The following is a 144,179-nucleotide window of genomic DNA, read 5'->3' on the forward strand; positions in this document are numbered from 1 at the left end:
ACCCCATAATGATACATCCACTGAGTAGGCTTTTTATCCGATACTCTTTTCAAACTTAGGTAAAAGGAAATCTTTAATTGCGAGTTCCATCACTGGAACTGCGAATTATCCATATCCCAGAGACTGTATAAAATAATTCATTCCTATTATATACTAGTAGACGTCCCCTTCATACGATTCAAAGACCAAATCCTGAGGCCCCCGGGTTCATTTTTTTCTTCGGATATTGCCTAGTTCACGCTCATTCATAGTAGTCAGTGACTATGCATTGAACAAATTTGCCCTGTTAGTTTCTCATATTCGAAGTATTTCCTTTTTAGGCCTAACGGAAATGTATGCATTCTGTTTAGAAACATATACTCACGAGACCGGCTTTAGTAATTAAAATAATTAAATATCAAAGCGAAGAATAGCGATAATGAATAGTGTAAACTTGGTTAGGATCATTTAAATGCTTTGTACATTAGTTTAAATTTAATTAGAAAATGCCTTTTTATGAGGCAATGCGATGCAAAACTAATGAAAATCCAATAACTACCTAAAAGAAACCCTAATTATGCATGCAAGTAGAAATTAAAGATACAGTTTCATTATCCTGGAAGTTTGTGGAAGATGTTACGGTATACATAATGACTGCACATTTACCAAAGGGTTTCAAATCTTGACAAATTCTATAAATATACACGCATAAACATGATATTTGAAATATATATACTTCTCAATACGGGAAATGCAATAATGACAATCGCAGGTCCGTAACTATGCTATGTTATAATTGAACAGTGCAACGGAGTATATAAATGTTTTATCATTCATTCTTAATATGAAATGTATATTCATCATAGAAATAATTGCCATTATTTATTACAGTCCTATCCGTTATTATGACAACACAATTCAGATACTACTAGTATAGTAAATGATAAATGCTTTCATTAGAGGTAAATTATCGCCTGAACTGGGAAGCGGATTTGTTTTATGTTTTCCGCAATCATACTTAAGTAGCCACTTTTCATCAATACACGAGTATTTTGTAAACTATAAACATATTTTATTTAACATAATAATTCACGAGTATGCAAACTTTGTTTTGAACGTATAGGGTCGTAATAAATTCGCTTACTCAATGGTTGTGAGGTTAAGGGCTTTCCACAGTGCAAAAGTCAGTTAAAGACAAAAAATAACGTTTAAAAAGTTCATTTTTTATTTAATTTTGGGTTCAATATTTAGCATGTCTAATAGATATATTCGTTGTGCCATGTTTAGATGTAATTAGAAATTGACCAAAGAAGATTGTATCAGATTTGCATTTTTCTGGAAATGCCTTTATACAAAATGAATATGTTTTGTGTTAAAACACTACTTTCCTATCAACAATGTCTTTAGGCCTTTAACAAATCGTCGGAAAAGAAAGATATATACAATTCAAGGTATTGACATGCATGCCTTCTCGGAATTCTTCCTAATCAGTAAATGAAAGTCCAGTGTATACACCTTGGAAGACAGTGTTTCCGGCAGTCTCCGGTTTAATTAAGACTGCTGATGGCCTTGATGGTTGCGCTCCTTTACAAGATCAACTTTATATTTATCGATGCTAAACTTGTCCCTGTTGTATTTATGGTAGTAATCATAAACAGTACAAATGCCTCGCATTTTTTATAACTAATAACAATATTTAGATGATCATTATAGCAACCCCTGAACAACAAGTTTTACATGTTTTTTTGTGTGCCTCGGATAGTTATTGATTTAAAAATAGAATAACAAATCTGTTGTATCCGGTAGAGATGCTGGAGACTTGTTTGAGGAGATTAAATCCCTGATTAGAGTTTGGTTTTCAATGCTCTGATTGTTTTGTCCACACAGCCTTTAAGGATATTTTAGTAATGGATACCACTGTATAGAACGAGATCTGTTCACCATTCAAATCTCATCACTATACATTTCCTAATAAAATATATTGGAAAAATTCCTGAAAGATACTATGCACTGCTTTTCTTTCACTGAGATTTTTCATTTATATATCATTGTATTGGGTTATTTTTGGAGTTGTTTTACAGTCCCTGACTCTTCAAATATGTTATTACGAATATGCGATTAATTTGTGCTTTTTTACTAATGTATATTTTAAGACGTGGTTCAAACATTTAAAGGCAATAAAAAGATTATCATGTACATTTATCAATAGCACCACTTCACTACATCTCTCTGTTCATATCAGTAATTTCTGGTATTGAAAACAATATTATAATAATAATAATGAAATATAAATATTATATAGCGTTGTGTGTTTCGTTGAAAATTTGTCTAGTGCCTTGGCAAACAACTTTGACTGCTGGGTATGAGTCTGCAGTTGCCATTGTTGAAAGGTTTTGAATAAGATGTGTATGATTAAGCAACATTCATCGTTTTTGAATGCTTATGCACACCGTTTTCAAAATTAACATTTATTTTACCCTTTTTTTTGCTGTATTCATATATTGTGCTACCATCATGTGCCATTGATGTCAAAAATAAACAGTTTACATTATATTATTAAGCTCCTTGAATATTGCATTTTAAGCAGTGGTCCTAAATATTTGCCTCCTGCAGTTTATATTTACACTTAATACCATTATCATTTTTAAAACTTCGAATAAGTATTAATTTCATACAAAATAAAGAAACTTAGTTACTCACAATAGGGTTGTGTTGTAATAGTATGTTTGTATCTTCAAACGATTAAAAATATGATTTTTCTGCAGACACCAAATAATGAGAAGAATTCCTATGCAGTGGATCCGCGAATATTTTAAGCTGGTGATAATTGTCTTTTCTTGTGTTCAAGTTTAGTTTCATTCGTAACCTTACAATCAAACATTTGGTCAAGTCGACATTTATTGTATCGGGCATAGGTGTAGGTATTTAATTTAAATATCTTAAACGAAATTATGATTCAGGATGATAGTTTTGCACGGCAACACCGCCGTCGATGACAGTGACACTATGGTTATAACCTAAGTACCTTGACATTTTGTTTTTAAAACAAAAAAGCTTAACATCAAAGTAGTTCTACGCTATCTATCAATCAATCTACCTCATAATAAAACTGGTTTAAGGGTTGTTTAAATACCAACTACCGATAGATATCCGAACCAACTCTGTACCATTAATGACAGAAAGTACAAAGTTTCCCAGGGTTACAAATGTTAGTGATAGGTACAATTTATTACGATTAATTATTAAAGTGGAGTGACCCAGGGTACATATATTGTCCGTTGCTATTTAGTGTGTGTGTAAATGATATAAGCCTATATTTTCTTCAGTAGATTTGTATGCAGATGGATCAAGTTTTTATTGTGACACTAAGAAGGAAAATAAAGATAAAATCCAGACTTATATTTCAAACAACATGAAATTATGTTCTACAAATAAATAATAAAGACTATTAATGTATGTAACTAGGCACGTACAGAACATAACCATATATGAATAAGCTAAATATACACATAAAAAATCAAAATGTGGTACAGAAACTTCTTGAGGTATATGTGACATTAGTGACTAAGCAAGGTTTGTAATATGGTATATTCCAAGCACCCTCTTCTAAAGTGCTGCTATAGAACGACCCGACCGGTTTACACATTTTATTGCTACGGACATAAAATAATCACAAACGAAAATTAATTTTGAACGAAAAATTCGAACGCTAATGACAACATTACATTTAACAAATTGTATATTATCACTTTTCAACATGTTAATTAAACAAGCTCGTGGCCTGCTAAATAACAAAAACAAAACTCTCAATAGAACGCTATTAATATGCGATGATATGGAATGAAAAAGCAGAGACAAAACATATAAATAACGAGCTTGAATGCTGATCCACTATAACAGTTTACCGCATACAATCTTATGTTCGCGTCGTCAATGCACGTATCTTTGCTGCCAACAAAACGAACCATTTAAAGGAAGAAGGCAATACATTTAAGAAAGACTTGACAACAGGCCAGAATTATGTATCGGAACATTTTGTAAGACTTTAAAACTTACAAAGCTTTTTGTTATTATTGTAAATAGTTATTTAGGTAAAGCTTATAGAAGATTTGTGAATGATTTAAAGTATGATTCATTTGATCGTTAAATTGCAGATTCAATAGTTTTCAAGAGTGTGACCCCTGTGGTAATTTAAAAAATACGTAATGTATTAAGATATTCCTTTCTTTGTCTTGAAATTCCTTATTGTTATAGTATCATATCGTCATATATATTGTTTCGGAATGCACCACAACACACTCTACGTAGATTACATAAAATAGGAGACATATAACTTTCAATTCACCAAAAAAAAAACATCCTAAGAACATACCCCTTGACAACAAGTTCCACTAAATTGCTTTCTTGTGTGTCCGAGCATAACGCCCGAGTTTTGCAGCAACACTACCATATTCGGTGGCGTTGAAGACTTGTTGGGGAGTTAAATTACAGATAAGAATTTGTCATCTGACGGTCTGATACTATTGTCCATATGTCCTCAAGATACCGTTAAGTAATGGATTCCATCGAATAATCAGATTTTGTTACCATCCGAGGCCCATCACAATAGCCAGATTATATATCAAGACAGATAATTGCGAAAGTGCTAGCAAATGATTAAAGGGACATTTTTCGAAAGATATAAGTTTGCTGCCGGATCTATTAGACGATCCATTTTCATGACGGCTTGAATGTGTATAGTCGGAGGCAGACTTTACTCGGTTTACTAGGCAGAAAGGAATACAAGTATAGTGTATTCTTATCTCAAAGCTTCTATAAAACTTATATTTAACAATGGATGTTTAAACACTGATATATGAAAGTATATCACTACCTCTCCTTTTTTGTCTACGCTTTGGAGCTTTGGAGCTTATATAATGTATATTCACATATCAAACACATTACAACCGGACTTTGTGGGTAATACATTACACCTATTGCAATACAAACCTTCATCAATTCAAACTCAAGTAATGGCCGTAATTGAATACAAGTTGCAAGCTTATCTTATTGTTTTATCTCTTCGGAATTTTATGATTTTATAAACGGAGATCCTTCAAATTAATAAACATGTTTTAATATGTAACGCAGAATTTCGCAAATATTCCCATTAATGAAACAAACAATAAAATTATTTAAAGGTCCCAATAGCAAATTTTTGTTGAACTATGCAAAACAAACTGATATCATTAGTCACAATTATTTTCTCTCACAAAGCGACATTGTTATTTAGTATCATGACTTTATTACATTGTCCAATCCATATCTGTTCCCAACTGGCAACGGTTAATTTCCAAGCTCAGATCATACCAAAATTATTGTCCTTAGGGAATGCGAAGACTCTGCATTGCTTTATATGTGACGTTTCTACAAACACACCAGTACACAGACAAAATCAAATTCAAAGACCACGGTAATTTAATGAAGCCGCATAGTTTATTGATTTATTTACTGAAATTCATCACAATTGCCATAAATCAATTCAAATTCTTACAGATCGCTAGATGCCCTCCTGTGCAAATATTAGACAGCGGATGAGTTTTCCATTAAAAAATGACTTTTACACAAGAGAATTATTCCGGCACGATGGATTCATATAACCTGTCGATAGAAGGTTATGAATCTTGATTCCATTAAGGTCGGTAGTGTACGGATTTTGAACCAATACTATACTATGTTATGTCAAAGGAAAGGTTATAAGGATACCTCTTTAAAGAGGACCAACATGGTGCGTTAATTTGATTACTTTTACTACTTACAATAATATAGAAACAGGTATTTTGGTTTGTTTGTCTTGAAGTTTCAGCTCCGATTAAACGTTCTTGACTGTTAGTAAGATTCTACCAAATTTTTAATATAATTGTTTTTATAAGGATCGCTGGCTTCAATGTCTATATTTGAATACATCCGTTTCTTTGTTTGAAACAGCTGTACAAAACACGACTTTATAAGTTGTTTACCGTTTTATTTTTATTTTTTTAAAAATCGGACTTTTGTATTTATGTTTTGTTTGTATTTTAAAAACATCCAGGGTAAAAACTTTGCATAATGGCAACGAAATATAAAACACATAATAGAACAGAATAATGACAATTTTGAGTTTGAATGATGTGAGTACCAGTATCACGTAGACGCAATGCCACGACCTCGGTTACGATAGAATCTTAACGAAAGGGTATTTCCTGTGGTAGCATTCACTTTACTGCCTATCTCCACTTCCTTCCGAAAACAAATGTATGGGCACATGCCTGAAATAAACAATCAGCCTTTTTTCCAATTTGGCCTCAGTTATTTGACTTCCGTTTTTTTAGAGTGTAATTGCGTGCCTGGGAAATTGAGCGATTTGTCAATATTGAAAATGTCAGGCGTATAACCATTATCACTTAAATAAAAAAGCAAACTGTCGATAATGACATGAAACTATTTTCTGTATGGTTTGTCAGGAAAGTTGCTGTTTTCATTAAAAGTTAACGATTGTAACTAATATTCTACCAAAGTTTGAATATAAAAAATATTTAAAGCGATGTTGGTTATACAAAAGTTAAACAGCCAAGATGTATCTGTAATAAACTAATAATAACTCACTCTGTCTACTTCTGTTTTCATCCATGCTCTCTTTTTGTTGCCAAAATCATCATTTTTATACATAAATTCAAACATTCTTTCGTTCTCTTAAGATAATATTCTGCATGTTTTCATTAACAACATATATACATGTAATTGAAATCGTCTAACCTTCTCATTATTCTGCATAACGTGTAATTTAATTCTCACGGAGAGAAACTTTAAAAGCTATGCTTACGTTTCAATCCGATTCAATATATTAATGCAAATATCTAAATTGTATTTAATGTGTTATATATACTGATAGGGCACATCCTTGCAAATGCCATATTATAAACTGGGCTCTTTAAAATGTGAAAGGGTGAAAGTGGTCTAGAGGATAAGCCTCAAATCCAAGGTTGTGGGTTCAAGCCCCTCATGACCTCAGGAAATGGATGTCCGTACGTGTTTCTACTTAGGCAACAGACTTAAGAGTGATTCTGTAAGCTTCCAGCTTGCATAGCAATCTGATTAGGCATAAAATAAGATACTAGCTGACTTGCAAACAGTTTTTTTTCATTTGCGTTGATTTGTTTTTCAGTCTGTTGGAATGTTTATTAGAAGTGATGAGCATTGCTTAATACTGCAACCAATATTTATTTTCTTTATTAAGTTGAATTTAACGAACACATAACATGACTTGATTTTACAGATGCATGTTTATTTCATTGATTGTAAGGGTTTATTTTCTAAAATGATGTAATAAAAGTTATTCTGAATGTCCTTGTTTTTGTTCGAAGAAAATGTGTTGAGGTTTTGGCATGGCATAGTGTCATCATCATCATTGTTGTGTGCAAATTAAACATTCAAAACAATGTAATAAAAACCATACCGTCAAGCCAAGTACTCAAAGAGGCACAAGGATATTGCTTAAAGCCAGTAATTTATTTAGACAAATAAAATGCATAGAAAGATCTATACCTCTGACACATGGTAATGCTTTAGTCCTCTCATTGTGTGTTTATGGTTAAGACTGAGACTTACAGTATCTTTTATAATAATGACTTAAATTTGTATGGCAACTTAAAGCCATATATATATATGGGGATTAAATACCAGAAAGATTGTTAAGTCTCCCAAAATACTCAATGCACTTAAAAGGGCTTGGCACAGAAATGAAAGTAAAAATGGGAGCAAAACCTAAATTAGCATTAATTTTACATTGGATTGAATACAGATGGCTCGGTAATTGCTTGACTAATATTACAAATAAAATTAAGGGACATGTTGATAAAAAATGTAATTATTCTTGTTTGCATTTTATGGAGTTGGATATTAAAAAGAGTCATTGTGTGAAAAGTGATCTAAAGGCTAATTATTCAAAATAGATTAAGTATTATTGAACAAAGGCCTGGTAAACATCGCTGAAAAGCTTAGTAACCTGGCTAAATATTTTGTTTTAGGCTTTTATTTACAAAAAAAAAATCAATTGAGTATCTTATCAGTTACTGTTTTGGTGTTGTTGTTTTTAATAAAAAAATGACAATTTACTCAAAGATATTGAGACTAATAATTATTGATTAAGACAAATATAATGTGTAAGGAAAGGAGTCTGTTTATCCACAGCCTAGGAGGTAAAGTGAAGCATGATCTGCCATGAACAAATACTATTTGAAGACAAGTTCTGCCACATTAGCTAACTCAACTATTGGCCGCAATCCCATGAACGTTGTATGGTACCTATACGCTACCAATTGAGCTAACAGGGTGGCTAGTCACCGCCCCACCCCAACCCCACAGAAATGTTTACACAAAAAACATTCATTTTGCAGCCCAAACCCAATAAAGCTGAAGTAAAGGCATACATAGCTATCAGCTGATAAAGCTGAGTGGGTGCCAAGCTCAAACCCACCCTACCACAACCCACAAAACTCTGCACAATGCAATCAATGATTTTACAGAATAGTAATGTTGTTTTAATGGCAATGAAAGCTGAATTATGTGTGAATAGTAACACAAGCAAAATATGACTTAAAACTTACATTTCATAGGGTTATCGTAAGACTGTTGAGAAAATGCTGACATTTAGTCCATGCATGCATTTAATCCGATGTACATGTAATGATTCATGCATGCCATAAACCGTATGATCATTTCAATTACTGACAAGGACATTTTCTGTGTGCTCACGATTTTTCTAGAGGAAACAGAGTGCTTCAGGTATAAGGAAACATATAAATATTAAAAAAGCGAACATTCTTTGAGGTTACAATAAATATTTCCTTTCAAACAAGCACATTTAATTTAACACATTCCATTTCCTTGTTGTTAAAATGGGCCTTCTTTACGCGGATTGAAAACGGTGTTAATCGCCGGCAGCCGCATCGCACTTTCGTATATATTTTACTACCATTTACGAGGTTTATCTCGAAGCTTGCCGGATATGGCCGAGTTGTTACGATTGCAAATTCTAGTTTAATCGTATCGCGGTTTGAACTTAAGCAATAGACACATTCCGATTTGCAATATTTGAAGACAATTTTGAATCAAACGAAGTAACATTTCAGTGATAAGTTGACATTTACATGTTTCGTAATCGAAATCGAGTTAATTATAACTAAACCAAACCCTGTATTTTTTATGAAAAACACTTTCGATTAGTCCTTCGTACATAAATATACCCAAAACTAGCTCAATCTGATAGTCTGTGTCAGGTTTTCCAGTTTCACTGCCTGTCACCCAAGTCCTGTGCGTCTGTATTTTCTAAGGCGTTTTGACCCAAAATGCCATTCTTTTTTCAACTGAACCTGGACTCAAATGGCATTCTAAGCATCAAATGGGGGCAGTTCTACACATCTTTGCACACATATCAAGTTCTCGCAGTCAAATTTCACCAAATTTGGACATTTTCAGTGCTCGTAAGATTGCAGACGACTCAATTTTTAAAAAAAAATAGGCGAATGTGGTGAAAACCAGGAAATAGCATATTTTGATCAACAGGACAAGATAAATGCATTTAATTGTGAAAAATTGCCAGAAATAGTGAAATGCAATACATTTCTTGCCAAAAATGATACTTTTTAAACAAAGCAGTTTGGTCCCCTTTAGGTTACTCACCACCATTGTCATTTCCTCTATAATTCAATGTGAAATGATTATTTTTAGACAACATTTAAAGGCATTTCGAGCGAATGCAGACTAGGTAAACCATATACTTCTTAAAGTACAAGCATTGAATTACCTTTTAAGCCAGTAAAAAGAGGGGGGGGGGGGTCAAGTTATTCCTAAGAAAAATCACTCCACTTTAAAAACAAATTCTAAAAAATGCACAGTCTGCCATGACAGTTCTTCCAAAATGACCTTTCAACAATAGGGCAGCAGTTTATATGCTTTAATATCTACTCTAAATGAAAAATCAAGCAAGAATAGATACTTAAGGTATAAAAGTTGCAGGAATAATGATATTTTTATTTACAGTGTATTGAGCATGTGATAACATGTCTATCAATCATAAGAACAATTTTTTATTGAGAATTTTCCACAACGGAAGTACATATGATGCAATGGTGACGTCATACCTATAATTAAGCGTATTGCGGTTTGGCGTTTAGCGTTAGACACATAGCGGTTTGTAACATCATGAAATTTGCGAGCCAGATACAGACAATGCCTATTCAAGAAACATGGAAAACGAAATGGAAATTACGATTAAACATTTCATTACAACGAATTATAAACGATACATGAATGGAATGTATTGTAACAAATTATTAATAAAGCATATAAATGTTAACATTTTTTTTACCCAAATACCGCTATGGACATGCACATATTGTTAAACAACTTTAAAATTATAAAACATAAAGAAATATTATGCTAATAAATATATCTGGCCCAAATACAGACTATGGGGAGTTTTTTAATATTTTAGAACAATTTATCGCGGAAAATGACGAAAAGACAATGATTGTCGGTGGTGATTTTAATATAGTACTAAATGAAGTAGATGATAAGCAATTACACAATTACAATAGCAAGGAATAATAAATTTAATACCAAAAAAGATAAAGACTCCTCCTCATTAAATAATTGGCGTCCTATACCCTATTAACTATAGATTATAAAATTGCCACAAAATCTATTCCCAATAGAATTAAACTGGTTATTCATAGTGTGATTCATAAATCTCAAACAGGTTTCATGAAACGCAGATTTATTGGGGAAAATATCCGACTTATATATGATATTTTAGATCATTTAGATAATACTAATAACCCGGACCTTTTACTGTTTGCAGACTTTGAAAAAGCCTTCGATAGTATTGACCATGACTACATGTTTAAAACTCTAGAATATTTTAATTTTATTAACTCTTTCAATAAATGGATAAAATTATTTTATCATGATATGCAGGCTTGTATAACTAACAACGGTCATTTATTAGATTTCTTTACGATAGAAAGCGGTGTAAGGCAAGATTGTCCCCTATCCCCTTATATATTTATAATATGTACAGAAATGCTTTCCATAACAATAAGAAACAATTCATATATAAATGGAATAATCAAAGATAATGAAGAATTAAAAAAAAAAAACTTTATTCGCGGATGATGCAACCTTTTTTAATGGTACTGAAGCTTCTATTTACACCCTTCTTAACACAATTTTAGATTTAAGCAGTAACTCAGGTTTGAAATTGAATATAAATAAGTATTGAGGGCTGGTTCACTACGCAATACTGATATGATTTTTTGCAAAATGAGGCAATTGAAGTGGACATCGGATCAAGCGACAACGTTAGGCATTGTATTTACAAATGATAGAAACAAACGCATAGAATTTAACTACAAATGTATAATTAAAAATCATTATTCAGCATTGAATAGAGGGAAAAAACATGGTTTAACATTCATTGGTAAAATAACGGTTATTTAATCGTTTGCAGTTCCAAAAAATATATTTCCATTAACGGTTCTTGAAAACCCTGCAGAACAAAATATAAAAGACATTGTAAAACACCTTTACAACTTTTTATGGGATGGAATGCCAGAAAAGATAGCAAGAAACATAATAACACAGGATTATAAAATGGTGGATTAAAAATGATCGATTTTAATATGTTCATGTCAACAATAAAAACAAGCTGGGTTAAAAGAATACTTGACGATTTCAACAATGGTAGTTGGAAAGTACCGTATATAAAGGAAATAAATAAACTTGGTGGTAAAATTTTACTTGAGGGAAACTTTTCACCGAAATATATCCTACCTGATATACAGAATGAATTTCTAAAAGATATACTTACAAGTTGGACAAGATTAAATTTTACTGAGGAAATAGAACATATTCCAACGCAAATAATTTGGTATAATGAATATATCAACACATGTAAACACCTATTCTTTTACAAAGAATGGTATATACATGGCGCCATATACATCCACCATTTATTTAATAACACGACAAAACAATTTTACGCATTTGAAGAACAAATTAAGAATAAAGTATAATATACCAAACACAGATTTCTAAAATATCATTCACTTATTTCAAGCAAACCAGATAAATGGAAACGTATGATAAAAAGCAACTGTACAAAGTTTAACATGAGTCCAAAAGTCAAATTGATTGACAGTAATAGGAATAAAAAAAAACAAATATGTATATGAACATTATGTGGAACAAACCATTAAAGTAGTGATAAATAAACATCAAACTAAATTGAATAATATATTTAAAGACCTCGATTAGAAATCGATATATTTAAACCCCATTAAATGTACCATAGCCACAGAGCGTTTCAATATAAGTATATCAATAGATTGGTACCAACGAACACATATCTTTTCAATTGTAGGATAGTCCAATCTACCCTTTGTGATTTGTGTAACATGAATATCGAAACAATAAAACACTTGTTCTGGCCAAGTTATTTGGTCAAATATCAAAAAACTGATCAGTAAAAATAATATCCCAGAACTAATTATAAAACAATATCATATGGTGTACAGCCCAAAACAGATTATTCCATAATAACTAACTTCATTATATTAGCAGCAATTTACTATATCTACAAGTGAACCAATCTCAACTTAAATACGAATATTTTATTAAATTCGTTAAAGAAAGAAAAGAAATGGTGCGCATATAACCTTAACTAAAAACAAACTCAACATACATATTAATAGAAAATGGAATCGACTGATCTTGGAATAATCACATAACACTCAAGTTTTTCTTTGCAAAACATATCCTCTGCCTCTTACTATTATTAAAAAAGTATATACATGTATGTACATAGCAGTTCCACGTACAAAGCAGACTGCGATACTTTTGGTTCAGTTTTCACTCGGAACCAAACTATCTTTCTCTTTTTTCTCCCTACATTCTATAATTAACCTACCATTAATTTTCTCTAATACTTTCCTCAACAGCATTAAATAGTGTAACCATACCCTATATATTGTTTTTTGTAATATATATACATGGATATTAATAACATGTAACTTGTTCAACAAAATTATGTGTATGATATTAACTGATCTAATATATATATAAAATAATTAATAAAAAACAACAAAAAACCATAGATATATAAATATCAGATCCGAGAGGTTGGGTGTGCAAACGCTCTGCTCAGATGATGGAAGTACTTATACAAAGTCATTCCCCACAGCCAGTGCCTGTCGAGGTGTCATTCATCGTAGGGCCCGCGGCATTTGGGGTTCAAAATTACTCCTTTGGTGAATATCCCACAAAACGGTATGAACAAAACTCCCCATTTGGCCTAAAAAATATGTGTCAGTCACCATTGGGGATGCGACGGGGTCAAGTCATAATGCAGCAACTAAAGGGCGCAGACAGACCTTTATAAATAAACTCAACAACAACAACAACAACAACAACAACAACAACAACAGCCAGTGCCATTTGTTGTTGACTTCGTCAGAACAAGAGATGTATGTGAAACCTCCTTTCTCCAAACAAAATAAAAGAACCTTTATTTAACGTCGCTTCGGGTAAGTGTTAAGAAGAAACATTAGCTCAATGAGCTATTTTCCGACATGAATCACAAACAAACATATAAAAAATAACAATGAGTTTGTGACATGGAAATAAAAACATATATGTTTAAATGAACACATTGGAACAAGTATTTACAAAAGCCGTTCGTTATCATGAGATGTATGCATACAATTTCAAATAGTAAAATTGGATTAGAGCATCAAAAACAGTAATAAAATCAACAAGTTTTCCCGGCTGTACGGGCAATCCACACGCGCATGGTTCCACTAGTTGACATGGTTAGTTCTTTCAAGAGTATAAAAGTAATTCTATACATTGAACTAGCAAAGCTGACGTAGCAAAATATAGAAGGGAATAACAGCATTGTACAAAACTTATAATTAATCTAGCTTGATAGAAAAAATATTTGGAAGATTTGCTTAGAGGATGTATTATATTTATCATGTAATTTTGATATTACACCAACCACTGTAAAAGACTGTTAATTGAAAAAGTGAAAAAAACAACAACACACAAGTAGTTCAGTGTATGTGTTCGACAGATGTCATATAATTTGAAACAATCATTAATAGGTATTAGCCCATGTCATTTAATTTGATATTTTGTTATTTTATTAAAACTGTCCGCTGAAATCGTTTCTGGCGTTTGGTTGCCATATCTTGTCCAGTGGATGTAAGCCATCCCACAAAAAACAATACCTTTTACCGTTAAGACAAATGATAAAAGAATGTTCAGTGCAACATCTTATATATATATTTTTTAAGCAAAAGGTATTATTTCCACATTGAACATTTAAAAAAGGGACCTGTCCAGGTGCGGATCAGCCTTCTTAAGTCCAGGTAGTTTTGGGAGCACCTTAGTTTCTTTGGGAGGCTGTTTCAAGCCTGACTGGCCTCCAAGCGGAATAAGTTTTCCCCATATTTAGTTGTTCTTACTGATGGAATATCTACACAGTTTTCGTATCTCAGATTTAAAGTAAGTGTCTTAAAAACTACTAGGTTTTGAACATATAAAGGGTTTCGTAAGTTGAGGTGAAATCATTAAAAACATTTTTATAGATCTGTTTTAAATCTTTTCCAAATTTTCTGTGTTGGTGTTGCTACAAAAATGCCAAACGACAGGACAGTAGTTGAAACTGGATCTGATAAAAGATTTAAAGATAATAAGCTTAGTATTGGTTGTCAAAAAATCTGATTAGTTTTTAAAAAATATTCAATTTCATAGCTGCTTTTTTGTACAATTTAGCAATCTGGGCATCAAAATTTACTAAACTATTTACCTCAACACCAACAAGTTTCACTTGCCTTTCACAAAGAATGGGTCCCTGGGCGTCCAGCATTGGCGCTTCCCTTCTCCATCAATGCATGACCTTGCAGGATAAGCTTTCTTAGATAAAATCAATAATACAGTCAATTAAGACGACACAAGTGTTTCCCATGTTACTTAGGACTTCAACTCTCTGATGCATGTGCAGAGGTTTCCAACGAGGGGTGAGAACTTCAATGGTTGACACATTTAGGTCTCTGCGTCTCTGATAATTTCATAGAACTATGATATAAATGTTACTACTCTATTACGTAAAGGGTGCACAGCTTAGTTGGAAATGGAGGAAAAAACTCAGTTTTTTGGGCGCCATGGAAAAATCTCTGCACGTGACCAGAGTTCTCAAACTCGCAGCTTTTGTGTGCGGGTGCTTCCAGTTGACAGGGTGGCTGTTTATAAAGTTATCCATGCACATGATTTTATATATTTTTGAATAAAAAATTATACATTTTTAATGTGCATGTTTTGTCAAGGGTCTGTTTTGTTTGCATTAATTTAAATACCACATTACCAAACTATTATAAATTTCTGTTATCCGTACTATTTACCGAAACCTAGACACACCCCTGTTGTCCTGTGATATATTCAATCATTTTAATCTTACCTTTTAGGCCCAATTGTATTTCCTGATATTCTAGACACTTCGTGCAGTGTGATGACAAGTCACAAATGTTAATTATTATAAATATATCTGTATCTTTGTTTACACTAACAGCTCGAAATAAAAGGGACAGGTAGGTAGGAATAACCTTATTTCCCCATTTTAAGAACCTGAGGATTCTGGACCTTAAATTTATGTAAAAAATCCACCTGTATGAGGTATATCACTATAGTACAAAATTGTCAAAAAAAAAATGCTCAAATTTTAATATGTTCACTTAAAAAACGCATTTTGTTTAGGAAATTGCGAAATCCACATTACTGCAAAATATAGTGTTAGATAAGGAGAAAAAACTAAAGGTTGTCGAATACTACATGTCACTGTTCTTGCACCGTAATCTGGCATAATACCAGCTTACAAGTAGACATTATCAGACTGTCCGCTCATTGGTTTAACAATCAAAAGGGAAAAAAATGGAAGCAAGATATAACTAAGTATTGTAACCTAGTTGAGTTTGACCATTTCTGTCACGGACGTTTTGACTGTTCGATCACATGATGACATCCGGGAATCTTAAAAAAAAATGTGCGCCATTTCTATTGATCATTTTCTTTCAATTCACCTTTAAATAACTATTGAGAGTGCATGTATGTGGTAAGAATTTGTTTGTTTTCTTTCTTTGGCTATTTTCCCATATGATTCTATTGCGCCGAGGTGGACTTGCAGTAACCTGTTGTTGGTTGCAACACCCCAATTATCACGTGCTGGGCTCGGAACTTGCAAACTAGTTCAAATAATGCACCAGTAATTTGTAACAACGCCTCCCCCCCCCCCCCACAGGTCTGGGAATAGCTGTGGAAATGGGCTGTGTTTTTACCTTTTGCCGGCTGAAAGTGATGCTTTTGTCTCCGCTCAAAAATAGCATGGAATGGGCTTAGTCTAGCTACAATAATGAGCGATCAGGGATACTTGTTTATTATTTTGACATTTCATGTGTATCCCTGTAACGCTACAACTCTCTACCATTTAACACTGGACGAAAGAATATATAGTAATATTATGCATCGATGTTGATTAATAATGATATAATTGTTACAAATGTACCTAACAGTGATCTTAACTGGGTTGGATTTGTCGTTAGAGTCGTTATTTTCACATAAATATACTCTGGGTCACGAAATGAGCGTAGGAGTCCACCATTTTATATACATGTTGATTTTTATCGAATAAATTTGTACCCATCCGTCAATGATGGTTAACCCTGTGCGCAGTCACAGTTATCCTCCCTTTTCTATGTATTGTGCAGAGCAACGCAACAGTGTTCAAAAATGGTGATACCTAATCATCATCATCATCATCATCACGAACATCATCATCATCAACTTCTCCCAACTTGACCCATCAAACACGTTAGCGTTCAGCGCATTGAAATGGTTGCATTTTAATAGTGTTATTTAAACGAGCCTATTAACGACCAAAATATTCGAAATCCTCTACCCCGTTTCATACATGTACACAACCTGTCAGATTTGTCCTAGATTTACAGATTAATGGATACAATCGATGCATGTAAGTGCATTATGGTATCTGAACATGTTTTTTTGGCATAATGACATAAATAAATGTGTATTTGATAGTAGGCAATGATATTCTCGTAGAAATTTGAATTTATAACAAAGATAATTTAAAAATTGTGGCCGCGAGGATCCTCTGCGCAAGGCCCGTTTGCTACTTTTTGCTGGGATGGTGGACGTCACCAGTCTGCCATAGTCTAAAAATTGTCAAAAGACTGGTTGACGGCCATTTAGGTGGACTAGGGCTTAGTCCACCTAAATGGCCGTCAAAGAGTCTTTTGACGATTTTTTTTAATTTGGCAGACTCGTGACATCCACCATCCCAGCAAAAAGTAGCAAGGGGTCCTTGCGCAGAGAATCCTCGCGGCCACAATTTTGAAATTATCTCCGTTATAAATTCAAATTTCTACAAAAATATTATTGCCCACTATTAAACACATACTAAGTTATGTCAGTATGCCCAAAAAACATGTTAAGTTATCATAAAACACTTACAAGTGTCGATTGTTTATCAATTATCTCGATATCTGTAAATCTGGGACAAATCTGACTGGTTGTGTACATGTATAACAGTATTCGTGACCCATAATATAATAATGTGAAAATAACAACTCTAATGACAAATTAAATCCAGTTCAGATCACTGTCGGATAAAAATTGAACAACTTTGTCATTATTATTCAACATCAATGCATATTATAACAGTATATCATTTCGCCCGTTGTTAAATGGTAGAGAGTTGTAGCATTACAGGGATACATAAGAAATGTCAAAATAATAAAAAAAAGTATCCCTGATCGCTCATTATTGTAGCTAGGAATGGGCTTTACTTAGGCAGGGTTCCCGCTGGCAATCACCATTGTCGCAATTTGTTAAAAAATCGTTTAAGTTGCTACATCTTTTCAAATTTGGCGAATTTATGGCGACAACGTTCTTTTTCTAAAATACTTTCTTAAAATAACCTTAGTGGCGCCCATGATTGCATGATAATCAATTCTGTCACTGTCATAAATGAAGCGCATTCTGCTGGTGCAACAACAACAAATAATCCGGTAATTGAAGCAAGCAGTCTTGGCCCAGTCAACACCTCACTTATTATTGCAGAATTTCATTACTTTCAACGATAAACAATGACATCCTTAAACTGTTATGTCTTTTATTAGCAAACAAGTTTAACAGTCTGGTGAAACTTGCAAGATAAGCAATATTGCTTCATAGAGCAATTATTGTCCGATCAGGCAATATTTATAACAAAAGAAGTTCATTTGTTTGCTTTGTTCACCAGGAAGTACTGAACAGCGAACTATTGCGCACCCACTGGATAGATGCATTATGATCAATTATTACCATAGCAAAGTTATGCAGAATTCTATACCTTGCTCATAAATGCGCAGGCTTCTGAGAAAAAACATTTACTTACAGTTTTTCACGTTCAACCGACACAAAACATGAAAAAATTTGTGATATTTCAGTGAGTTTTTGTTTCAATCTAGACAATTGGCATAAATTGTTTGCGGTGATGTCGTTAAATGCAGCATCCGTGAAATGTGTACAGGCCTAGCCAAAAAATTGGACAATTTATCTCGGCAAATGATAAACTTAATTGAAATTTTAAAAACATTTTTAAATGCCCATTATATATGTGTATGCGTGTATAATTCAGTGGCTACAGTACATTTACACGTTACTCTGGAAAAATTGTATGAACAGAAATTGGCCACACGGGGTGTTTTTTATCGTCAACAAAGTCACCAACACTGTCAAGTTTTAGTTTTTTTGCCTGCATGTGGTTTAGACATCCTATTCTACATTTCGTATGCACAAATGTCATTTACATTTCTTGAGTGTCTTGTGATGTGTCCTTTTTCAATCATATACTGAATTATTAATTTCTTTACTTGCAATTCTCATAACTCTCCTTCACCCATTCATCGTGCTCCTTGCAGCCACAAGATGCCATCTAATTCTTAAACAGTTATAAGAACAATGAGAACAAATGTAACATTTCTACTCATGTATAGTAGATATGTTGGCAATTCTTAAAACATAGAATATGAAATATTAAATACAAAAATTATAACTTACAATTTCTGTGTCTAAGGCTGGTACATCAGAACTTGCTCACATAGGAATGCAAAAGTCCTCCAATTTATATCAAATTCTCTTTTGTATGTGCATTGTGTAAATCTTGTTTATACTTTACCATATTTTTAAACTATGCATGCAATACTTTTGGTAAGTCCTGTACAATATACATGCGTTTGGTACAGATGCTGATTGTCATACAATTACGGTGTTTTGACGGGCGTAGTTTCACACCAGAACGTTTTGCGGTATTTCCGTTCAACGTCCCATGAACAGAAACACGTTTATAAACAGGATTTTCCAGTTTATTTTGTTAACATAAAGGTACAACATGCTTTTTCCAAGACACCTGCGCATTTATAAGCAAGGTATAGAATTCTGCATAACTTTGCTATGGTAATAATTGATCATATTATGCATCTATCCTGGGTGCGCATTAGTTCGCCATACAGTACTTCCTGGTGAACAAAGCAAACAAATGAACTTCTTTTGTTATTTAAGCCAGTGCTCCAGCCAGGATTTGAAAAGGGCAGGGTGGAGATTTGAAAAGGGCAAGCTACATAAGTCGTGTAGGGGCGATTGTGGCCTGTTGTTGGAGGGGTCCACCCCTGTCACAAGGTTTTTTTTTGGGGGGGGGGGTGTCACCCTAGAATTTGTTTTGTTTTCATACTCAATTTAAATCATTTTCCATGATTTTCAGACTTGAACAAAATGGTGTTGTTTTTTTCAAAATTTAGAAGGGTTTGTTTTAATATCAAAATTAAAATTTGTCTTTTTGTCTGTGGTATAGTATGTACTGGTCTGCAGTCTTCTTTAGTGCAATGTCTCATATTTCTCCTTAACATCATTTAAAATGAAGAAAAAAACAAAGACAGTTATAACAATTGAAGCAATCAAATATATAATAAATACACAAAAAACAAATACGTATGTTCAGGATTGGGTACGAATATTACATTCAGCCTGGCTGTTATTTAATTGTCTTTGATAAAATAATGTTTAATATGCTGATGTTTAAGAATAAAATGACAATAAAAATCACTGCCCTTTCTTAAAAATTCACTTATAAAACATAGAACATTGATAAAATAACTCTGAAATTCACTCAGTGACAAAATGGCGGTTTCAGCGAATTTTGACAAGATCATGGACATGATAGGTAAACACTAGATAAAGCATCAACATATTTTTGTGGGTTACAAAGAAATTTTCATCATGAATATTTGACAAATAAACTTTCAAAACATTTACTGAAAAAGTGATGTATTTGATGGTGTTAGCGCCACTTTTCCTGTGTTTAAAAATCGGCAGTGACCGTCTGCTTCAAATCAACAATGTTTAAAATTGCGAGTCTCGTCTGTAAAATACAATTAACAATTAATTTCATATATTTAATTGTGCTTGACAACATTTTTCACCATCCCCTCACATTTTCTATCGCATTTTACGAACTTTCATCATTGAATGAACGAGTTCTCAATGTATTTTCTGATTGGCTGGCATTCAATAGCTCCGCCTCCTGCCGATTTTACCTATTTGACTCTTCCTAATTATCGGATTAAAAGAATGACCGGTTATGAATAAACAAGTCGTCTGCTCACTACACGAATACACAATTAGCTGTCGTATGACTTGGACAATGCAAATGGGAAGATGAAAGAGCAGTACAGCATTTTAAAAGCACAAGCATCTGAATCATTGTTTGTCACTAAAATGCTGATTAAAACCATTTTGGGTACATAAAATGAGATAAACAACACATCTGATGATATTTAGTGTCTTTGATATACAAAAAGGGAACAAGGTATGTAACTCAAACTTACCTGATTTCATGTTCAGTTTTATGCAAATTTCTCAACCAACATATAAACAATCCATTTTAAAATAAGTGACATGAAAAGAGGAGTCAATTACCTTTAAAATGGTGTGCGCTATGTTGGTATAACTATATTGTCTTTAGAAAACAAATAATTCAATGTCCAATTCTCGTGTGTTTCTTTAGTCGGAAACTGTACAGCAAATTCAAATCTTCAATATTTCCCGTGTAAACAGTACTAAACACAGACCTATTGAAGTGATTTTATGCTTACCATAAAAGCGATGCTATTCCCTGCACTACATGCATGCATTGCAAAAATGAACTGTATTAGGAATAATTTCAGACCAAAGAATCATGGATCATTCTCTTACTGTTTGTAAGAAGAATACATATAAAGGTGATATCAAGTACAGCAGAAGGAATAACAACAAAAATATAAACTGTTTCTCTTTAATTGTGACATCATAATGGTCTCCAGTAAGATGAAGTCATAGATTACTATGTGTTCATCAGACGTTATTTCCGTTTTAAACCAATATAGTACCCCATTTATTAACCCAACGTGATTGAACGTTTTTATCAGGAGATAAGATAAATATCACATTTTCCTCTTAAAGTTCAAAATTGTGAAAAATTAACAAAACATTAAAATCTTATTTCTGAAATACTGAAATACAATTGTGTTATACTCGTACATACAGCCTGATTTAGTTTAGACATTAAAATGAAAATAGACATCAATGAAACTTAGATAATTGCATATTTTTTAAATGCAAAGAGTTATGCACCAGTCAATTGTAACCACGCCCCCCCCCCCCCCCCCCAGGTCCGGGGGTATACTGGGGATAGCCGGATTACTTTCCAGGTTGCCCCACAGGGCCGGATGACAGCGGTGGTTTTGCCATAGCGCCAAATTTAGCGGAGATTTGGCCTTATATAGAGTCTCTGGGGTGGGGGGGGGGGGGGCATTTGGCCGGGGTTTAACCATCAGTTTGTTCTCGCAGGGCGGGGATTTTACCGGGGGTTGGCTGGACTGAAAGTCAAAGTCCCAGCTATGCCCCGGACCTGGGGGAGGGGGCCGTGTTTACAATAGACACAATAGTGCATTACAGATCAATGTCGTCTGTTAAAAGGCGGCAAATATTGTTGGTGTACCGGCAGGGTGGATCTTTTATTACTTTTTTCTGATACCGGTAATACTTGCCATTTCTAGACATTTTGCCGATAAATCTCAAATTTGTTTACAAATTTTGCTGTGTCATTTTGCTCTGCGTGACCGAGCACTTTACGGCCAGCGCTTTACTTAGGAGAGTGCGTCTACTTGATCGGGTATCGATAAAAGGTGTCATACGGTATTCTATATGAATGCGAATTCGCAGTCGCTGATCGGTAAATATTTCCACTTAAATCTTCAATGTTTTACACAACTTTTATCAGTTTTTACGCCGATTAATAGAAAAACACTTTGTTCACAAGTAGCTCTTGGGAATTGTGAATTTTTCTTCATATTTTTGTGAATTTAGCGGTTTTTGGCGATTGTGAAAAGGCTGATATTTGGCGTCAAATATTTAGTAAAAAAATCACTGACAACATACCGTATTCTTTTTCAATTTCGTGTGCTCTTAGAACTGCATTACTGGAAGTATTTCAAGAACAAAAATCACACAAAAAATATTCGGAAAACTGATTCTTTCTTCATTGACTGTAAGTCAGCAGGTACATCTTGTCAATCCATTAGCACACAAAATATTACCGAGTCTGAACTTTTTGAACCTCATCATTCTGTTTTGGATGATGTCAAACCCCAGTCCCGCAAGATCCTGAACATTCTGTTGAATCTAGTGGCCCTGAAATTTCGGAACCATGGAGCAAAAATGTCCAACTGTCTAGAAGTTTTGATTGTGAAAGATAGCCTGAGGTACATGTAATCTCCCCACCAAATAAAAAAAATAAAAGTAGTGCGGAGGGTAATTAAGTGGAGGAGTTTAAGAACAGGAAAAAAAGAAAAAGATAGACTTGAAATGTGGGGATCAAATATAATAAGATTTATGAAAGTAAAATAAAAAGTTAAACATTCCCATTTTCCCCTTTTTTTACTAAAACGTCGCAAAATGTTCCCGCTCCAGGCCCCGTCCCCTTTTTACAGAAAAAACCCTGGGGGTGTGGGGGGTATATTTACCTTCGCTATCGGGTAATACCCTTTCGGCAAGCATGCTACAGATTTCGTTATGTCTATAAGTATTTAAACAATAACAATATCAATTTAAAATAAATAAAAGCAACAGTAAATATAGTGTGGATGTTTTGGACTATAAATTATATCCAAGTCTATTCACTTTGAAAGTTGGGCGGATGTATTCAAAGGTTGATGGGGTTTACATATAGTGTTGGAAAGCGCTAAATTTATCACCGATGATTGATATTCTACTTTCCTTTTAAAATTTTGTGGTCTTGAAAAAGCCACTCGCAGAATTTTGCGAGCTTGAATAAAAGTCACTCGCAATTGGCAAATGTCACTCGCATTTGGCAAGTCTAAATTCCAACCCTGAATTATTATTGTCTTATTCAGGGATCGATTTGAACTTTAATTGATGCTGTCAAATTTTTATGAGTGCTTAAACTTTCAACTCGCAAAACCAGACACTCGCATTTTTTTAAGGCAAACCTTTGTGTTTCAAAGGTTTGCTAGGAAAAGGTATATATTGTATGGAAAACAATTGTTTACGGTATAGTGTAATTGTCTTATTGAATGATCATGTAATTCTACAATGAACGTTATCATCATATATGTAACACTCACGGTTAATCTCCGTAATAATTATACCCCCACAAACGAAGTTTGAGGGGGTATATAGGAGTGAGCTGGTCGGTCGGTCGGTCGGTCTGTCTGTCTGTCGGTCGGTCGTTCGGTCGGTCCGTCTGTCAGTTTTCATGGTTTCCGGACGATAACTCATGAAAGGCTTGACAGATTTGAAAATTTTTTGGTACACAGGTGTAACATCAGAAGATACAGGTCAAGTTCGATATTGGGGCTGGTGGGGCCAAGGTCAAGGTCACTGTTACTAAAAATAGAAAAACGGTTTCCGGACGATAACTCATGAAAGGCTTGACAGATTTGAACATTTTTTGGTACACAGGTGTAACATCAGAAGATACAGGTTAAGTTCGATATTGAGGCTGGTGGGGCCAAGGTCAAGGTCACTGTTACTAAAAATAGAAAAACGGTTTCCGGACGATAACTCATGAAAGGCTTGACAGATTTGAAAAAAAATTTGGTACACAGGTGTAACATCAGAAGATACAGGTCAAGTTCGATATTGGGGCTGGTGGGGCCAAGGTCAAGGTCACTGTTACTAAAAATAGAAAAATGGTTTCCGGACGATAACTCATGAAAGGCTTGACAGATTTGAAATTTTTTTGGTACACAGGTGTAAACATCAGAAGATACAGGTCAAGTTCGATATTGGGGCTGGTGGGGCCAAGGTCAAGGTCACTGTTACTAAAAATAGAAAAAACGGTTTCCGGATAATTAGTCATGAAAGGCTTGACAGATTTGAAAAAAATTTGGTACACAGGTGTAACATCAGAAGATACAGATCAAGTTCGATATTGGGGCCGGTGGGGCCAAGGTCAAGGTCACTGTTACTAAAAATAGAAAAACGGTTTCCGGACGATAACACATGAAAGGCTTGACAGATTTGAAAATTTTTTGGTACACAGGTGTAACATCAGAAGATACAGGTCAAGTTCGATATTGGGGCTGGTGGGGCCAAGGTCAAGGTCACTGTTACTAAAAAAAGAAAAACGGTTTCTGGACGATAACTCATGAAAGGCTAAACGGATTTGAACAATTTTTGGTACACAGGTGTAACATCAGAAGATACAGATCAAGTTCGATATTGGGGCTGGTGGGGTCAAGGTCACTGTTACTAAAAATAGAAAAATGGTTTCCGGACGATAACTCATGAAAGGCTTGACAGATTTGAACATTTTTTGGTACACAGGTGTAACATCAGAAGATACAGGTCAAGTTCGATATTGGGGCTGGTGGGGTCAAGGTCACTGTTACTAAAAAAAGAAAAACGGTTTCTGGACGATAAATCATGAAAGGCTAAACGGATTTGAACAATTTTTGGTACACAGGTTTAACATCAGAAGATACAGATCAAGTTCGATATTGGGGCTGGTGGGGTCAAGGTCACTGTTACTAAAAATAGAATAATGGTTTCCGGACGATAACTCATGAAAGGCTTGACAGATTTGAACATTTTTTGGTACACAGGTGTAACATCAGAAGATACAGGTGAGGTTCGATATTGGGGCTGGTGGGGCCAAGGTCAAGGTCACTGTTACTAAAAATAGAAAAATGGTTTCTGCTTCATAACTTTAATTGGGCATGAGATATTGTGATGAAACTTGCTGTATAGGCAGCCTCTGTGAAGACAATGCTTGTGATTGAAAATGGGGCCAGTGGAGTAAAGGTTTTTGTGCACTGTTACGAAAATAGACAAACGGTTTCCGGACAAACAATACATGCATGATAAAAGAAGATGCAATGTGCAGTAACCTTGGAGTTATGGCCTCTTTTCATTGGTTTGCCATTCCTGTGTCCAGGCGGCATTTGGGGGTATTCGTCACTCCTGTGACAGCTCTAGTTTTAGGGGCTGTCCTCTGGGGTAAAATACATGTTTATTCATAGGACCACTCCTGTGTAAAATGTGTATTTAGAGCTTCATACATATTTTTGGTACCACCGTAGAGGTGTCTCCCTGTATATTTATGGGGCTAGCCTTTTGGTGAATGTGAATTTTTATGCCCCCTTTTGAAAAAAGTGGGGTATATTGTTTTGCACATGTCGGTCGGTCTGTCTGTCTGTCGGTCGGTCGGAATACCAAATGGTTTCCGATCAATAACTTGAGAACGCTTTGACCGAGGGACCTCATACTTGGTATGTGTATTGGTCATCACCAGCAGATGAACCCTATTGATTTTGAGGTCAGTGGGTCAAAGGTCAAGGTCAGTGTGACCTTTACATGAAAAACGGTTTCCGATCAATAACTTGAGAACGCTTTGACCCAGGAACCTCATACTTGGTAGGTGTATTGGTCATGACCAGCAGATGAACCCTATTGATTTTGAGGTCAGTGGGTCAAAGGTCAAGGTCAGTGTGACCTTAACATGAAAAACGGTTTCCGATCAATAACTTGAGAACGCTTTGACCCAGGGACCTCATACTAGGTAGGCTTATTGGTCATGACCAGCAGATGAACCCTATTGATTTTGAGGTCAGTGGGTCAAAGGTCAAGGTCAGTGTGACTGTAAGCTGAAAAAAGGTTTTCTGATTGTCCATATTTTATTTAAGTGTCCAAATCCTACTAACAATTTGGCTCCCAAGGGGGCATAAATGTTTCACTAACATCTCTTGTTATTTATAGGACCACCGGTGGGAGGCGCTGTATTTAATTGTTGGAGTCAATGATCTCGAGGTCCAACCGTGACAACATCTAGATACCTGCAGCAGCCGTCCTACTGACTTAAACATTAATAGCCGGTAAGAACTGTACCCAAAGAATCTCAGAAACAACATTTCTGCAAAAAGAAGCATGACTTGTTTTGAAAATTTGTACTTCAAATTCAACCATACTGATTTTCACCTGTCTTGTTTTCAAAGATGTTTTCATTGTGAAAGCTTATCATTACAACCTGGTTTCGTCACATAGCGCATTTCTAGTTTATATATAAAATCCTACAATGTTTTTCATTTTTTAAGAATATTGCATATTGATCCAATATGATTGATATCTTTTCTTTACAGACAAATTGAACTGTGTCATCTTGGAAGCGTGTGTCAACAGAACTCTATCCAACCACCAGCCGGTGACATTGCCAGAATTAAAACTGCATTGGGCCATTCACAGGAACCTCTTTATTTATGGTACCTTATTTATTTATGGAGCCATCGCTTTTAGAGATATGTCTTATGGATTGAGCCGCGGAGTATTGCCCAGATTAATTTCTGGTGCCACTCACGGTAAATCTCCATAATAATTTTAGGGGTTGTCCTCGGGTGTAAAATACATATTTATTCATAGGTCCAGCTCATTTTTTACCTATGGGTGTACCCATGGGGTATGCCCATATATTAATTGATGGTGCCACCCATGGGTTTTACTCAAAGAAATCCTTTGACTATGGATTGAGCCGCGGAGTATTGCCCAGATTAATTTCTGGTGCCACTCACGGTAAATCTCCATAATAATTTTAGGGGTTGTCCTCGGGTGTAAAATACATATTTATTCATAGGTCCAGCTCATTTTTTACCTATGGGTGTACCCATGGGGTATGCCCATATATTAATTGATGGTGCCACACATGGGTTTTACTCTAAGAAATCCTTTGACTATGGATTGAGCCGCGGAGTATTGCCCAGATTAATTTCTGGTGCCACTCACGGTAAATCTCCATAATAATTTTAGGGGTTGTCCTCGGGTGTAAAATACATATTTATTCATAGGTCCAGCTCATTTTTTACCTATGGGTGTACCCATGGGGTATGCCCATATATTAATTGATGGTGCCACACATGGGTTTTACTCAAAGAAATCCTTTGACTATGGATTGAGCCGCGGAGTATTGCCCAGATTAATTTCTGGTGCCACTCACGGTAAATCTCCATAATAATTTAAGGGGCTGTCCTCGGGTGTAAAATACATATTTATTCATAGGTCCAGCTCATTTTTTACCTATGGGTGTACCCATGGGGTATGCCCATATATTAATTGATGTTGCCACACATGGGTTTTACTCAAAGAAGTCCCTTGACTATGGATTGAGCCGCGGAGTATTGCCCAGGTTAATTTCTGGTGCCACTCACGGTAAATCTCCATAATAATTTTTAAGGGCTGTCCTCGGGTGTAAAATACATATTTATTCATAGGACCACTCCTGTGTAAAATGTGTATTTAGAGCTTCATACATATTTTTGGTACCACCGTAGAGGTGTCTCCCTGTATATTTATGGGGCTAGCCTTTTGGTGAATGTGAATTTTTATGCCCCCTTTTGAAAAAAGTGGGGTATATTGTTTTGCACATGTCGGTCGGTCGGTCGGTCGGTCGGTCGGTCGGTCTGTCTGTCTGTCGGTCGGTCGGTCGGAATACCAAATGGTTTCCGATCAATAACTTGAGAACGCTTTGACCGAGGGACCTCATACTTGGTATGTGTATTGGTCATCACCAGCAGATGAACCCTATTGATTTTGAGGTCAGTGGGTCAAAGGTCAAGGTCAGTGTGACCTTTACATGAAAAACGGTTTCCGATCAATAACTTGAGAACGCTTTGACCCAGGAACCTCATACTTGGTAGGTGTATTGGTCATGACCAGCAGATGAACCCTATTGATTTTGAGGTCAGTGGGTCAAAGGTCAAGGTCAGTGTGACCTTAACATGAAAAACGGTTTCCGATCAATAACTTGAGAACGCTTTGACCCAGGAACCTCATACTTGGTAGGTGTATTGGTCATGACCAGCAGATGAACCCTATTGATTTTGAGGTCAAAGGTCAAGGTCAGTGTGACCTTAACATGAAAAACGGTTTCCGATCAATAACTTGAGAACGCTTTGACCCAGGGACCTCATACTAGGTAGGCTTATTGGTCATGACCAGCAGATGAACCCTATTGATTTTGAGGTCAGTGGGTCAAAGGTCAAGGTCAGTGTGACTGTAAGCTGAAAAAAGGTTTTCTGATTGTCCATATTTTATTTTCTTATATAGTAGACAGTAGAAATTTATATGTCACTAAATGCATGAGTTGAAGTATCAGTTTTCAGTGAACATCTAGTTTAATTATGCCCCCCTTCGAAGCAGAGGGGTTATATAATTGCTTTGCACATGTCGGTCGGTCTGTTGGAAGACCAAAGCTTGTCCGAGTGATAACTCAACAATTCCCGGACCTATGGTCATCAAACTTGACATGAAGATTAGGTATGACCAGTAGATGACCTGCCTCATATGCATCCAATGACAAATCAGCTGTCATTTCAGTCCATGCATATTTCATTCAATTGTCCAAATATTTCTGGCAACTTGGCGCTCAGGGGGCATAATGTTTGACAAACATCTCTTGTTATTTATAGGACCACCGGTGGGAGGCGCTGTATTTAATTGTTGGAGTCAATGATCTCGAGGTCCAACCGTGACAACATCTAGATACCTGCAGCAGCCGTCCTACTGACTTAAACATTAATAGCCGGTAAGAACTGTACCCAAAGAATCTCAGAAACAACATTTCTGCAAAAAGAAGCATGACTTGTTTTGAAAATTTGTACTTCAAATTCAACCATACTGATTTTCACCTGTCTTGTTTTCAAAGATGTTTTCATTGTGAAAGCTTATCATTACAACCTGGTTTCGTCACATAGCGCATTTCTAGTTTATATATAAAATCCTACAATGTTTTTCATTTTTTAAGAATATTGCATATTGATCCAATATGATTGATTTCTTTACAGACAAATTGAACTGTGTCATCTTGGAAGCGTGTGTCAACAGAACTCTATCCAACCACCAGCCGGTGACATTGCCAGAATTAAAACTGCATTGGGCCATTCACAGGAACCTCCTTATTTATGGTACCTTATTTATTTATGGAGCCATCGCTTTTAGAGATATGTCTTATGGATTGAGCCGCGGAGTATTGCCCAGATTAATTTCTGGTGCCACTCACGGTAAATCTCCATAATAATTTTAGGGGTTGTCCTCGGGTGTAAAATACATATTTATTCATAGGTCCAGCTCATTTTTTACCTATGGGTGTACCCATGGGGTATGCCCATATATTAATTGATGGTGCCACCCATGGGTTTTACTCAAAGAAATCCTTTGACTATGGATTGAGCCGCGGAGTATTGCCCAGATTAATTTCTGGTGCCACTCACGGTAAATCTCCATAATAATTTTAGGGGTTGTCCTCGGGTGTAAAATACATATTTATTCATAGGACCAGCTCATTTTTTACCTATGGGTGTACCCATGGGGTATGCCCATATATTAATTGATGGTGCCACCCATGGGTTTTACTCAAAGAAATCCTTTGACTATGGATTGAGCCGCGGAGTATTGCCAAGATTAATTTCTGGTGCCACTCACGGTAAATCTCCATAATAATTTTAGGGGTTGTCCTCGGGTGTAAAATACATATTTATTCATAGGTCCAGCTCATTTTTTACCTATGGGTGTACCCATGGGGTATGCCCATATATTAATTGATGGTGCCACACATGGGTTTTACTCTAAGAAATCCTTTGACTATGGATTGAGCCGCGGAGTATTGCCCAGATTAATTTCTGGTGCCACTCACGGTAAATCTCCATAATAATTTTAGGGGTTGTCCTCGGGTGTAAAATACATATTTATTCATAGGTCCAGCTCATTTTTTACCTATGGGTGTACCCATGGGGTATGCCCATATATTAATTGATGGTGCCACACATGGGTTTTACTCAAAGAAATCCTTTGACTATGGATTGAGCCGCGGAGTATTGCCCAGATTAATTTCTGGTGCCACTCACGGTAAATCTCCATAATAATTTTAGGGGTTGTCCTCGGGTGTAAAATACATATTTATTCATAGGTCCAGCTCATTTTTTACCTATGGGTGTACCCATGGGGTGCCCATATATTAATTGATGGTGCCACACATGGGTTTTACTCAAAGAAATCCTTTGACTATGGATTGAGCCGCGGAGTATTGCCAAGATTAATTTCTGGTGCCACTCACGGTAAATCTCCATAATAATTTTAGGGGTTGTCCTCGGGTGTAAAATACATATTTATTCATAGGACCAGCTCATTTTTTACCTATGGGTATACCCATGGGGTATGCCCATATATTAATTGATGGTGCCACCCATGGGTTTTACTCAAAGAAATCCTTTGACTATGGATTGAGCCGCGGAGTATTGCCCAGATTAATTTCTGGTGCCACTCACGGTAAATCTCCATAATAATTTTAGGGGCTGTCCTCGGGTGTAAAATACATATTTATTCATAGGACCAGCTCATTTTTTACCTATGGGTGTACCCATGGGGTATGCCCATATATTAATTGATGTTGCCAACCATGGGTTTTACTCAAAGAAGTCCCTTGACTATGGATTGAGCCGCGGAGTATTGCCCAGGTTAATTTCTGGTGCCACTCACGGTAAATCTCCATAATAATTTTTAAGGGCTGTCCTCGGGTGTAAAATACATATTTATTCATAGGACCACTCCTGTGTAAAATGTGTATTTAGAGCTTCATACATATTTTTGGTACCACCGTAGAGGTGTCTCCCTGTATATTTATGGGGCTGGCCTTTTGGTGAATGTGAATTTTTATTTATAGGACCACCGGTGGGAGGCGCTGTATTTAATTGTTGGAGTCAATGATCTCGAGGTCCAACCGTGACAACATCTAGATACCTGCAGCAGCCGTCCTACTGACTTAAACATTAATAGCCGGTAAGAACTGTACCCAAAGAATCTCAGAAACAACATTTCTGCAAAAAGAAGCATGACTTGTTTTGAAAATTTGTACTTCAAATTCAACCATACTGATTTTCACCTGTCTTGTTTTCAAAGATGTTTTCATTGTGAAAGCTTATCATTACAACCTGGTTTCGTCACATAGCGCATTTCTAGTTTATATATAAAATCCTACAATGTTTTTCATTTTTTAAGAATATTGCATATTGATCCAATATGATTGATATCTTTTCTTTACAGACAAATTGAACTGTGTCATCTTGGAAGCGTGTGTCAACAGAACTCTATCCAACCACCAGCCGGTGACATTGCCAGAATTAAAACTGCATTGGGCCATTCACAGGAACCTCCTTATTTATGGTACCTTATTTATTTATGGAGCCATCGCTTTTAGAGATATGTCTTATGGATTGAGCCGCGGAGTATTGCCCAGATTAATTTCTGGTGCCACTCACGGTAAATCTCCATAATAATTTTAGGGGTTGTCCTCGGGTGTAAAATACATATTTATTCATAGGTCCAGCTCATTTTTTACCTATGGGTGTACCCATGGGGTATGCCCATATATTAATTGATGGTGCCACCCATGGGTTTTACTCAAAGAAATCCTTTGACTATGGATTGAGCCGCGGAGTATTGCCCAGATTAATTTCTGGTGCCACTCACGGTAAATCTCCATAATAATTTTAGGGGTTGTCCTCGGGTGTAAAATACATATTTATTCATAGGACCAGCTCATTTTTTACCTATGGGTGTACCCATGGGGTATGCCCATATATTAATTGATGGTGCCACCCATGGGTTTTACTCAAAGAAATCCTTTGACTATGGATTGAGCCGCGGAGTATTGCCCAGATTAATTTCTGGTGCCACTCACGGTAAATCTCCATAATAATTTTAGGGGTTGTCCTCGGGTGTAAAATACATATTTATTCATAGGTCCAGCTCATTTTTTACCTATGGGTGTACCCATGGGGTATGCCCATATATTAATTGATAGTGCCACACATGGGTTTTACTCTAAGAAATCCTTTGACTATGGATTGAGCCGCGGAGTATTGCCCAGATTAATTTCTGGTGCCACTCACGGTAAATCTCCATAATAATTTTAGGGGTTGTCCTCGGGTGTAAAATACATATTTATTCTTAGGTCCAGCTCATTTTTTACCTATGGGTGTACCCATGGGGTATGCCCATATATTAATTGATGGTGCCACACATGGGTTTTACTCAAAGAAATCCTTTGACTATGGATTGAGCCGCGGAGTATTGCCCAGATTAATTTCTGGTGCCACTCACGGTAAATCTCCATAATAATTTTAGGGGCTGTCCTCGGGTGTAAAATACATATTTATTCATAGGTCCAGCTCATTTTTTACCTATGGGTGTACCCATGGGGTATGCCCATATATTAATTGATGGTGCCACACATGGGTTTTACTCAAAGAAATCCTTTGACTATGGATTGAGCCGCGGAGTATTGCCCAGATTAATTTATGGTGCCACTCACGGTAAATCTCCATAATAATTTTAGGGGTTGTCCTCGGGTGTAAAATACATATTTATTCATAGGTCCAGCTCATTTTTTACCTATGGGTGTACCCATGGGGTGCCCATATATTAATTGATGGTGCCACCCATGGGTTTTACTCAAAGAAATCCTTTGACTATGGATTGAGCCGTGGAGTATTGCCAAGATTAATTTCTGGTGCCACTCACGGTAAATCTCCATAATAATTTTAGGGGTTGTCCTCGGGTGTAAAATACATATTTATTCATAGGACCAGCTCATTTTTTACCTATGGGTATACCCATGGGGTATGCCCATATATTAATTGATGGTGCCACCCATGGGTTTTACTCAAAGAAATCCTTTGACTATGGATTGAGCCGCGGAGTATTGCCCAGATTAATTTCTGGTGCCACTCACGGTAAATCTCCATAATAATTTTAGGGGCTGTCCTCGGGTGTAAAATACATATTTATTCATAGGACCAGCTCATTTTTTACCTATGGGTGTACCCATGGGGTATGCCCATATATTAATTGATGTTGCCAACCATGGGTTTTACTCAAAGAAGTCCCTTGACTATGGATTGAGCCGCGGAGTATTGCCAAGGTTAATTTCTGGTGCCACTCACGGTAAATCTCCATAATAATTTTTAAGGGCTGTCCTCGGGTGTAAAATACATATTTATTCATAGGACCACTCCTGTGTAAAATGTGTATTTAGAGCTTCATACATATTTTTGGTACCACCGTAGAGGTGTCTCCCTGTATATTTATGGGATAGCCTTTTGGTGAATGTGAATTTTTATTTATAGGACCACCGGTGGGAGGCGCTGTATTTAATTGTTGGAGTCAATGATCTCGAGGTCCAACCGTGACAACATCTAGATACCTGCAGCAGCCGTCCTACTGACTTAAACATTAATAGCCGGTAAGAACTGTACCCAAAGAATCTCAGAAACAACATTTCTGCAAAAAGAAGCATGACTTGTTTTGAAAATTTGTACTTCAAATTCAACCATACTGATTTTCACCTGTCTTGTTTTCAAAGATGTTTTCATTGTGAAAGCTTATCATTACAACCTGGTTTCGTCACATAGCGCATTTCTAGTTTATATATAAAATCCTACAATGTTTTTCATTTTTTAAGAATATTGCATATTGATCCAATATGATTGATATCTTTTCTTTACAGACAAATTGAACTGTGTCATCTTGGAAGCGTGTGTCAACAGAACTCTATCCAACCACCAGCCGGTGACATTGCCAGAATTAAAACTGCATTGGGCCATTCACAGGAACCTCCTTATTTATGGTACCTTATTTATTTATGGAGCCATCGCTTTTAGAGATATGTCTTATGGATTGAGCCGCGGAGTATTGCCCAGATTAATTTCAGGTGCCACTCACGGTAAATCTCCATAATAATTTTAGGGGTTGTCCTCGGGTGTAAAATACATATTTATTCATAGGTCCAGCTCATTTTTTACCTATGGGTGTACCCATGGGGTATGCCCATATATTAATTGATGGTGCCACCCATGGGTTTTACTCAAAGAAATCCTTTGACTATGGATTGAGCCGCGGAGTATTGCCCAGATTAATTTCTGGTGCCACTCACGGTAAATCTCCATAATAATTTTAGGGGTTGTCCTCGGGTGTAAAATACATATTTATTCATAGGACCAGCTCATTTTTTACCTATGGGTGTACCCATGGGGTATGCCTATATATTAATTGATGGTGCCAACCATGGGTTTTACTCAAAGAAATCCTTTGACTATGGATTGAGCCGCGGAGTATTGCCCAGATTAATTTCTGGTGCCACTCACGGTAAATCTCCATAATAATTTTAGGGGTTGTCCTCGGGTGTAAAATACATATTTATTCATAGGACCAGCTCATTTTTTACCTATGGGTGTACCCTTTGGGTATGCCCATATATTAATTGATGGTGCCACCCATGGGTTTTACTCAAAGAAATCCTTTGACTATGGATTGAGCCGCGGAGTATTGCCCAGATTAATTTCTGGTGCCACTCACGGTAAATCTCCATAATGATTTTAGGGGTTGTCCTCGGGTGTAAAATACATATTTATTCATAGGTCCAGCTCATTTTTTACCTATGGGTGTACCCATGGGGTATGCCCATATATTAATTGATGGTGCCACACATGGGTTTTACTCTAAGAAATCCTTTGACTATGGATTGAGCCGCGGAGTATTGCCCAGATTAATTTCTGGTGCCACTCACGGTAAATCTCCATAATAATTTTAGGGGTTGTCCTCGGGTGTAAAATACATATTTATTCATAGGTCCAGCTCATTTTTTACCTATGGGTGTACCCATGGGGTATGCCCATATATTAATTGATGGTGCCACACATGGGTTTTACTCAAAGAAATCCTTTGACTATGGATTGAGCCGCGGAGTATTGCCCAGATTAATTTCTGGTGCCACTCACGGTAAATCTCCATAATAATTTTAGGGGTTGTCCTCGGGTGTAAAATACATATTTATTCATAGTTCCAGCTCATTTTTTACCTATGGGTGTACCCATGGGGTATGCCCATATATTAATTGATGGTGCCACACATGGGTTTTACTCAAAGAAATCCTTTGACTATGGATTGAGCCGCGGAGTATTGCCCAGATTAATTTCTGGTGCCACTCACGGTAAATCTCCATAATAATTTTAGGGGCTGTCCTCGGGTGTAAAATACATATTTATTCATAGGACCAGCTCATTTTTTACCTATGGGTGTACCCATGGGGTATGCCCATATATTAATTGATGGTGCCAACCATGGGTTTTACTCAAAGAAGTCCCTTGACTATGGATTGAGCCGCGGAGTATTGCCCAGAATAATTTCTGGTGCCTCTCACGGTAAATCTCCATAATAATTTTAGGGGTTGTCCTCGGGTGTAAAATACATATTTATTCAGAGGTCCAGCTCATATTTTACCTATGGGTGTACCCATGGGGTATGCCCATATATTAATTGATGGTGCCACTCATGGGTTTTACTCAAAGAAATCCTTTGACTATGGATTGAGCCGCGGAGTATTGCCCAGATTAATTTCTGGTGCCACTCACGGTAAATCTCCATAATAATTTTAGGGGCTGTCCTCGGGTGTAAAATACATATTTATTCATAGGACCAGCTCATTTTTTACCTATGGGTGTACCCATGGGGTATGCCCATATATTAATTGATGGTGCCAACCATGGGTTTTACTCAAAGAAGTCCCTTGTCTATGGATTGAGCCGCGGAGTATTGCCCAGGTTAATTTCTGGTGCCACTCACGGTAAATCTCCATAATAATTTTTAGGGGCTGTCCTCGGGTGTAAAATACATATTTATTCATAGGACCACTCCTGTGTAAAATGTGTATTTAGAGCTTCATACATATTTTTGGTACCACCGTAGAGGTGTCTCCCTGTATATTTATGGGGCTAGCCTTTTGGTGAATGTGAATTTTTATTTATAGGACCACCGGTGGGAGGCGCTGTATTTAATTGTTGGAGTCAATGATCTCGAGGTCCAACCGTGACAACATCTAGATACCTGCAGCAGCCGTCCTACTGACTTAAACATTAATAGCCGGTAAGAACTGTACCCAAAGAATCTCAGAAACAACATTTCTGCAAAAAGAAGCATGACTTGTTTTGAAAATTTGTACTTCAAATTCAACCATACTGATTTTCACCTGTCTTGTTTTCAAAGATGTTTTCATTGTGAAAGCTTATCATTACAACCTGGTTTCGTCACATAGCGCATTTCTAGTTTATATATAAAATCCTACAATGTTTTTCATTTTTTAAGAATATTGCATATTAATCCAATATCATTGATATCTTTTCTTTACAGAAAAATTGAACTGTGTCATCTTGGAAGCGTGTGTCAACAGAATTCTATCCAACCACCAGCCGGTGACATTGCCAGAATTAAAACTGCATTGGGCCATTCACAGGAACCTCCTTATTTATGGTACCTTATTTATTTATGGAGCCATCGCTTTTAGAGATATGTCTTATGGATTGAGCCGCGGAGTATTGCCCAGATTAATTTCTGGTGCCACTCACGGTAAATCTCCATAATAATTTTAGGGGTTGTCCTCGGGTGTAAAATACATATTTATTCATAGGTCCAGCTCATTTTTTACCTATGGGTGTACCCATGGGGTATGCCCATATATTAATTGATGGTGCCACACATGGGTTTTACTCTAAGAAATCCTTTGACTATGGATTGAGCCGCGGAGTATTGCCCAGATTAATTTCTGGTGCCACTCACGGTAAATCTCCATAATAATTTTAGGGGTTGTCCTCGGGTGTAAAATACATATTTATTCATAGGTCCAGCTCATTTTTTACCTATGGGTGTACCCATGGGGTATGCCCATATATTAATTGATGGTGCCACACATGGGTTTTACTCTAAGAAATCCTTTGACTATGGATTGAGCCGCGGAGTATTGCCCAGATTAATTTTTGGTGCCACTCACGGTAAATCTCCATAATAAATTTAGGGGTTGTCCTCGGGTGTAAAATACATATTTATTCATAGGTCCAGCTCATTTTTTACCTATGGGTGTACCCATGGGGTATGCCCATATATTAATTGATGGTGCCACACATGGGTTTTACTCAAAGAAATCCTTTGACTATGGATTGAGCCGCGGAGTATTGCCCAGATTAATTTCTGGTGCCACTCACGGTAAATCTCCATAATAATTTTAGGGGTTGTCCTCGGGTGTAAAATACATATTTATTCATAGGACCAGCTCATTTTTTACCTATGGGTGTACCCTTTGGGTATGCCCATATATTAATTGATGGTGCCACCCATGGCTTTTACTCAAAGAAATCCTTTGACTATGGATTGAGCCGCGGAGTATTGCCCAGATTAATTTCTGGTGCCACTCACGGTAAATCTCCATAATAATTTTAGGGGTTGTCCTCGGGTGTAAAATACATATTTATTCATAGGTCCAGCTCATTTTTTACCTATGGGTGTACCCATGGGGTATGCCCATATATTAATTGATGGTGCCACACATGGGTTTTACTCTAAGAAATCCTTTGACTATGGATTGAGCCGCGGAGTATTGCCCAGTTTAATTTCTGGTGCCACTCACGGTAAATCTCCATAATAATTTTAGGGGCTGTCCTCGGGTGTAAAATACATATTTATTCATAGGACCAGCTCATTTTTTACCTATGGGTGTACCCATGGGGTATGCCCATATATTAATTCAAAGAAATCCTTTGACTATGGATTGAGCCGCGGAGTATTGCCCAGATTAATTTCTGGTGCCACTCACGGTAAATCTCCATAATAATTTTAGGGGTTGTCCTCGGGTGTAAAATACATATTTATTCATAGGTCCAGCTCATTTTTTACCTATGGGTGTACCCATGGGGTATGCCCATATATTAATTGATAGTGCCACACATGGGTTTTACTCTAAGAAATCCTTTGACTATGGATTGAGCCGCGGAGTATTGCCCAGATTAATTTCTGGTGCCACTCACGGTAAATCTCCATAATAATTTTAGGGGTTGTCCTCGGGTGTAAAATACATATTTATTCTTAGGTCCAGCTCATTTTTTACCTATGGGTGTACCCATGGGGTATGCCCATATATTAATTGATGGTGCCACACATGGGTTTTACTCAAAGAAATCCTTTGACTATGGATTGAGCCGCGGAGTATTGCCCAGATTAATTTCTGGTGCCACTCACGGTAAATCTCCATAATAATTTTAGGGGCTGTCCTCGGGTGTAAAATACATATTTATTCATAGGTCCAGCTCATTTTTTACCTATGGGTGTACCCATGGGGTATGCCCATATATTAATTGATGGTGCCACACATGGGTTTTACTCAAAGAAATCCTTTGACTATGGATTGAGCCGCGGAGTATTGCCCAGATTAATTTATGGTGCCACTCACGGTAAATCTCCATAATAATTTTAGGGGTTGTCCTCGGGTGTAAAATACATATTTATTCATAGGTCCAGCTCATTTTTTACCTATGGGTGTACCCATGGGGTGCCCATATATTAATTGATGGTGCCACCCATGGGTTTTACTCAAAGAAATCCTTTGACTATGGATTGAGCCGTGGAGTATTGCCAAGATTAATTTCTGGTGCCACTCACGGTAAATCTCCATAATAATTTTAGGGGTTGTCCTCGGGTGTAAAATACATATTTATTCATAGGACCAGCTCATTTTTTACCTATGGGTATACCCATGGGGTATGCCCATATATTAATTGATGGTGCCACCCATGGGTTTTACTCAAAGAAATCCTTTGACTATGGATTGAGCCGCGGAGTATTGCCCAGATTAATTTCTGGTGCCACTCACGGTAAATCTCCATAATAATTTTAGGGGCTGTCCTCGGGTGTAAAATACATATTTATTCATAGGACCAGCTCATTTTTTACCTATGGGTGTACCCATGGGGTATGCCCATATATTAATTGATGTTGCCAACCATGGGTTTTACTCAAAGAAGTCCCTTGACTATGGATTGAGCCGCGGAGTATTGCCAAGGTTAATTTCTGGTGCCACTCACGGTAAATCTCCATAATAATTTTTAAGGGCTGTCCTCGGGTGTAAAATACATATTTATTCATAGGACCACTCCTGTGTAAAATGTGTATTTAGAGCTTCATACATATTTTTGGTACCACCGTAGAGGTGTCTCCCTGTATATTTATGGGATAGCCTTTTGGTGAATGTGAATTTTTATTTATAGGACCACCGGTGGGAGGCGCTGTATTTAATTGTTGGAGTCAATGATCTCGAGGTCCAACCGTGACAACATCTAGATACCTGCAGCAGCCGTCCTACTGACTTAAACATTAATAGCCGGTAAGAACTGTACCCAAAGAATCTCAGAAACAACATTTCTGCAAAAAGAAGCATGACTTGTTTTGAAAATTTGTACTTCAAATTCAACCATACTGATTTTCACCTGTCTTGTTTTCAAAGATGTTTTCATTGTGAAAGCTTATCATTACAACCTGGTTTCGTCACATAGCGCATTTCTAGTTTATATATAAAATCCTACAATGTTTTTCATTTTTTAAGAATATTGCATATTGATCCAATATGATTGATATCTTTTCTTTACAGACAAATTGAACTGTGTCATCTTGGAAGCGTGTGTCAACAGAACTCTATCCAACCACCAGCCGGTGACATTGCCAGAATTAAAACTGCATTGGGCCATTCACAGGAACCTCCTTATTTATGGTACCTTATTTATTTATGGAGCCATCGCTTTTAGAGATATGTCTTATGGATTGAGCCGCGGAGTATTGCCCAGATTAATTTCAGGTGCCACTCACGGTAAATCTCCATAATAATTTTAGGGGTTGTCCTCGGGTGTAAAATACATATTTATTCATAGGTCCAGCTCATTTTTTACCTATGGGTGTACCCATGGGGTATGCCCATATATTAATTGATGGTGCCACCCATGGGTTTTACTCAAAGAAATCCTTTGACTATGGATTGAGCCGCGGAGTATTGCCCAGATTAATTTCTGGTGCCACTCACGGTAAATCTCCATAATAATTTTAGGGGTTGTCCTCGGGTGTAAAATACATATTTATTCATAGGACCAGCTCATTTTTTACCTATGGGTGTACCCATGGGGTATGCCTATATATTAATTGATGGTGCCAACCATGGGTTTTACTCAAAGAAATCCTTTGACTATGGATTGAGCCGCGGAGTATTGCCCAGATTAATTTCTGGTGCCACTCACGGTAAATCTCCATAATAATTTTAGGGGTTGTCCTCGGGTGTAAAATACATATTTATTCATAGGACCAGCTCATTTTTTACCTATGGGTGTACCCTTTGGGTATGCCCATATATTAATTGATGGTGCCACCCATGGGTTTTACTCAAAGAAATCCTTTGACTATGGATTGAGCCGCGGAGTATTGCCCAGATTAATTTCTGGTGCCACTCACGGTAAATCTCCATAATGATTTTAGGGGTTGTCCTCGGGTGTAAAATACATATTTATTCATAGGTCCAGCTCATTTTTTACCTATGGGTGTACCCATGGGGTATGCCCATATATTAATTGATGGTGCCACACATGGGTTTTACTCTAAGAAATCCTTTGACTATGGATTGAGCCGCGGAGTATTGCCCAGATTAATTTCTGGTGCCACTCACGGTAAATCTCCATAATAATTTTAGGGGTTGTCCTCGGGTGTAAAATACATATTTATTCATAGGTCCAGCTCATTTTTTACCTATGGGTGTACCCATGGGGTATGCCCATATATTAATTGATGGTGCCACACATGGGTTTTACTCAAAGAAATCCTTTGACTATGGATTGAGCCGCGGAGTATTGCCCAGATTAATTTCTGGTGCCACTCACGGTAAATCTCCATAATAATTTTAGGGGTTGTCCTCGGGTGTAAAATACATATTTATTCATAGTTCCAGCTCATTTTTTACCTATGGGTGTACCCATGGGGTATGCCCATATATTAATTGATGGTGCCACACATGGGTTTTACTCAAAGAAATCCTTTGACTATGGATTGATCCGCGGAGTATTGCCCAGATTAATTTCTGGTGCCACTCACGGTAAATCTCCATAATAATTTTAGGGGCTGTCCTCGGGTGTAAAATACATATTTATTCATAGGACCAGCTCATTTTTTACCTATGGGTGTACCCATGGGGTATGCCCATATATTAATTGATGGTGCCAACCATGGGTTTTACTCAAAGAAGTCCCTTGACTATGGATTGAGCCGCGGAGTATTGCCCAGAATAATTTCTGGTGCCTCTCACGGTAAATCTCCATAATAATTTTAGGGGTTGTCCTCGGGTGTAAAATACATATTTATTCAGAGGTCCAGCTCATATTTTACCTATGGGTGTACCCATGGGGTATGCCCATATATTAATTGATGGTGCCACTCATGGGTTTTACTCAAAGAAATCCTTTGACTATGGATTGAGCCGCGGAGTATTGCCCAGATTAATTTCTGGTGCCACTCACGGTAAATCTCCATAATAATTTTAGGGGCTGTCCTCGGGTGTAAAATACATATTTATTCATAGGACCAGCTCATTTTTTACCTATGGGTGTACCCATGGGGTATGCCCATATATTAATTGATGGTGCCAACCATGGGTTTTACTCAAAGAAGTCCCTTGTCTATGGATTGAGCCGCGGAGTATTGCCCAGGTTAATTTCTGGTGCCACTCACGGTAAATCTCCATAATAATTTTTAGGGGCTGTCCTCGGGTGTAAAATACATATTTATTCATAGGACCACTCCTGTGTAAAATGTGTATTTAGAGCTTCATACATATTTTTGGTACCACCGTAGAGGTGTCTCCCTGTATATTTATGGGGCTAGCCTTTTGGTGAATGTGAATTTTTATTTATAGGACCACCGGTGGGAGGCGCTGTATTTAATTGTTGGAGTCAATGATCTCGAGGTCCAACCGTGACAACATCTAGATACCTGCAGCAGCCGTCCTACTGACTTAAACATTAATAGCCGGTAAGAACTGTACCCAAAGAATCTCAGAAACAACATTTCTGCAAAAAGAAGCATGACTTGTTTTGAAAATTTGTACTTCAAATTCAACCATACTGATTTTCACCTGTCTTGTTTTCAAAGATGTTTTCATTGTGAAAGCTTATCATTACAACCTGGTTTCGTCACATAGCGCATTTCTAGTTTATATATAAAATCCTACAATGTTTTTCATTTTTTAAGAATATTGCATATTAATCCAATATCATTGATATCTTTTCTTTACAGAAAAATTGAACTGTGTCATCTTGGAAGCGTGTGTCAACAGAATTCTATCCAACCACCAGCCGGTGACATTGCCAGAATTAAAACTGCATTGGGCCATTCACAGGAACCTCCTTATTTATGGTACCTTATTTATTTATGGAGCCATCGCTTTTAGAGATATGTCTTATGGATTGAGCCGCGGAGTATTGCCCAGATTAATTTCTGGTGCCACTCACGGTAAATCTCCATAATAATTTTAGGGGTTGTCCTCGGGTGTAAAATACATATTTATTCATAGGTCCAGCTCATTTTTTACCTATGGGTGTACCCATGGGGTATGCCCATATATTAATTGATGGTGCCACACATGGGTTTTACTCTAAGAAATCCTTTGACTATGGATTGAGCCGCGGAGTATTGCCCAGATTAATTTCTGGTGCCACTCACGGTAAATCTCCATAATAATTTTAGGGGTTGTCCTCGGGTGTAAAATACATATTTATTCATAGGTCCAGCTCATTTTTTACCTATGGGTGTACCCATGGGGTATGCCCATATATTAATTGATGGTGCCACACATGGGTTTTACTCAAAGAAATCCTTTGACTATGGATTGAGCCGCGGAGTATTGCCCAGATTAATTTTTGGTGCCACTCACGGTAAATCTCCATAATAAATTTAGGGGTTTTCCTCGGGTGTAAAATACATATTTATTCATAGGTCCAGCTCATTTTTTACCTATGGGTGTACCCATGGGGTATGCCCATATATTAATTGATGGTGCCACACATGGGTTTTACTCAAAGAAATCCTTTGACTATGGATTGAGCCGCGGAGTATTGCCCAGATTAATTTCTGGTGCCACTCACGGTAAATCTCCATAATAATTTTAGGGGTTGTCCTCGGGTGTAAAATACATATTTATTCATAGGACCAGCTCATTTTTTACCTATGGGTGTACCCTTTGGGTATGCCCATATATTAATTGATGGTGCCACCCATGGCTTTTACTCAAAGAAATCCTTTGACTATGGATTGAGCCGCGGAGTATTGCCCAGATTAATTTCTGGTGCCACTCACGGTAAATCTCCATAATAATTTTAGGGGTTGTCCTCGGGTGTAAAATACATATTTATTCATAGGTCCAGCTCATTTTTTACCTATGGGTGTACCCATGGGGTATGCCCATATATTAATTGATGGTGCCACACATGGGTTTTACTCTAAGAAATCCTTTGACTATGGATTGAGCCGCGGAGTATTGCCCAGATTAATTTCTGGTGCCACTCACGGTAAATCTCCATAATAATTTTAGGGGTTGTCCTCGGGTGTAAAATACATATTTATTCATAGGTCCAGGTCATTTTTTACCTATGGGTGTACCCATGGGGTATGCCCATATATTAATTGATGGTGCCACACATGGGTTTTACTCAAAGAAATCCTTTGACTATGGATTGAGCCGCGGAGTATTGCCCAGATTAATTTCTGGTGCCACTCACGGTAAATCTCCATAATAATTTTAGGGGTTGTCCTCGGGTGTAAAATACATATTTATTCATAGTTCCAGCTCATTTTTTACCTATGGGTGTACCCATGGGGTATGCCCATATATTAATTGATGGTGCCACACATGGGTTTTACTCAAAGAAATCCTTTGACTATGGATTGAGCCGCGGAGTATTGCCCAGATTAATTTCTGGTGCCACTCACGGTAAATCTCCATAATAATTTTAGGGGCTGTCCTCGGGTGTAAAATACATATTTATTCATAGGACCAGCTCATTTTTTACCTATGGGTGTACCCTTTGGGTATGCCCATATATTAATTGATGGTGCCACCCATGGGTTTTACTCAAAGAAATCCTTTGACTATGGATTGAGCCGCGGAGTATTGCCCAGATTAATTTCTGGTGCCACTCACGGTAAATCTCCATAATAATTTTAGGGGTTGTCCTCGGGTGTAAAATACATATTTATTCATAGGTCCAGCTCATTTTTTACCTATGGGTGTACCCATGGGGTATGCCCATATATTAATTGATGGTGCCACACATGGGTTTTACTCTAAGAAATCCTTTGACTATGGATTGAGCCGCGGAGTATTGCCCAGATTAATTTCTGGTGCCACTCACGGTAAATCTCCATAATAATTTTAGGGGTTGTCCTCGGGTGTAAAATACATATTTATTCATAGGTCCAGGTCATTTTTTACCTATGGGTGTACCCATGGGGTATGCCCATATATTAATTGATGGTGCCACACATGGGTTTTACTCAAAGAAATCCTTTGACTATGGATTGAGCCGCGGAGTATTGCCCAGATTAATTTCTGGTGCCACTCACGGTAAATCTCCATAATAATTTTAGGGGTTGTCCTCGGGTGTAAAATACATATTTATTCATAGTTCCAGCTCATTTTTTACCTATGGGTGTACCCATGGGGTATGCCCATATATTAATTGATGGTGCCACACATGGGTTTTACTCAAAGAAATCCTTTGACTATGGATTGAGCCGCGGAGTATTGCCCAGATTAATTTCTGGTGCCACTCACGGTAAATCTCCATAATAATTTTAGGGGCTGTCCTCGGGTGTAAAATACATATTTATTCATAGGACCAGCTCATTTTTTACCTATGGGTGTACCCATGGGGTATGCCCATATATTAATTGATGGTGCCAACCATGGGTTTTACTCAAAGAAGTCCCTTGACTATGGATTGAGCCGCGGAGTATTGCCCAGAATAATTTCTGGTGCCACTCACGGTAAATCTCCATAATAATTTTAGGGGTTGTCCTCGGGTGTAAAATACATATTTATTCATAGGTCCAGCTCATATTTTACCTATGGGTGTACCCATGGGGTATGCCCATATATTAATTGATGGTGCCACTCATGGGTTTTACTCAAAGAAATCCTTTGACTATGGATTGAGCCGCGGAGTATTGCCCAGATTAATTTCTGGTGCCACTCACGGTAAATCTCCATAATAATTTTAGGGGCTGTCCTCGGGTGTAAAATACATATTTATTCATAGGACCAGCTCATTTTTTACCTATGGGTGTACCCATGGGGTATGCCCATATATTAATTGATGGTGCCAACCATGGGTTTTACTCAAAGAAGTCCCTTGTCTATGGATTGAGCCGCGGAGTATTGCCCAGGTTAATTTCTGGTGCCACTCACGGTAAATCTCCATAATAATTTTTAGGGGCTGTCCTCGGGTGTAAAATACATATTTATTCATAGGACCACTCCTGTGTAAAATGTGTATTTAGAGCTTCATACATATTTTTGGTACCACCGTAGAGGTGTCTCCCTGTATATTTATGGGGCTAGCCTTTTGGTGAATGTGAATTTTTATTTATAGGACCACCGGTGGGAGGCGCTGTATTTAATTGTTGGAGTCAATGATCTCGAGGTCCAACCGTGACAACATCTAGATACCTGCAGCAGCCGTCCTACTGACTTAAACATTAATAGCCGGTAAGAACTGTACCCAAAGAATCTCAGAAACAACATTTCTGCAAAAAGAAGCATGACTTGTTTTGAAAATTTGTACTTCAAATTCAACCATACTGATTTTCACCTGTCTTGTTTTCAAAGATGTTTTCATTGTGAAAGCTTATCATTACAACCTGGTTTCGTCACATAGCGCATTTCTAGTTTATATATAAAATCCTACAATGTTTTTCATTTTTTAAGAATATTGCATATTAATCCAATATCATTGATATCTTTTCTTTACAGACAAATTGAACTGTGTCATCTTGGAAGCGTGTGTCAACAGTATTCTATCCAACCACCAGCCGGTGACATTGCCAGAATTAAAACTGCATTGGGCCATTCACAGGAACCTCCTTATTTATGGTACCTTATTTATTTATGGAGCCATCGCTTTTAGAGATATGTCTTATGGATTGAGCCGCGGAGTATTGCCCAGATTAATTTCTGGTGCCACTCATGGTAAATCTCCATAATAATTTTAGGGGTTGTCCTCGGGTGTAAAATAACATATTTATTCATAGGTCCAGCTCATTTTTAGCTCGTCTGTTTTTCGAAGAAAAAAAGTCGAGTTATTGTGATAGCCTTGGCGTCGTCGGCGTCGTCTGCGTCTGCGTCTGCGTCTGCGTCGTCGTCGTCGTCCAAAAACTTTAACCTTACCTCATAACTCAAAAACCGTTCAACATTTTCACATTAAACTTGCTACACGTGTTCCTATTAACACTATGCATGTTTATAGCAGGTCATATAATTTTGCCTTTAATTAATATTGAGTTATCCCCCCTTTTCGACTTGGAAAAAACAGACGAGCGTTGGCACCCACTCCGCGGTGCTCTTGTTTACCTATGGGTGTACCCATGGGGTATGCCCATATATTAATTGATGGTGCCACCCATGGGTTTTACTCAAAGAAATCCTTTGACTATGGATTGAGCCGCGGAGTATTGCCCAGATTAATTTCTGGTGCCACTCACGGTAAATCTCCATAATAATTTTAGGGGTTGTCCTCGGGTGTAAAATACATATTTATTCAAAGGACCAGCTCATTTTTTACCTATGGGTGTACCCATGGGGTATGCCCATATATTAATTGATGGTGCCACACATGGGTTTTACTCAAAGAAATCCTTTGACTATGGATTGAGCTGCGGAGTATTGCCCAGATTAATTTCTGGTGCCACTCACGGTAAATCTCCATAATAATTTTAGGGGTTGTCCTCGGGTGTAAAATACATATTTATTCATAGGTCCAGCTCATTTTTTACCTATGGGTGTACCCATGGGGTATGCCCATATATTAATTGATGGTGCCACACATGGGTTTTACTCTAAGAAATCCTTTGACTATGGATTGAGCCGCGGAGTATTGCCCAGATTAATTTCTGGTGCCACTCACGGTAAATCTCCATAATAATTTTAGGGGTTGTCCTCGGGTGTAAAATACATATTTATTCATAGGTCCAGCTCATTTTTTACCTATGGGTGTACCCATGGGGTATGCCCATATATTAATTGATGGTGCCACACATGGGTTTTACTCAAAGAAATCCTTTGACTATGGATTGAGCCGCGGAGTATTGCCCAGATTAATTTCTGGTGCCACTCACGGTTAATCTCCATAATAATTTTAGGGGTTGTCCTCGGGTGTAAAATACATATTGATTCATAGGACCAGCTCATCTTTTACCTATGGGTGTACCCATGGGGTATGCCCATATATTAATTGATGGTGCCAACCATGGGTTTTACTCAAAGAAGTCCCTTGACTATGGATTGAGCCGCGGAGTATTGCCCAGGTTAATTTCTGGTGCCACTCACGGTAAATCTCCATTATAATTTTTAGGGGCTGTCCTCGGGTGTAAAATACATATTTATTCATAGGACCACTCCTGTGTAAAATGTGTATTTAGAGCTTCATACATATTTTTGGTACCACCGTAGAGGTGTCTCCCTGTATATTTATGGGGCTAGCCTTTTGGTGAATGTGAATTTTTATTTATAGGACCACCGGTGGGAGGCGCTGTATTTAATTGTTGGAGTCAATGATCTCGAGGTCCAACCGTGACAACATCTAGATACCTGCAGCAGCCGTCCTACTGACTAAAACATTAATAGCCGGTAAGAACTGTACCCAAAGAATCTCAGAAACAACATTTCTGCAAAAAGAAGCATGACTTGTTTTGAAAATTTGTACTTCAAATTCAACCATACTGATTTTCACCTGTCTTGTTTTCAAAGATGTTTTCATTGTGAAAGCTTATCATTACAACCTGGTTTCGTCACATAGCGCATTTCTAGTTTATATATAAAATCCTACAATGTTTTTCATTTTTTAAGAATATTGCATATTGATCCAATATGACTGATATCTTTTCTTTACAGACAAATTGAACTGTGTCATCTTGGAAGCGTGTGTCAACAGAATTCTATCCAACCACCAGCCGGTGACATTGCCAGAATTAAAACTGCATTGGGCCATTCACAGGAACCTCCTTATTTATGGTACCTTATTTATTTATGGAGCCATCGCTTTTAGAGATATGTCTTATGGATTGAGCCGCGGAGTATTGCCCAGATTAATTTCTGGTGCCACTCACGGTAAATCTCCATAATAATATTAGGGGTTGTCCTCGGGTGTAAAATACATATTTATTCATAGGTCCAGCTCATTTTTTACCTATGGGTGTACCCATGGGGTATGCCCATATATTAATTGATGGTGCCACACATGGGTTTTACTCAAAGAAATCCTTTGACTATGGATTGAGCCGCGGAGTATTGCCCAGATTAATTTCTGGTGCCACTCACGGTAAATCTCCATAATAATTTTAGGGGTTGTCCTCGGGTGTAAAATACATATTTATTCATAGGTCCAGCTCATTTTTTACCTATGGGTGTACCCATGGGGTATGCCCATATATTAATTGATGGTGCCACACATGGGTTTTACTCAAAGAAATCCTTTGACTATGGATTGAGCCGCGGAGTATTGCCCAGATTAATTTCTGGTGCCACTCACGGTAAATCTCCATAATAATTTTAGGGGTTGTCCTCGGGTGTAAAATACATATTTATTCATAGGTCCAGCTCATTTTTTACCTATGGGTGTACCCATGGGGTGCCCATATATTAATTGATGGTGCCACCCATGGGTTTTACTCAAAGAAATCCTTTGACTATGGATTGAGCCGCGGAGTATTGCCAAGATTAATTTCTGGTGCCACTCACGGTAAATCTCCATAATAATTTTAGGGGTTGTCCTCGGGTGTAAAATACATATTTATTCATAGGACCAGCTCATTTTTTACCTATGGGTATACCCATGGGGTATGCCCATATATTAATTGATGGTGCCACCCATGGGTTTTACTCAAAGAAATCCTTTGACTATGGATTGAGCCGCGGAGTATTGCCCAGATTAATTTCTGGTGCCACTCACGGTAAATCTCCATAATAATTTTAGGGGCTGTCCTCGGGTGTAAAATACATATTTATTCATAGGACCAGCTCATTTTTTACCTATGGGTGTACCCATGGGGTATGCCCATATATTAATTGATGTTGCCAACCATGGGTTTTACTCAAAGAAGTCCCTTGACTATGGATTGAGCCGCGGAGTATTGCCCAGGTTAATTTCTGGTGCCACTCACGGTAAATCTCCATAATAATTTTTAGGGGCTGTCCTCGGGTGTAAAATACATATTTATTCATAGGACCACTCCTGTGTAAAATGTGTATTTAGAGCTTCATACATATTTTTGGTACCACCGTAGAGGTGTCTCCCTGTATATTTATGGGGCTAGCCTTTTGGTGAATGTGAATTTTTATTTATAGGACCACCGGTGGGAGGCGCTGTATTTAATTGTTGGAGTCAATGATCTCGAGGTCCAACCGTGACAACATCTAGATACCTGCAGCAGCCGTCCTACTGACTTAAACATTAATAGCCGGTAAGAACTGTACCCAAAGAATCTCAGAAACAACATTTCTGCAAAAAGAAGCATGACTTGTTTTGAAAATTTGTACTTCAAATTCAACCATACTGATTTTCACCTGTCTTGTTTTCAAAGATGTTTTCATTGTGAAAGCTTATCATTACAACCTGGTTTCGTCACATAGCGCATTTCTAGTTTATATATAAAATCCTACAATGTTTTTCATTTTTTAAGAATATTGCATATTAATCCAATATCATTGATATCTTTTCTTTACAGACAAATTGAACTGTGTCATCTTGGAAGCGTGTGTCAACAGTATTCTATCCAACCACCAGCCGGTGACATTGCCAGAATTAAAACTGCATTGGGCCATTCACAGGAACCTCCTTATTTATGGTACCTTATTTATTTATGGAGCCATCGCTTTTAGAGATATGTCTTATGGATTGAGCCGCGGAGTATTGCCCAGATTAATTTCTGGTGCCACTCATGGTAAATCTCCATAATAATTTTAGGGGTTGTCCTCGGGTGTAAAATAACATATTTATTCATAGGTCCAGCTCATTTTTAGCTCGTCTGTTTTTCGAAGAAAAAAAGTCGAGTTATTGTGATAGCCTTGGCGTCGTCGGCGTCGTCTGCGTCTGCGTCTGCGTCTGCGTCGTCGTCGTCGTCCAAAAACTTTAACCTTACCTCATAACTCAAAAACCGTTCAACATTTTCACATTAAACTTGCTACACGTGTTCCTATTAACACTATGCATGTTTATAGCAGGTCATATAATTTTGCCTTTAATTAATATTGAGTTATCCCCCCTTTTCGACTTGGAAAAAACAGACGAGCGTTGGCACCCACTCCGCGGTGCTCTTGTTTACCTATGGGTGTACCCATGGGGTATGCCCATATATTAATTGATGGTGCCACCCATGGGTTTTACTCAAAGAAATCCTTTGACTATGGATTGAGCCGCGGAGTATTGCCCAGATTAATTTCTGGTGCCACTCACGGTAAATCTCCATAATAATTTTAGGGGTTGTCCTCGGGTGTAAAATACATATTTATTCAAAGGACCAGCTCATTTTTTACCTATGGGTGTACCCATGGGGTATGCCCATATATTAATTGATGGTGCCACACATGGGTTTTACTCAAAGAAATCCTTTGACTATGGATTGAGCTGCGGAGTATTGCCCAGATTAATTTCTGGTGCCACTCACGGTAAATCTCCATAATAATTTTAGGGGTTGTCCTCGGGTGTAAAATACATATTTATTCATAGGTCCAGCTCATTTTTTACCTATGGGTGTACCCATGGGGTATGCCCATATATTAATTGATGGTGCCACACATGGGTTTTACTCTAAGAAATCCTTTGACTATGGATTGAGCCGCGGAGTATTGCCCAGATTAATTTCTGGTGCCACTCACGGTAAATCTCCATAATAATTTTAGGGGTTGTCCTCGGGTGTAAAATACATATTTATTCATAGGTCCAGCTCATTTTTTACCTATGGGTGTACCCATGGGGTATGCCCATATATTAATTGATGGTGCCACACATGGGTTTTACTCAAAGAAATCCTTTGACTATGGATTGAGCCGCGGAGTATTGCCCAGATTAATTTCTGGTGCCACTCACGGTAAATCTCCATAATAATTTTAGGGGCTGTCCTCGGGTGTAAAATACATATTTATTCATAGGTCCAGCTCATTTTTTACCTATGGGTGTACCCATGGGGTATGCCCATATATTAATTGATGGTGCCACACATGGGTTTTACTCAAAGAAATCCTTTGACTATGGATTGAGCCGCGGAGTATTGCCCAGATTAATTTCTGGTGCCACTCACGGTTAATCTCCATAATAATTTTAGGGGTTGTCCTCGGGTGTAAAATACATATTGATTCATAGGACCAGCTCATCTTTTACCTATGGGTGTACCCATGGGGTATGCCCATATATTAATTGATGGTGCCAACCATGGGTTTTACTCAAAGAAGTCCCTTGACTATGGATTGAGCCGCGGAGTATTGCCCAGGTTAATTTCTGGTGCCACTCACGGTAAATCTCCATTATAATTTTTAGGGGCTGTCCTCGGGTGTAAAATACATATTTATTCATAGGACCACTCCTGTGTAAAATGTGTATTTAGAGCTTCATACATATTTTTGGTACCACCGTAGAGGTGTCTCCCTGTATATTTATGGGGCTAGCCTTTTGGTGAATGTGAATTTTTATTTATAGGACCACCGGTGGGAGGCGCTGTATTTAATTGTTGGAGTCAATGATCTCGAGGTCCAACCGTGACAACATCTAGATACCTGCAGCAGCCGTCCTACTGACTAAAACATTAATAGCCGGTAAGAACTGTACCCAAAGAATCTCAGAAACAACATTTCTGCAAAAAGAAGCATGACTTGTTTTGAAAATTTGTACTTCAAATTCAACCATACTGATTTTCACCTGTCTTGTTTTCAAAGATGTTTTCATTGTGAAAGCTTATCATTACAACCTGGTTTCGTCACATAGCGCATTTCTAGTTTATATATAAAATCCTACAATGTTTTTCATTTTTTAAGAATATTGCATATTGATCCAATATGACTGATATCTTTTCTTTACAGACAAATTGAACTGTGTCATCTTGGAAGCGTGTGTCAACAGAATTCTATCCAACCACCAGCCGGTGACATTGCCAGAATTAAAACTGCATTGGGCCATTCACAGGAACCTCCTTATTTATGGTACCTTATTTATTTATGGAGCCATCGCTTTTAGAGATATGTCTTATGGATTGAGCCGCGGAGTATTGCCCAGATTAATTTCTGGTGCCACTCACGGTAAATCTCCATAATAATATTAGGGGTTGTCCTCGGGTGTAAAATACATATTTATTCATAGGTCCAGCTCATTTTTTACCTATGGGTGTACCCATGGGGTATGCCCATATATTAATTGATGGTGCCACACATGGGTTTTACTCAAAGAAATCCTTTGACTATGGATTGAGCCGCGGAGTATTGCCCAGATTAATTTCTGGTGCCACTCACGGTAAATCTCCATAATAATTTTAGGGGTTGTCCTCGGGTGTAAAATACATATTTATTCATAGGTCCAGCTCATTTTTTACCTATGGGTGTACCCATGGGGTATGCCCATATATTAATTGATGGTGCCACACATGGGTTTTACTCAAAGAAATCCTTTGACTATGGATTGAGCCGCGGAGTATTGCCCAGATTAATTTCTGGTGCCACTCACGGTAAATCTCCATAATAATTTTAGGGGTTGTCCTCGGGTGTAAAATACATATTTATTCATAGGTCCAGCTCATTTTTTACCTATGGGTGTACCCATGGGGTGCCCATATATTAATTGATGGTGCCACCCATGGGTTTTACTCAAAGAAATCCTTTGACTATGGATTGAGCCGCGGAGTATTGCCAAGATTAATTTCTGGTGCCACTCACGGTAAATCTCCATAATAATTTTAGGGGTTGTCCTCGGGTGTAAAATACATATTTATTCATAGGACCAGCTCATTTTTTACCTATGGGTATACCCATGGGGTATGCCCATATATTAATTGATGGTGCCACCCATGGGTTTTACTCAAAGAAATCCTTTGACTATGGATTGAGCCGCGGAGTATTGCCCAGATTAATTTCTGGTGCCACTCACGGTAAATCTCCATAATAATTTTAGGGGCTGTCCTCGGGTGTAAAATACATATTTATTCATAGGACCAGCTCATTTTTTACCTATGGATGTACCCATGGGGTATGCCCATATATTAATTGATGTTGCCAACCATGGGTTTTACTCAAAGAAGTCCCTTGACTATGGATTGAGCCGCGGAGTATTGCCCAGGTTAATTTCTGGTGCCACTCACGGTAAATCTCCATAATAATTTTTAAGGGCTGTCCTCGGGTGTAAAATACATATTTATTCATAGGACCACTCCTGTGTAAAATGTGTATTTAGAGCTTCATACATATTTTTGGTACCACCGTAGAGGTGTCTCCCTGTATATTTATGGGGCTAGCCTTTTGGTGAATGTGAATTTTTATTTATAGGACCACCGGTGGGAGGCGCTGTATTTAATTGTTGGAGTCAATGATCTCGAGGTCCAACCGTGACAACATCTAGATACCTGCAGCAGCCGTCCTACTGACTTAAACATTAATAGCCGGTAAGAACTGTACCCAAAGAATCTCAGAAACAACATTTCTGCAAAAAGAAGCATGACTTGTTTTGAAAATTTGTACTTCAAATTCAACCATACTGATTTTCACCTGTCTTGTTTTCAAAGATGTTTTCATTGTGAAAGCTTATCATTACAACCTGGTTTCGTCACATAGCGCATTTCTAGTTTATATATAAAATCCTACAATGTTTTTCATTTTTTAAGAATATTGCATATTGATCCAATATGATTGATATCTTTTCTTTACAGACAAATTGAACTGTGTCATCTTGGAAGCGTGTGTCAACAGAATTCTATCCAACCACCAGCCGGTGACATTGCCTGAATTAAAACTGCATTGGGCCATTCACAGGAACCTCCTTATTTATGGTACCTTATTTATTTATGGAGCCATCGCTTTTAGAGATATGTCTTATGGATTGAGCCGCGGAGTATTGCCCAGATTAATTTCTGGTGCCACTCACGGTAAATCTCCATAATAATTTTAGGGGTTGTCCTCGGGTGTAAAATACATATTTATTCATAGGTCCAGCTCTTTTGTTACCTATGGGGTATGCCCATATATTAATTGATGGTGCCACACATGGGTTTTACTCAAAGAAATCCTTTGACTATGGATTGAGCCGCGGAGTATTGCCCAGATTAATTTCTGGTGCCACTCACGGTAAATCTCCATTATAATTTTTAGGGGCTGTCCTCGGGTGTAAAATACATATTTATTCATAGGTCCAGCTCATTTTTTACCTATGGGTGTACCCATGGGGTATGCCCATATATTAATTGATGGTGCCACACATGGGTTTTACTCAAAGAAATCCTTTGACTATGGATTGAGCCGCGGAGTATTGCCCAGATTAATTTCTGGTGCCACTCACGGTAAATCTCCATAATAATTTTAGGGGCTGTCCTCGGGTGTAAAATACATATTTATTCATAGGACCAGCTCATTTTTTACCTATGGGTGTACCCATGGGGTATGCCCATATATTAATTGATGGTGCCAACCATGGGTTTTACTCAAAGAAGTCCCTTGACTATGGATTGAGCCGCGGAGTATTGCCCAGGTTAATTTCTGGTGCCGCTCACGGTAAATCTCCATAATAATTTTTAGGGGCTGTCCTCGGGTGTAAAATACATATTTATTCATAGGACCACTCCTGTGTAAAATGTGTATTTAGAGCTTCATACATATTTTTGGTACCACCGTAGAGGTGTCTCCCTGTATATTTATGGGGCTAGCCTTTTGGTGAATGTGAATTTTTATTTATAGGACCACCGGTGGGAGGCGCTGTATTTAATTGTTGGAGTCAATGATCTCGAGGTCCAACCGTGACAACATCTAGATACCTGCAGCAGCCGTCCTACTGACTTAAACATTAATAGCCGGTAAGAACTGTACCCAAAGAATCTCAGAAACAACATTTCTGCAAAAAGAAGCATGACTTGTTTTGAAAATTTGTACTTCAAATTCAACCATACTGATTTTCATCTCTTCTTGTTTTCAAAGATGTTTTCATTGTGAAAGCTTATCATTACAATCTGGTTTCGTCACATAGCGCATTTCTAGTTTATATATAAAATCCTACAATGTTTTTCATTTTTTAAGAATATTGCATATTGATCCAATATGATTGATATCTTTTCTTTACAGACAAATTGAACTGTGTCATCTTGGAAGCGTGTGTCAACAGAACTCTATCCAACCACCAGCCGGTGACATTGCCAGAATTAAAACTGCATTGGGCCATTCACAGGAACCTCCTTATTTATGGTACCTTATTTATTTATGGAGCCATCGCTTTTAGAGATATGTCTTATGGATTGAGCCGCGGAGTATTGCCCAGATTAATTTCAGGTGCCACTCACGGTAAATCTCCATAATAATTTTAGGGGTTGTCCTCGGGTGTAAAATACATATTTATTCATAGGTCCAGCTCATTTTTTACCTATGGGTGTACCCATGGGGTATGCCCATATATTAATTGATGGTGCCACCCATGGGTTTTACTCAAAGAAATCCTTTGACTATGGATTGAGCCGCGGAGTATTGCCCAGATTAATTTCTGGTGCCACTCACGGTAAATCTCCATAATAATTTTAGGGGTTGTCCTCGGGTGTAAAATACATATTTATTCATAGGACCAGCTCATTTTTTACCTATGGGTGTACCCATGGGGTATGCCCATATATTAATTGATGGTGCCACACATGGGTTTTACTCAAAGAAATCCTTTGACTATGGATTGAGCCGCGGAGTATTGCCCAGATTAATTTCTGGTGCCACTCACGGTAAATCTCCATAATAATTTTAGGGATTGTCCTCGGGTGTAAAATACATATTTATTCATAGGACCAGCTCATTTTTTACCTATGGGTGTACCCTTTGGGTATGCCCATATATTAATTGATGGTGCCACCCATGGGTTTTACTCAAAGAAATCCTTTGACTATGGATTGAGCCGCGGAGTATTGCCCAGATTAATTTCTGGTGCCACTCACGGTAAATCTCCATAATAATTTTAGGGGTTGTCCTCGGGTGTAAAATACATATTTATTCATAGGTCCAGCTCATTTTTTACCTATGGGTGTACCCATGGGGTATGCCCATATATTAATTGATGGTGCCACACATGGGTTTTACTCTAAGAAATCCTTTGACTATGGATTGAGCCGCGGAGTATTGCCCAGATTAATTTCTGGTGCCACTCACGGTAAATCTCCATAATAATTTTAGGGGTTGTCCTCGGGTGTAAAATACATATTTATTCATAGGTCCAGGTCATTTTTTACCTATGGGTGTACCCATGGGGTATGCCCATATATTAATTGATGGTGCCACACATGGGTTTTACTCAAAGAAATCCTTTGACTATGGATTGAGCCGCGGAGTATTGCCCAGATTAATTTCTGGTGCCACTCACGGTAAATCTCCATAATAATTTTAGGGGTTGTCCTCGGGTGTAAAATACATATTTATTCATAGTTCCAGCTCATTTTTTACCTATGGGTGTACCCATGGGGTATGCCCATATATTAATTGATGGTGCCACACATGGGTTTTACTCAAAGAAATCCTTTGACTATGGATTGAGCCGCGGAGTATTGCCCAGATTAATTTCTGGTGCCACTCACGGTAAATCTCCATAATAATTTTAGGGGCTGTCCTCGGGTGTAAAATACATATTTATTCATAGGACCAGCTCATTTTTTACCTATGGGTGTACCCATGGGGTATGCCCATATATTAATTGATGGTGCCAACCATGGGTTTTACTCAAAGAAGTCCCTTGACTATGGATTGAGCCGCGGAGTATTGCCCAGAATAATTTCTGGTGCCACTCACGGTAAATCTCCATAATAATTTTAGGGGTTGTCCTCGGGTGTAAAATACATATTTATTCATAGGTCCAGCTCATATTTTACCTATGGGTGTACCCATGGGGTATGCCCATATATTAATTGATGGTGCCACTCATGGGTTTTACTCAAAGAAATCCTTTGACTATGGATTGAGCCGCGGAGTATTGCCCAGATTAATTTCTGGTGCCACTCACGGTAAATCTCCATAATAATTTTAGGGGCTGTCCTCGGGTGTAAAATACATATTTATTCATAGGACCAGCTCATTTTTTACCTATGGGTGTACCCATGGGGTATGCCCATATATTAATTGATGGTGCCAACCATGGGTTTTACTCAAAGAAGTCCCTTGTCTATGGATTGAGCCGCGGAGTATTGCCCAGGTTAATTTCTGGTGCCACTCACGGTAAATCTCCATAATAATTTTTAGGGGCTGTCCTCGGGTGTAAAATACATATTTATTCATAGGACCACTCCTGTGTAAAATGTGTATTTAGAGCTTCATACATATTTTTGGTACCACCGTAGAGGTGTCTCCCTGTATATTTATGGGGCTAGCCTTTTGGTGAATGTGAATTTTTATTTATAGGACCACCGGTGGGAGGCGCTGTATTTAATTGTTGGAGTCAATGATCTCGAGGTCCAACCGTGACAACATCTAGATACCTGCAGCAGCCGTCCTACTGACTTAAACATTAATAGCCGGTAAGAACTGTACCCAAAGAATCTCAGAAACAACATTTCTGCAAAAAGAAGCATGACTTGTTTTGAAAATTTGTACTTCAAATTCAACCATACTGATTTTCACCTGTCTTGTTTTCAAAGATGTTTTCATTGTGAAAGCTTATCATTACAACCTGGTTTCGTCACATAGCGCATTTCTAGTTTATATATAAAATCCTACAATGTTTTTCATTTTTTAAGAATATTGCATATTAATCCAATATCATTGATATCTTTTCTTTACAGACAAATTGAACTGTGTCATCTTGGAAGCGTGTGTCAACAGAATTCTATCCAACCACCAGCCGGTGACATTGCCAGAATTAAAACTGCATTGGGCCATTCACAGGAACCTCCTTATTTATGGTACCTTATTTATTTATGGAGCCATCGCTTTTAGAGATATGTCTTATGGATTGAGCCGCGGAGTATTGCCCAGATTAATTTCTGGTGCCACTCATGGTAAATCTCCATAATAATTTTAGGGGTTGTCCTCGGGTGTAAAATAACATATTTATTCATAGGTCCAGCTCATTTTTTACCTATGGGTGTACCCATGGGGTATGCCCATATATTAATTGATGGTGCCACCCATGGGTTTTACTCAAAGAAATCCTTTGACTATGGATTGAGCCGCGGAGTATTGCCCAGATTAATTTCTGGTGCCACTCACGGTAAATCTCCATAATAATTTTAGGGGTTGTCCTCGGGTGTAAAATACATATTTATTCAAAGGACCAGCTCATTTTTTACCTATGGGTGTACCCATGGGGTATGCCCATATATTAATTGATGGTGCCACACATGGGTTTTACTCAAAGAAATCCTTTGACTATGGATTGAGCTGCGGAGTATTGCCCAGATTAATTTCTGGTGCCACTCACGGTAAATCTCCATAATAATTTTAGGGGTTGTCCTCGGGTGTAAAATACATATTTATTCATAGGTCCAGCTCATTTTTTACCTATGGGTGTACCCATGGGGTATGCCCATATATTAATTGATGGTGCCACACATGGGTTTTACTCTAAGAAATCCTTTGACTATGGATTGAGCCGCGGAGTATTGCCCAGATTAATTTCTGGTGCCACTCACGGTAAATCTCCATAATAATTTTAGGGGTTGTCCTCGGGTGTAAAATACATATTTATTCATAGGTCCAGCTCATTTTTTACCTATGGGTGTACCCATGGGGTATGCCCATATATTAATTGATGGTGCCACACATGGGTTTTACTCAAAGAAATCCTTTGACTATGGATTGAGCCGCGGAGTATTGCCCAGATTAATTTCTGGTGCCACTCACGGTAAATCTCCATAATAATTTTAGGGGCTGTCCTCGGGTGTAAAATACATATTTATTCATAGGTCCAGCTCATTTTTTACCTATGGGTGTACCCATGGGGTATGCCCATATATTAATTGATGGTGCCACACATGGGTTTTACTCAAAGAAATCCTTTGACTATGGATTGAGCCGCGGAGTATTGCCCAGATTAATTTCTGGTGCCACTCACGGTTAATCTCCATAATAATTTTAGGGGTTGTCCTCGGGTGTAAAATACATATTGATTCATAGGACCAGCTCATCTTTTACCTATGGGTGTACCCATGGGGTATGCCCATATATTAATTGATGGTGCCAACCATGGGTTTTACTCAAAGAAGTCCCTTGACTATGGATTGAGCCGCGGAGTATTGCCCAGGTTAATTTCTGGTGCCACTCACAGTAAATCTCCATTATAATTTTTAGGGGCTGTCCTCGGGTGTAAAATACATATTTATTCATAGGACCACTCCTGTGTAAAATGTGTATTTAGAGCTTCATACATATTTTTGGTACCACCGTAGAGGTGTCTCCCTGTATATTTATGGGGCTAGCCTTTTGGTGAATGTGAATTTTTATTTATAGGACCACCGGTGGGAGGCGCTGTATTTAATTGTTGGAGTCAATGATCTCGAGGTCCAACCGTGACAACATCTAGATACCTGCAGCAGCCGTCCTACTGACTTAAACATTAATAGCCGGTAAGAACTGTACCCAAAGAATCTCAGAAACAACATTTCTGCAAAAAGAAGCATGACTTGTTTTGAAAATTTGTACTTCAAATTCAACCATACTGATTTTCACCTGTCTTGTTTTCAAAGATGTTTTCATTGTGAAAGCTTATCATTACAACCTGGTTTCGTCACATAGCGCATTTCTAGTTTATATATAAAATCCTACAATGTTTTTCATTTTTTAAGAATATTGCATATTGATCCAATATGATTGATATCTTTTCTTTACAGACAAATTGAACTGTGTCATCTTGGAAGCGTGTGTCAACAGAATTCTATCCAACCACCAGCCGGTGACATTGCCAGAATTAAAACTGCATTGGGCCATTCACAGGAACCTCCTTATTTATGGTACCTTATTTATTTATGGAGCCATCGCTTTTAGAGATATGTCTTATGGATTGAGCCGCGGAGTATTGCCCAGATTAATTTCTGGTGCCACTCACGGTAAATCTCCATAATAATATTAGGGTTGTCCTCGGGTGTAAAATACATATTTATTCATAGGTCCAGCTCATTTTTTACCTATGGGTGTACCCATGGGGTATGCCCATATATTAATTGATGGTGCCACACATGGGTTTTACTCAAAGAAATCCTTTGACTATGGATTGAGCCGCGGAGTATTGCCCAGATTAATTTCTGGTGCCACTCACGGTAAATCTCCATAATAATTTTAGGGGTTGTCCTCGGGTGTAAAATACATATTTATTCATAGGTCCAGCTCATTTTTTACCTATGGGTGTACCCATGGGGTATGCCCATATATTAATTGATGGTGCCACCCATGGGTTTTACTCAAAGAAATCCCTTGACTATGGATTGAGCCGCGGAGTATTGCCCAGATTAATTTCTGGTGCCACTCACGGTAAATCTCCATAATAATTTTAGGGGCTGTCCTCGGGTGTAAAATGCATATTAATTCCTAGGTCCAGCTCATTTTTTACCTATGGGTGTACCCATGGGGTATGCCCATATATTAATTGATGGTGCCACACACCCATGGGTTTTACTCAAAGAAATCCTTTGACTATGGATTGAGCCGCGGAGTATTGCCCAGATTAATTTCTGGTGCCACTCACGGTAAATCTCCATAATAATTTTAGGGGCTGTCCTCGGGTGTAAAATACATATTTATTCATAGGTCCAGCTCATTTTTTACCTATGGGTGTACCCATGGGGTATGCCCATATATTAATTGATGGTGCCAACCATGGGTTTTACTCAAAGAAATCCCTTGACTATGGATTGAGCCGCGGAGTATTGCCCAGATTAATTTCTGGTGCCACTCACGGTAAATCTCCATAATAATTTTAGGGGTTGTCCTCGGGTGTAAAATGCATATTAATTCCTAGGTCCAGCTCATTTTTTACCTATGGGTGTACCCATGGGGTATGCCCATATATTAATTGATGGTGCCACCCATGGGTTTTACTCAAAGAAATCCTTTGACTATGGATTGAGCCGCGGAGTATTGCCCAGATTAATTTCTGGTGCCACTCACGGTAAATCTCCATGATAATTTTAGGGGCTGTCCTCGGGTGTAAAATGCATATTTATTCCTAGGTCCAGTTCATTTTTTACCTATGGGTGTACCCATGGGGTATGCCCATATATTAATTGATGGTGCCACCCATGGGTTTTACTCAAAGAAATCCTTTGACTATGGATTGAGCCGCGGAGTATTGCCCAGATTGATTTCTGGTGCCACTCACGGTAAATCTCCATAATAATTTTAGGGGCTGTCCTCGGGTGTAAAATACATATTTATTCATAGGTCCAGCTCATTTTTTACCTATGGGTGTACCCATGGGGTATGCCCATATATTAATTGATGGTGCCACCCATGGGTTTTACTCAAAGAAATCCTTTGACTATGGATTGAGCCGCGGAGTATTGCCCAGATTAATTTCTGGTGCCACTCACGGTAAATCTCCATAATAATTTTAGGTGCTGTCCTCGGGTGTAAAATACATATTTATTCATAGGACCAGCTCATTTTTTACCTATGGCTGTACCCATGGGGTATGCCCATATATTAATTGATGGTGCCACCCATGGGTTTTACTCAAAGAAGTCCCTTGACTATGGATTGAGCCGCGGAGTATTGCCCAGGTTAATTTCTGGTGCCACTCACGGTAAATCTCCATAATAATTTTTAGGGGCTGTCCTCGGGTGTAAAATACATATTTATTCATAGGACCACTCCTGTGTAAAATGTGTATTTAGAGCTTTATACATATTTTTGGTACCACCGTAGAGGTGTCCCCCTGTATATTTATGGGGCTAGCCTTTTGGTGAATGTGAATTTTTATTTATAGGACCACCGGTGGGAGGCGCTGTAGTTAATTGTTGGAGTCAATGATCTCGAGGTCCAACCGTGACAACATCTAGATACCTGCAGCAGCCGTCCTACTGACTTAAACATTAATAGCCGGTAAGAACTGTACCCAAAGAATCTCAGAAACAACATTTCTGCAAAAAGAAGCATGACTTGTTTTGAAAATTTGTACTTCAAATTCAACCATACTGATTTTCATCTCTTCTTGTTTTCAAAGATGTTTTCATTGTGAAAGCTTATCATTACAACCTGGTTTCGTCACATAGCGCATTTCTAGTTTATTTATAAAATCCTACAATGATTTTCATTTTTTAAGAATATTGCATATTGATCCAATATGATTGATATCTTTTCTTTACAGACAAATTGAACTGTGTCATCTTGGAAGCGTGTGTCAACAGAATTCTATCCAACCACCAGCCGGTGACATTGCCTGAATTAAAACTGCATTGGGCCATTCACAGGAACCTCCTTATTTATGGTACCTTATTTATTTATGGAGCCATCGCTTTTAGAGATATGTCTTATGGATTGAGCCGCGGAGTATTGCCCAGATTAATTTCTGGTGCCACTCACGGTAAATCTCCATAATAATTTTAGGGGTTGTCCTCGGGTGTAAAATACATATTTATTCATAGGTCCAGCTCATTTTTTACCTATGGGTGTACCCATGGGGTATGCCCATATATTAATTGATGGTGCCACACATGGGTTTTACTCAAAGAAATCCCTTGACTATGGATTGAGCCGCGGAGTATTGCCCAGATTAATTTCTGGTGCCACTCACGGTAAATCTCCATAATAATTTTAGGGGTTGTCCTCGGGTGTAAAATACATATTTATTCATAGGTCCAGCTCATTTTTTACCTATGGGTTTACCCATGTGGTATGCCCATATATTAATTGATGGTGCCACACATGGGTTTTACTCAAAGAAATCCTTGACTATGGATTGAGCCGCGGAGTATTGCCCAGATTAATTTCTGGTGCCACTCACGGTAAATCTCCATAATAATTTTAGGGGTTGTCCTCGGGTGTAAAATACATATTTATTCATAGGACCAGCTCATTTTTTACCTATGGGTGTACCCATGGGGTGTGCCCATATATTAATTGATGGTGCCGCACACTCATGGGTTTTACTCAAAGAAATCCCTTGACTATGGATTGAGCCGCGGAGTATTGCCCAGGTTAATTTCTGGTGCCACTCACGGTAAATCTCCATAATAATTTTTAGGGGCTGCCCTCGGGTGTAAAATACATATTTATTCATAGGACTACTCCTGTGTAAAATGTGTATTTAGAGCTTCATACATATTTTTGGTACCACCGTAGAGGTGTCTCCCTGTATATTTATGGGGCTAGCCTTTTGGTGAATGTGAATTTTTATTTATAGGACCACCGGTGGGAGGCGCTGTATTTAATTGTTGGAGTCAATGATCTCGAGGTCCAACCGTGACAACATCTAGATACCTGCAGCAGCCGTCCTACTGACTTAAACATTAATAGCCGGTAAGAACTGTACCCAAAGAATCTCAGAAACAACATTTCTGCAAAAAGAAGCATGACTTGTTTTGAAAATTTGTACTTCAAATTCAACCATACTGATTTTCATCTCTTCTTGTTTTCAAAGATGTTTTCATTGTGAAAGCTTATCATTACAACCTGGTTTCGTCACATAGCGCATTTCTAGTTTATATATAAAATCCTACAATGTTTTTCATTTTTTAAGAATATTGCATATTGATCCAATATGATTGATATCTTTTCTTTACAGACAAATTGAACTGTGTCATCTTGGAAGCGTGTGTCTACAGAATTCTATCCAACCACCAGCCGGTGACATTGCCAGAATTAAAACTGCATTGGGCCATTCACAGGAACCTCCTTATTTATGGTACCTTATTTATTTATGGAGCCATCGCTTTTAGAGATATGTCTTATGGATTGAGCCGCGGAGTATTGCCCAGATTAATTTCTGGTGCCACTCACGGTAAATCTCCATAATAATTTTAGGGGTTGTCCTCGGGTGTAAAATACATATTTATTCATAGGTCCAGCTCATTTTTTACCTATGGGTGTACCCATGGGGTATGCCCATATATTAATTGATGGTGCCACACATGGGTTTTACTCAAAGAAATCCTTTGACTATGGATTGAGCCGCGGAGTATTGCCCAGATTAATTTCTGGTGCCACTCACGGTAAATCTCCATAATAATTTTAGGGGTTGTCCTCGGGTGTAAAATACATACATGTATTTATTCATAGGTCCAGCTCATTTTTTACCTATGGGTGTACCCATGGGGTATGCCCATATATTAATTGATGGTGCCACCCATGGGTTTTACTCAAAGAAATCCCTTGACTATGGATTGAGCCGCGGAGTATTGTCCAGATTAATTTCTGGTGTCACTCACGGTAAATCTCCATAATAATTTTAGGGGTTGTCCTCGGGTGTAAAATGCATATTAATTCCTAGGTCCAGCTCATTTTTTACCTATGGGTGTACCCATGGGGTATGCCCATATATTAATTGATGGTGCCACCCATGGGTTTTACTCAAAGAAATCCTTTGACTATGGATTGAGCCGCGGAGTATTGCCCAGATTAATTTCTGGTGCCACTCACGGTAAATCTCCATAATAATTTTAGGGGCTGTCCTCGGGTGTAAAATGCATATTTATTCCTAGGTCCAGCTCATTTTTTACCTATGGGTGTACCCATGGGGTATGCCCATATATTAATTGATGGTGCCACCCATGGGTTTTACTCAAAGAAATCCTTTGACTATGGATTGAGCCGCGGAGTATTGCCCAGATTGATTTCTGGTGCCACTCACGGTAAATCTCCATAATAATTTTAGGGGCTGTCCTCGGGTGTAAAATACATATTTATTCATAGGACCAGCTCATTTTTTACCTATGGCTGTACCCATGGGGTATGCCCATATATTAATTGATGGTGCCACCCATGGGTTTTACTCAAAGAAGTCCCTTGACTATGGATTGAGCCGCGGAGTATTGCCCAGGTTAATTTCTGGTGCCACTCACGGTAAATCTCCATAATAATTTTTAGGGGCTGTCCTCGGGTGTAAAATACATATTTATTCATAGGACCACTCCTGTGTAAAATGTGTATTTAGAGCTTCATACATATTTTTGGTACCACCGTAGAGGTGTCCCCCTGTATATTTATGGGGCTAGCCTTTTGGTGAATGTGAATTTTTATTTATAGGACCACCGGTGGGAGGCGCTGTATTTAATTGTTGGAGTCAATGATCTCGAGGTCCAACCGTGACAACATCTAGATACCTGCAGCAGCCGTCCTACTGACTTAAACATTAATAGCCGGTAAGAACTGTACCCAAAGAATCTCAGAAACAACATTTCTGCAAAAAGAAGCATGACTTGTTTTGAAAATTTGTACTTCAAATTCAACCATACTGATTTTCATCTCTTCTTGTTTTCAAAGATGTTTTCATTGTGAAAGCTTATCATTACAACCTGGTTTCGTCACATAGCGCATTTCTAGTTTATATATAAAATCCTACAATGTTTTTCATTTTTTAAGAATATTGCATATTGATCCAATATGATTGATATCTTTTCTTTACAGACAAATTGAACTGTGTCATCTTGGAAGCGTGTGTCAACAGAATTCTATCCAACCACCAGCCGGTGACATTGCCTGAATTAAAACTGCATTGGGCCATTCACAGGAACCTCCTTATTTATGGTACCTTATTTATTTATGGAGCCATCGCTTTTAGAGATATGTCTTATGGATTGAGCCGCGGAGTATTGCCCAGATTAATTTCTGGTGCCACTCACGGTAAATCTCCATAATAATTTTAGGGGTTGTCCTCGGGTGTAAAATACATATTTATTCATAGGTCCAGCTCATTTTTTACCTATGGGTGTACCCATGGGGTATGCCCATATATTAATTGATGGTGCCACACATGGGTTTTACTCAAAGAAATCCCTTGACTATGGATTGAGCCGCGGAGTATTGCCCAGATTAATTTCTGGTGCCACTCACGGTAAATCTCCATAATAATTTTAGGGGTTGTCCTCGGGTGTAAAATACATATTTATTCATAGGTCCAGCTCATTTTTTACCTATGGGTGTACCCATGGGGTATGCCCATATATTAATTGATGGTGCCACACATGGGTTTTACTCAAAGAAATCCTTTGACTATGGATTGAGCCGCGGAGTATTGCCCAGATTAATTTCTGGTGCCACTCACGGTAAATCTCCATAATAATTTTAGGGGTTGTCCTCGGGTGTAAAATACATATTTATTCATAGGACCAGCTCATTTTTTACCTATGGGTGTACCAATGGGGTGTGCCCATATATTAATTGATGGTGCCGCACACCCATGGGTTTTACTCAAAGAAATCCCTTGACTATGGATTGAGCCGCGGAGTATTGCCCAGGTTAATTTCTGGTGCCACTCACGGTAAATCTCCATAATAATTTTTAGGGGCTGCCCTCGGGTGTAAAATACATATTTATTCATAGGACTACTCCTGTGTAAAATGTGTATTTAGAGCTTCATACATATTTTTGGTACCACCGTAGAGGTGTCTCCCTGTATATTTATGGGGCTAGCCTTTTGGTGAATGTGAATTTTTATTTATAGGACCACCGGTGGGAGGCGCTGTATTTAATTGTTGGAGTCAATGATCTCGAGGTCCAACCGTGACAACATCTAGATACCTGCAGCAGCCGTCCTACTGACTTAAACATTAATAGCCGGTAAGAACTGTACCCAAAGAATCTCAGAAACAACATTTCTGCAAAAAGAAGCATGACTTGTTTTGAAAATTTGTACTTCAAATTCAACCATACTGATTTTCATCTCTTCTTGTTTTCAAAGATGTTTTCATTGTGAAAGCTTATCATTACAACCTGGTTTCGTCACATAGCGCATTTCTAGTTTATATATAAAATCCTACAATGTTTTTCATTTTTTAAGAATATTGCATATTGATCCAATATGATTGATATCTTTTCTTTACAGACAAATTGAACTGTGTCATCTTGGAAGCGTGTGTCAACAGAATTCTATCCAACCACCAGCCGGTGACATTGCCTGAATTAAAACTGCATTGGGCCATTCACAGGAACCTCCTTATTTATGGTACCTTATTTATTTATGGAGCCATCGCTTTTAGAGATATGTCTTATGGATTGAGCCGCGGAGTATTGCCCAGATTAATTTTTGGTGCCACTCACGGTAAATCTCCATAATAATTTTAGGGGTTGTCCTCGGGTGTAAAATACATATTTATTCATAGGTCCAGCTCATTTTTTACCTATGGGTGTACCCATGGGGTATGCCCATATATTAATTGATGGTGCCACACATGGGTTTTACTCAAAGAAATCCCTTGACTATGGATTGAGCCGCGGAGTATTGCCCAGATTAATTTCTGGTGCCACTCACGGTAAATCTCCATAATAATTTTAGGGGTTGTCCTCGGGTGTAAAATACATATTTTTTGATAGGTCCAGCTCATTTTTTACCTATGGGTCATGGGGTATGCCCATATATTCATTGATGGTGCCACACATGGGTTTTACTCAAAGAAATCCTTTGACTATGGATTGTTTTTATTAGCTCACCAGAGCACATATTGCTCAAGGTGAGACTGTGTTCGGTCTTTGTTTTGATTTTCACTTATAAGTCCAAAACCCTTCATTCAATTGACTAAATACTTCACACAGTTGTTCAAGGCCATCACATTATAAGGTTAGATAATTCCATATTATCCTAAATACAAGTTATGGCCCCTGATTGACTTTGACCTAATTTAAGTTTTAGGGCAGGTTAAAGGTTTAGGGCAAGTTGGGTTTTCACTTAAAACTCCAATACCATTCATTCAATGACTTAATACTTCACACAGTTGTTCAGAGCCATCACATAATGAGGTTAGATAACTCCATATTATTTTTTATACAAATTATGTCCCATGATTGACTATGGAACTTAGGTCAAAGTTTTAGGGCAGGTAGGGATATTTATTAACATAACTTCTATACCCTTCATTCAATTGACTCAATACTTCACACAATTGTTTAGGACCATCACCCAATGAGGTTACATAACTCCATATCCTTAGTACAAGTAATGGCCCCTGATTGACATAGGTTAAAGTTTTAGGCAAGTAAAAGTTAAGGGCAAGTTGGGATTTTAATAAAATAATACTGTTCATTCAATGCACTTTATAAAATTCAAAATTGTTTACGACCATCTTACAACAAGAAACATAACTCCATTTTAACCCTAAATACAAATTATGGCCCTTGATTATTTTATTTTTATTTTTTCATTTCTTTTGAAAGGCATATTTGTATATATTTTCATAATAGGAAATCAAGTTATTTGAATGACTTGCGTCATTGTTCGGGCGGGCGCATTGTGGTCGTCGACGAAAAAAGGTGAAGGCACGCTTCCTGCCCTTTGGTTGCATTTTACTGCCAGATGGGTTTGCCGACACTTCGAGCAAACATAGGCAAACTTACAGTTGGTCCAATTGCATGATTCTGCATTGTAATAATTACAAGTAGGCATTGGATGGTTCAGGGCTCTTTGCCCGCCACCTACAGGTCCTGAATATCATACATTTTGCGTAGCCCTTTTTTTGAATTACAGATTTTGGCTATAGTGATGCATGTAACCACATTTGAGTCAATATCTGAGCAAATACATCATGTATTACATATAAGTCAATAACTCTGCAACTACTTTATGTATTACATTGAAACTTTATACAATCAAGTTTGATAACTCTTATCTTGTATAAATTGCAAATTTTGCCCCTTTATTCTTTTACTTGTAAAGGTTTGCATGTATTATAAGTTTACAGTGAACCATGCACGTTTCACCAAAACTTTGCAATCCTTAAACTAAAAAGATGCTGAATAGTTGAGCGCGCTGCCTCTGTAAGAGCTGTTAGTTTCATTGTTTGAAATTGACTTTAGAATTTAATCATAATAAAAATCCAGTCAATGCTTATCACTAGTGATAGCGCTTTATGACATTTGAGAAGTTGATTTATATTTACTGCAAGTCCAAGCAATCTTATGTGTTACTTAATAAATATACTGTTAAAATTACAATTCTTTATCTATACCTACCAGGTATATGCCTAAATACAATATAAGCTGTGCACATTATAAGCTAGGGTCAAGTTTTAACCAAGGTTGGGTCATGCTACCAATCCAGTGCATTATAACTGATCACCTGAAAATCATACTCTTCATATATACATGGAGCTTTTGACCGGAAATGCAGCTGTAGAAATAAGAATCGAAGGTGTAGATTATAGCAGTGAGCACACAAATTGCAAAATGTTTGATATAAGTTCAAACTGCTATTCTAACTCCAGCACTGAATCTGTCAGAGGAAGTCCGGGGGATCTTGTTTGTTTCATAGATTTTATCAAGGTCTAACGGCACCCATTGGTTGGATGCCGTTAGAAACCCAACTCCACCGAAATTGTTTTAATGCAATAAGTGACTTGAGACAGATGAGACTGAAATCCAGATATCACAGAACTTCAAACCACAGTGTGAAATACTGTGGAACATCTGAGGTCTGGGTGCTCTAGCTCTTTACGAATAAACCTTTTCATTCTTTTACATGCCCAGTGTAAAGTACCAATACACAGGGTACAACTTTCCTGGGTTACACCCAGTACTGAGCACCCGCACGGGTGTCTGTCACATAGCTTGGACATTAAAATATGGCCCATTCAGTCCTTTGAAATTGTTTAAAAAGTCATGATATGACTTTCCAATGAAATTTTAAGTTTTACTTCAAACAATATTATTATATGTATAGTTTTAGTATTTTTTCAAGTAAAACTTTAAGAATTTCATTGAAGTGTCATATTACCTTTTAAGTGTGCAAACCATGTGACGAACACCTGGTAGCACATGTGACGAACACCTGGTAGCACATGTGACGAACACCTGGTAGCACACCAGTCTCCCAGGATTGCCTTTTAAATGCAGAGTGCTAGGCAAGGGAGGTAAAGGTATCATTTTTCCCTGTTTCTGGTATGATGAGGCTGGAGATTGAACCCACAACCTCCTGCAACTGAAGCGTACACTCTACCACTAGGCTTTCGTGAAAGATTGTCTGCCTTCCATACGACCTGTTAATAATTTCTTAGACATCAATATAGCCACATAACACATGACACCATTTTAAACTAAAATAATAATAAGCTATTTGTTTCACAGTCATCCAAAAAAAGTGAGATTATATAGGCATTTGGAGACAGGGAAACTGCAAACTACCCTAATTGTGTAATATATATATAAACGTTTGCAAGTTAGTACATCATGTTTTGGGGGATTCAGGCACTGTCCCAATACAGTATCAGAGGGAGGAATAATGCATTTTACAGTCCACTTCAAATGGCCTTGCTCTTTTGTTGTTTAGCTAGAATTATGGTTATTTAGATGTTTAATTCAGTTACATATCTGCCTTATTGTAAATTGGTTTGGTAGGCTTAAATATAAGAAGTTAAAATAGGGATTATTCTAATCCCTAGAATTTCTTTGGAAGAATTTGCCATATCAAAAATCACCAAAAAAAAACATGTCCACATATTTGGACTAAATGTTAACCTATTTCAGTGAAATGTACCGTAATCAGAGTCAGATGTTAATTAAATATTGCCCTATGTTTTACAGGGCAATGCGAGAAATCAGTGAGAGTCCAGCTTAGAAGCAAGATGCCTACCGCATCATAGCCATAGGTTGAACTATATTTTTTATTCAATCCGCAGAAGCATGTTACAAATTAAGAGTTAAAACATTGTGATAAAAACATGTATCATTGTCAGCAAAAGGATTATTAATTTAAAGTTGACAGTAAATCATTCGGTGCAGAAGGGGATTAAAATAACTAATAGGCAATGCTGTTCTTTGTCATGCCTCACCTACATGTTTACATACATGACATTGACCTTCATTGCCAATATCGAAATATGACAGTTCTAACTGAGAAGTGAAACTGGAGGTGGACAACTGGGTGAAATGGCCAAGTATTTATTTATTATAATGATGGTGTATTTTCTTTTTGATGAATGCCGAAGGAAACATGTTGATGAAATTTTACAAAACGGATTCATTTGTTTTTTTTTGTTCAGTTGCAAACAAGTCTGACTATTTGGAAATTGGAATAAATAAAAAATATTAATATATTCATTTCGTTCTCTATATGAGTCTGAAAGTCATCATTTTTAATAGGTAGTAGATTTTGTATCCAATTTAAGAGGAATGAGGATAAGCCCATTAAATTGTCTCTGAATTTTTTAAGAACTTGTTAATCAAACAATTGACTACTTCAAAGAGTTAATACAAGGGATTAAAAATGTAATGTGTTAACGGAGTCAGTGCATATTATGTTAAAAATACCAATCTTATTCATTACAGTATTATATAAATTATATCCTTTGTTATTATTTATGAAGAATTTCCCAATTTTGCCAAAATTGACGCGAAAATTCCCAATCTCACAGGTATAGGTGATATTCCGAAATTACCGGGGAAAAAAACCCTGCCCTCATAATTGACTTGTATGTTGGGCCTGACCAGCAGATGACTCCTATTCGTTTTTTGGGCTCATCCGGTCAAAGGTCACAGTGACCTTAAGTGGTTAAAGGTTGTCTGAGTGATTACTCAACAATGCCTGCACCCATGGCCCTCAAACTTGACTAGGAGGTTGGGCCTGACCAGTAGATGACCCCTATTGTTTTGGGGGGTCATTGGGCCAAAGATCAAGGTCACAGTGACCTTGAATGATAAAATGTTGTTCAGTGATAACTCAACAATGCCTGCACCCATGGCCCTCAAACTTGACTTGGAGGTTAGGCCTGACCAGTACAGATGACCCCTATTGACTTTGGGTGTCATCGGGCCAATCAAAAATTAACAAATATTCTCCCAGTGATATATCAACAATGCCTGAACCTATGATCATCAAACTTGATATAGAAGTTGGACCTGACAAGTAGATGCCTCAAGGTCACAGTGACCTTGAATGTGAAAAGGTTTTGAGTGATAACTCCACAGTGCCTGTAGACCTGTACCTGACCTGTAGATGACCCCTTATGATTTTAGGGGTCATCAAGTTAAAGGTCAAAGTCACATTAACCTTGAACGAAAAAACCTTGTCTGTGTGATAACTTGACAATGCCTGCACCCATGGCCCTCAAACATGACATTTAGGTTTTTGGTGACCAGCTGATTACTCTTATGGATTTTTTAGGTCATAAAGTCAAAGGTCATGGTCATAACACACTCTATCCTCACACTTAGAATGGTCATAATCTTAAAACTGCCTCAATGGCATCGAATGTCAGTGACAAATCAGCTGTCATTTCGGTCCTTGCATATTTTATTCAATTGTCCATATAATCCTGACAAAATGGCGCTCAGGGGGAGCATAATGTTTGACAAACATCTTTTGTTCCAAATTGTTTTTTGTTTTTTTGTATTTAAATGCGAAGTCTGTTCCCGGGTGTGAAAATGCCTTGATTTTTTGATATCCGGTTATAATTGGGAAAAAGCTGTGTAAAGTATTAAAAGTTCAAACTGATTTGAGTATTAATCTAGTAAAAGTTATAAGTCTTGATCATCTAGACGCTTACATGTATTGATCAGAGCTGAATGATTGAGACTAAGAAGGTATCCATAACCACATGTTAGCATTTATTGTTCATGAAAAGTAGCTGTGTCTGCATTGCTGTCTGCATTAAAAAGTTATTAAAAACGAGAAATTGGTTGCAGTTCATCGAGATCCACTTTATATACGCTGTCAGTAAATATCGTGTATGCTATCTACAACGATCTTTCTAGTCTACAGTATGCTATTGATCATGGATAGACACGAACTCTGCTTTCATCAAAAGTTATTTTATACATGAAATTGGCCGGAGTACATTAAAATTCACTTTACATACACTGTCAAGAACAGACATGGATGTTTATTACAATGATCTCATTATTCTGCTAAGTGCTACTCACCTGACCAGCCTGACTTTAAAGCCCAGATATTTGCTGTTAAAGTGTGACTCTATCCACGATGCCTTGAGACCACCTTTCTTTGGCCAGTAGAAATCATAAAAGTTTTAAACTTAAATTTCCACCCAAATGGTTGAAAAGAAGAACATGAACATGATGTAGATTGATTTTCAGATATAGCTGAATTGCATGCTCACTGATGCAAGTAGATTATAAAATGTGTTTGTTCAGAATGTAATTTTTTTTAGCTCACCTAAAAAAAGCATGAAAGCATGAAGTGCTGAAGGTGAGCTATTGTGATCGCCCTGTGTCTGTTGTCCGTCGAAGTCGTCCTTTGTCATCAATTTGATTGTTAACACTATAGAGGTCACAATTCGGGCACAATCTTAATGACACTTGGTCAGAATGTTACCGTCAATAAAATCTTAGACAAGTTCGATATTGGGTCATCTGGGGTTAAAATCTAGGTCACCAGGTCAAATTAAAGGAAAAGCTTGTTAACACTATAGAGGTCACATTTATGACTGTATCTTCAGGAAACTTGGTCAGAATGTTTATATTAATAATCTTTAAGTCAAGTTTAAATCTGGGTCATGTGCGGTCAAAAACTAGGTCACCAGGTAAAATCATAGGAAAAGCTTGTTAGCACTCTAGAGGTCACATTTATGACTGTTCGTTCATGAAACTTAGTCAGAATGTATATATTGATTAGCTCTAGACCAAGTTTAAATCTTGGACATGATGGGTCAAAAACTAGGACACCAGGTCAAATTTAAGGAAAAACTTGTTAACAATCTAGAGGTCACATTTATAAATGTTTCTTCATGAAAGTTGGTCAGAATGTTTTTATTAATAATCTCTAAGTTAAGTTTAAATCTGGGTCATGTGCGGTCACACATGCTGCCATATGATATTTATTTGATTATACCAAACAAAATAAAGTACATAAAAAGTTTTAAAATGTTTTTAATTCATTTAATTAAACAAGTTTAACAAGGTAAACATTTACATATTAAATATAACATAATAAAATAATTATATCTAGAGCAAAATTCTTCTTGCTGACAGTTCCTATTGTCTAGATTTTGTGTACACATTGAATAGTGACTTCACAACTGTATGTGTATAAGGGAGGCAATCATATCATGATTTAGCTAAAACATTGAAGCAGTCATTTGCCCTTATATGATATTCAAAATATCACTGCAGTCACATGACCTGACAGCTTATTTACAATGGAAAGAAAAGGCTATGCACTAAGCAAACATCCTCAAAGAGAAATCATACCCGATTGTGTTTTATACCAAGTTAGAAACCTTTATCCAAACCCTTAAAGACCCAACTGGGGTATAAAAGGGAGGTAATGGCCGGTGGGTGTTTCCCCCTGTTTTTTGAAAGCATTTCAAATCAGGGAAGCATTTTTCAAAATTTAAACCTTAAATCAAATTATTACAACCCATAAAAATTTAGGCATGTAGTTTGAAAAGTGTGTCAATCAATATGTATACATATATCATTGTTTTATGTTAAAAAATGGTCTTGATAATAAGAAATGCATATCTTCAATTTCAAAATTTGAATATTGTAGGAGGAGCTAACAAACTGGCTTGATCATGTGATCTTCTGTTTGTAAACATGAGCACATGTTGGGTCTATCTAGAATCAGATTTTCAATAATGTAAATGGCATGCATATAAACTTACTGGGTTCAGCTGCATTTTTCTCACAACAGGGACAATAAAATTCCAGTGAATGTAACACAGTTATATCATTATGGTAATGTCAGCTGTATTTGGGTATTTTGATAAGACCAATTCAAGTACACATCTTGGCATTACAGTTTTTTTCTTTGCATTCTGAATACTGTCACATCAACATTGCCCCTTGCATTAGTCTAGCTTTCTGTTTTAAAAACTTTTGATTGTTTCATGCATTACTGTAATATAACATTGACCACAACTTTTTATACCCCCCAAAACAAAGTTTGGGGGGGGGGGGGGGTATACTGGAATCGGGTTGTCCGTCTGTCTGTCTGTCCGTCTGTCCGTCCGTTTTTTTTTGTCCGGGATTCATCTTTGTCGTTATTGAACAAATCTTTTTCAAACTTTCAGATATTAATGGCCATGATGTAAACTTGCGCCTCTGTGAAATTGGTACGGGTCACATGACCCTGACCAGAGTTATCTCCCCTTGATGTGTTAAAGTAGGCAAAATAAGCCCTGTCCGGGATTCATCTTTGTTATTATTCAACAAATCTTTATCAAACTTTCAGAAATTAATGGCCATGTTGTAAACTTTCGCCTCTGTGAATTTGGTACAGGTCACATGACCCTGACTGGAGTTATCTCCCCTTGTAGGCAAAATTAGCTTTGTCCGGCCTAACTCCAGGGCAAACAACCTAGACATGGAGGGGTGGGGGGTATTCGTTAGCCTATGGCTTACAGTTCTAGTTATATCTCACTCTGCAAACTGTTATATTTTGTTCATGTGTTGACTCTACTCGTACCGAGCCTTGCCTGTTCATGTGTTGTCACACAGAATGAACATAAAAACTCTGTACATGTTCCATCTTAAACATCATATTCATCAGTTTCTCATTTTCCTGTATATTATAATATTATTTTCCAAAATGCGCCTTCTGGTGTCGAAGGCAATGTATTCTCAGCTGATGTTCTTATTCTAAATTATTATGTAACACATCCTGTTGTTTTGACTGTTCATTCACATCCATTTATTTGTAAATTTTAACAAAATCCTAATTATTGTGCTTCAATGGTTAATTTTTGCTCCTCGGTTAATAAAATTGACAGATCAAACTTTTTATTTTCATCCATATTTACTGCGATGATATCCAAAAGAATGACTGTGAGAGCAAATAAAATGGAGCCAAAATCATCCTGCCAGAAATAAATTTTCCTATTGAAATATAATAGGGTAGGTCGTTTATACCCACATTATTTTTTAGAGTAATTCTGAAAAAAATGTGTCAATATAAATTAACCATTCTTTGAAAATGTTCAAGAACATAGATTGTAGATTTGAGTCTTACGTTTTAAAGCAATAAAAACACTAATATAAAAATGCAATTTTACTTTAAAAGAAATACCACCCATTCAATATATGAACTGTTCCAATTGGCATGGGTCAGTTGGTCAGAGCTAAAGACTTCACATTTTGGAACATTTCTAGGCCAAAGTTGTAAACACTTTCTTAAATAATTAATCTGTTAATTGAGCCCCTACATTGTATATATCAATTACATTACAACATCTGAAAGCATTCCATAAAGTAGCTACTCACTCAGATATGGGTTATGTTTGTTTACATTCATGGGCTATAAATACTTTACAGGTACTGACCCTAACAGATAAGCCAACCCTCTTTTATAGCTCATTAACATCCGATGGTCTGATCCGATGTTGGGTCTTTAAGATGTGCCATATTTTGGGCATCATTGGTGACTGTTCATGTATACACAGATAAAAACAGTCTTTGACATGATATAATAATATTGTTTACAATATACTATCTGTGTACGAAAAGTGACACAAATTAATAAAATATACAAAATGAATTAAGTTGTTCCATAAATGTTATGCAACATTTTAAAGGGAAAATTAGAATCAAAAATTAATCCGCAACAGCTTTTTTTGCTATCTTTAAAATTGTGTTATTTCTGATCCCCTACCCATAGCCAAACACATGCCAGAGTAATATTTCAAGCTACAGGAAAGTAAACGCTGTCACCTGTATTTGTTTACAATATGCAGTTTATTGTTATGTTATGAAGAACGACTGCATGTGTTCTAACTATTTATTATTGATACATATGATATTGGTGAGGATGGTACAGCTCTGACTGCTAGAGATAAACTGACCGCCTGTGTTGGCTGGCTGGCCTTATCATACAAGGTGAACTATAAATAGCGGAAGGAATTAATTCATTGCCGTATAATGTTACATCTCCCTTCTTTACAAACAAAAGATATTATCAATAAATATATATGTGATTTGATATCAAATTATTTATATTTATTTATAGAGGAAAAGAGAAGTTATTCAATGTTATGGTTATAATAGCAGGATTTGAATTTCATCGGAAATTTATTAAAGTTTGTCAGACTAATTTAAACATCAGCTTACAAGCGAAATGAACATCACATGGATTCAATTACTTTTGGTTTTACGGCCCTTCCTGACCTGGTCACGTACATATTGTGATTGATACATGGAGAGGAACTACTGCCAATTAGAATCTTTGATGTCAGACTGGGTAGGTGTTTAACCTAAAGGCATTTCCTGTATTTCTGGCTCTGCAAATTGACCATGGCAGGGCTCATTGGTCTTTAATAGATCCCGCTTATTTCGTGTGTACATAGACCCATCTGGGCACGGAACAGTGTATGATCTTTCATTTAATTTGTCAACTACAGTGGCTGGTCTCCAAGTTTTATTTAATTGTTGGATCATTGTATTTTCTCCATATGTTAAGGGCTCTAGTGACCTTGCTTGTCTGTCATAATATTTCTTCCCCTTCTGTTTGCTATCTTTAAATTGTGTTATTACTGATCCCCTACCCATAGCCAAACATGCCAGAGTAATATTTCAAGCTACAGGAAAGTAAACGCTGTCACCTGTATTTGTTTACAATATGCAGTTTATGACCCAATAAACTCCTTCCCGGGATTTTCAAATCTTTGACAGTTAACAGATATTTTTCACAAAGTACAATAAAGTTCATTTTTCATGAAGTTTTCTTTGCCATTTCATTTTAAATGTGCAAAGAAGCTATATAAAAAGTTTTTAGGCAAAATATTTCTTGGTTATTCACTTTTAATAAAAGGGCTCTTTGATGTGAAGCATGTTAAAAATACCATGAAAACCTGCCCCAGCGCCATCTAGTGGCTTTTATAATCAAGTTTGGGGTTCAAGTGTGTGATGCATTGCTAATTTTGTATTGTGTTTATTGCAGTTTTTTTACACTAATGCCTAACAATATTCTACTTGTGTACTTCCAGGCCAAGGAGTTAGCTATCTTGGAGCAGTCCTGACTCAGAGAGAGCCACCTATGGCTCCTTTCAGCAGCCACTTTTCTTGCCTCTATGGACTGCGTACCTTTGAGGAAGCAGCACCCCTCCCGGCCAGGAACACGGCTTCTTGGCCATGCCTAACCTTTGGGAAGCTGCAACTGTGCAGAGGGGACTGATGTTGCCAGCCCCATGTGCAGCGTATGAGACACTGCCAAACCCGAGTCTGTGTAAGACCTCCAGGCACTACCCCAGTCTTTACCATTACTGCCAGTGCAGACTCTTCTATTGTAATGGATACTTAGTGATACCACAACCAAATAGTTAAAAAAGAAGGCTGAGAAACAGTATGTGAATGAGTACGCAAGAAAGTGGGCCCAACAGACATATTCTTGCCATAAGGGTGGTCAACTGAGGACCACCCCAACGCATACACATCATTAAGGCAGAGGATACTGTGCAAAGACAGAAAGACAGCTTCAAGGACATTTGAGGAGTCACAGTCCTCAGAAGGTAGCCAAAAGACCAGCAAAGAAGCAAAAATAGACAGATGGAGAACAACTCCTGATCAAGGCAGTGTTTAAACAATCAAAAGTGTTTTGATAGTGAAAGTGACAGAGTGACAGCCCCCCCCCCCCCTGATATTGATGTTTTATTGAACTATTTCCTAATACTGATATTAAATACTATGCTTGATATTTAATTTGAATCAAACTGAATTTTTATTTCTGTAATGATGTACTTTGTATTGGCTTGTAATCTATTTTTGCTATTTTTGCAACACTTAAAGTTTAAATTGGACACATTTAAACAGTCTGTCCGATATTTTATTCGTTTTAATTAATTCTATTTTTATTTAATTTTATCATCATTATTTCAGTAATTTTACCAGTGAGTAACTTTTGTAAATGAACTATTTTTTCTTAAAGTAACATTTGTTCACATATCTTTTTTTATCTTTGGCTAACTATTTTTCAAATTTAACTATCAAAATATTCTTTAAAATCCTACCGTTCTTTGTTGTTTGTACTTCAGTACATATCTTTTGCAAAGAATGAAGGTCCAAAGTCCTTGTAAAAAAAGCTGATGAGAAGAAGTTTTTTTTTTAAATCATATATCCATCTTTCATATTTTTGGATACTTAATACTATCAACTATAGTGTAAAATGACAGTGGTTGTGTTAGTCAGATATTCTTGTGGTTGTTTTGATAGTGTTTGATGGTTTGCTTGGACAGTTATGCCCAATGATTAGGTGAGGGCACTAACCCTTATCTTAACCCTTTCCCTTCTTACTGCCTTGTCAGTGTGTCTGACAGTTGGTTCTGTTAGTCAGTCATTGTAATGCTTTACTGGTGAATTTGTCAGTGTTTAACATTTTTGGAATGAAAATGGTTACTTTCTGTCTATTTTCATTTAAAGTAAAGGTTTCGGCATATTGCTCTTAATCAAGCCATCGTAGTCTTAAGAAAGACACTTACCATGTGGTATGAGTTCTGGGTTCAAATCCCAGCGGTGGCTATAAGAATTGCAGTTTGGGGCTCAAATACAGATTCCTTCATAAAGCCAGAAAAGTTTCCAAATTGCATTAAAATACATATATTTTAATTTCCAGTTCGGCTGTGACAATTTTACGGTATTTTGACATTACGGTTATTCTTCCATCAATGATGGTCTCATTTCAAACAGCAACTCGATCTGAGTGAAATAATGGACAGGTTTTACTAAAATAATCATTAAAAAAAGAAAGACCATTGATGCTGCGCCATGTATTTGTTTGTAATTGTTAACAGATTAGTTTGAAAATGAATGACAAACGAAATACAGCGAGACCTTTTGTTATAGGGTAATTGTCCGTCGTTAACATTTTTCATCAAACAACTTCTCCTAAACCACTGGGACCATTTCAACCAAACTTCACAGGAATGTTTCTTGGGTGGTCCTCTTCCAGATTCCTTCAATAAAAATGGTTCCATACAGAACTTAGGAAAAACTTCTCAGATTTCCAAATAATTTCACAGAAATGATCCTTTTGACCCTGTATCAAATTCCTTCATCCCGTGCTCATTTGTAAAAAAAACATGGCCACCAGGGTACGGGGCTTCTTTTCTCTAAGTCTAAACGGAAAACTTTTATACACCTGTTTAAATAACGGGACGTATTATAGTTTTATCTGCTGCGTGTGGTTGTGTGGGCAGGGTCCAGTATGCTGTATGATCAATAACTTGGGAACCCTTTGTCTAATCAGCTGTCAGAGCGATATAGGGCCTTCTTTGCCCTCTTTTTTCCTAACCTTTAATGTTTAGTACACTTGTGGAACTTCCTCTCGACTTAATACTTCACACTATTATTAAAAACCATCTTACAATTAGGTTAAATAACTCCATATTAACCTTAAATACAAATTATGGCCCTTGATTTACTTTTTTTTTCGCTTTTTTATTGCTTTTGAGAGGCACATTTATTTTTTATCCCCCGCTGAATCGAAGATTTCAGGAGGGGGTTATTGTTTTGGGGTTGCCTGTCCGTCCTTTATTCCGTCCGTCTGTCTGTCCTGTACCATATCTTGGTAGGCATTGATCAGAAAATGTTCAAACTTCGTCAGAATGTTCCCCTTGATCAAATCTCGACCACTTGCAAAAGTGGGTCACATGGGGTAAAAAAAAAAGGTCACTAGGTCAAATCTTACAAAAATCTTTGGAACATACTAGAGGCATTATACATGGTCAAATTTTCATGAAACTTAATCAGAATTTTTCCTAATGAACTCTTGGTTGTAAATAAATTAGGTTTACATATGATTAAAAATTAGTTCACAAGGTCAAATCTTAAAAAAATCTTATCCAGGACCATATCAAGGTAATGATTGGTCAAGTTATGTTCAAAATAGGTCATGATGTATCCCTTGATAAAATATGAACCGCTTGAAAAAGTGGGTCACATGGGGTCAGAAACTAGGTCACTTGGTCAAATCTTAGAAATATCTTAGAGGCATTATGTATGGTCTAATATTCATGAAATTTGATCAGAATGTTTTCCTTGATGAACCCTTGGACATGTTTTAAACTTGGTCACACGTGATAAAAAAGAATTAGGTCGCTAGGTCAAATCTTTCAAAAATCTTGTCCAAAACTGTTTTATGGTGATGATTGGTCAGATTATGTTCAAACATGATCAGAATGTTCTTTTGTGTTAAATTTCTACTACGTTTCAAAAGTGGGTCAAAAACATGGTCAAATTTTGGAAACAATATTGGGAACACACTATTGGCAGTCTTATATTCATGAAACTTAATCAGACGGTTTTCCTTGATTGTTGTTGAAAAGTTCAAAACTAGATCACATGGGGTCAGAAACCATGTCAGTAGATGAAATCTTTGAAAAATTGTGTCCCAAACCAAACATTGGTATTAAATATTCAAATTTGGTCAGAATGTTTTCCTTAATGAAATCTTACAAGAGTTTTTAAATTGGTCACATGGGGTCAAATTATATTTTTTGCAATATATCTGGACCAATCTTCATGAAACTTAATCAGAATGTTTGCCTTGATGAAATCTTAGATTAGTTTGGAACTGGGTAACATTGAGTCATAAACTAGGTTTCTTAGACAATTCTAGATGCTTCATTATATACAATATTTTTTTTATTTCAAACAGTTGCAATCAAACTCATATATATATTTCACCAACAATTGATTTCCATTCCTTGACTTAGCCTAATCAGGCCGGAGATATCAATTCAACGAATTTGCTTCGAGTTTATGGAGACCTTTCATGGGATTGCTTTTGGGGCCCCTACGATCAAGGTCAAGGACACTGTTACCATAAACAAAACAATGGTTGGTACTGAATAACTTCAGTTAGGGTTGACATATTGTGACCAAATTGGTATGTAGGAAGAGTTTATGGAGGACTTCCATGGCATAGGTTTGGGGCCCGTAGGGTCAAGGTCAATGTTACTTAACAGTTGAAACTAAATCACAACAAAGGCTGAAGTTCTTCCGTCAATCATTGAAAACCTGGTTTTGTAGCATTGCGGCGTTTCTTGTTTACTATTTTATTTGCTTTCTTTTTTAATTGCTTTTGACGGGCACATATTACATTATTATTGTATTCATTTCTAATTCAAAGCAGAGTATAGTCGATCACGTTCTCCTATGACATCTCATTTCTTATTTTAGTCACTATTACACAATTATTCTGCTGTAAATAATAAAAATAAATTATTAAGATTTATTTTGTTGAGAAAGTATTTTATCTTGTTTTTCATAAACTTATCCATTTGTCTTTCTTGCCAGCTTGTCTGTTTTTGAAGATAGAATCTGAGCTAAAAGTCTTAACATAAAAGAGTTTAATTTTTTTTTAGACTTTCTCATAAATTCCTTAAGACATTCTCATTAACTTGAGTATACCTGTTATTTGCTAAAATACTAATGTTATATGTGGCAAGGCCTGTACCTTTTATAACTCATATAAAAGTATGCACTGTAGAAAACAGACTATGGCTCTGATGCTCTTGTTTTAAATGTTCATTTAAGGTTTGATATTACCATTGTGTTATTTATGTGATGTCTTTCATATGATATAGGCAAATTTTATAGGTTTCATCTGCTTACATTTGGTATTAATTTTTTTTTTTGATGCTTGGGTATTGGTGTGTTTTTTAGCTAATGTCGTCCGTCGTTCGGCATCAACAATTGGTTATAATCATCTTCTTCTCCTAAACCGCTTGGACAAATTTGATGAAACTTTATAGGGATGATCCTTGGTTGGTGCTTTTTCAAAATTGTTCAAAATTGTTTAAAGAAATGAATTCCATACAGAACTTTGGTTGCCATGGCGACCTAAAGGAAAATGTCAACAATTGGTAATAATCATCTTCTTGTCCTAAACCACTTTGACAATTTTGATGAAACTTCATAGGGTTGATCCTTGGTTAGTGCTTTTTCAAAACTGTTCAAAGAAATGAATTCCATGCATGACTCTGGTTTCCATGGCAACCATAAGGAAATGTCAACAATTGGTAATAATTATCTTTTTCTCCTAAACCTCTTGGACAATTTTAATGAAACTTCATAGGAATGATCCTTGATTGCTGCTTTTTCAAAATTGTTCAAAGAAATGAATTCCATGCAGAACTCTGGTTGCCATGGCAACCTAAAGGAAAAGCGTCAACAATTGGTTATAATCATCATCTTCTCATTAACCCCTTGGACAATTTTAATGAAACTTTATAGGAATGATCCTTGGTTGGTGCTTTTTCAAATTGTTCAAAGATATGAATTCCATGCAATGGCAACCTAAAGGAAAAATAACAAAACTTTTTTTTGGCAAATACTATGATCCTAGTGCTTAAATATTTAGTGTGTGCACTGTATGTTGTTTGTGTATCTATACTAAAAGTTCTTTTAGGGTGCAAGCAAATTAACTTAGTTTTATCAGTGTGCAGGCAATTGAACAAAGTCCTGTCACTGTGCAGGCAATTGAACAAAGTCCTGTCAGTGTGCAGGCAACTGAAAAAAGTGTGCAGGTATCTGTACCAAGTGCTGTCAGTGTGCAGTCAATTATCAAGTCCTGTCAGTGTGCCGGCAACTGCACAAAATCCTGTCAGTGTGCAGGTATGAGAATAAAATTCTGTCAGTGTGCAGTCAATCATCAAGTCGTGTCAGTGTGCAGGCAACTGAACAAAATCCTGTCAGTGTGCAGTCAATCACCAAGTCCTGTCAGTGAGCAGGAAACTGTGACAAGTTGTGTTAGTGTGCAGGCAACTGTGACAATTCCTGTCAGTGATTATCCAGGCAACATGTTTGACCAGTATGTTTTTCAATATTCTTTGAGAACAAATAACAAGCTATATTGATAACAAAGGTTAAATTATTTTACTCAGGTGAGTGATTTAGGGCCATCATGGCCCTTTTGTTTAAGGTTATGACCAAAGCATTTTTTCAAAGACTCACTTTAAACCAACAAACCCCAAATATTTTAAAACAGGCTTCATAAAGAAATGTTCTTTTGTACTGAAAGCTCAACTTAAAGACAATAAAATCCAGCTTACTTAATAATGTATGTGTAAAAGCTGTTTTATAAAAGTACACATACTAAAGAAAATGGGGTTTTTATGCCCAGAAACTATTTTTTTGGCCCAAATTTAACAAAACCAACTTACCAGTATGTGTGAATGATACAGTTTAAAAACACACTTATTTCAGAAAAATATTTTTTATGCTTAAATCATTTTTGGCTCAATTTAGACAATCAACAAAATACTTGCCAAATTGTGTGTAAAGGTGGGTTATAAAACTGTACAAAAAAGTCATGTAACTCACAAAAATTCACTTGGTTAGTGGGTTTTTGTAAAAAAGAGCTTTCTTGTGAAATCCTTTTTATACACTTCTAACACTAAATGTTGGGTAAAGTCGGATCTTCTTCTGGGTAAAAACGCTTTTTTCTGCAATAAGTGTGTGATACATGGTTTTTATTATACCCCCACAAACGAAATTTGAGGGGGTATACAGGAGTGAGCTTGTCTGTCGGTCGGTCGGTCGGTCTGTCGGTCGGTCTGTCGGTTTTCATGGTTTCCGGACGATAACTCATGAAAGGCTTGACAGATTTGAAAAAAATTTGGTACACAGGTGTAACATCAGAAGATACAGGTCAAGTTCGTGTTGGGGCTGGTGGGGCCAAGGTCAAAGTCACTGTTACTAAAAATAAAAAACGGTTTCCGGACGATAACTCATGAAAGGCTTGACAGATTTGAAAAAAAAATTGGTACACAGGTGTAACATCAGAAGATACAGGTCAAGTTCGATATTGGGGCTGGTGGGACCAAGGTCAAGGTCACTGTTACTAAAAATAGAAAAACGGTTTCCGGACGATAACTCATGAAAGGCTTGACAGATTTGAAAAAATTTTGGTACACAGGTGTAACATCAGAAGATACAGGTCAAGTTCGATATTGGGGCTGGTGGGGCCAAGGTCAAAGTCACTGTTACTAAAAATAGAAAAATGGTTTCCGGACGATAACTCATGAAAGGCTTGACAGATTTGAACAATTTTTGGTACACAGGTGTAACATCAGAAGATACAGATCAAGTTCGTTATTGGGGCTGGTGGGGCCAAGGTCAAGGTCACTGTTACTAAAAAAAGAAAAACGGTTTCTGGACGATAACTAATGAAAGGCTAAACGGATTTGAACAATTTGTGGTACACAGGTGTAACATCAGAAGATACAGATCAAGTTCGATATTGGGGCTGGTGGGGTCAAGGTCACTGTTACTAAAAATAGAAAAATGGTTTCAGGACGATAACTCATGAAACGCTTGACAGATTTGAACATTTTTTGGTACACAGGTGTAACATCAGAAGATACAGGTCAAGTTCGATATTGGGGCTGGTGGGGACAAGGTTAAGGTCACTGTTACTAAAAATAGAAAAATGGTTTCTGCTTCACAACTTTAATTGGGCATGAGATATTGTGATGAAACTTGCTGTATAGGCAGCCTCTGTGATGACAATGCTTGTGATTGAAAATGGGGCCAGTGGAGTAAAGGTTTTTGTGCACTGTTACGAAAATAGAAAAACGGTTTCCGGACAAACAATACATGCATGATATAAGAAGATGCTGTGTGCAGTAACCTTGGAGTTATGGCCTCTTTTCAAAGGAATGGTTTGCCATTCCTGTGTCCAGGCGGCATTTGGGGGTATTCGTCACTCTTGTGACAGCTCTAGTTTCATCAAAAGTGCACATTTAGTTGAAAAAAGCCTCACTTTAACCTTGTGCATATAACACCATGTTTATCTCTGGATTACAATTTGCTTACCTTACTTATTTGGGATGGGTTATACAATGAAGCATTGATCATTTTGCCATTGTTAGCTTGTATTGTTAGGTTGGAAATAAAAGAAGTTAAGGTATATTTTGATGTCAATAAGTGACAGTCATTAAGGTATACCTTAACTTCTTTTTATTTCAAAACCTAACAAGCTAACAATGGTGTTTACATGTATATTGTATTTTAACAAGGAAACCATGTATATGTTAAGTAAGTCCAGTCCGTGTCTAGTATATTTGTTAATAAACTCCCTCATAAACATACAAAAATGTTTGACTGTGATTAAAACAATATCGTAGCAATGAACTACCCATGTTTATGTTCATGCACACTGGCACCTGATTTTCAAAATAAAAATAAAAATATAATTCCAAACTAAAAATTATAATACCAAAAATGTTAAAAATTGAAAAATATATTTTTTATATAAATATCCACTTTGTATTGTACTTTTTTCAGTATATTTTCCATTTTTTTTTTTTTTGAATTTGGAATTATAAGATTTATGATAAAGTTTGAAAATCCAGTACCAGTGTACATGCACTTGCCATAGTGTACAAATCAAATGGTCAGAGGCATTTTTCATGCTTGTGTGATATATAAGTTATTTATCTACAATTGTTGTTCATCATGTTTATGGATAATTATACTCCCATAAACGAAGTTTGAGGGGGTATATAGGAGTGAGCTTGTCGGTCGGTCGGTTGGTCGGTCTGTCGGTTTTCATGGTTTCCGGACGATAACTCATGAAAGGCTAGACAGATTTGAAAAAAAATTGGTACACAGGTGTAACATCAGAAGATACAGGCCAAGTTTGATATTGGGGCTGGTGGGGCCAAGGTCACTGTTACTAAAAATAGAAAAACGGTTTCCGGACGATAACTCATGAAAGGCTTGACAGATTTGAAAAAAAAATGGTACACAGGTGTAACATCAGAAGATACAGGTCAAGTTCGATATTGGGGCTGGTGGGGTCAAGGTCACTGTTACTAAAAATAAGAAAAACGGTTTCCGGACGATAATTCATGAAAGGCTAGACGGATTTGAACAATTTTTGGTACACAGGTGTAACATCAGAAGATACAGATCAAATTAGTGAGCTTGTCGGTCAGTCGGTCGGTCGGTCGGTTTTCATGCTTTCCGGACGATAACTCATGATATGCTAGACAGATTTAAAAAAAAATGGTACACAGGTGTAACATCAGAAGATACAGGTCAAATTCGATATTGGGGCTGGTGGGGCCAAGGTCACTGTTACTAAAAATAGAAAAACGGTTTCCGGACGATAACTCATGAAAGGCTTGACAGATTTGAAAAAAAAATGGTACACAGGTGTAGCATCAGAAGATACAGGTCAAGTTCGATATTGGGGCTGGTGGGGCCAATGTCAAGGTCACTGTTATTTAAAAAAAGACTTGTTAATTCGGCTTCAGGAACAGTCCCGTGATTTATTCCAAGGTAGATAAGGATGCATTCAAGCCCAAATATGTACTTGTAAAATTTGATGATGATCGTGTTGGAAGAAAAGCTCGTGAATGCTCTAGATGTCTTATTCCAGAAGAGATCAGCTAGAGCACCAGCTTGTCAGCAGTGTAACTTCTAAATTACTCAACAGATTTAAATAAAACAATACATGCATGATAAAAGAAGATGCAGTGTGCAGTAACCTTGGAGTTATGGCCCCTTTTCAAAGGAATGGTTTGCCATTCCTGTGTCCAGGCGGTATTTGGGGGTATTCGTCACTCCTGTGACAGCTCTAGTTTACATTATAAAGTTTTATGAAAATAAACATTTGACTTGAAAGCTTTTGTTGTTTTCTTGATTAGTTGCTTACAAATGAATTTGGCCATTATGTTTACAGTTGCTTATAAATGAATTTGGCCATCATGTTAACACTAAGAAGTGTTACATGTATGGAAACATGCTTAATTAATCAGCATCAAGTAGCTGGAGGGTGCCCGACTCTCACCCAAGATGTTTATTGTTCAAGAAGTTCCTCCACTCTTATTTTAAAACATGCTGCTAGGATCAGTTTAAATTATCCTAATTGGAGCGAAAAGGACTTGGAAAAACTAAGGTCACCTCCACTCTTGATAAAATATGATTTTACAAGTTTTCATTTATTATTTATAATAAACCAGAAGGTCGTAGACTCGTGAGGCATACAGTGCACAATGGTGTCAATAACAAATAATACATACTTGAGCAGTAACATAATATGAAATAAGGCACTGCCTTAGACGGGTTCTAGGTATGTTATCAACTTCAGAAACTTGAAATGCAGTACAATGTTTCTTTGGTTAACAAGTGTCAAAGGCAAAGTTCATTTTATACGAGTATGACACACTACAAGAAAGACCATTGATGCAAAGTTTGAAAGGGCGCCGTTTAATAGTTTATGCATTTGTTATATGTTGAAAAACAAGAAATATTCAAAGGCCAACATGCATATAATGGTGCATCAAACCGCATCCATGAAATTCTCAAAATATGTGTTACGTATTCTGCTTAACAACATAGGCTAAAGCATTGATATTGAAGAGTTTCAAGTTGAAGATTTCATTAGGGGTGTGGTACATTAATGAACATGACAGAATTAGGGTGCTTGTGCACTGTACTTTTTGTCATTGCAACCTATCCAAATACCAAGTTTTATTTCAATACCATAAGTAGTTTTCAAGAAATGCTCTGGGCAAGAAAAAGCGGGCAGTATTCCTGTAATTAGCTGAAATACAGCTATAGTAATTGTGCAGTGCACTATCTCTCGTTGTGCTTTACCATTGAATGATGTTTAATGAAATTCCAAACAGTAGTTTTCTTGTTATGCTCCGGACAGGAAAAGGTACAAAGGGAATAGCTCTCCAATTCGCTGAAAAAGAGTTATTGTTCTAGTACACTGCAGTTCTAATCATTGGGATTGGGGGGGGGGGGGCACCTCACCATGTTGGAATGTTGGAATGACAACATTATATGGGGGATTTATCATGAATTTAACAAATTTTGTAGTACTTTAATAAACATTATCATTTCTTCTGGAAGTTGCAAAAATAAATAGAACATAATTATTAAACTGTTATATAAATATTGAACATTGTTGACAAGATGAAATGCATTTAAAACATAACATGCCTTGTTTTTAGCTGTTTAATAATACTAAAATGTATGAAATTGGACAAATTGCATAAAAAATCTGGTCAATGGAATTATAATGTTAACTTCTTCATTTACATGGTAAAGAAGAGTTGAAAATGGATGCATGTTGTTAGTTGATAATGAAATGAACACAAAAATAGCATGTGTCTTATTAGGCAATGGCACATTTTTCAAATATGAAAAAATAATACGTACAAACTGAACATGTATCAGACTATGTATGAAAGAAATAATGATACTGTTTCTTTTTTCACATAGGTTTTGAAATACAACAATGCACATAAGCAAAGGCCAAAAATGCACAGAATAATAGTTGACAATGTGTGAAAGTGATACTGAACACTAATAATAATTTATTCGTGAATTAAATGAAAATATACCAGAAATGAACTACTAAATCAAGTCCAAAATGTATTATAACATGAAGAACAATATTTTATTGTATTCTTTATTAATATCTTCATAACAAATCAGAGTAAATGTAAACAATAATCATTTATATAACTATTATCAAATGTGTCTAGTTTAAAATGTGTATTTATTTGCATTAAATTAATATATACCAGAAAATTATAAAAATCCTTAAATGTATAATAACCTGAAGACAGCAAAGAATAACACCCATTTATGAATATCTCCAAAACAAATCAGAGGTCACTTAAACAATAATCATTCATATAATAAGTATCCAATGTGTCTAGTTTTTGTGTGTCTGTTCATTATCTTTAAATGAGCATCTTTAAAGTGAAACTCTTATTTAAAATCAATACATACAATTGTATAACATACATCCAATTGACTGATAAACCAATAACTACTTACTTATATAAATAATGCATTTACTGAAAATATTGTTTACTGATAACAAGCTTGTAACCCTGTTTATAATAGCAGAAAGCATGACACATATCAAATGAATGGTGATTGCTAAAATATTTACTGTGGGCTGCAATAGTACCACAAGGCAGAAATACCATGTTTTATGTTCATCCTTTTCACAAATTGAACTCAAGACCCTTAATAAGAAACAGTGTTGTCTACATCTATCAACCCATTTTGAAAAATCAAAACAATACTATTAATTGTGATAAGTCTTATTTGGGATTAAGAGTGCATTTTTAAAGATATTGTGTGTGTTCTTTTTCACTTATATGAAATATGTAACAATTCAACTTAACAAATGAGACGAAATTTTAAGTTAGGAAATAGAAGTAGTAATTATACATAATACAATACAACAACAAAATCGACAAAGCTCAATATAACAGGAAATCAATATGAAAACAAAAATCTTTAAAGGCAATAATTATTTAAACTGAATTAATGAAAGTGAAAGATTTATGAAGTTCCCGCGATGACTTACTCGACCATTCATTTTTTGCGTTCTGTGTAGTGTTCTAAAAATAAAACAACTCAGGGGCAGTCGTAATGAAATTTACTAATGTCACCTTCAACGAATTAACAAGTAAAGCTAGGTGAACATTTAATTTCGATATCGAGTAAATTAAAGAAAACAGCTTACCTCATGGTTTATCAATGCAGTAAACATAACCAAAAAAAAATAAAACATAATTATTCCCATTCACATAATTACTGGTCCACACATTTTACATTTCCGGCACATGATTACAGGTAACCAATCGGAAAACGTAAACGAATCGGGAACAGTTATTAAACTTATTTGTCGTTCTTCCAAAATAATGTTTTAAAGATAAATTGAAGACAATCTATTCAACTATAAATATCATTTTCATCACCCATGCAATCGCCATCCATTTGCATTTTTTAATCATAATAAAATAACAATAAAACCCAATCTCAAGTCCGTGTTCCTGTCAATCAAATTAAAAACCACTCCTACCACTAACTAAAATAAATTTACATTCAATTATAGTGCAGCGCCAATGACTATGATCATTTATTAGGTGCATCACAAGTACGGTTAAGGCAATGCAAAGCAAATTAAATATTTCAATGTTTGAGAAAACTCATAATTACAAACACAATTATAATAATTTACCTATTAAATACTGAATATCATACAAGCATTTACAGTATAAAAAATGAGTCCTACTTTAAACATAACAAGGTAATCGAAACAGATTGAGTTTACTAACTATTTTAATGTGTAAAGCAGCATTGTTTATATTTTAGATTTTTAAGGTTCTGCAAATAACCTTGAACATGGTTTGACCCCCTAAGCAGTTTGAAAAGAATACATTTTCCCTGTAGTTGATGTTGTTAGCACCATTCCATCATTGCATATAACAATGTATGCAGAAAGTATGAACATATTTAATTATTTAAAGTATTAGACTTTAAACTGAATTATAAACATTCAATAACAACAGTTTACAACATAATCAGAACAAGAATGTACTATAAGTATGCTTACATTAGCTCATTCATTAGCTCATTCAGTTAAAACTACAAAATGTATATCCTTTGCAAATACACTTCATTGTTCAGAACACACTAGGCTTAGTTTTAATATTAACAATTTCACAGTATTCTAGACATAGTAAATTGCCCCCCTCCCCCCCCCCCCCTTGGCAAGGCAAGGGTTTGGTGGCCTACTGACCAGATGGCTGTAATAAACCATGATGTATTGATCTACTGATAAGGGATACTCTGCAAGAAAATTGACACATTCGCCCTGCATTTGTTAACAAATAAAGTAAAAAAAACCAGCCCTCCCCCTAAGCATATCTTTTTGGGTTTTTTTCAATTTCATTTTCTCAAATATACATGTACATCATACATATATTTATAAAGTATAAAAAAGTCGTGTTCCAAATTCAATCATAAAGAAAATATTTGGGTTTTTTCTGTTTTTTGGTTGTTAGTTAAGAAAGTAAGAAATGTTAGATAGAAGAAGGCAAGAAAGCAATGTGGATGAAATTTACAGTCTTACATTGGAGTAAACTTGCGGTATCCAAGAATTAAGCTTGTTAAGTACTAGCTAGGATCCATCTACCAAGAAAGGTATGCAATTTATTTTTGGCCATAGCTATATATATCTTTTCAGATTGAAGTCTCTTTGAAAAATATGGAACAAAAGCCTCGAAGATAGTCGTACTTCCTTCACACTTTGATTTAAAGATAAAGTATTTTGCAAGAAGTAAAACGAAGTTAATTGCATTATTCATAACTTCTATTTAAAGACTTAAAGTTACAAAAAGTAACCTCACTGTAATTTATTGTCGAAATATCAACCTCAAATATGCTTGTAAGAAAGCGTGTTATTTTGTTCCAGAACATTTGGGTGGAATGGCATTCCCAAAACATATGTTTTTGTTCGAATCTATATACATTGAGCAAAAATCACATAGACTGCAAGAACTAATATTGTATCGATGAAGTTCGCTATTATCAGGCAGTATTCTAAGAAGAAATTTGTACTGAAATGCTCTTAATTTGGTATCAATGCAAAGTTTGAATGATTGGGTATAAATATTTTTCCAATTTAGATCATTTACGCTTAGTTCTGCCTCCCATATTCCTTCTTTCACATTTTGCACTGTTATCTTTCAGTGATCCTAGCCTTAAAATTGAGCACTTTGATTTGTTTAGAGTTAATCCTGATATAATTCCATAATTATCGAAAGTTTTAATAAGAGTGTCGAAGGATTTTTTTGATCCATCTAAAATGAAACTAGCATCGTCCGCAAATAGAGTTTGTTTTAGGCCAATATTGTTTACCTTTATACCTTTGATATTCTCATTTTTACTGATTTCAATAGACAATAGTTCGATGCAACAAATGAATAAATACGGGGAAAGAGGGCATCCTTGTCTCACACCTTTACGTATATTAAAGAACTCGGATAAAAAAACCGTTATTCGTAACACAACGTTTAGCATCTGAATAAAATAGTTGAACCCATTTTATTATATCGTTGCCGAAATTGAACTTTTTAAAGCATTTTGTTAGGAAATTGTGATCGAGGCTATCAAAGGCTTTATTAAAATCAGAAAAGAATATCAAACCTTCTTTATTATTTTCATTTGTAAAATCAATTACTTCTTGAAGAATTCTGACAATTTCACCAATATATCACCCCTTGATAAAACCTGTCTGATCACAACTTATAATCTTCTGTTAGAATGGTTTTACTCTATTGGCAATTGACTTTGAAGCTATTTCATAATCTATATTAAGAAGCGAAATTGGTCTCCAATTGTTTATATGAGTTATATCTTTATCTTTTTTCGGAAGAAGGGTGATAATACGTTTTTCCAATTCTGTCAAACTTCCAATTTCTAATGAATAATTTAAAGACTTAACTAAGTATATTTTTATTTCGTTCGCTGTCAGACCATCCGACCCGGGACTTTTGTTATTTTTCATTGCGTTTAAAGCGTTAAAACATTCATATTCAGTAAGATCTTCATGCCTATGATCTTCATTTGAAAGACAGTTATTCTCATTTTGAAAGAAGGAGGTATTTTCTGGATATTCTATATAGTCATCCTTCTTATAATATAAAGTGATTCATAAAATGATTTTGCATGAGCTAGAACTAGATTATTATCTGATACAAGATTGCCATTAATGTTAAGCTGGTTGATTGTTTTTTGTTGTGATCGTTTTTTTCTCTAAATTTGCAAAATATTTAGTACTTTTTTCAAACCCTTCGATCCATTCGGCCTTTGATCTAATTAATATCCCTTTTATCTTTTCTTCGTTAAGTTTGTTTAATGTTTCCTTTTCTTTGTTTAATTTATCTAGATTTTCATTTGTTTGTGAACTATGAAGGTCGGTTTCCATATCTCGTATATTCTGCAATATTTTGTTTTCTTCTTTTAAATCATTATTTCTTTTAAAGACTGAATATTTTATAGAATCGTCCCTGATTCTTACTTTAATAACCTCCCAGAGTGTATTAGGGTTCGAATTTCCGCTACATTCTACAATTTCAATAATTGATTGCTGAATTCTACTTATATAAATTTCATCTGTTAATAATGAATTGTTGATTTTGAAATAGCCTGGTCCGCGGTGAACTTCATTTAAGGCTAATGTTACAATTGAATGATCCGATTTAAAACCAGGTTTTAAGTTGAAGTGATGTTTGTTAGCTCTGATGATGACAAAAAATAGTCTAATCTACAGAATATTGGTGGCTTTGTATTTGAATGCCATGTAACATTTTCTTGTAGGGGTTTAAGACACGCCAAATATCTTCTAAATCGTAGGCATTCATTATTTGTTTTAATTTATGTGAACATTTGATATGTGTGTTCTGACAACCATCATTGTATTAAATTCACCACCTATTAATACTGTTTTATCTGAATGTTCTTCCAGCAGTTTTTCTACATGATGTAAAAAATCTGTATCATCAGTATTTGGCGCATATATATTTATTATAACGATATCTAGGCTGCCTATCTTCAGTGATAACATTTGTAAACGACCTATTATTATTTCTTTATAATTTATGTAACTATGGGATAAATTAGAATTTAAAAAAATACCAACCCCTTTGCTATTTGTGCTATCTCCAATTAAGAAAAGTTCACCGTTCCACATTTCCCCCCATTTGAATTTTTGTCGGCATTAGAGTAATGTTTTTCTTGTAACAAGCATATTGAATATTTTTGAGATTTTAACCAATTTAGGACATCATTACGTTTTGTTCTAGCTGCTAGTCCCTTAACATTAAAGGTGCATATTTTTATAGTCATTACAGTACGAAATAGTTCGTGTAAAAAACAAAACACATCCACATTGTGTTAAAAAGAGTAGTGGGAAGTAGAGTGAAAGAGAGTGGTATGCATAACATATGATACGACACATAACATGTTTGAAGTGTGGACAAATGGATCTTGTTGACGTAATTGGTTTTGTAAGTTTTAGATAAATTTGCTATTGCGTATAAGAGATTTGTAATTCATCCCTAAGCACATCTTCAAGCCCAGCTGTGAGGGGCTTCAGCCCTAAAGCCCAGGGCTGAAACTGTGCCTGGGCTAGTAAAATATGCCATCATATGGTACATAAACATGGAATGGTTAGTCTATGATTCTGACAAAAACAATTTTGCAAGATGTTTAAAAACAATTTCAATAATTTATTATATGATAAGAAAGATTTGTTAAGTAAAGGAAATAAAGATCTTCTACAAACACTTTAAAAAAAAAACAGGCTAAATTTTACTTAACATTAAGAGTACAACACTTCACCGTTGTCTATAAGTTGCTTATTTATACCTGATTTGCTATAAATCTCACTCTTTGGAATCATTTACACACAAACAAGTACTATATAGTTGACTTACATCTTCATTCTTCTGAAATATTGGATTCAGAGCTGCATCTCCTGGATTCAGATTGCAGGACTATTGCCAAGGGCAAAAAGCCGCAGCAAACTGCCCAGCAAACAATTGACGTTGGAAAGACGTTGTAACAACGTCAGAAACTGACGTTGGATAAACGTTGTATATTGGTTGAAAATGAAAGTTTTTTAGACGTCGAAATCACGACGTTGAAACAACGTCGGAGTTACGACGTTGAAACAATGTCGGAGTTACGACGTTGAAACAATGTCGTGATAACGACCAAAATCCATAGCATAAATATGCATACCACACAAGTAACAGGTAATTAGGAATTACCGCAGCATTCACCTACATTAATTAACAAACAACTCAGAGGATGTACAAGTTTTATTTTCACAACAAATCTGTACAGACACTAAAAGTATTGAATGATAAAGGCACATTAAATTATTAAAATGACACATTGTTAATTTATAAGTTTAGAGATGTATGTTAATTAACTTGTGTAAATAGTTCGTTGTCCTCCACCTCCTTGTCTGTCTGGAGCGTACTTCAGACAGGATCCAATTGCCCCATCAACCTCATGTTCAGTAGCAGTAAACACAATGACACTTGCTGAAATACATAACAATCTTGTCAAAAAAAATTATTTTGACTTGAAACTGCTGAGAATAAAGTATTGATATCAAATTCCACACAACAAAATTTCCCCAGTTTTGGTACAATATTTGCTGTATTTTTTCATTATCTTTTAATTGTTTTACTTATTTCAGTTACTGGAATCTGTGATCAAAGCTATCGCGTATGAAATCAATTCCAGTGAATCATTGCTTTGTTTTCCTTGAGCGGGCACTAGTGGTATTTTTATAAGAGGTGAATGCACAAGATTATACCTGGTACCCAGCAGGCACAACAACGTTGAAGCAACGTTGAAGCAACGGTCATCCTTCAACGTTGAGAAAAGGTTGAAATATGGTTGTATTTGAAAGTTGTATTGACGCTGTGATTTCAACGTTGAAACAACTTTGCGGTTTAAACGTTGAAACAACGTTGAAGTGAGGTTGAAACAACGTTGAAACAACGTTGAAATGAGGTTGAAACAACGTTGAAACAACGTTGAAATGAGGTTGAACCAAGGTTGCAGTTTCAACATTAAATAGGCGTTGCAGTTAAACCACTGCAGGTAGGTGAAAACTATAAAGAACACAGTTTTGTTTGGATTACATTTATACAGTATGTACATGTAAATGGTAAAATGAGTTTAAATTTAATACGAGTCATACAAAATATATAATTTTATTTGAAGGAACACACACACATATATTATATTTTATATATTTATAGCTTGGTTGTTTAATTGTTATATATATATACAACGAGTCTACACAGCCAGCACCGGATGCACACCTCCAACACTGGGGGCACAACACCAGCACCGGATGTACATCTCAAGCACTGGCAGCACACCTCAAGCATCGGGGACACACCTTCGGTACCAGGTGTACACCTCATTCACCGGAGGAACACCTCCAGCATCGGGGACAAACCTTCGGAACCGGTTGTATTCCTCCAACACTGCGTGAAGAACTCAAGCCCTGGGTGTACATAACTAGATACGCGTTTGACCTCCAACATCTTTTGTACACCATTGGCATTTGATGTACACCGCTAGGACCGAGGGAACACCATTAGCACCGGGGGCACTACTCCAGCGACGGGGGCACACCTCCAGCACCAGGTGTATACCTCCAGCATCCGGGCCACACCTCAAGCAACGAGTGTACACAACCACCATCGGATTTACACCTCCAGCACCGGGGGCACACCTCAACAACAGGGTATACACCACCAGCACGGGGGCACACCTCCAGCACCTGGGGGCACATAACCAGCACAGGATGCACACCCCCTTGGGCACACCTCAAAAACAGGGTATACACCACCAGTATCGGATGCACACATCTAGCACAGGGGGCACACCTCCACCACCGTGGTCACACCTCCAGCACCAGGTGTATACCTCAAGCATCCGGGCCACACCTCAAGCAACGAGTGAACACGACAAGCACTGAAATCACACCTCCAGCACCGGGAGCACACTTCAATAACTGGGTATACACCACCAGCACCGAATGTACACCACTAGGACCGAGGGCACACCACCGGCACCGGGAGCACACCTCTAGCACCGGGGGCACACTTTAAGCACCGGGTGCACATCTTTATCACAGGGGGCACACATCTAGCAACGGGGACACACCTTCAGCACAGGATTAACACCATCAGCACCAGGGGCACAACTCAAACACTGGTGTTCACATCTCCAGCACCGGGAGTACACAACTAGCACCGGGCGCAAACAACCAGCACCGGGTGCACACAGCTATCACCGGGGACACACCTTCAGCACAGGATTTACAACATCAGCACCAGGGGCACAACTCAAACACTGGTGTTCACATCTCTAGCACCGGGAGTACACAACTAGCACCGGGCGAAAACAACCAGCACCGGGTGCACACAACTATCACCGGGGACACACCTTCAGCACAGGATTTACAACATCAGCACCAGGGGGCACAACTCAAACACTGGTGTTCACATCTCCAGCACCGGGAGTACACAACTAGCACCGGGCGCAAACAACCAGCACCGGGTGCACACAACTAGCACCAGGGGACACACCTTCAGCACAGGATTTACAACATCAGCACCAGGGCACACAACAAGCACCTGGGGCACACCCACAGCACCGGGGACACAGGTCCAGCACAGTGTGTACACTTCACATCCAACACAGGCTGCACACAACCATCATCGGGTGCACACAACCAACACCGGGTGTTTACCTCCAGCACCGGTTGCACACAACCAGCACCGCGCGCACATCTCCAGCACCGGGCGCACACAACCAGCACCGGGTGCACACACCCAGCACCGGGTGTACACAACCAGCACCGGGTGCACACACCCAGCACCGGGTGTACACAACCAGCACCGGGCGCACACAACCAGCACCGGGTGCACACACCCAGCACCGGGTGTACACAACCAGCACCGGGTGCACACACCCAGCACCGGGTGTACACAACCAGCACCGGGCGCACACAACCAGCACCGGGTGCACACACCCAGCACCGGGCGCACACAACCAGCACCGGGTGCACACACCCAGCACCGGGTGCACACACCCAGCACCGGGCGCACACAACCAGCACCGGCTGCACACACCCAGCACCGGGTGTACACCTCTTACACCTGATGTATCGGGGGCCTCCCTCGAGCACAGGATAAACATACATCTGGTACTGATCAATTGCAACCGTGAACGTTTTAGAAGAAAAAACCTAATCCAACTCAGTGAGTTTATAACACTGGACATCTTAATTCTACGCTAATCGATTGCGATCTATGATTTTTATCATTGTGGTGCCACATTTTTGGCACTATGCGTAGTGAGCTTGGGGATATCTTCGTTATTTTGAGTACATGGAGACTGCTTTTAGCTAAAATAGCAATCTATTATAATGATACTCAGTAAGATTGTTAAGGACAATACACACCTATCTGACAGTTGACCCCCGTGTATGCGGCGGAACATGCGCAGCTGAAGCTGTTGACATCGTCCGTACACTGACCTCCGTTGTGGCACGGGGAAGGCGAGCAGTCGTCAATATCTGAAAGTATGACGCTATTAGTATATATTGTTTGCCCCGCATGAGGAGCAATGAGTGCAGGTTTGAGTAGGAACATTCAATGCCCGTACACAATGGGCAAATGCCCCCGCACCCCAGGGACCCTAGGTAAGGCCCATTCCCCGCTTTATTTAAAGCGAAGACAAGGCCACCGCATTCACCCGGCACTGCGGGGCCACCTGAAAGGTAAAAACACGGCCCATTTCCCCGGCTTTCCCGGGTATACCCCCGGACCTGGGGCGGGGCCCGTGGTTACAATTGACTGGTGCATAATAATAACAGAATATTAATTATAAGCTTGAAGGTCTTAGACCGTCGTTTATATGAGACATGAACATAGTCACGCTTCAGTGATAAGGATTCATTTTATTATTGTGAGTCCAATAAAGATCTCATTCTGGAGTTATGTCAAAATCAAATAGTTTGTTGAATATGGCCTTTGAGGCAGTCAGTAACTATCCTTTCCCTCATATTTCATGATTTAGTAATTGTTTTAGTGTATTGGCCTGATTTGTGTTTCGGATTTTTCTTCTCTCCGAGATATAACGGCCCCAGGCATTCATTTAAGGGTTCAGTTCCATTTCGGTTCCAATTCGTAATCATGAAATATATACTATGACCTTTCTTCTTCTTCTTCTTCTTCTTCTTCTTCTTCTTCTTCTTCTTCTTCTTCTTCTTCTTCTTCTTCTTATCATTATTATTATTATTATTATTACTATTATTATTATTATTATTATCATCATCATCATCATCATCATCATCATCATCATCATCATCATTATTATTATTATTATTACTATTATTATTTTTATCATTATTATTATTATTATTATTATTATTATTATTATTATTATTATTATTATTATTATTATTATTAATTATTTCTATATATATAGCTTTATTTCCCCCATTTTCTGGAGATGAACATGGTATATGGTAATACATGAGAATACATAAGAATGAATATTTACAAACACAATACAAATTTCATATCACATAGTAATGAAAGGAAGTCACAGTAACATACATTGCAACAAGTTTGTTTTATTCACATAACGTTGGTCTCATTTGTGATTTATAATTAATAATTAAGCCGCTACATACGTACAAGTCTGATCTTAAGACGATTAAGAACAATGATAATGCATCGTCCAAAATCAATAAACAATTTCCTAGTAATTTAACCAATATTTCTCGAAAGCGAAATAGAAACAGCTGTTATAGGATAAGCTCATTTTGTCGAGTGCCATTGTCTTTGGTGAACTGCACGCATCTTAATGCGTCTTAGGTAAATAAATCATTGCATAATTTAGCACAGTTGATAAGGAGGTCCGGGTATAATTGTACATCAAGTACCTTTATCAAATGTTCGTCGATTTTGCCAAGTGTGTATTATTATTATTATTATTATTATTATTATTATTATTATTATTATTATTATTATTATTATTATTTCTGCAAGTATAATAAGAGAGGTAATAATTCACTACATATCAGTTTTATTTTGTACCTAAAAGAGTTTCATTACGGCGTTTATGTAGTTTTTTGACTAGCATACATGCATGAGGGTCCTACATCTTGCACATGAAAGGGGAGTCAGATTACAAGATATGATTTACTTTTGATCCACGACAATGTCATGACGAGCCGTGCTATTGAACGCCTGTGACCAGAATACAAACTCATTTATAATAATGTCCTTGTCAACCTATTTACAGTGTAGTGGTTAAACATTTTGGTACGATATTTGATATCTAAGTAGTTTATTGTGTCATTCAACTATGTGAAACAAGTTTTCGGTGGTCGTTAGCTGTCCTTTTGGTATTTGAAGATTAAGTTCATATCTTCATATAAAAGATTGCTTAAAAGTTCACATATAGTTGTTGTTATAAAATTAAACTGTCCGTCCGTCTGTCTGTTATAGAGTAATGAGTACAATTGCATTTAGTGCCTAAACTACAGCTAAACTAATTAATTAAACTATAACTCCGGCTGTCCGGTTCGTGCAGTCGTCAGCACACTCGGCGACTCGGGTTTGATTCCCGGCCTGGGCGCATGTGAGTTTGGTTTTTGGTCACCACGCCGAACAAGTGAGTTTTCTCCGTGTTCTGTAGTCCCCCAACAACACAAGACCACCCTCTCGCGTAACATCGTGTTCACGAGGGAGTTTTAGCATAAGTTAATATAACTGTATTCACAATTACTGTAAAACTAATAAAGGCTAAAATATCCATTATACCACACTGTACACTGACGTGCATTACACCACTATGTACACTGACGTGCATTACACCACTATGTACACTGACATGCATTACACCACTATGTACACTGACCTGCATTACACCACTATCTACACTGACGTGCTTTACTATAATACGCTAGATAAGTGTCCCTGAGTTGTAGTTAATTTATAATTAAACAGTACAAATAAATCCTAAAAGACGTTTAAATTTACTTAAATAGGTACTTCGATTATAAAATTACATAGTCTTTACACTGTCGGTTTGGGTCAAGGACATCGTTAACGTTTCTTTCAACACAGTGCCAGTACTGCCGACCTACCATGGTCGCACGTATCACCTGTGTAACTGGTCCCTGCAATATCAGGTAATTACGAGCCATTTCTAATAGAACTATTCAATAAACAATGTTAAGTATAGTTAGGCTTGATGAACATCGCAAACATATGTCCGCTTCGTTTTGATGAGATGCGGTGTATAATTGTACTCACTGATCTCACAGTTGCCGTCCGCCGTTCCCGCTAAACACATGCACTTGTAAGAGTCAATCCCATGCGCACATTGGCCGCCATTTATGCACGGTGCACTAGCACACTCGTTAATGTCTGAAACAGTGCAAAGTACCAGTATTGTGTTATAAAGGAATATACGTAAACTTCTTATAAAAATGTTTACGAATCATTTAAATGCTTACAAATAGTATTGCATTGCTATGGTCTGCTAAGTCTGATGGTTCCATCTATGCAGATGCTTCTTCACTTAATTCATTTGAGTACAATTTCTGCACCTAGTTCGAACGCAGGTACAGCTTTTAAATAAGCACGAAATGTTTGGTTACCAAACCGAGCACCATGGCAAATATTTAGTCGTTAGAGGAGTAGGTGGTGACTAAATTATTGTCCCTTGTCATGTTCAAGTTGACATGCATTGTATAAATTTCTGTGATACGTCTGAATCACCAGTTGCGCAGTTCACCCCGGTATACCCGGCCGCACAGTTACAGATATAGCTGTTCACCCTGTCCTCACGTGTACCGTTATGCAGACAGGGACTGGACACGCACTTGTTAGTGTCTGCAAAATAGAACCTTTATCATATAATGTCGGGAATCGGACCAAATTTTGCATATCAGTAATCGAGGATCCAAACTGATCAATAATCCATTAACAATCGATTACTGTTTTGGTATGTGCCTTCGTAAGCCAAAAAAAGCCCGGGCGTAAGAGAGAATGCCTAGCTACGCCCCTGTGTATATCCAGTTCAAATTATAGCAGAATGAAGCACAACTTGGTGGAAGGTAGCATTAAAGTGGATTAATTACCACTGAATTGGTAAACAAACAAATGGTTCATGGATTCTTTAATTAAAAAGCAATGATAAACAGACGATATTATATATTAAATCTTGATGGACTAATTATCCTCTTTTTTCAAAAGAGCCTTTACCTGAAAACCCATCGATTTGATTCACTATTTGGAATAACTCTTCACCAGATACCCCAAACTGCGCATCCGGGATTTGCGGCTGCTGCACATTGTTTTCCTGGCCCACGGCGACTTCCACAACGAAGATCGCAATGAATAACAATTGTATTTCAACTACCAAACTCCCTTCTTTGTGTAAAATATAGAACATACAATCTCTTACTTTATGAACACAACATATTTCTAAACATGGTTTTGGTTTAACCAGTACGTATTTCAGACAGTAATACAGACATTATGAGCCATGAAACTGATAAATAACGAACGAAAATAATATAAAGTGAATTCAAAGGTAATTAAGAACAATTCTAACAATGGTACATATTCTACAGAATTGAGAAGTAACCAGAAAATTTGTTTTCTGAATCTCTCTTCTCTCTTAAACACGATTTGAAGTCTTTCATTCACAAGAAACACAAAACACAACGAAAATGCAACAATATATCTAGTTTCGATTATAAATACATTTTATAGTATTTCTTTAATGTTGCTTACTAAAACATTGCGCTGGCATAAAAGCAACCTGCCCGTAACCTACCAATCAATGTTAGCTAGTACGCTAGTGTTAGTAAATTGTTTTCGTGAACATTTTTGCTACGGATAAATCGTCAGACACTATTTACCCTGGAATCGCAAGTTCAGTTCACCGCCCGTCCCTAAAATTATTATCCGTGTTCTGTGACGGATGATAAGTGACATTGCTATGCAAGGGCGCATTTTAAATTGACAAGGTAGCTCAAACCAGGGTTATATTATGTCAATGCACAATTCACAACAATCACAATAAGACCGATTACCTCATTGTAACCTACGCCAATTGATAGCCTGATTGCGTCGTAAAAAATAAACGATTTTTTGTGTCTTAAATGCAAGCACTATTTTTGCTCAAAATAAATTAAGATCCTCGATTATCATATCATGTCATCATAAAGTGTTCGTTATGTTTTTATGCCGTTTTTGTCTACAGGTAATCGAGCTTTATTGTTGACTGTCTGGTATTGACCCACTACCCGAATCCCTTGATTGAGCTTTCAAAGTGTGTGTATACCACGTGATAAATTACGTCATAAATGCTACGTCGGAAGGCAACATTTTGCTTAAAATGAAGACTTAGAACAAAGATTTTTTCTTGTTCTACAACATTGATACGCGCGTTACGGTTCACCAGGAGAGCCCACATTTGTTTGTTAAGGTTGTTGAAATTTGAGAATCAAGTACAATGACATCTACACCATGACTAAGTACGTGAGTACCTATAGGGTACAACGGAATGTCGTTAACTTTGGCCTAAATTGGAACAAAGAATATGATAAGGAATACAAATAAAAATCCATAAAAAGTGTATTGCCAATAAATTGTATACTCTTACAATTGCACTATCGAACAGTTTTAAAAAATAATATTAAGTGTCTGCAAAATTGCTATTTTGAATAACTTCAAATAACTAGCTAATTTGGATCGTCCGGTTACCATGGTGGTTAGCCCCCTTTCCTTACTTACCAAGGTTCTTAAGCCTGCGTCTGTGAGTTTTGTTGGTTGTCACCAAGTCGGAGAAGTAGGTTTTTCTCCGGGCACTCTGGTTTCCTCCAAATCACAAGACCACCCACTCACGCAACATCGTTCCAACGAGAGTGACTCAGTATAAGTCAACATAACGGTGTCTGATTTCTGCCGTTGTCATTTGTCTGCGGCGAAAAGGCGAGATTGCGACAACGTTAATTGCCAATTTGGTGACTTTTCGCGAATCAGCCTTTTCACACCGACAGCTTGCAGCAAAAGAATACATTTAATGTATAATTCAAATTTCAATGATTCTACGATTGTGTGTAAGGTTTTGTATCATCATCTTGACCACAACAATTTGACCTTCTTTCTCAGCATTTCCATTTACACGATGAGCCGATTGTTCAGAACTTTGTTAAAGATGCTCTATTACTCCCAATTAAGATTTAACATATTTAATACAATTGTTTTAATATACCAAAAAGGAGGATGAAATGTCAAAGACATGACGCCGATGAAGGATACAGACTTAAGTTTGAAAGAAATGTGCAGAAAACACGGTATTTCTACCTTATGAGACGGTAGCGGACCACAGTAAAAATTTCAGCATTCACCAATCATTTAATATTTTTGCGTTTTCAGCTATTAAATAAACGATTATAATATTGTTATCAGTTATTAATATTTTCCATAAATGCATTATTTTGGAATTAGTTAAAGGTTTATCACTCATAATATATGTTTGAAATACATGTGTATGTATTGATTTTGAATAAAAGTGTCACTTTAAAGTTAACAACGTTTTTAACTTACAAACGTGAATGGTTGATAATAATATTCTCACATATTTAAATACAACCATGTTCACATAAAACAGTTGCCTCAAATATTGTTAGAAATACAGAGATGGCAAGTGTATCCAGAGTTTAACTTTCAGACAGAAAGGATTTGAAAATTGACAACGATGACGCAGAAAACGTTGTTAACTGTTACATACTTTATAAGTTTTGAAGCAACAACAACACGACCAATACAATTCAATAATGAGCATTATCGGCTAAAGGCAATAATGCCGTTTATAGAAGGAATAAAAATTAGTATGATTTCTTTAAAGTGACACTCTTATTCAAAATCAATACATTCACATGTATAAAAAACATACATATCGGTGGAGTTATGCCATAATGACGTTTGTTTTGTGACGTCATACCACATGTTTTCAGTTCAGGACAAAATGGCAGCATTCAATTAAAACCATAGGGACAAGCCTAGTAGTAATACAATAAGGCTAGTGCCAAAGATGCACTATTCAAGCCATATCATCTGAGGGGAAATCAACATTAGAGCAGGCATGGTCTAAGTAACACAAAACATCATAATAGAAGTTTTAAACTCCCCTAAAAAGTGAACGTTATAATACACCGTAAGCAAGTCAATCAAAATATTGCTGTATTTGAACCTTTATCTGGGTGTCAAAGAAAATTGTGGCAGACAAAAACTCTTATATTGATTTGCAGGTAAATCAATATAACGAAACACTGTCCAAGAATGCGTGTTATGTGACAGTATATTTACTCATCACTAAAAGATTTTAAAAAACACCTCTGTTTTGTAATCGAAGTTAAATTGTTAAAAAACACCGAACATTCTCTGTGAATCTAACCAATTGTGAAATAAATACCAAAGTGTATTGTAATGTGTATATGTATATATAATTTACCATTAAACAAGGAAAAGTGTATAAAGTTAATGTATCAAATTGTAAGGTAAACTATGGTAACTTAAGTCGGCCGTACCATACTGCATTTAAGCGTCAATGTCAAGGCAAGAACAGTTATATGAGTTTGACCTATCATGCAATTATCGTGAACTGGATTCAAATGATATTTGAAACGGATTTATTCTTTTTCTTTCTTTTTTTTAAGATAGATAACTCGTTTATCATATTTATTTTTAGTGTTATCATACTTTCCCCCTCTTACTGTGAATTGCATTTGACACTATTCCGGGCGATTCTAGCGGAAGAGAAGCTTTCAATTATTTTAATTTCTGCTTAATCATTGAAGTTACGCTGTGCAAGTTTTTCTCAAATTTTGTATTATTCTTAAAATTATCTGCTGTCTTCACAGCACGCCTGCGATTCAACATTTTGTGTTTTTGCCTGATGTACGTCTCACAATATTAATTTAAAACGTTTTATTGCTCGCGAAGGGAGACTACTGCGTAGGAGATTGAGAAACAGAGAAAATTGTATAAGTAACGAGTTACCTTCATTTATTAAAACAAAAGTTAGTATTTAAAATCTGTTTTTCCAAAAATAATAATCCGGGCTGTTATAATTTAAAATTTTGTTGTCAATTGAAATATACACTTCTATTAAATACATTGTAATTCACATTTTATCGTATAACGTGGAAAGTATTAAAAACATTCTTCTGCAATTTATGAACTGAGTTCCCTAAGTTTAAGCTTCATTTTGACAAAATTTATCACAGTCGGCGGCCAATATAAAAAATATAGTCTAATGCAAGATTATTAAACATTAATACATTTCCTCTAGACAATACAAGAAATTTGTAGATTTACATCGAATACAATAGCTCACATACAAAATCACAAAGAATAAATGTCAAAAATATATGAAATATCATAAGAGTTATTTTCACCTTGGCATGAATTAAGTAAGTAAATCACTTATTATTACACCTACGCCATAATTCAAATATATATCAACATAGGTATTTATGGAACAACAAATCAATAGTTTATATAAACGAAAGCCTATGTTAACAAGATTTTCATTTGCTTTATATGGGTACATCTTAATTTCCCGTATCAGCTCGCCTTCATCGATAACCGAAACATAAATGATGAAACATTCGGTATGTCTTATGTAAGGAATGCAGTTAGGGCCATTGCTTGTGAATGTGTTGATCTGAAACGCGATACTCGAAAGTACGATGATGAAAACGCGAAATCATGAAACTACGATGGTGAAAACGCGACAGTACGATGATGAAAACGCAATAATACGACAGTACAATGATGATCATGCGATAAACTATGTTTTCACCATCGTAGTTTCGTACTGACGTGTTTTCATCATCGTACTGTCGTGTTTTCATCATCGTACTGTCGCGTTTTCATCATCGTACTATCGAGTATCGCGTTTCAGATCAACACATTCATAGGCGATGGCCCTTACGGCATTCCGTACTTATGTAAAGTATGTGTCCACTGCAATGTCCCCAGTATGTGTTGCCTACTGTAATATTTAACTACAGTTGTCCTTGAATTGTAACCGAGTTCTCGGCATTATCGACCAACTCTTGTCAATATCTCGTCAAGAAAAAAACCTAATGTCATGTTAATATACTAGAACTCTTTTTCGGTACATTTTTATACAAACTAAAATAACAAACTAGTTTCATAACCAAATCATGTCCATATGTTTCTTTTCTCACAAGTATTTTGATACAATTTTAATTGAAACATATTGATCATACGTTTATGTTTTAAATTATTTACAATTAGTCTTTGTATGCTCACATTGAGTAAACGTTTTTGTGACTGACATAATTTGAAAGGCCCACAGTTTAGTTCTAAAAGCGATATTTGAAGCTGTATATTCCTCTCAATTCCCTTTTAAAATACCGTTATTTTTTCTCGCACTTGATCAATTAGATACGGCATTCAGATATATAAAAGGTCCAAAACTGCTTATCCAATTATCATTATAATCTCAGGACCTAGTTCATACAGTTTGAAATTCAAGTATGCGTTTGTTTAGCTGTGGATTAATATGTCAAATTTGGATAGGAAGTAAGAACAAAAAAACTCATTCACCTTTTTGAAAATTTTATTTTAGAATGGGAATAACTGTATTTTTATATTAAGCATTCACGTATAATTAATAAAACAAAATCTGAAAATATTTTTTACTAAAGTGTGTCCGTCGCCAACCTGTCTGTACTGCCTCTTCGTTCGAATGTCTGTCTGTCTGTCTGCATGTCTGTCTGCATGTATGTATGTATGTGTAAACACACAGATTGAACGTTTTGACAACTTTTTTTATATTTTGTCTTGGAATGAGCCATTTTTACGGAAAGCCATGGAAACCAGTTATATTAGACTACTGGCAAGAAATAAGATCGCAGTTGGTAACGGTTAAGGCCATAAAACATTAATTTTAGAACGGAAATATGAAATTCTGCGATCTGATCTTTTGTCAGCAATCTTCTATCATTGGTCTGCAGATATTTACGCAAACATTTGCTCATTCCAAGACAAAAAAATAAAGAAATAAAATGTAAAAACGGTATATCTGTGAGAGTGCAGCTTGAAGACATGCATATACATGTAGCTCAATAATTCAGGGGTGTGTCAACAGTTACTCTGAACGCGTGTCCTTGTCAATATGTGAAAATATGAGATGATAAACGAAATGCATACCGTTATATAATTGCATTATTATATAGTAGACGTTAAGCTATATTATATGCTTTTTGGTATTCTCCAGGAAAGGTAAGTCACTTTCAACTTTTAACTCTTTACGCCGCTAGTTAAGTGGGCCTTGGCAAACATTTACAACAACAAAAATGTTCAGGATGCAGTAACGACCGAAAGTTTTAAATAAAAATTCAAGCCATCGGCAACATCGATAGTTTATAGTTCATTATAATCTTTAAAAAACACACAATTTACATTCAAATAACAATTAAGAGATTCCTGAATTTACAGCATTCATAAATTATGTCAACCCCATGAGCCCCGTATAATCAAATATTCTCAAGCACGCTTTCTAACGAAACAGTTTATGGAACGATAATACAAATGCAATTTGATTTATTATGATTGTGTATTCCGGAACTTCTGCTTCACAGGTGTCATTGGGCTATCACCACCTTCCTACATAAGCTCCTGGGTCTTCATGGACGCCAATGACCCCAGCACGACATTTGTGACCTTAACCCATGGCCTTGGGGTCAAACCAATCATGACTGAAGTACAGGTACGCGAGTTACGGATATACAAACATGCAGACAGTTTGATAGTTTTTGGTAAATTGAGTTTTAACCACAATATCTTAAAAAATCGAAATGAAGAAGCCCTTCCTGAGGTGTCGATGTTATGATTTAACCGACCTAATTTGTAGTATTTATTAGAAAACTTTGTCAGTCTATATTATTGGTAAAACCACGGACCTATAAAGGTTTATATGGTTTATAGGTATGACCGTGGTAAAACCAATAAAATAAGTTAATTGCCGATAATGGTTCATTACTTGAACCCATCTATAGATTATCAATTTGCTGGGTACCAAAAAGCTATGACGTCCTTTTTTCAAATATTGAGCGAAGTTATAAATCAATGGTCTTATGTTGATAAAATATGTACCAACTTTTGTCAACATTAATAACTGAAGCAATGATTTCTGAATGAAGTCACAGTGGCTTGATGACAAAGGCTCATTAAAGTCATAATAGATCAGTTCAACCAGCCAAAATTATATTTTACACATACTTGAACATGTATATCATCAATATAAAACAATGCCTGATTTATACAATGAGATTTGACAAAATTCAAAAGTACCCTATACTGTAATATGAAACATTACAGTATACATTACAGTATACATTACAGTATAGGGTACTTTTGAATTTTGTCAAATCTCATTTTATAATTAAGGCAATGTATTGGCAATGCATGTTCAAGTATGAGTAAAATATAATTTTGGCTGGTTGAACTGATTAATTATGACATTAATGAGCCGTTGTCATTGAGCTACTGTGAATGAAGTCAGAGTAACTCGTTTTAATAGGTCATGTCCCCGACAACTGGTTTTATATATCCTGGCGTGAAGTCAGCGTACGCCGGAAATGACGCTGGGGAACGAGGCGGAGTGATCTGTATCTATGACGACACGAACATCCGGTTGTACGGTGCCACGAATGAAAATACTGGGGGTGGTCAAGCATACATTGTTTATACCGGTTTGTTATACCACGCATATTCAATAATCATATGTTTTATATCACAATTTTTTTTCCACATGCACACTTGACAGTTCGATTTTATGTGTGTTTTTATTACTATCATTTAATATCAGAACTTCGACAAATTCCAATATTTTTTCTGTTTATAAAAGCTATAAAAAATAAACTTTAATTATATCATGAACGTAACAATTGTCATTAATTTGTAGCGTTATGCCTAATTTTTTCGACGATAAATTACGTGTACGTGTATAGAAAAGGTGAATAGGGATTTTTACTATTTCCTTTATCATAAAGAAATGTATTTAACGTCACGAAATTCAATTGATCGCATGATATATATTTTTTTCTGGTAAAATGAAACGATCAGGTATTTTTCTGTATAACAAATGTGTATTATTGCAATGTCACTTCTCTTGTTTGTAAACAATTCGATTTGGAAAAATTGCCAAAATTCCATAAGGCCCACAGCGTTGCATCGTTCTACAAAATTCCGTCAAGTTGAAATTTTTGCCAAGAGAATTGCATCGATAAAATACAAGCAAATCTAAAACATTTTACACGTAGGTAGAAAATAGCATAGTCATAAATAGGCTAAGAAATATTTTCATATCTTTACTATTCTTTTAAAAATATTTTTTAGAAATAAACGTCACTTACTTGTTTGTTTACATCGGTTTTGACCCGTGGTGACTCATGTGAGAACACCGTTGAAGTCACGTGATTTCTCCCCCTGAATACTACGAAATAATAAGAGGACTTCTGTCGATGAAATTTAAATGCCCATTTGAAGAAAACAACAACTATTTGTTATTTTAAAATAACTTTATAGGTATGAAATAAAGCCTATTGGTGTATGGAATTCAATTATATATATATTGCTTGCGTAAGGATAAATCGCAGTCGACCTGCGATCTTCATTATGGACCTTATAGTCAAGCAACTCCAAGTGATATAATCCAACATTTCAATCGAACATCTTTGTTCACTATATCATATTGTTTGTATATCATCACTTTGCACGACAAGGTCGCAACTCGTGGACCCAATTCAACCAAGAGTACAGTACGACCGGCTACGTCCGTGTACGCGTCTGGGTTCCGGCGGACCTGCCCACACCAGACTTTACAACTACACTTAACATGAAGGCTGGCAACTACAGTAAGTTTACCACGTTGGTTAACAATAAATCGTTTTCGCATTGGCTTTTATCGGGGTATGGTAGTAAATTTGGATAACACAGAAATAATCGTTTGCAGAAAAAGCGGACCCCTATGAAATTGCGAACATTAATATTTTCGTGGCATACCAATAAATATTGCGTCTATAATGTGCCCTTAATATACCTTTTACCGCTACATTGTCTTTTGGCGCAGCATCTTATAATGAATATCCTGTTACCAGTGCAGAGGGCAACCTTTTTTCTATGTACATATAACATTTTTGAAATTTCACAACAAAATAATGATTTAAGGGTCGGATCTTTGTGGTTATTAGTAGATCGATACCAAAGGGACAGTTCAAAACAATTTTTGAGATATGTCTATTTGCTTAAATACTTATGAATACTTATGAATACATATATTACCCTTTATGAATGTGGACGTCTATCGTTATATGGTACTTACATTAGTGAGTTTATTAGGTACTAATGATATTATTAGCTATGATTACAATTACATGTATCCAAAATATTGCTTAAAATGTAAACTCGTTAAATGACTCCAAACGGAATTATTGGGGATCCAAAAAGAAATGATTGTTTTTCACTTACGGATTTTGATACATTTGGATAGCAGGAAATAATGAATGAAAGAAAGATGTATTGATATGTACAATCATTCCAATACTTACGACCTAGTTTATTCAATCAAAACACTCGTATATTCATACGATATTCATACATTAATCAAATAACATTACTTGGTTAGGCACTACAGGGAATCATTTAATATTAATGACTTCAACAATTACAATTTTATATCAACACGGTTAAGCCTTAACGAACAACTATACAGACATAAGGTATTTGTAGATATAAAAATGCATATTTAGTACATATAACTATATTTTCGCAATCATGTTTACTTTTCAAAGTGTGCTTAATTTGGTTAAGGCAAAAATTAACACCAGATATCGCATACACTCTGAAACAAGCACTGATTCGTTTTACTATAAACTTATATACGTGGTTATAAAGATTCAATTTTCAAGACATGCATTCATCGATATATGTTTTGACTTCTTGTACAACTATCTACTTCCCAGTCCGGAACCACTACGAGACCCGCATTCATCTTTACATGTTTATATTGTGTACAACTATCTACTTCCCAGTCTGGAACCACTACGAGACCCGCATTCATCTTTACATGTTTATATTGTATACAACTATCTACTTCCCAGTCTGGAACCACTACGAGACCCGCACCCATGGGCTTGGTACGAGCCCAGTTCTCACCGTGGTACAATACGAACCGGCGTGGACGGTAGCGTTGTCCGGCTGGACCGCAGAGGCACAGGGTATACATAGATTCCATTTGTTTACCTTCTTGCTTGAGTCATGCTCGTATTAAAATCAATACATACGAAATATATAGAGCAAACATCAACGTTGAGTGATAAACCTTTAACATAAACACTTTTTAATAGCTAAAAACGCACAAATATTAAATGACTGGTGGGTCCTTAAAGATTTACAGTGATCAACTATCGTCTCGTAAGGTAGAAATACTGTGTTTTCTGTGCCTTTCTTTCAAAGTAACCACGATATCATGTATAAGAACTATCGTTTTCGATATTTATTCATCCTTTTCGGTAAATTAAAACAATTATATTAAGTGTGGTACATCTTATTTTGGGAGTAAGAGTGCATCTTCAAATGTGTCTGTATGCCGATAAAGTAACTCGTACCACTTCGTTAGATTTTTGCATAGGACTAACATGGCAGAAATAAAAATTGACGCTGGCCAAGTTTTGCAAAAACGACGTTTTTGTTAACGCGTGCATGCACAACACATTAGTAGTAATGACACGTTACAAGTAACATACGAATTTCCTATAAATGTTCGCAATTTCGTTTATGAACATATGCTACAATGACTTAGTTATAGATATACTATGACAATAAACGAAAAATACGGGGTATTTACTGCTGTTAACAGATAAGCTGAGCAAAGTCTGAGTAAGACGAGTATTTATCCAAATCGAACCAAGTTATACTCTTTGGAATTTATTTAAATGACATTTTATCAATTTTAATTATTTTTGTTAATTTTTAAACGATATCATAGGATTGAAGGGGCACATTATAGTGATCAAGCTATGTGACGGACACCTGTGCGTTAATCAGTTTTAAACAAGGCACAACCGCAATGTGTATTTGTAACGTTGGCTGAGGTTCTTGTGAGCATGATTCATAACTATGATTTAATTGACCGGTTGAAGTGAAACCCGAACTTAACATGTACGGATGCTTTGCGGGGAAATGAGTCCGCCTCTTCAGAAGTAAGTTCACGGTAAACTTATTTTTAAGCCAAGTTGCTTACGGCGACATTCGTTGCTTCCTTCATGTATAAAGTCCATTTACAGGCCATGGATGTTGCGCTTTCGATTCGAATTTCAATTGGTGGTTTTGTGCATAGCTAAATTCACAATAATTCTTCGTTTCGAAAACTTTCAGTGATCAGTACAGTCGCAAACAATAGTATATATTAACAATGTGCTTTTAACACATGTGTGGTCGAAATATTACTTATATGTACTATACACTTTTAATTGAGTAAACACAAAAGAACATTGTGTCATGCATGTCTCTCCATACCAGGTTCTAGTTCTCGGCCCGTGGACAAGGCGGCCCTATACTGGGGTGGTCTGGTGTACGCGGTCGACGGCCAGGACATCCGGATGTGGGCTTCGAACAACGATCAGGCTAATTATGGTGAGATGGTAGCTATAGTGAACATCGAGGTTCACTTCTGATTTTCAATATACGTGTGATGTTATTATCTCGATTAATTGCTAAACAACAAGTTTTCAAAACTAATATTTGTTTTGTTTGGGAAAAAACACATAAATAATATTAAACCTCTGAACGTTTTGTATTGCAAATCATTATTTTATGTGCTGTTATCTGCTAGGGGCGGATGGCATCGCAGCAAAGTCAAATGAGACACGTCTCTAGGTGTTTCTTTGGTATCCTTTATTACTTGATGAAATGAAAACTCAATGTTCACTAGGTACGTAATCAAGGATCTTTCATTCAATACAGGTATATTTAGTGTTTGTGATGGTTGGGGCTATGCTGTTCCTTTATCGGACTGCTCCTACATCCGTTGTGCCATAACCATCTACATGTGGACCGACCTGGGAGCTACAGAGACATTCTCGACGTCAGGAAGCCATGACGTCACCTCCAACCTTTTACACGAATATCCGACGGCAGTCAGTATTGACAGCGATAATGATATTGTGACAGCCTATGTAAGTCTTAACGTTGTACTTTACATTTAACTCCCATAAAAAATGATTAAGGAATAAACAAAAAACGGATGTTGCGAATAACGAAGTGGAAGGTTTATTGTTTGTGTGGCTACACGAACACGTAGTCTAAGATAATAAACGTTCACTACAGGATTCTTCTAATCCCTTACCTCGTGAAGGATTTGCCATATAAAAAACGTAAAAAATCCATTAACGTTTAATTATTTGGACTACACGTATACGTAACAGATACACTTGAGCTTAAAAGTCGTAAGTGAAATTTCACTTAAAAATGTACATGTAGGCTTGCACTCGTATTAATCACTATACTCGTGTTGTCGTTCATGTAATTCTAAGCTTGTACAAAGTACACACACCTGGTTGACGAAGTGCACAAACAGTAGCCCACACGTACACGTACCCGCACCAGTAGTGGTACGTAGCCACTCTTATATCAAATGACCTCATGTATAGTTTACATCTGACATAATTTCATTAAACGCACATTAGCCGTATCTTATTTTGTTTTAGGTGATCGCTAAGGACGGCGAAAACGCGGGTTTCCGGTTCCCCGGGACTGGTGCGGCTATGGTGGATGATATGGCCGGATGTGGCGGTCTGGTGTACGCCTACTCAAATGCTAGCCATGCCGTGCGCGTCTGGCATCCCGTGGTCACCTCGTCCTACCTGGTGCACGTGCACAACATGGGCGCTGGGGTGATGAACCAGTTGTCCACACAGGGCGATGTTGCGATTTCTGTTTATAAACGTAAACTTTTAGGGGAAACCCGGCAACTTATTTTTTTACAAGTATAAGAACACACGTTTTTGTTTCCAGTTTTCCAGCCTGCCTTTTTTCCCCAACCTAAACTTTTTTATTGCTTTGGGAAATATTTGTTATAATTTGTTTGATTTATTTCTTTTAAAAGTTTAAAATGCTAATAATTATTGTATATGCGATCTTAAGCATATAATTTATAAATTTTGGTAACAGAAAAATCCCAAGAAACAGTCAGCCTAATAAAATAAAAATCGGAAACATACATATTATTATCTACGCTTATGTCTGGTTTCCATATTATTACAAATTCCATGTTCACCATACAAAGCACAAAACACAGCATGTAATTTATGAAACATAGGTATAATTGATAGAAATCAGGTTTATATCCTAAAAGTGATTATCATACAAATTCTAAATTTTCTACAGTATTCATCTTTGGTTATTCCATTAATAAACATCTTTGAACGATTCCCTCAAGACCGATTTCTTTCGTTGATTTTTTGCAGCGTTTACGTCCTCATTCCCGCCGTGCCACAACGTTGTGGTAGAAAACACCGCCAACGCTTCCTTAACGCTGTCTGGTGCCTCAGGCGAGTGTGTTGCCACGTACGTGTGTAACCCGGGATACAGTCACGTGGGCGGGACATTGACACGCGTATATGAACCAGTCACTGGCACATGGAAGGACGTTATACCGAGTTGTCAGGGTAAATATCCAAACAAGGCATCACAATTACATGCACGTTATTTTACACAAGTATGTTTCACATATATATTAAATTCTTCACATTTTATTATTTGCAACTGAAATGGCATAATTATGGTTTCAACATAAATTCAAATACATCTGTACATTTGTTGTCATTTGTTTTGCACAACGTCGTCAGAAGTCACAACAACGACACCAGTTGCTGGTACTACTACCGAAGTGTTTTCAACGACGTCAGAAGTTGAAACAACGACGTCAAATACTGGTACCACAACTGAGCTGTATTTGACACAGTGCTTTAACGTGACCACGTATATCAACATGACGGAGGTGCTAGCTATTGCTGAAGAGATCGTGGCTAACCTTACAGTAAACTCCAAGACAACTTCAAAGTAATAATTTAAACATATGTTCTTGACTTTTTTTTCTTTTTTTCATAACTCTTTGTTTACTGGGTGAAATAATAAATGCAAACACAGTCTGGAGTCGTGCCAAGGTCATACAAAGTTCTGTCTTTCTATTTCATTCCATTTTTATTAATTAAAAACAGAAATTATTATACCTAAACGCAAGTTCGTTATTCTAAATGCTATTATAGATTGTATTTCTGTACCAAATTCCTATTCATAACATTCAAGTACCCATTTAAAAGAATAAGATGGTTGATGTAATTTTAAACTTAAAAAAAACATTCTCATGTTGGACCATTTGTATCCAAGGCAACATAATCTTACCAAAATCGGACCATGACATTTTCAACAAGGTTTTTCAAAATAAACAATATTCACCACAAAAGGCCAAAGCATTTTCTTAATAAAAAAAGGAAACTAGATCTGGTTTAAAGGCCAAACTAGACATAACAATAGACATACAACGGCACAGTAATACAAACCCATTACAAATATCAAAATATGAAACCAAAGCACTGTATATACTGCTATTATTTTATAAAAAAATACAATGAAAACTACATAGACACGCCCAGTCAAATATGAATCCTGTTTAGAGGCACGATGCAAGAGCCAACTCGACACTGAACTAGAAACACATCAGTACAAACAACACACACAGACCACACACGCACCACAATAGCTTTCCCTATAAATGATGGGAATACCGCCCTGGAACGGTCACACAGACCGCACACGCTATACTATAGCTTTCCCTATAAATGATGGGAGTACCGCCCTGGAACGGTCACACACACCACACACACATCACAAGAGCTTTCCCTATAAATGATGGTATTACCGCCCTCGAACGGTCACACAGACAGTACACGCATCTCAATAGCTTTCCATATAAATGATGGGAGTACCGCCCTGGAACGGTCACACAGATCACACACGCATTACTATAGCTTTCCCTATAAATGATGGGAGTACCGCCCTGGAACGGTCACACAGACCACACACGCATTACTATAGCTTTCCACATAAATGATTGGATTATCGCCCTGGAACTGTCACACAGACCACACACGCATCACTATAGCTTTCCATATAAATGATGGGAGTATCGCTCTGGAACGGTCACACTGACCACACACGCATTACTATAGCTTTCCCTATAAATGATTTGATTACCGGCCTGGAACGGTCACACAGACCACACACGCATCACAATAGTTTTCCCTATAAATGATTGGAGTACCGCCCTGGAACGGTCACACAGACCACACACGCATCACTACAGCTTTCCCTATAAATGATGGGAGTACCGCCCTGGAACGGTCACACAGACCACAAATGAATCACAATAGCTTTCCCTATAAATGATGGCATAACCGCCCTGGAACGGTCACACAGACCACACACGCATAACAATAGCTTTCCCTATAAATGATGGCATAACCGCCCTGGAACGGTCACACACACCACATAGGCATCACAATAGCTTCCCCTATAAATGATGGGAGTACCGCCCTGGAACGGTCACACAGACCTCACACGCGTCACAATAACTTTCTCTATAAATGTTTGGATTACCGCCCTGGAACGGTCACACAGACCATACACACAGACCACACACGCATCACTATAGCTTTCCCTATAAATGATGGGAGTTCCGCCCTGGAACGGTCACACAGACCACACACACATCACAAGAGCTTTCCCTATAAATGATGGCATTACCGCCCTGGTACGGTCACACAGACCACATACACAGACCACACACGCATCACAACAGCTTTCCCTATAAATGATGGCATTACCGCCCTGGTACGGTCACACAGACCACACACGCTATACTATAGCTTTCCCTATAAATGATGGGAGTGCCGCCCTGGAACGGTCACACAGACCACACACGCATCACAATAGCTTTCCCTATAATGTTTGGATTACCGCCCTGGAACGGTCACACAGACCATACACAAAGACCACACACGCATCACTATAGCTTTCCCTATAAATGATGGGAGTACCGCCCTGGAACGGTCACACAGACCACACACGCATCATTATAGCTTTCCCTATAAATGATGGGAGTACCGCCCTCGAACGGTCACACAGACTACACACGCATCACAATAGCTTTCCCTATAAATGATTGGAGTACCGCCCTAGAACGGTCACACAGACCACACACGCATCACTATAGCTTTCCCTATAAATGATGGGAGTACCGCCCTGGAACGGTCACACAGACCACACACGCATTACTATAGCTTTCCCTATAAATGATGGGAGTACCGCCCTGGAACGGTCACACAGACCAAACACGCACCAAAATAGCTTTCCCTATAAATGATGGCATTACCGCCCTTGAACGGTCACACACACCACACACGCTTCACTATAGCTTTCCCTATAAATGATGGAATTACCGCCCTGGAACGGCCACACAGACCACACACGCATCCCAATAGCCTTCCCTATAAATGATGGGAGTACCGCCCTGGAACGGTAACACAGACCACACACGCATTACTACAGCTTTCCATATAAATGATTGGATTACCGGCCTGGAACGTTCACACAGACCACACACGCATTACTATAGCTTTTCCTATAAATGATGGGAGTATCGCCCTTGAACGGTCACACAGACCACACATGCATTACTATAGCTTTCCCTATAAATGAAGGGAGTACCGCCCTCGAACGGTCACACAGACCACACACGCATCACTATAGCTTTCCCTATAAATAATGGGAGTACCGCCCTTGAACGGTCACACAGACCACAAACGCATTACTATAGTTTTACCTATAAATGATGGGAGTACCGCCCTAGAACGGTCACACAGACCACACACGCATCACTATAGCTTTCCCTATAAATGATGGGAGTACCGCCCTAGAACGGTCACACAGACCACACACGCATTACTATAGTTTTCCCTATAAATGATGGGAGTACCGCCCTTGAACGGTCACACAGACCACAAACGCATTACTATAGTTTTCCCTATAAATGATGGGAGTACCGCCCTAGAACGGTCACACAGACCACAAACGCATTACTATAGTTTTCCCTATAAATGATGGGAGTACCGCCCTTGAACGGTCACACAGACCACAAACGCATTACTATAGTTTTCCCTATAAATGATGGGAGTACCGCCCTAGAACGGTCACACAGACCACAAACGCATTACTATAGTTTTCCCTATAAATGATGGGAGTACCGCCCTTGAACGGTCACACAGACCACAAACGCATCACTATAGCTTTCCACATAAATGATGGGAGTACCGCCCTGGAACGGTCACACAGACCACAAACGCATTACTACAGCTTTCCCTATAAATGATGGGAGTACCGCCCTAGAACGGTCACACAGACCACAAACGCATTACTATAGTTTTCCCTATAAATGATGGGAGTACCGCCCTAGAACGGTCACACAGACCACAAACGCATTACTATAGTTTTCCCTATAAATGATGGGAGTACCGCCCTTGAACGGTCACACAGACCACAAACGCATCACTATAGCTTTCCACATAAATGATGGGAGTACCGCCCTGGAACGGTCACACAGACCACAAACGCATTACTACAGCTTTCCATATAAATGATGGGAGTACCGCCCTGGAACGGTCACACAGACCACACACGCATCACAATAGCTTTCCCTATAAATGATGGGAGTACCGCCCTTGAACGGTCACACAGACCACAAACGCATTACTATAGTTTTCCCTATAAATGATGGGAGTACCGCCCTAGAACGGTCACACAGACCACAAACGCATTACTATAGTTTTCCCTATAAATGATGGGAGTACCGCCCTAGAACGGTCACACAGACCACAAACGCATTACTATAGTTTTCCCTATAAATGATGGGAGTACCGCCCTTGAACGGTCACACAGACCACAAACGCATCACTATAGTTTTCCCTATAAATGATGGGAGTACCGCCCTGGAACGGTCACACAGACCACAAACGCATTACTACAGCTTTCCCTATAAATGATGGGAGTACCGCCCTAGAACGGTCACACAGACCACAAACGCATTACTATAGCTTTCCCTATAAATGATGGGAGTACCGCCCTTGAACGGTCACATAGACCACAAACGCATTACTATAGCTTTCCCTATAAATGATGGGAGTACCGCCCTTGAACGGTCACACAGACCACAAACGCATTACTATAGCTTTCCCTATAAATGATGGGAGTACCGCCCTTGAACGGTCACACAGACCACAAACGCATTACTATAGCTTTCCCTATAAATGATGGGAGTACCGCCCTGGAACGGCCACACAGACCACACACGCATCACAATAGCCTTCCCTATAAATGATGGGAGTACCGCCCTGGAACGGTAACACAGACCACACACGCATTACTACAGCTTTCCATATAAATGATTGGATTACCGGCCTGGAACGTTCACACAGACCACACACGCATTACTATAGCTTTTCCTATAAATGAAGGGAGTACCGCCCTCGAACGGTCACACAGACCACACACGCATTACTATAGCTTTCCCTATAAATAATGGGAGTACCGCCCTTGAACGGTCACACAGACCACAAACGCATTACTATAGCTTTCCCTATAAATGATGGGAGTACCGCCCTTGAACGGTCACACAGACCACAAACGCATTACTATAGCTTTCCCTATAAATGATGGGAGTACCGCCCTGGAACGGTCACACAGACCACAAACGCATTACTATAGCTTTCCCTATAAATAATGGAAGTACCGCCCTTGAACGGTCACACAGACCACAAACGCATTACTATAGCTTTCCCTATAAATGATGGGAGTACCGCCCTTGAACGGTCACACAGACCACAAACGCATTACTATAGCTTTCCCTATAAATGATCTGAGTACCGCCCTGGAACGGTCACACAGACCACAAACGCATCACTATAGCTTTCCCTATAAATGATGGGAGTACCGCCCTTGAACGGTCACACAGACCACACACGCTTCACTATAGCTTTCCCTATAAATGATGGGAGTACCGCCCTTGAACGGTCACACAGACCACAAACGCATCACTATAGCTTTCCCTATAAATGATGGGAGTACCGCCCTTGAACGGTCACACAGACCACACACGCATCACAATAGCTTTCCCTATAAATGATGGGAGTACCGCCCTTGAACGGTCACACAGACCACACACGCATTACTATAGCTTTCCCTATAAATGATGGGAGTACCGACCTTGAACGGTCACACAGACCACAAACGCATCACAATAGCTTTCCCTATAAATGATGGGAGTACCGCCCTTGAACGGTCACACAGACCACAAACGCATTACTATAGTTTTCCCTATAAATGATGGGAGTACCGCCCTGGAACGGTCACACAGACCACACACGCATCACAATAGCTTTCCCTATAAATGATGGGAGTACCGCCCTGGAACGGTCACACAGACCACAAACGCATCACTATAGCTTTCCCTATAAATGATTGGAGTACCGCACTGGAACGGTCACACAGACCACAAACGCATCACTATAGCTTTCCCTATAAATGATGGGAGTACCGCCCTGGAACGGTCACACAGACCACAAACGCATCACTATAGCTTTCCCTATAAATGATGGGAGTACCGCCCTGGAACGGTCACACAGACCACAAACGCATTACTATAGCTTTCCCTATAAATGATGGGAGTACCGCCCTGGAACGGTCACACAGACCACACACGCATCACTATAGCTTTACCATATAAATGATGGAAGTACCGCCCTGGAACGGTCACACAGACCACACACGCATCACTATAGCTTTCCCTATAAATGATGGCATAACCGCCATGGAACGGTCACACAGACAGTACACGCATCTCAATAGCTTTCCCTATAAATGATGGGAGTACCGCCCTTGAACGGTCACACAGACCACAAACGCATCACTATAGCTTTACCATATAAATGATGGGAGTACCGCCCTGGAACGGTCACACAGACCACACACGCATCACAATAGCTTTCCCTATAAATGATTGGAGTACCGCCCTGGAACGGTCACACAGACCACACACGCATCACTATAGCTTTCCCTATAAATGATGGGAGTACCGCCCTTGAACGGTCACACAGACCACAAACGCATTACTATAGCTTTCCCTATAAATGATGGGAGTACCGCCCTTGAACGGTCACACAGACCACACACGCATCACAATAGCTTTCCCTATAAATGATGGGAGTACCGCCCTGGAACGGTCACACAGACCACACACGCATCACTATAGCTTTCCCTATAAATGATGGCATAACCGGCCTGGAACGGTCACACAGACCACAAACGCATCACAATAGCTTTCCCTATAAATGATGGGAGTACCGCCCTTGAACGGTCACACAGACCACAAACGCATTACTATAGCTTTCCCTATAAATGATGGGAGTACCGCCCTGGAACGGTCACACAGACCACAAACGCATTACTATAGCTTTCCCTATAAATGATGGGAGTACCGCCCTGGAACGGTCACACAGACCACAAACGCATTACTATAGCTTTCCCTATAAATGATGGGAGTACCGCCCTGGAACGGTCACACAGACCACAAACGCATCTCAATAGCTTTCCCTATAAATGATGGGAGTACCGCCCTGGAACGGTCACACAGACCACAAACGCATCACTATAGCTTTCCCTATAAATGATGGGAGTACCGCCCTGGAACGGTCACACAGACCACAAACGCATCACAATAGCTTTCCCTATAAATGATGGGATTACCGCCATGGAACGGTCAAACAGACTACAAACACAGACCACATACGCATTACTATAGCTTTCCCTATAAATGATGGCATTACCGCCCTGGAATGGTCACACAGACCACAAACGCATCACTATAGCTTTCCCTATAAATGATGGGAGTACCGCCCTGGAACGGTCACACAGACCACAAACGCATCACTATAGCTTTCCCTATAAATGATGGGAGTACCGCCCTGGAACGGTCACACAGACCACAAACGCATCACAATAGCTTTGCCTATAAATGATGGGATTACCGCCATGGAACGGTCAAACAGACTACAAACACAGACCACATACGCATTACTATAGCTTTCCCTATAAATGATGGCATTACCGCCCTGGAACGGTCACACAGACCACAAACGCATTACTACAGCTTTCCCTAGAAATGATGGGAGTACCGCCCTGGAACGGTCACACAGACCACAAACGCATCACAATAGCTTTCCCTATAAATGATGGGATTACCGCCCTGGAACGGTCAAACAGACTACAAACACAGACCACATACGCATCACAACAGCTTTCCCTATAAATGATGGCATTCCCACCCTCGAACGGTCACACAGACCACACACGCATCACAACAGCTTTCCCTATAAATGATGGCATAACCGCCCTGGAACGGTCAAACAGAACACACACACAGACCACACACGCATCACTATAGCTTTCCATATAAATTATGTCATTAACGCCCTGGAACGGTCACACAGACCACACACGCATCACAATAGCGTTCCCTATAAATGATGGCATAACCGCCATGGAACGGTCACACACACCACATACGCATCACAATAGCTTTCCCTATAAATGATGGGAGTAACGCCCTTGAACGGTCACACAGACCACACACGCATCACAATAGCTTTCCCTATGAATGATTGGAGTACCGCATTGGAACGGTCACACAGACCACACACGCATCACAATAGCTTTCCCTATAAATGATTGGAGTACCGCATTGGAACTGTCACACAGACCACACACGCATCACAATAGGTTTCCATATAAATGATTGGAGTACCGCCCTCGAACGGTCACACAGACCACACATGCATTACTATAGATTTCCCTATAAATGATGGGAGTACCGCCCTGGAACGGTCACACAGTCCACACACGCATCACTATAGCTTTCTCTATAAATGATGGGAGTACCGCCCTGGAACGGTCACACAGACCACACACACAGACCACACACGCATCACTATAGCTTTCCCTATAAATGATGTCATTATCGCCCTGGAACGGTCAAACAGACTACACACACAGACCACATACGCATCACATCAGCTTTCCCTATAAATGATGGCATTACCACCCTCGAACGGTCACACAGACCACACACACAGACCACACACACATCACAAGAGCTTTCCCTATAAATGATGGCATTACCGCCCTGGAACGGTCAAACAGACCACACACACAGACCACACACGCATCACTATAGCTTTCCCTATAAATGATGTCATTAAGGCCCTGGAACGGTCACACAGACCACACACGCATCACAATAGCTTACCCTATAAATGATGGCATAACCGCCATGGAAAGGTCACACACACCACATACGCATCACAATAGCTTTCCCTATAAATGATGGGAGTACCACCCTTGAACTGTCACACAGACCACACACGCATCACAATAGCTTTCCCTATAAATGATTGGAGTACCGCATTGGAACGGTCACACAGACCACACACGCATCACAATAGCTTTACCTATAAATGATTGGAGTACCGCATTGGAACGGTCACACAGACCACACACGCGTCACAATAGCTTTCCCTATAAATGACTGGAGTACCGCATTGGAACGGTCACACAAACCACACACGCATCTCAATAGCTTTCCCTATAAATGTTTGCATTACCGCCCTGGAACGGTCACACAGACCATACACACAGACCACACACGCATTACTATATCTTTCCCTATAAATGATGGCATTACCGCCCTCAAACGGTCACACAGACCACACGCCCATCACAATAGCTTTCCCTATAAATAATGGGAGTACCGCCCTGGAACGGTCACACAGACCACACACGCACACACGCATTACTATAGCTTTCCCTATAAATGATTGGATTACCGGCCTGGAACGGTCACACAGACCACACACGCATCAAAATAGTTTTCGCTATAAATGATTGGAGTACCGCCGTGGAACGGTCACACAGACCACACACGCATCACTATAGCTTTCCCTATAAATGATGGGAGTACCGCCCTCGAACGGTCACACAGACCACACACGCATTACTCTAGCTTTCTCTATAAATGATGGGAGTACCGCCCTGGAACGGTCACACAGACCACACACGCATCACTATAGCTTTCCCTATAAATGATGGGAGTACCGCCCTCGAACAGTCACACAGACCACACACGCATTACTATAGATTTCCCTATAAATGATGGGAGTACCGCCCTGGAACGGTCACACAGACCACACACGCTATACTATAGATTTCCCTATAAATGATGGTAGTGAAGCCCTGGAACGGTCACACAGACCACACACGCATCACAATAGCTTTCCCTATAAATGATGGCATTACCGCCCTCGAACGGTCACACAGATCACACACGCATCTGAATAGCTTTCCATATAAATGATGGGAGTACCGCCCTGGAACGGTCACAGAGATCACACACGCATCACTATAGCTTTCCATATAAATGATGGCATTACCGCCCTGGAACGGTCACACAGACCACACACGCATCACAATAGCTTTCCCTATAAATGATGGGAATTCAGCATTGGAACGGTCACACAGACCACACACGCGTCACAATAGGTTTCCCTATAAATGATGGGAGTACAGCATTGGAACTGTCACATAGACCACACACGCAGACCACACACGCATCACTATAGCTTTCCAGATAAATGGTTGGAGTACCGCCCTAGAACGGTCACACAGACCACACACGCGTCACAATAGCTTTCCCTATAAATGATTGGAGTACCGCCCTGGAACGGTCACACAGACCACACACCCGTCTCCATAGTTTTCCCTATAAATGATTGGAGTACCGCCTTGGAACGGTCACACAGATCACACACGTTTTACAATAGCTTTCCCTATAAATCATGGGAGTACCGCACTGGAACGGTTACAGAGACCACACACGCATCACAATAGCCTTTTATATAAATGATGGGAATACCGCCCTGGAACGGTCACACAGACCACAGACGCATCACAATAGCTTTCCCTGTAAATGATGGGATTACCGCCCTGGAACGGTCACACAGACCACACACGCGTCACAATAGCCTTCCTTATAAATGATGGGAGTACCGCCCTGGAACGGTCATACAGACCACACACGCGTCACAATAGCTTTCCCTATAAATGATTGGAGTACCGCCCTGGAACGGTCACACAGACCACACACGCATCACTATAGCTTTCCCTATAAATGATGTGAGTACCGCCTTGGAACGGTCACACAGACCACACACGCATCTCAATAGCTTTCCCTATAAATGATGGGAGTACCGCCCTGGAACGGTCACACAGACCAAACACGCATCTCAATAGCTTTCCCTATAAATGGTGGGAGTACCGCCCTGGAACGGTCACACAGACCACACACGCATCTCAATAGCTTTCCCTATAAATGATGGCATTACCGCCCTTGAACGGTCACACAGACCACACACGCATCTCAATAGCTTTCCCTATAAATGGTGGGAGTACCGCCCTGGAACGGTCACACACACCACACACGCATCACTATAGCTTTCCCTATAAATGATGGCATAACCGGCCTGGAACGGTCACACAGACAACACACGCATCACAATAGCTTTCCCTATAAATGATGGCATTACCGCCCTGGAATGGTCACACAGACCACGCACGCATCACTATAGCTTTCCCTATAAATGATGGGAGTACCGCTACCGCCCTGGAACGGTCACACAGACCACACACGCATCACTATAGCTTTCCCTATTAATGATGGGAGTACCGCCCTGGAACGGTCACACAGACCACACACGCATCACTATAGCTTTACCATATAAATGATGGAAGTACCGCCCTGGAACGGTCACACAGACCACAAACGCATTAATATAGCTTTCCCTATAAATGATGGGAGTACCGCCCTGGAACGGTCACACAGACCACACACGCATCTCAATAGCTTTCCCTATAAATGATGGGAGTACCGCCCTGGAACGGTCACACAGACCACGCACGCATCACTATAGCTTTCCCTATAAATGATGGGAGTACCGGTACCGCCCTGGAACGGTCACACAGACCACACACGCATAACTATAGCTTTCCCTATTAATGATGGGAGTACCGCCCTGGAACGGTCACATAGACCACACACGCATCACTATAGCGTTCCATATAAATGATAAAAGTACCGCCCTGGAACGGTCACACAGACAACAAACGCATCAATATAGCTTTCCCTATAAATGATGGGAGTACCGCCCTGGAACGGTCACACAGACCACACACGCATCTCAATAGCTTTCCCTATAAATGATGGCATTACCGCCCTTGAACGGTCACACAGACCACACACGCATCTCAATAGCTTTCCTTATAAATGGTGGGAGTACCGCCCTGGAACGGTCACACAGACCACACACGCATCAATATAGCTTTCCCTATAAATGATGGCATTACCGGCCTGGAACGGTCACACAGACCACACACGCATCTCAATAGCTTTCCCTATAAATGATGGCATTACCGCCCTTGAACGGTCACAGAGATCACACACGCATCTCAATAGCTTTCCCTATAAATGGTGGGAGTACCGGCCTGGAACGGTCACACAGACCACACACGCATCACTATAGCTTTCCCTATAAATGATGGCATTACCGGCCTGGAACGGTCACACAGACCACACACGCATCAGTATAGCTTTCCCTATAAATGATGGCATTACCGCCTTGGAATGGTCACACAGACCACGCACCCATCACTATAGCTTTCCCTATAAATAATGGGAGTACCGCCCTGGAACGGTCACACAGACCACACACGCATCACTATAGCTTTCCCTATTAATGATGGGAGTACCGCCCTGGAACGGTCACATAGACCACACACGCATCACTATAGCTTTCCATATAATTTATTGGAGTACCGCCCTGGAACGGTCACACAGACCACACACGCATCACTATAGCTTTCCCTATAAATGATGGGAGTACCGCCCTGGAACGGTCACACAGACCAAACACGCATCACTATAGCTTTCCATATAAATTATTGGAGTACCGCCCTGGAACGGTCACACAGACCACACACGCATCACTATAGCCTTCCCTATAAATGATGGGAGTACCGCATTGGAACGGTCACACAGACCACACACGCATCACTATAGCTTTCCATATAAATGATGGGAGTACCGCCCTTGAACGGTCACACAGACCACACACGCTTCACAATAGCTTTCCCTATAAATGATGGGAGTACCGCCCTCGAACGGTCACACAGACCACACACGCATCACTATAGCTTTCCATATAAATTATTGGAGTACCGCCCTGGAACGGTCACACAGACCACACACGCATCACTATAGCTTTCCCTATAAATGATGGGAGTACCGCCCTGGAACGGTCACACAGACCACAAACGCATCACAATAGCTTTCCCTATAAATGATGGGAGTACCGCCCAGGAACGGTCACACAGACCACACACGCATCACAATAGCTTTCCCTATAAATGATGGGAGTACCGCCCAGGAACGGTCACACAGACCACACACGCATCACTATAGCTTTCCCTATAAATGATGGGAGTACCGCCCTTGAACGGTCACACAGACCACACACGCGTCACAATAGCTTTCCCTATAAATGATGGGAGTACCGCCCTCGAACGGTCACACAGACCACACACGCGTCACAATAGCTTTCCCTATAAATGATGGGAGTACCGCCCAGGAACGGTCACACAGACCACACACGCATCACTATAGCTTTACCTATAAATGATGGGAGTACCGCCCTTGAACGGTCACACAGACCACACACGCGTCACAATAGCTTTCCCTATAAATGATGGGAGTACCGCCCAGGAACGGTCACACAGACCACACACGCATCACAATAGCTTTCCCTATAAATGATGGGAGTACCGCCCTTGAACGGTCACACAGACCACACTCGCGTCACAATAGCTTTCCCTATAAATGATTGGAGTACCGCCCAGGAACGGTCACACAGACCACACACGCATCACAATAGCTTTCCCTATAAATGATTGGAGTACCGCCCAGGAACGGTCACACAGACCACACACGCATCACAATAGCTTTCCCTATAAATGATGGGAGTACCGCCCTTGAACGGTCACACAGACCACACACGCGTCACAATAGCTTTCCCTATAAATGATTGGAGTACCGCATTGGAACGGTCACACAGACCACACACGCATCACAATAGCTTTCCCTATAAATAACGGCATTACCGCCCTGGAACGGTCACACAGACCAAACACACACATCACAATAGCTTTCCATATAAATGATGGGAGTACCGCCCTGGAACGGTCACACAGACCACACACGCATCACAATAGCTTTCCCTATAAATGATGGGAGTACCGCCCTGGAACGGTCACACAGACCACACACGCATCACAATAGCTTTCCCTATAAATGATGGCATTACCGCCTTGGAACGGTCACACAGACCACACACGCGTCACAATAGCTTTCCCTATAAATGATGGGAGTACCGCCCTGGAACGGTCACACAGACCACACACGCTTCACAATAGCTTTCCCTATAAATGATGGGAGTACCGCCCTGGAACGGTCACACAGACCACACACGCTTCACAATAGCTTTCCCTATAAATGATGGGATTACCGCCATGGAACGGTCACACAGACCACAAACGCATCACTATAGCTTTCCCTATAAATGATGGGAGTACCGCCCTGGAACGGTCACACAGACCACACACGCATCACTATAGCTTTCCATATAAATGATGGGAGTACCGCCCTGGAACGGTCACACAGACCACACACGCATCACAATAGCTTTCCCTATAAATGATGGCATTACCGCCTTGGAACGGTCACACAGACCACACACGCATCACAATAGCTTTCCCTATAAATGATGGGAGTACCGCCCTTGAACGGTCACACAGACCACAAACGCATTACTATAGCTTTCCCTATAAATGATGGGAGTACCGCCTTGGAACGGTCACACAGACCACACACGCATCACAATAGCTTTCCCTATAAATGATGGGAGTACCGCCCTTGAACGGTCACACAGACCACAAACGCATTACTATAGCTTTCCCTATAAATGATGGCATTACCGCCTTGGAACGGTCACACAGACCACACCCGCATCACAATAGCTTTCCCTATAAATGAAGAGAGTACCGCCCTTGAACGGTCACACAGACCACACACGCATCACAATAGCTTTCCCTATAAATGATGGGAGTACCGCCCTGGAACGGTCACACAGACCACAAACGCATTACTATAGCTTTCCCTATAAATGATGGGAGTACCGCCCTGGAACGGTCACACAGACCACACACGCTTCACAATAGCTTTCCCTATAAATGATGGGAGTACCGCCCTGGAACGGTCACACAGACCACACACGCATCACAATAGCTTTCCCTATAAATGATGGGAGTACCGCCCTTGAACGGTCACACAGACCACAAACGCATTACTATAGCTTTCCCTATAAATGATGGGAGTACCGCCCTGGAACGGTCACACAGACCACACACGCATCACAATAGCTTTCCCTATAAATGATGGGAGTACCGCCCTGGAACGGTCACACAGACCACACACGCATCACAATAGCTTTCCCTATAAATGGTGGGAGTACCGCCCTGGAACGGTCACACAGACCACACACGCATTACTATAGCTTTCCCTATAAATGATGGGAGTACCGCCCTTGAACGGTCACACAGACCACAAACGCATCACTATAGCTTTCCCTATAAATGATGGGAGTACCGCCCTTGAACGGTCACACAGACCACAAACGCATCACTATAGCTTTCCCTATAAATGATGGCATTACCGCCCTGGAACGGTCACACAGACCACACACGCATCACAATAGCTTTCCCTATAAATGATGGGATTACCGCCCTGGAACGGTCACACAGACCACAAACGCATCACTATAGCTTTCCCTATAAATGATGGGAGTACCGCCCTTGAACGGTCACACAGACCACAAACGCATTACTATAGCTTTCCCTATAAATGATGGGATTACCGCCCTGGAACGGTCACACAGACCACAAACGCATCACTATAGCTTTCCCTATAAATGATGGGATTACCGCCCTGGAACGGTCACAGAGACCACACACGCATCTCAATAGCTTTCCCTATAAATGGTGGGAGTACCGGCCTGGAACGGTCACACAGACCACACACGCATCACTATAGCTTTCCCTATAAATGATGGCATTACCGGCCTGGAACGGTCACACAGACCACACACGCATCAGTATAGCTTTCCCTATAAATGATGGCATTACCGCCTTGGAATGGTCACACAGACCACGCACCCATCACTATAGCTTTCCCTATAAATAATGGGAGTACCGCCCTGGAACGGTCACACAGACCACAAACGCATTACTATAGCTTTCCCTATAAATGATGGCATTACCGCCTTGGAACGGTCACACAGACCACACCCGCATCACAATAGCATTCCCTATAAATGAAGAGAGTACCGCCCTTGAACGGTCACACAGACCACACACGCATCACAATAGCTTTCCCTATAAATGATGGGAGTACCGCCCTGGAACGGTCACACAGACCACAAACGCATTACTATAGCTTTCCCTATAAATGATGGGAGTACCGCCCTGGAACGGTCACACAGACCACACACGCTTCACAATAGCTTTCCCTATAAATGATGGGAGTACCGCCCTGGAACGGTCACACAGACCACACACGCATCACAATAGCTTTCCCTATAAATGATGGGAGTACCGCCCTTGAACGGTCACACAGACCACAAACGCATTACTATAGCTTTCCCTATAAATGATGGGAGTACCGCCCTGGAACGGTCACACAGACCACACACGCATCACAATAGCTTTCCCTATAAATGATGGGAGTACCGCCCTGGAACGGTCACACAGACCACACACGCATCACAATAGCTTTCCCTATAAATGGTGGGAGTACCGCCCTGGAACGGTCACACAGACCACACACGCATTACTATAGCTTTCCCTATAAATGATGGGAGTACCGCCCTTGAACGGTCACACAGACCACAAACGCATTACTATAGCTTTCCCTATAAATGATGGGAGTACCGCCCTTGAACGGTCACACAGACCACAAACGCATCACTATAGCTTTCCCTATAAATGATGGCATAACCGCCCTGGAACGGTCACACAGACCACACACGCATCACAATAGCTTTCCCTATAAATGATGGGATTACCGCCCTGGAACGGTCACACAGACCACAAACGCATCACTATAGCTTTCCCTATAAATGATGGGAGTACCGCCCTTGAACGGTCACACAGACCACAAACGCATTACTATAGCTTTCCCTATAAATGATGGGATTACCGCCCTGGAACGGTCACACAGACCACAAACGCATCACTATAGCTTTCCCTATAAATGATGGGATTACCGCCCTGGAACGGTCACAGAGACCACACACGCATCTCAATAGCTTTCCCTATAAATGGTGGGAGTACCGGCCTGGAACGGTCACACAGACCACACACGCATCACTATAGCTTTCCCTATAAATGATGGCATTACCGCCCTGGAACGGTCACACAGACCACACACGCATCAGTATAGCTTTCCCTATAAATGATGGCATTACCGCCTTGGAATGGTCACACAGACCACGCACCCATCACTATAGCTTTCCCTATAAATAATGGGAGTACCGCCCTGGAACGGTCACACAGACCACACACGCATCACTATAGCTTTCCCTATTAATGATGGGAGTACCGCCCTGGAACGGTCACATAGACCACACACGCATCACTATAGCTTTCCATATAATTTATTGGAGTACCGCCCTGGAACGGTCACACAGACCACACACGCATCACTATAGCTTTCCCTATAAATGATGGGAGTACCGCCCTGGAACGGTCACACAGACCAAGCACGCATCACTATAGCTTTCCATATAAATTATTGGAGTACCGCCCTGGAACGGTCACACAGACCACACACGCATCACTATAGCTTTCCCTATAAATGATGGGAGTACCGCATTGGAACGGTCACACAGACCACACACGCATCACTATAGCTTTCCATATAAATGATGGGAGTACCGCCCTTGAACGGTCACACAGACCACACACGCTTCACAATAGCTTTCCCTATAAATGATGGGAGTACCGCCCTCGAACGGTCACACAGACCACACACGCATCACTATAGCTTTCCCTATAAATTATTGGAGTACCGCCCTGGAACGGTCACACAGACCACACACGCATCACTATAGCTTTCCCTATAAATGATGGGAGTACCGCCCTGGAACGGTCACACAGACCACAAACGCATCACAATAGCTTTCCCTATAAATGATGGGAGTACCGCCCAGGAACGGTCACACAGACCACACACGCATCACAATAGCTTTCCCTATAAATGATGGGAGTACCGCCCAGGAACGGTCACACAGACCACAAACGCATCACTATAGCTTTCCCTATAAATGATGGGAGTACCGCCCTTGAACGGTCACACAGACCACACACGCGTCACAATAGCTTTCCCTATAAATGATGGGAGTACCGCCCTCGAACGGTCACACAGACCACACACGCGTCACAATAGCTTTCCCTATAAATGATGGGAGTACCGCCCAGGAACGGTCACACAGACCACACACGCATCACTATAGCTTTCCCTATAAATGATGGGAGTACCGCCCTGGAACGGTCACACAGACCACACACGCGTCACAATAGCTTTCCCTATAAATGATGGGAGTACCGCCCAGGAACGGTCACACAGACCACACACGCATCACAATAGCTTTCCCTATAAATGATGGGAGTACCGCCCTTGAACGGTCACACAGACCACACACGCGTCACAATAGCTTTCCCTATAAATGATTGGAGTACCGCCCAGGAACGGTCGCACAGACCACACACGCATCACAATAGCTTTCCCTATAAATGATTGGAGTACCGCCCAGGAACGGTCACACAGACCACACACGCATCACAATAGCTTTCCCTATAAATGATGGGAGTACCGCCCTTGAACGGTCACACAGACCACACACGCGTCACAATAGCTTTCCCTATAAATGATTGGAGTACCGCATTGGAACGGTCACACAGACCACACACGCATCACAATAGCTTTCCCTATAAATAACGGCATTACCGCCCTGGAACGGTCACACAGACCAAACACACACATCACAATAGCTTTCCATATAAATGATGGGAGTACCGCCCTGGAACGGTCACACAGACCACACACGCATCACAATAGCTTTCCCTATAAATGATGGGAGTACCGCCCTGGAACGGTCACACAGACCACACACGCATCACAATAGCTTTCCCTATAAATGATGGCATTACCGCCTTGGAACGGTCACACAGACCACACACGCGTCACAATAGCTTTCCCTTTAAATGATGGGAGTACCGCCCTGGAACGGTCACACAGACCACACACGCTTCACAATAGCTTTCCATATAAATGATGGGAGTACCGCCCTGGAACGGTCACACAGACCACACACGCTTCACAATAGCTTTCCCTATAAATGATGGGATTACCGCCCTGGAACGGTCACACACACCACACACGCATCACTATAGCTTTCCCTATAAATGATGGGAGTACCGCCCTGGAACGGTCACACAGACCACACACGCATCACTATAGCTTTCCATATAAATGATGGGAGTACCGCCCTGGAACGGTCACACAGACCACACACGCATCACAATAGCTTTCCCTATAAATGATGGCATTACCGCCTTGGAACGGTCACACAGACCACACACGCATCACAATAGCTTTCCCTATAAATGATGGGAGTACCGCCCTTGAACGGTCACACAGACCACACACGCATTACTATAGCTTTCCCTATAAATGATGGGAGTACCGCCTTGGAACGGTCACACAGACCACACACGCATCACAATAGCTTTCCCTATAAATGATGGGAGTACCGCCCTTGAACGGTCACACAGACCACAAACGCATTACTATAGCTTTCCCTATAAATGATGGCATTACCGCCTTGGAACGGTCACACAGACCACACACGCATCACAATAGCTTTCCCTATAAATGAAGAGAGTACCGCCCTTGAACGGTCACACAGACCACACACGCATCACAATAGCTTTCCCTATAAATGATGGGAGTACCGCCCTGGAACGGTCACACAGACCACAAACGCATTACTATAGCTTTCCCTATAAATGATGGGAGTACCGCCCTGGAACGGTCACACAGACCACACACGCATCACAATAGCTTTCCCTATAAATGATGGGAGTACCGCCCTGGAACGGTCACACAGACCACACACGCATCACAATAGCTTTCCCTATAAATGATGGGAGTACCGCCCTTGAACGGTCACACAGACCACAAACGCATTACTATAGCTTTCCCTATAAATGATGGGAGTACCGCCCTGGAACGGTCACACAGACCACACACGCATCACAATAGCTTTCCCTATAAATGATGGGAGTACCGCCCTTGAACGGTCACACAGACCACACACGCATCACAATAGCTTTCCCTATAAATGGTGGGAGTACCGCCCTGGAACGGTCACACAGACCACACACGCATTACTATAGCTTTCCCTATAAATGATGGGAGTACCGCCCTTGAACGGTCACACAGACCACAAACGCATTACTATAGCTTTCCCTATAAATGATGGGAGTACCGCCCTTGAACGGTCACACAGACCACAAACGCATCACTATAGCTTTCCCTATAAATGATGGCATAACCGCCCTGGAACGGTCACACAGACCACACACGCATCACAATAGCTTTCCCTATAAATGATGGGATTACCGCCCTGGAACGGTCACACAGACCACAAACGCATCACTATAGCTTTCCCTATAAATGATGGGAGTACCGCCCTTGAACGGTCACACAGACCACAAACGCATTACTATAGCTTTCCCTATAAATGATGGGATTACCGCCCTGGAACGGTCACACAGACCACAAACGCATCACTATAGCTTTCCCTATAAATGATGGGATTACCGCCCTGGAACGGTCACACAGACCACAAACGCATCACTATAGCTTTCCCTATAAATGATGGGAGTACCGCCCTTGAACGGTCACACAGACCACAAACGCATTACTATAGCTTTCCCTATAAATGATGGCATAACCGCCCTGGAACGGTCACACAGACCACACACGCATCACAATAGCTTTCCCTATAAATGATGGGAGTACCGCCCTTGAACGGTCACACAGACCACAAACGCATCACTATAGTTTTCCCTATAAATGATGGGAGTACCGCCCTGGAACGGTCACACAGACCACAAACGCATTACTACAGCTTTCCCTATAAATGATGGGAGTACCGCCCTGGAACGGTCACACAGACCACAAACGCATTACTATAGCTTTCCCTATAAATGATGGGAGTACCGCCCTTGAACGGTCACACAGACCACACACGCATCACTATAGCTTTCCCTATAAATGATGGGAGTACCGCCCTGGAACGGTCACACAGACCACACACGCTTCACAATAGCTTTCCCTATAAATGATGGGAGTACCGCCCTGGAACGGTCACACAGACCATACACACAGACCACACACGCATCACAATAGCTTTCCCTATAAATGATGTCATTACCGCCTTGGAACGGTCACACAGACCACACACGCGTCACAATAGCTTTCCCTTTAAATGATGGGAGTACCGCTACCGCCCTGGAACGGTCACTCAGACCACACACGCATCACAATAGCTTTCCCTATAAATGATGGCATTACCGCCCTGGAACGGTCACACAGACCACACACGCATCACAATAGCTTTCCCTATAAGTGATGGCATTACCGCCCTGGAACGGTCACACAGACCACACACGCATCACAATAGCTTTCCCTATAAATGATGGCATTACCGCCCTGGAACGGTCACACAGACCACTCACGCATCACAATAGCTTTCCCTATAAATGATGGGAGTACCGCCTTGGAACGGTCACAAAGACCACACACACATCACAATAGCTTTCCCTATAAATGATGCGAGTACCGCATTGGAACGGTCACACAGACCACACACGCATCACAATAGCTTTCCCTATAAATGATGGCATTACCGCCCTCGAACAGTCACACACACCACACACGCATCACAATAGCTTTCCCTATAAATGATGACATTACCGCCCTCGAACGGTCACACAGACCACACACGCATCACAATAGCTTTCCCTATAAATGATGACATTACCGCCCTCGAACAGTCACACACACCACACACGCATCACAATAGCTTTCCCTATAAATGATGACATTATCGCCCTTGAACGGTCACACAGACCACACAGCATCACAATAGCTTTCCCTATAAATGATGACATTACCGCCCTCGAACAGTCACACACACCACACACGCATCACAATAGCTTTCCCTATAAATGATGGCATTACCGCCCTCGAACGGTCACACAGACCGCACGCGCATCACAATAGCTTTCCCTATAAATGATGGGAGTACCGCCCTGGAATGGTCACACAGACCACACACGCATCACAATAGCTTTCCCTATAAATGATTGGAGTACCGCCTTGGAACGGTCAGTGAAACTCTAGTCACAATTATGCGCGTTTAGGACACTTTTTTTAACATTTTGATATTCATTTTGTTCCCTAAACGCCACAAGTCGACTGATGCATACCAATGTAAAATATATTCATCAACAGTTACTCCACAATTCTTAACACTTCACTGTTAAATAAAAACACAAAAGTTACACTTTAATTATTTTAGCAAATACATTTTACTTATTACACTTACATATGTAAGTGTTTAATGAAACACAAATAATAAGTTTAATTTAGATCGACTTCTTTTCAATAAAGCATCGCCATTTTGAAACCATGTAGCAGGTGCCCGTTATCTTTCCGCTCAATATACTGCGCTGGGATCTGTCATTCTTGACTAGGAAAACAACAAGTGGGATATGGACGCGTAGAGTCGCCAAATCAAAAATCGCCATATACTCTGAAGCGGCTGTTTATATGGACTAGTGAAACTCGAGTTCACTTAAAACGACTCTACTCATACTAGTTTCTACGGCCATTTAGCTCACACTTGTTCCAACATTTACCCAGTATTACAAAACTAAAAATATAAGCTTCATCAGCGCCAGAGTTTTGACGTTTCTTGTTTATACAGTAGTATGTATGATCTCCTTCAGGTACCAGAGGTCGGTGTCGAGCGCCAAAGACGAGCGGAAAAGCTCTAAAACAATCGGAATGGTCGGCATTGCCTTTTTACTGAGCGTGTTTGGTCTTTTAGTGATCCCTGATGCCGTGACATTGTTTCGTGCTTTGTCATTTAAAGTGAAGAATTATATGGCAAAGTAAATAGTTCTTGGCACAAACAGTCCTGCAACATGGTATATAACTCAACAATATGTGTATATTCCGATAAGTTCTTGATTTGTACATTGATTCTTTGTGTAAAACTGAAGAATGTTACAAGTGTATATCACAGACTTAGTATTTCTCTAAGGCTCCCTTTATGTTTCGTTTCGTATAGGTAGTCTGATTTTTACATTCAGTTTTTTAACGTTTTTTAACAGAACTCAGGAAAGAATATTACAAAAGTATATTTAATGACTTTTATGTGGGAAGTTAAAGATTTCTGTTAATATAACTACCATTATCGAAAATATGTTGATTCTATATCTCCATCTAAAGATAATGGAGACTGCACAAACGTATATTACTATGAGTAGTATATACTTACATTGTCACAATTTAAACACCCCCAAAATTAAACTTTAAATAATAGGTATTAAAATGATATGAAATATTTTAGCATGTGAAATAACATTTTGGTCAGATTATTTTTATCTTTACGAATGATCAAACTAAGAGTTCGTCTAAAATTTTGTTATTTTAATTACTAATAAAACATAAACGGTGTATCGGTTAAAAATATCACATCAATGCATCCTTGGCCTGGGGATTTCAAAAAGTCATTTCACATTCATTTTAGTTGAAATAATAATACAAATACAAACTGTAATATTAACTTGGTCAATAATCCAAGATCATTTATTTTACCAATTAGCAACTAGCAATCCAATACTTCGTCAAAGGAAAATCAATTTAAGTCAATAGAAATCATAATTAACATTACTGTTAAAAGTGTGATAGAACAAACATCTTAGTCGTCAACCAGATTCGTCAAACAAGGATTCGTAACGTTATATTCACAGCCTAATTCAAAGCCGGTGTGCACCCTAAACCAGTGTGTATTGATTTAATACGTTATATGCTTACATGTTTTTCCATACATATGCATTTTGAAATGTTTTTATATTAAACACATATACAAAATATAACTGATATTGTGTTGCATAATTTCATTGTGCTTGTGTAAAGATGCACCGCACTCGATCTTGTATCAGTAGACGCAAATGTGCATGTGGCTGTGTAACCCGGTTTGAGATTGTGAATTATATGCTATTAATTTCATATTTAATTTTTTACCTCCTTGATTTGTTCCACAGTGTCATAAATGATAAATCAATACAATAAGAGCATATTCATTATTGTTAATCAAACAAGTCTAGTATGCCTATTTAGTTAAAGGTCAAAATTAGTTTAAGCTTTTTTTCAATCTTCAGCGACCTTTAGTTACATAGCCCACTAATAATAAAATGTAGAGCTTTTTTTTTCTTTTTCATAAAACTTTATTCACATAAAATAACATGTGGGAAGGGTGTAAAGTGCCTCAAGAAAGCACCGTAACATTCATCGAAATAACAAAAGTAACATAATAGAACAGTTTTGAACTTTGAAAATTAACGAAAAGTCACTGTTTCACATCACTGATATATTGTTTAAGTCACGAAAAGTCACACGATGAGTCACTCCAAAAGACACTGTTTCAATTCACTTGTTAAACTATTTTAAAAAGTCACGAACGGTTAGAAAGTCAATATATATAATTTTAAACTGTTTTAATTAAACTCAGAGTCGGTGGGGAGAAGCAAATAACACATACTATATACGACATATACAATATTAACTTGTGGTGCTGAGGCAAGTATGTTAGTAGCAATACCAAGGTGAGAAATTCAGACATTTTGATAAACACGATAATTTAGAAGTTGCCATTTAAAAAGATATCCGGTAGAAATCAGTGGCGACGACCCGAGCAGCTCCGCACCGAAGCCCATAGTGTGGACCTCTCCAAGTTCTCTCTATTTACCCCGACCAGAACAAAATGTAATCTGACAAAGAGGACTTTAAGAAAATACAATAAATTTAGAAAAACATACCTTGGTATAAAGAAAAGGTAAGAGATACCCTGTCAAAACCTTAAATGCATGAAATGAGTTAATGATCCCAAAACTGGGTTACATATTAACATACGAGGGATGAGTGAAATGAGGAAGGTGTGCATGAAATGAAATGTCGGTACCATTTAAATGAACATGCTGTTTGATTGTATTGATCCACTGCATTGGCTTGATTTATATTCGGAATCTATATCCTTTGGCAGTTGAAATATTTGTCGTACAGAATACGTTTATTGACTCTTTTAGCATTATATGGAGGTGATGGTTTGTAAGGGTCACAATGGCTGTGCGGTCTAAGAAGAAAGTAAATCTGTCAAAGTGTGATCGCGTCTATCCCTGACTGGTACTGGTTCGAGACCATCCAACAGCAAATCACCAACGACATGGGCAGTAAACGCCAACACAAACGACATGACCAGCTATCGGACTAACATAATTTATTTTATTGCAATTTTTTCTGTCATTGTAAGAACAGTTCTTTGCAAGTTTCATAATTATCAGTTCAATTATAAGTTAAATACGTCGATGCCATATTTACTGCGAACACACCACATATAAACACACGTTTCAACTAATGAGGTTGTCGGATTAAATGCATTATGGCAATGTGAATTTTTAGTCTGTCAAGTTAACACTGTCTGGCCGACAGGCAAAAAATGTAATCGGTATTATGTTTATTATAATTATAGTTCACACGGTCGACTCTTTTCGAAATATTGTATGTAAAATGACATTTTGGGCAGATTGTTTTTATCTTTACGAGTGATCGAACTGTCCTTCGGGAGATGGCATATTGTTATACTAAAGACTTCATGATATCGTTTGTATAAGCGAAAAGAAATTAATTATATCCAAAAGCACTGTAAAAGAGTGAGGGCATGATCGAACTGTCCTTCGGGAGATGGCATATTGTTGTACTTAAGACGTTCATGATGTCGTGTATGTAAGAGTAGAGAAATTAATTATATCCAAAATACTGGTAATATAGTGAGGGCACTTAGCAGACTTCTAGATAAATGCATACCGTAGATGGCCATAGAAAAGAAAAAGTCACCCATTCGTACGTCTGGCCAATTGCACATAATGGGCGATTGCGTGGGGGTGTTTTTCGCTCTAATAAGATAGGGACTACCCTTTTTGAATACTAGTAACTTTCTACACGTCACATATATATTTTTAGATCTTGGTATCGTTGTGTAGGTAATTCATGTAAACAGTTCTTGTGGGACAGATATTTCCGGTTGTCCGTCCGTCTGTCAGTTTGCAGAAAGTGCATAGGGTAAGGTCGAAAAGTAAAATTAATAATTGAAAAGAGGTATGTCTTATCTGACATGAACATTGTCTTCATCGGGTGAAAACACCGGGGGAACATACGCCCTGTGGTGCAGGTGGTCGCGGGCGACATAAGAATTAAATTTAAACACATGATAAAACAGGCACCTCTTCAAATGCTTATAAAATATATGCCGGATACAAATATAGACCAGCGATTTGTTTAATCGAGTTGCACGTACAATTGTACACAAACACGACTTCTTCCAGTAGCACTGGCGCCCCCCGGTTCCTTATGCGGTACATTCAACGCGCTTTTAAATATTCAAAGCCACTATAAAAAAAATACATGAGATATTAAAAAACGGTCTTCAGATTCGTGGTTAGCACTCTTAAATACATTACGTTTGTGGAAACAATGAAATTCGTGACCCAGCCTTTTTTTACAATATATGCCGTACGTGGACATTGATTTTTCAGTTCTTAATTCATTTATATTGTAGAGCTGCAATTAAGGTGTCCAGTAATCAATTGTTCAATTTTGGGTTCTTAGGCATGCAATTTTATTTCGGTGTCGTCTGTAAGTTTGTTATTATAATAATGAAATTATACATAAACGGTGTATCGGTTAAAAATATCACATCCATGCATTCTTGTCCTGGACATCAAAACGTCATTTCACGTTCATTTTAGTTGAATTAATAATACAAACACAAACTATTATAACTTGGTCAATAATCCAAGGTCATTTATCTTACGAATAAGTTACTAGCGATCCAATATTTTCGTCAAAGGAAAACCAATTTTAGTCAATAGAAATATTGATTAACATTACG

At 38.4% G+C, this 144,179-nt stretch overlaps 1 protein-coding gene and 7 long non-coding RNA genes across 8 annotated transcripts; all 8 read left to right on the forward strand.

Moving 5' to 3' along the window:
• The first annotated feature begins 16,089 nt into the window (after positions 1-16,089).
• Positions 16,090-26,902, forward strand: LOC128214770 (uncharacterized). Its single transcript, XR_008257970.1, has 3 exons — positions 16,090-16,165; positions 26,425-26,540; positions 26,805-26,902. It is a non-coding gene; the product is annotated as an uncharacterized LOC128214770 (long non-coding RNA).
• Positions 26,903-29,128: 2,226 nt separating this feature from the next.
• LOC128214528 (uncharacterized) lies at positions 29,129-36,624 on the forward strand. Its single transcript, XR_008257932.1, has 7 exons — positions 29,129-29,239; positions 29,499-29,618; positions 31,373-31,488; positions 31,753-31,872; positions 33,837-33,952; positions 34,217-34,336; positions 36,515-36,624. It is a non-coding gene; the product is annotated as an uncharacterized LOC128214528 (long non-coding RNA).
• Positions 36,625-36,901: 277 nt separating this feature from the next.
• LOC128215009 (uncharacterized) lies at positions 36,902-42,585 on the forward strand. The gene is made up of 4 exons (XR_008258026.1): positions 36,902-37,014; positions 39,798-39,913; positions 40,178-40,297; positions 42,476-42,585. It is a non-coding gene; the product is annotated as an uncharacterized LOC128215009 (long non-coding RNA).
• Positions 42,586-42,862: 277 nt separating this feature from the next.
• Positions 42,863-46,627, forward strand: LOC128214730 (uncharacterized). The gene is made up of 3 exons (XR_008257967.1): positions 42,863-42,975; positions 46,209-46,324; positions 46,589-46,627. It is a non-coding gene; the product is annotated as an uncharacterized LOC128214730 (long non-coding RNA).
• A 2,102-nt stretch (positions 46,628-48,729) lies between these two features.
• Positions 48,730-50,595, forward strand: LOC128214968 (uncharacterized). The gene is made up of 3 exons (XR_008258010.1): positions 48,730-48,844; positions 50,177-50,292; positions 50,557-50,595. It is a non-coding gene; the product is annotated as an uncharacterized LOC128214968 (long non-coding RNA).
• A 2,313-nt stretch (positions 50,596-52,908) lies between these two features.
• LOC128214259 (uncharacterized) lies at positions 52,909-64,779 on the forward strand. The gene is made up of 11 exons (XR_008257889.1): positions 52,909-53,023; positions 54,356-54,471; positions 54,736-54,855; positions 55,757-55,872; positions 56,138-56,257; positions 58,436-58,551; positions 58,816-58,935; positions 60,482-60,597; positions 60,862-60,981; positions 64,368-64,483; positions 64,749-64,779. It is a non-coding gene; the product is annotated as an uncharacterized LOC128214259 (long non-coding RNA).
• Positions 64,780-64,785: 6 nt separating this feature from the next.
• On the forward strand, positions 64,786-84,422 carry LOC128214260 (uncharacterized). Its single transcript, XR_008257890.1, has 6 exons — positions 64,786-64,868; positions 66,209-66,324; positions 66,590-66,709; positions 67,626-67,741; positions 68,007-68,126; positions 79,045-84,422. It is a non-coding gene; the product is annotated as an uncharacterized LOC128214260 (long non-coding RNA).
• A 13,554-nt stretch (positions 84,423-97,976) lies between these two features.
• Positions 97,977-99,580, forward strand: LOC128215122 (splicing factor 3A subunit 2-like). Its single transcript, XM_052921843.1, has 2 exons — positions 97,977-98,332; positions 98,929-99,580. Exons 1-2 carry the CDS (start codon positions 97,977-97,979, stop codon positions 99,578-99,580), a joined length of 1,008 nt encoding a protein of 335 aa, XP_052777803.1.
• Positions 99,581-144,179: the final 44,599 nt, after the last annotated feature.

The sequence above is a fragment of the Mya arenaria genome, chromosome 13 (assembly GCF_026914265.1).
Source record: "Mya arenaria isolate MELC-2E11 chromosome 13, ASM2691426v1".
In the NCBI taxonomy this organism is placed as follows: Eukaryota; Metazoa; Mollusca; class Bivalvia; order Myida; family Myidae; genus Mya; species Mya arenaria.

Excerpts from the sequence above, each read along its gene's own strand:
- LOC128215122 (XM_052921843.1), top strand. The coding sequence starts at position 97,977 with ATGTACACCGCTAGGACCGAGGGAACACCATTAGCACCGGGGGCACTA. Across the intron at positions 98,333-98,928 it reads TCACACCTCCAGCACCAGGT|CACCGGGAGTACACAACTAG; the intron begins GTATACCTCAAG and ends TCACATCTCCAG.